General features: G+C 30.6%; 2 protein-coding genes and 1 long non-coding RNA gene across 5 annotated transcripts; 1 reads left to right on the top strand and 2 right to left on the bottom strand.

The window, feature by feature from the left end:
* Positions 1-1,814: 1,814 nt before the first annotated feature.
* LOC121120018 (sushi, von Willebrand factor type A, EGF and pentraxin domain-containing protein 1) lies at positions 1,815-9,338 on the bottom strand. Its single transcript, XM_040714866.2, has 14 exons — positions 8,770-9,338; positions 8,536-8,694; positions 8,364-8,478; positions 7,949-8,309; positions 5,536-7,879; positions 4,889-5,411; positions 4,561-4,827; positions 4,354-4,502; positions 4,098-4,284; positions 3,864-4,014; positions 3,633-3,800; positions 3,387-3,572; positions 2,609-2,704; positions 1,815-2,339 (listed from the first exon to the last, which is right to left on the bottom strand). The coding sequence occupies exons 1-14, from the start codon at positions 9,189-9,191 to the stop codon at positions 2,239-2,241; spliced, it is 5,229 nt and encodes a 1,742-aa protein (XP_040570800.1). The 5' UTR covers positions 9,192-9,338; the 3' UTR covers positions 1,815-2,238.
* An 86-nt stretch (positions 9,339-9,424) lies between these two features.
* On the bottom strand, positions 9,425-68,670 carry LOC121120908 (sushi, von Willebrand factor type A, EGF and pentraxin domain-containing protein 1). 2 transcript variants are annotated; one of them, XM_040715798.2, is made up of 25 exons: positions 68,172-68,670; positions 67,647-67,865; positions 59,841-60,084; positions 54,554-54,727; positions 53,006-53,342; positions 52,074-52,261; positions 50,944-51,138; positions 50,780-50,884; positions 50,282-50,428; positions 49,985-50,221; positions 49,625-49,929; positions 48,743-49,163; positions 46,727-46,891; positions 46,507-46,668; positions 45,712-45,890; positions 44,485-44,733; positions 33,647-33,861; positions 32,719-32,996; positions 25,285-25,367; positions 22,704-22,833; positions 12,144-12,299; positions 11,855-12,075; positions 10,089-10,167; positions 9,914-10,027; positions 9,425-9,858 (listed from the first exon to the last, which is right to left on the bottom strand). In XM_040715798.2, the coding sequence occupies exons 1-25, from the start codon at positions 68,394-68,396 to the stop codon at positions 9,668-9,670; spliced, it is 5,019 nt and encodes a 1,672-aa protein (XP_040571732.1). In that variant the 5' UTR covers positions 68,397-68,670; the 3' UTR covers positions 9,425-9,667. The 2 variants fall into 2 exon arrangements, with proteins under 2 accessions (XP_040571732.1, XP_040571734.1); XM_040715800.2 differs by having other exon boundaries at positions 67,647-67,855; positions 68,172-68,594.
* On the top strand, positions 9,598-11,321 carry LOC121120910 (uncharacterized). 2 transcript variants are annotated; one of them, XR_005865259.2, is made up of 3 exons: positions 9,598-9,729; positions 9,789-9,882; positions 11,202-11,321. It is a non-coding gene; the product is annotated as an uncharacterized lncRNA (long non-coding RNA). The 2 variants fall into 2 exon arrangements; XR_011780544.1 differs by lacking the exon at positions 11,202-11,321 and having other exon boundaries at positions 9,789-10,457.
* Positions 68,671-108,859: the final 40,189 nt, after the last annotated feature.

Below are 108,859 nucleotides of genomic sequence, written 5' to 3'. Positions count from 1 at the left end.
TCAAGATGTAAAGGAGTCGTATTTTACATATCAGGATATATAAATAGTAAGGTTCTTTATATAAGTCAAAAAATCCCATGAATGTAATAAACTACTACCATTTTTTAATTTATCTAATGATGTGCACAAGTTGATAGAGCTCAACCATTTAAAAAAAAAATTATAAAATATTGATAATAGACGTTGATTAGTTTCACTTTCTTATATAATTTATTTATTTTGTGTCTTCACTGTAAAACTTTGTATGGAAATTACGAACGATGATAAAACAAAGGCATTATTTTTTTCTTTGAGTCAGTTGAATGACTTATCTTCAAATATATATATAAGTCGAATTCAAGAGCAAACAGAGTTCAGTTCCATATTAACAATTGTATCTGATAAGGATAATTCTTTTGTAAAATTATTTCGATACATGTCAAATAGAAATTCTATGTTACGAGTATATCGTAAACGAACCTGTTCACAAGTAATTTTTACGATCACTAGTAGATTTTGAATTATTGAGAGATAAGCTCGAGTGATGTCTCAATAGTAAAGTCCAATATAACACGACTCCAAGTCAAGTTGTGAGTTTTTGGGCACATGAGTTAGTGAGTTTCAAACCTGGAGTCTTATTAAAATCTTAACCTTGCCGAACTGACGACGAATTCTAGTCGAGTTACGAGTCTTTCATGTTGAGTCTTAGTCAAATCTGAAGTGTTTTTTTTCTAGTCCAAATCGAGTCTTCCTGGAGTTCAAAGTCCCAATTTAATAAGAATTAACTAAAACCCGTGTCTGAGTCTTTAATTTTGATTAGTGAGTTATAATTATAATTAATTGATGACAAATAAACTGAACGATATTTTCTTCAGTTCACTTCTATGTATTGAATGTAACTAAAGAAAACAGCACACACTTTCAATAGGTTGCGTAACCCATTGAAGTCCTAATGTAAAAGATGTATTTGATAAAGAACTGTCAAGTTCAGGTACGAGCAAAAAAAAATTAAAATTTTAGTTTTAAGTTAAAGGTTCGTGCTAAGATTTATATCAATGTCACTAAAATTTATAAAAAAATCGTTTTTAATACTGATCAAATCCGTACTATCGGAGGTAAAATAATACGGTATTCACAATAAAATTAAAATAATTGATGAAAATACTAAAAACAAAGCTCAAACTTTATTTTCATATTGTTTTATAAGCCTTTACAAAGCCTTTAAATGGTGTTTTGAAGTAATAATTTAATTTATTTTCCAGCCAAAGTCCATGAATTATTCCCCAAAGAAAGTAATTTCATGAAAGGTACTGCATATCTTTGTGCTGTCGCAATAATGATTGCTCTCAGCTCTTGAGGATGTAACACATCACTATTTGTTAGTCTCTTTGTTCCTAAGGCTTTATAATTTAGTAAAGATAAATCTAAAGCCTTGGTTTCCCATGGTACTCTTCTGTTCCTTTTAATAATCCCGAACGAAATCATACCTTTAGCAAAGTTAGTATTATCATTTTTTAGTCCTTTAATATTTAGCTTTACCTAGTATTTAAAAATACCAATAGCGGGGCAATCCACGTGTTTTTTCAAAAAAAATATTTCCCTCTTGACATTCGAGGTTGAGAATAGATAAAAACGCTAGTTGTGAAAATTTTTCTTAAATTTATGGGGAAAACAATTGTTTCATATATTCTTTAATCAACATTGTCTCTCTAACATTAACAATAAACGTACATGTATACTCTTATTTCAGAAAAATATACTTTTAGACCTGATATCAATTTAATAAATGATCCTAATAGAACAATTGTAAAAAAAAGTGTCTTACTCTACATATGTTGACTAGCAATGAGATGAGAGTCCTTTTATTAATATAAAAACACCTTAAAAATAAGTTTATTTCAATAACACAATGTAATATCTTTGAACAACAGTGAAAACATCACAATGGATCAATAAAATTATACACTTTTAAAACTATCAAAATGACTTATGAAATCGTTTATATATTCCATAAACAACTGTTTCTCGGATTAACAGTCATTTATCTCTCCCAGCTCATTTGTTTCAACATTTATGGAGTATTATTAATAATTTCATCCATAATCATCATATTGTATGTACAAAATACGATAGAAAAGGTTGCGCGGTTAAAGTTGTAATAATATTCCGTAAAGTTCATAACTAAAATCTTTGGCTTTAAAAGCTCATTTTTACAAACAATCTTTGGCGGAGAACTAATGTAGATGCGTTTATGATTAATTACTGATTATATCGACCCTCAAGTAAGCTCACACACAGTGCATCTTCTGTCCAGTATCCGTTTTCATTACAAAAAATTGGTGAATTGATGGGTATATGACCTATTCAAACGTAAGAAAACATTTAAGTATATATTTATAACTTAACTTTGATTATATACAATCCAATAATTTATAATTACATATTTTAGTTTATCTGTTCCCCATTTCCATAGTTAGTTTTACTGCCTAATAAAAATCATTTTTTCATACAAAGTAATAAAGTTTTATTTAAGACAATTTTACTTGTTGAACTAAATTTTTGTTTTCCAAATATAATTTTTTTCAATTACTTAGTACCTTAGAACTATTAATTGTATTCGTCAACTTACTTGATGGGCACAGATAAGGTACAAACGAGCCTGTGACAAAAGTGTTTCTCAGTAGTGTTACTCCAATGTTCAACTTGGGTCGACCACAATATATTTCTAAATGAAATAAAAGAGTTAGATAATAGTTATTATTGAGTTTTAAGCCTTTATGACGTTCTTATCAATTTAAGTATTTGTAATTTTGTAATAATCTCTTATTTTTGTTGATGATTGGTGTTTTATTGTTGATAAAATAAACCAAACGCATTAATTTTCGTCTGAATGGGAAATATTATTGATCACATTCAAAATCATTTAATCAGTAAGAATAAAAGACATGATACAACTTTCTGAGCATGATTAAATATACTCAGACCTTATATATACACTCATTCCCATATTGACAAAAGAAAGTAATCATAACTTCAATTGATAATCCAAAGGTTTTTTTTTTCAATAGAATTCTATGTAAATTGAATAAGAAACAATATTAGAAATCTTAATACCAATTAAAATAACAGTATGAGGTATAAGAAAAATAACTTTTGTGAATACGTAACCTCACTAATTTATCAATCTTGTTCAAAACACTTTGAAATATACTTTTCGTGGAATATCTTATTCATGTAATTCTTTGAATGAAAAAAAATATTTTTTCTTATGGGACTATGATCAAAAACATGCATGTATGAAAGACGTACTACTCTTTATAATTGAACATACTGATATTTAATAATCAATCAGGGGTATGTATTTTTCTTTTTTTATGTATAAATGTTTTTAAACATTTAAAGGTTACTTTGGCAATTTCCCGTAGGTCGAGACCAGGCTCCGTTTTTCTGGCAAATGATTTCCAAGCTACCAATTTTGGAATAACCTGATGAACAGTTGAAATTCAAGCGAAATCCATTATTAAAATATTCATTTTTTTGAAATGATATCGTTTTTACACCCAAATTAGTTCGAGGAAATGAACATGTCGATGCTAACATACAAGGATTAATGTTAATGTTGCTTTTTTTCTGGCATAGAGTAGCATACTTACCAAAACAACTTGGTAGTTTCGTCAAATTCCATTCCCCATGACTTAAACATCTCATAGAAGTATTTCCCATTAGATTAGAATTCCCTAAACATGAAAATATGACTAGATCCTCCTTGTATTCCATGAGAAGATTCGGATCGTATACCTTTGGTTTTAAACAAGGTGTCTCTATTTGAGGTAAAGATAAATAGATAGTAAAAGTGTGAAATGAGCTTGAAAATCATAACATACTTATACAGGTTGGAAAATTCTCACTCCATGATCCGCCATCCAAGCATTTCCTTGTTTTTGGTCCAACTAATTCAAATCCCTTGTGACAAGAATAGGTAATACTAGAATTCCATGAAAAAGTACCGCCATTTACATTTCCATTTTTGATAGCCTAATTTTTTGTATTTATAGTAAGATATTTAACATTCATACTAAATATTTATACAAATAAAATAAATTTAAATGAAACTATACTTTAGGCTCTGCACAAGTAATTTTCTCACAAAATGGTATGGACTCTTGTGTGGCATTACATGATAATTTATTTGGTCCCACAAGCTTATATCCAGAGTTACATAAAAATTCAACATGTTTTTTATGAATTTTTGTTTTCCCATTCATTACGTTCCAAAGTGAACAACTCGTCTGCTCACATTCAGTCCTTACCAATAAATAATTAAAATGTACATAATTTGATATCAGAAATATATACATTGAATTACTCTATTACCTTTGCCATGATGTCTCATTCTTACGACAGCTGATATTTTTTATGCTAAGGGAAGACTTGAACCCATCATTACAAATAATTCGAACAGTTTTGAAGTTAAGAAGCTCATATTTTCCATTCTGGATATAAGGGACTGGACCACATGAGCTCTAATAAATAAGGATTAGTTATAAATTTTGCTCAAATGAATAAGTTGAGTTATGTTACCTGCTTGCATAAGGGTATGTTCTGAACACTCCATCTACCGTTTGTTAAACATTTTAACTCATCATAATCTGATTTAAAACCAAAGTCCGAATCACAGTTAAATTTTGCTATTGATCCTACGCTAAAACTCTGTATGCTATATGTATGTGACACATATGTAAGTCGACCATTATATATCCTTGGAGGAGATCGACAGTTTAGAGGTTTACAAAGGGGCTTTACAAATCTCATTTCTCCATTTTTCTTGCATATATAAAAACCTGGTCTCTGTTTTTTTAAAATAATAAAATGCTTATAAAACTTTACTTGCTCAAAAATGAATAATTACCGTCATTCGAGTTCCAATTTTACATTTATTATTTCTTCTACCTGCCCTCTTTGGGTCGCATTTATCAATTTCACATTGGGGCCATGACATTCCTTCTAAGGGAATGAAACTTGATTCCTTTCCACAGGGGAGTCTTGGAGATGAATCCTGGGTCAAATGATAACCTTTATTGCATTGGGAATATAATGTCTGACTTGTGTGATTATACTTGAAAATTCCATTATTTATCAAAGGGATTTCCGTACAATTTAGAAGCAGTTTGCATTTAGGAATGGGGAAAGTCCAATATCCTTTAGTGCAAACTCGAAAACGTTGCTTCCGGTGAACTTCATATCCTTGGCTGCAAATATACTCGGCAATATTTTCGTATATTCTTATTGTATGAAGACCTAGTATATTATTGGACTCTAAAACAGGGCAAAGGGTTCTTTCGCATTCTGGGTGCCCAATGGACCACGATCCATTCCTTAAACATGTCAATGAAGCATCAAGTTGCTTTGGATAACTCTTATTACATACATAACTAAAATTCAATGAAAAGAACATTGAATTAATTGATTTATACAAATTGGCTTGGTAGTATGATTTTTCACTTAAATTGACATCCCATATTTAATTTTAAGTTATTTTTAAAGTTGTTAACTTACTTCACTGTTCCACCGACTGTGTTGCTTAAGATTTCTCGTTTTCCACGTTTGATGGAAGGTGGTTCGGAACAACAAATTTCTTCACAACTCGCTCTTCCCTCATTACTCCATTTCCCTGTTTTATCACAATATCCCTTGTTGCGTCCTACGGCTCTAAACCCAGAATTACAATGATAACGGATAACTGATCCAACAGTAAGACCATAAAGCTCTATTCTTGCATCAGGTATTTGTTCTGGTTGTGGACATGTTTTTAGAACACACTTTGGGTTTGAACCCGTCCAAGTTTTGTTATAAAGACATTCCCTAACCTTAAAGCCTCCAATCAAATTGTACTTAGATTTACATTTATACGTTACTTTCCCGCCGATATATCTTCCATGAATACTTGTTACTCCATAAGGAATATTCTCTGGTGGTTCACAATGAACTGCTTCACATTTGGGTAACTCTGGATGAAGCTTTCCTGATTTTACACATTTGATTCGCTGGAATCCGTTTAATTCATATCCCCTATTGCATCGAATAATCAAAGAATCTCCAAAAACAATGAGCTCAGAACTTTGAATATTATATTGCTTATGTGGACCAGGATCTAATTTCCAACTTCCATTCTTGATTATAAATTTCGAAGAATCAAAGCTACAAAACTTAGGTCTACAAGGGTTAGCAGGATACTGCCATATGCCCTCATTGCTGCATATGATTTCTGCTGACTTTCGGATTGATGTATGTTCAAAACCAGAGTGACATTGAATATTAGTAACTGAACCCAGCTCATTGTTGACTCCTAGGGATTGTGCATGTAGTTCCTCTAGTATAGGAAATTCTGACAAGTCACATTGGGTAACTGCACATTCGGGTATTGTAAAATTGGTTAGCTCAGGATTGTTTAACATGTACCATTGCTGGGTATGTATATTACAGACGAGAACGTCCTTTTGAACAAATATAGGATTGCTAAGAGAATATTTAGTGGAACGACAGGAAAATGAGGTTGTATATGTGTAATCTCTTAAACGGTGTTTGACAAGTACATGTGGCAAGGAAGGAGAAATAGTGGAGCAGGGTTGATAAGGGAAGCAAATTGGGGGATTTTCACTCCATTTTCCATTACTTAAACATTTTAACTTGGAATGCCCAACAAGATGATATCCCTCATCACATGAGAATTTCATTTCTCCATGTGCTAGATTACTCCCGTACACTGTTCCATCAGGAAAACTATGATCAAGTATCTGTTTTTTTGAGCAACGAATAGGTTGACAAATAGGAGGAACTCTGCTTAAACTTGTCCATTGACCTCGTTGAGTGCATGTAATTGAGCGAGGGTAACCATTTTTGATTATATAACCTCTATTACATTTGAAATGAATTTTTTCAAGAACGTGAAATACAGATCTTTTTTTCATTCCAGGATAAACAACTGATCCATGAAAGGGAGAAAGCCTTTGTGGAAACTGGCAAGTAATTGGAACACATTTAATTTCTTCAAAACGCAGAACAGGAGACCATTCACCAAAGGAATTGCATACTGCTTTTCCGTCTTTCAGACCTAATAATCTGTACCCATAATGACAGTTTATTTCAATGGATGCATCAGGGACTTGGATTTCAGATGAAGAATGTATCCAACCATGACTAATTTCTGAAGGAGGTTCATAGCAAAATACCTGAACACAGTTAATATAAATTCCATTGTCATAAACATCCTCTTCTGAGCTCGACCATTGACCTTGAGAATTACACCAAACAATTGAGCTTCCGAATTGAGTATAGTTGGTTTGGCAATGATATACTATTGAATCACCGAATCTTTTTGATACTCCCTTATAATAAGCATTTTCCACGGTTGGAGGTGGCCATAGACATTCAACAGGTTCACAAGTAGGAATGGATTTGAATTCTTTTTTACAGTCAATGACTTCCTTACCATTTTTAAGTTCATACCCAGGATCACATTCAAATTGCAAAATGGAGCTCTCATAGCTATGAATGATTTGTCCATTTTTTAATGTACTTAACGATAAGCAATCTTCAATACAGTAAGGTCTTGTTCCACTCCACTCTCCACTTTCCATGCACATCCTTTCCTCTTCTCCCACTAATTGGTGGTTACAGGAATATATGGCTTTATCACCATTCTTTATATACCCTCCCGGAAATGTTACTATTCCATTTTCTATTAGGTCTGGACTAGGGCATATTTGCTCATTTTCCCAGCAAATGGGCTCAGAGCCAGACAGTGCTCCGTTCATTCCACAAACACGCTCTTCTGATCCACTCATATAAAATCCATCATTACAAGAATATTCTATAAATTCTCCGTATTTTATTTTAGTACCTTAAACGTAAAATTTAAAAATTTGAATAAAAACTCATTGTTTACATACATAGATATACTTTGACATACCCTGTTGAGGCTTAGGAATAATAATTCCATTCCTCAATGACAAACTCGGATATTCACAGTATATAGACACACATTCCACACTCCCCACCCATACTCCTTCATGACTACACGTAAATTCTTCATTAGCGTATTTATGTTCATATCCTTGTTTACAAGACACATGGATCCTTGTTCCGAATGTAAATCCCAAGACCTCGGATATCCCATTCTCAACTTCTGGAATGGTCGAACATGTCACTGGGAAACATAATTTTTGTAGCTCCAAAGGATTTATTGACCATTCATTTTCATCTACACACTCAATACTTTCTCTAGAGGGATGAAACCCTTGGGGACATGATACTTTTAATTTTGAACCAACCTTAACATAAAAAAGTTTTACTTATTCTATTGAGTTACGCTTCCCAAGTCTTACCATGAATTCCACCTGATTTATACTATTCAAGAATTCATTATGCCGCGGGGAAGTATAACATTTTTTTGGGACACATTTCATTGGAGTTCCACTCCAATTACCATTGGACAAGCAACTAAAAATTAAATTGTAAAAAAATATGGATTAACGAGTTAATGACCTCAAGTCTTACGTTCTATGACGATCCCCAAATTTAAGCCTAAAATTATCCTTGCATTTAAACGCAATCATATCACTTGGCTCATATATTTCATTGATTACCAACATATGATTCTTATCTAATTCAACAGATGAATCAAAGTCTGGAGACTTACAATATGAGCTTAAACATCTGAAATAAAATTATGGAGAGTTTTAGTTGCAAGCTCAACAAAGTAGATAAACAAATTTTTCAAATGATTATTACCTATAATCCAAGTATAGTCCGTTAGGTGAAGCCCATTGACCATCAAAACTACACTCATAAATAATTGACTCATTTCCCCCAGCACCATTATGTTTGTATACATATCCAGAGTTGCAGTAGTATTTTGCTTGACTACCATAAGTAGTGGAAACATATTCAATATATGTATTTACTATTGCCTCTGATGGTGGCAAGCCACAATCAATTGGATGACATCCTCCTAAAAAATTAGCTGTAACCGACCATGTTCCTGATGGTAGACATTCTAGTTGTAAGTGTGAAGATAAACTATAGAATCCCATTTCGCATTCATATTGAATAGTTGAATTGATATACCAATTGGAGGAAATAGTTTTTTGAGTTGCATGAGGAATAACTGGTGGTTGATCACATAGGATTTCAATGCATCGAGGAAGCTCCATGGACCAAGTACCATTATCCAAACAGTCAACATAGTCCCTCCCTTGAATTTCAAAGTGAGGCTCACAACTGTAAAAGAGTCGTATTCCCTCCACAAGTAAAATAGACTGACTTCCAGATGGAAGAATAGGATATCCATGCAGAATTCTAAATTAGAGGGATCAAAGATATTTTTTTTTGAATTAATTAGTTACTCAGTTTCTACTATCCTTTTCAAAGAGATAAAATAGCAAAAGAGAATGAGAGAGAGCTTTAATTATCCCATCAATGATATGGCATAATTAACAATACATAATAGGTAAGCCATCAATATAGTGAATGTAATTCAAATATAAAACGCATAAGCTAATTCAAACAACATGTTTTTTTTTACTTAGGAGCTTCAGTGCATTTCTTATAAACACATATGGGGATATTTGGTGTCCAAATTCCTCCAAATCCACACTCTACTTGTGACTCTCCCTCAATTCGAAACACATCATTGCAAAAAAAAATGAAGCTGGTCTCCTAAATTAAACCAGGTTCTATTTAACTCTAAAGGTAAACCATTTCTTTGAACAGTTCCATTTGGAAATTGAGATGTTTTATTAAAACCACAGGTTCCTTCAGTGCAATTAGAGTTTGAGCAAGATCTATCTAAAAGCTCCGAGACGTCATCATTAATTTCATCTAAGAATAAATTAACAGGTGTAGGTAAAAAAAATAAAAAAAATGTGAATCCTACCTTGCTGAATACATTGTGGAAGCCCATTTGACCAAACACCGAAATACCCACAATGGATTGTAGGGTTCCCTTCTAATACATATCCACCATGACATGAAAATCCAGCACTTTTCTCTACAATGAAATGATTTAATTTAAGTTTCAATTAAGTTACATTTAAACTAATTTAAATTACCTTCTTTATTCAAATGTACTTTTAGAGGGAAAATTGTATTCAAAATAGGACAAGCCTGTCTTTTGGGTATGGCTGTGATCTAAAAAAGGATGGAAATAAATTTTCAAAAAATGAAGGGCTGGTTATTCCGTGTCAAATCATATCATCTACCCCCTAAATCCCCTCCCACCACTATTTCTTTATATATTAAACTTTAACATCCCATCTTTTCAAAACAGAGTGGCGTCTGAAGGATTATTATTATTATTTTTTTTTTTTTGGGGGGGTGAGTGGCTCGATTTTTTTAATTTAAAAAGAAATCAAAAAATCACAATTTTTTGGAAAAAAAAATGAAAAATAAAACTTTTTTGAAAGAAAAAAATTAAAAAATGAGATTTTTGGAAAAAAATTTCAAAATCCATAGCTATTCTGAAAAAATTAAATTTGTTGAAAAAAAAAAGAAACCCAAAACTTCAGAACTCTTCAGAAAAAAGGAATTTTATTGTAAAAAAATTTCGAAAATTAAATTTCAAATATAATTTTTTTTGAAATTTTTGAAATCTAGAGCTGTTCAGAAAAAAATGTAATTGTTAGAAATAAATTCCAAAAACTATTGCTATTCACAAAAAATTAAATTTTTCGGTAAAAAATTTGAAACTTTTATTGAATTTCAAGTATTAAATAAAAGAAAATCAAATTTTACATTTTCCAGAAAGAATAAAAAAATTCTTAATTAGGGGGAGCTACAGGCCTTGCAGCCCTCCCCCAGCGGACACCCCATGAAACAAGCATGAAAATATTTTTGAACCAAAAAACAAAATATTTAATATTGAAACAGTGGAATAATCCAAACCAATTAAATATTTATGTCACTACAAATTTCTTTATTTCTGTGATTAAAAGCTGTTTTACAGCCTTGATGATTTATGTTATAATATTTGACTCTAATCTTTACGCTGAGTAACTAAATTATATCCAAAACTTTATTTACTTTGAATATTTTGTTTTGGTATTTGGTTACCACCTTATCTGTCGTTATTAAATTGAATTGTTTTTTTATTTAAACATTTCTACTACAATATTATAATGAATATTGAAAAAGTAATATTGTTTTATATATTTTTTTTGTTTTAGAGTAATACAATATAATCCAGTGGCCTGGTGTATTTCTAAGCACCAATAACCTCTTCTAATATTCTACTATATACCCCCATCCCACGGGTTGTGCAGGTGAACTGCTGGGCACAAGGCAAGTTAAATTTATCCTCCATCTCTTTCCAGAACATCAAGAAACCGTCATAATATTCCAAAATACTCTCCGGCCTCAGGTTGTACAGGTGAGCTGTTGGGCCAAATACATTGTTTCTAGACATCAATGAACCCTTCTAATATACCCAAGCACACGGGTGGTGCAGGTGAACTGCTGGGCCGGATGCAAGTTAAATTTCTACGCCGCCCTTTCCCTGAGTATCAAGGAACCCTCCTAAATTTCCAAAATATACCCGGCTCTCGGGTTGTACAAGAGAAGTACTGGGTCTCAAGGTAGTTTAAACTGCAGGTATTTAACGATAACGAATTTTTTTTGACATTTGTAAAAAAAGGGAAGTTCTGATAAAACTTTATAATATACAGTGAACTCATATTTCATGGCTCAATCAACGCAAAAAAAAAAAAAAAAAAGACAAAAAGGTGAATGGAAATACTAAAATGAATGAAAAAAATTAATCTAATTCTGAATCGAAGGTATGAAAACCGTCGGGCTATATAATATGGAATATGTGACTCACGTTCAAAGACCCTCGAATACCATGTCGGAATTGATTCCATGAAATAACCGGAGTAGCACCTTCGAGTTGATTAGTTGTATATAGTTCCATTATTTGATTTTCCGTTAAAAGTTCCACATTCCATATCGAAAGTTTTGTTATTTTACCCTTAAAGGATTCAGCTTGTGAAAAATTTCCTCCAAAGGAATCTTGTTCTTGCCCAAGAACAAATATGCCATTACCTGTAATTCTCATAATAAAGAAGTATAAATTACTTTTGAAGTTGAGTTGCTTGATAAAATGATTCCACCTTCTATCGATTTATTCTTCGCTAGGCCATGCCCATAATCCATGAGAATACCATTCTTATAAATCCTCCAAGTTCCTGAGGGCAATGAGGACCAAAGACCACAAATAAAAGTCCATGTTCCATCGTTAGCAGTAATATCAGTTACGACTTTTTCACCTTCAAAAAGAGTATTTAAATGAAGCACACATAAATAAAGACAGATGCGAGCTTAAATGGTTATAAAACTTTACTTAAAGTTTTGAATGGGCATAGTCGAGCTAGTACGAGTAAGTATCTACATAGAAAGCCATGAGTGTTTTGATGTTTAAAAATTTCTTTAACTCGACGCCTTAAAAATGAAAAAAAAAATCATCGTGGCTAACTGATATTGCAAATTTTCTATCTTTTTGAATAGAACTGGATAAGAATGATTGTCGGGATATGCTCGGAGTGAGCATTATTAATCTTTTTACACAATTTTCATCACAATACTTTGATTCGTAGGTGGGTCATTCCACGTCAAGTGTACACACTTTTTTGCAATTTACGGTATGATTATCACCGATTTTGATGAGCTAGCTTTATTATATGAAAGATATGTTCTTCTGAACAACACTGTTCCAACCCAAAAGGCCCAACTTTGAGCTGGCCTAGAACGGCCCAGATGAGTCGCAGAACCCTAATATTTCACACACTCTCTTCTTTTAAAGCCAGCTCACAAAAATCATCCCAATAGCTGATGATCATGTCGTAATTTGCAAAAAAAGTGTGTACACTTGATGTGGAATGACCCAGGTGCATCTTATTTTCATGTTCTGAATTAAATATATTTGATGTAACGTGTATGATAAACCGGCTTAAATATTTGAATCTGCTTTAATTTCGAACCACATAATATGTAAGAATACATTCATTATTAACTTGAGGATAATGTTCAATTTTCCTCACTCATGTAGTAAATACATGCTATGAGATTTAGAGTTGTAGGTACGAAACGACTTGCCATTAAGAACCGTCTTGAATGCAAAATAATTACTTTATTTATCTAAGAAAATATTTCTTTGGAATTTCTGAGTTTACAATTTTTCTGATGTAGAAAAGCATAACCTCGTTCAATATATTCAAAAAAATTTTACCATTGAGCTTAGTTATCATGTGTCATAGTGGTAATTAATTGGTATGAAACTCTTTTACTATTCAAACAAGTTACTGTCCACAATTTTCTCTGTTAGTTTCATGATACCACCATGAAACCTTGGATTTACAACAAGCATCTTCACTCCAATATAGCGCAATGTTTTATCAAATCCATGCTCTGATAAAAATTAAAATATAAAATAAGCCTTTGTAATATATTTCTTCGGGAGTAAGATGGTCAATAGGAACCGCTTGTTAATGTGGCATGTTCTTCTTCGAAGTTTTATTTTTCTGTTATTATCAGACAAAATGACATTTGTTATGTGCATTGGGTCATAAAAAAAAGATTTACTCAATTAGCTTACATCAATGATAAACAAATCATAAAGAGTCCTATTTATTAGAGTTTGATAGACAGTTTTTGTAGTCCAAAATGATAAATATATAACGTAAGGTTTCTTATTTAGTATAAATGTATTTTTGATAATAATATATTACATATTTGTTATCAAAAAATGATAATTCAGTAGTAAAATGAAGATACAATTAAAATAATTGCACATAATACGCCTTACAAAAAAACGTATAATAAGTAATTAGGTATGGGTTAAAAAGTCAGGGGTTCACAAAAAATTAGAGCATTTTTTTAAAATTTTCCTCATTTTTCAGTTAATAAAAACATTCTAAAGACAGCTGTCAAAATTTCATGACAATTTGTTTGTCAGTTTGTGAGTTATTGTGCTAAATGTGATGCAATTTTTGTTATTTCTAAGACAATGCACCAAAAACAATTTTGTGTTTTAATTTTAAAGTGCTCATTGATGGGGGAAAATACCTTTCAGCTAAACAATCGGTTGAAAAGTGTAATGGGGACTCTTCTTCATAAACCAAATAAAAAATGGTAATAATTATTTAAAAAAAAACAATTTTGAACGAAAAAAGAAGTTGTTTTCTTTGTTAAGTCCCGGATTTTTCAACCCCTGTGTTATTTTTTTATTTGCAACATCTTTAGGACTACAATACTCATAAAACGAGGAAAATTAGATCAATTTTGCTACAATATTGTTGAAAGATATGCTTCTTGTTAATAATATTTGATTGAATTAAAATTATGTATCTGGACTCAAGTTGATAGTTTTTAACCCTAAACGGACCATTAGAACATAAATATATATATATATGTATCACAAATTGTTACACATATGTGAATGGTTTATTTTTTAACTTTTCTCCAAGTTATATAATAAATGACGTAAATTAATGCTAACAACATATTTAAAAAAATTTAAAATCTGCCAGAATTTTTTTTTGTTCTTTATAGGGCTAAGGAACAATATGAAATGTTCCTTCTCGCGTCCACAAAATACCTTTTTTCGGACATATGATGGCAATTCTCTTATTTACATTTATTCATATGATAGTGGTTCCAAAAAAATGAGGGAGTGTTTATCTTCACTGCTAACCCAACTATCATATCCGATCAGAGCAAACTGAAAGTTAACGAGAAAGAAAAATAAAAGGATGCGTCTTTGAGGAAAACAGTCCGTGTACACCTCAATAAGTCTCTACCACTCGATCAAGTAGAAATCCTCGCCCTTCTATTTAACTGGATTGAGTTTTGCTCTAAGGGAATGTTGAAATCATAATTTTTTTTGTCAACCCTGATTATATTCAACTGTTTTTTCCCTCCAAAAAGGAAGGCCGTTTATTTCTGTTCTTAAATATTATATTATTCATTATAAAAATTGAACTAATTGATATTTCTCTATTCCAAATACAAATCTGTTGTTATTGCCCAGTGTTTGATCATAGAGTAAGTAATATAGTCCATTAATTTCATTATCCTTGGTTATTGAGAGAGGACTAAATACTCACAGGGACCAATGATAACTTGAAGAAGAAATAAGGAATTAGCCCCTCCCAAATTTATATATTTCCACTTAAGGTGTTGTCTGGATCTCAATAAGTTTTGAGAAATGAGTACAAGGATTTGATCAAATTATTCGTTAGGCTGTCGTCATGCTTTCCATTATCTAGATATATATTCTTTTCCTTCACCTACTGCTAAAGATCTGTCTCTCTCTTCACCCACAACAATACTAAAAAAATGAGCCTTGTACTCTATGATATTGTGAAAAACTTTTGATAGATATTTTATTGCCTTATTGTCAGATTTCCAACAACCACATATTTGCAATTATTTTTAAGTACTAGGAGTTCTATAATGTTTAGCCCTTCGCTGGTTTTTGCTTATTTTTACTCAAGTAATTTTCATTTGCAAATTCATGTTAACACTTTTGTATCCAATTTATCGTAGTTTGTAACATAGAACGATAAAACGATTGCATTTATGTCATTTCTGGGTATTTTTCAATATATTTTCCTTAGATAGGGGATATACATCATTTTCTTAATATTGGGTATATTTTTTAATAAAAAAAGCATCAGTATAGGGGATAAATCAATAATGTATAAAGAATAAGTGGATATTATGAAATGAGCATGTGAAAAATATAAACAAACAATAAGATATTAATTTGGCATCTTTCTTCAATATAATAAATATAGAGTTCAATGTAATTATTTTGCAAAAAGAACTGAATATGATGCATTGAATAGGCATTTTTTGAGTGATATATTTTTGTAAATATTTAAATAATAATCGAGAAATCAAATTTTTCAAAGCATCCCTATTTTCATATTACATGAACAATTTGTATTATAGACCATATTATATGACTACAATTTAGAGAGGAAATACATATTAAGTATTATATCCAGTTTCTTGTAGAAAGTTTAATTTTTCTTGAACAAACATGTTTAATAGGGTTTTGTTTACTGTGTGTATTTTTGCGTTTGGAAGCGTGTCCCAAAAATTGGATGAACATTTTAAATGTTACTCTCAATTTCATCAAGGTTGCAGGGATTTGTAATTGAAAACTAATAAAGGAATTTTTGAAAAAATAAGTCATTTATGCATTAAATGAGCAGCCTAAACAAAAAGTTCTATCTCATTAATTTTTTGAGTTCCAGGAATTTTAATTTAGATAATTAAATCAGTTAATACTTTTTAATACATATTAAAAAATTATGTAAATTTAATAAAACTTATACAATTTAATAGTCCATTTTGACCCCATCCTACCTATACTAAATACACCTGACAACAATTACAATAATCGAACAGTATTTGTATGTCCAAAATGAAGTCGATGGAATCAATAAGATAAAAAATACATATCGCTTGAATTTAAATTTTTATTTTATTGTTCTATTTCTTGATTATTGTCCAATCAAATCAATTGCATCGTTATTTTCTTATATTTTAACAAATTTATTTAATAAAAAAACTTATAATTAGCTCGTTAGGCAAACATGTAGTAATTATTTGTAATTAATCTATTTGTAGGGAGGTCTTAAATATTGGAAATAGTAATATCCCAATATGGTGACAAGCAATTTAGCTGTTTAGAAGTGTATTCCCAAATCAATAAGTTTGGAAACTATAACAACATTCAGCTATGTCGATAGAAGTTCTACATAAATTAATAAGTCACATATATTTTTTTACTAACACATAATCACTTAACAGTTCCAAAATAACTATGTATATGTAATAGCAAGCAGAATAGAGTATGCATTGCAGATCAAAATATCGAGAATAGAGAAGTACATTATTCTTAAGAGTCTATAATCATCTTTCACTTGTTTTCCAATGACCAAATAGACTCAAAAGTAGGTGTACTGATTATATAATTATCCACGTTACAAACTCTACCTTATAAATAGAATTGATATGAATATGATTAAAATAGACTCAAAAGTAAGTGCCCAAATTATATAATTATCCACGTTACAAACTCTACCTTATAAATAGAATTGATATGAATATGACTAAAATAGAGTTCTAGATAGATGATAATAACCCTCTTTTTTCCTCAATGGCTCTTTCAGTCAATTATTCTGTGTTTTTATGGAACTCTGCAGTTCTTGTATAAGTATACGATGGGACATCTGATTCAATTTATGTAATGAGACAACGATTCACGATTTTCGATGTCACTATATCAGACCTTGATGTTAAGACCGTATGCATAGTAAACAATCCTTTTTAAAGGACATGAGATCCATCGAGCGAGACACAAAAATCCTTGAACAGAATATGAAGTTGAAGAGAGGATCAGAATACATGTTGATTACGTATCCAAATGGAAATATATTCATTCCTAGATGTGGGAATGATGGGGAGATACAGATCCATATATCCGAATGCTCCGGATGGAAGATCCAGCCAGATGCCTATAAATGAAATGTTTTTGCCGACAGTTCCCCCTTTATTCTCTCCTTCCTCCTTCTGCTGAGTAAATGAAATTTAAATTTATTTGTACAAGGGTCTAAATGTTTCGTGAATAAAAAAGAAGTTGTAAGTCCACCTGTATATAGTCCAAGGTTAGTGCATATTTGATACTTAGTTTTCAATTGTAGTATTATTCGAGCTATTTTATGATTAAGAGATTGAAGTCTAATTTATGTTAATTTTATCCTGAAATAATATAACTAATTAATCAGTCTTAGTAGATTAATTATAATCTCTAATTTAATATTTATTTCAAATTTTAATAGGATTACTCAATGAATACTTGAGCAACAAGGAATTGAAGGCTTCTGAGGGTAACGTCATATAGAGATATACCAGTAAAAGCAAGAAATAAAAAAAACCGAGGAGAAAAGATAGAACCATCTATACATATTGTATACAGTGTGTGATGTGTAAATTAATATTTTGCAGGTTTGGTCCTCTAATTTATTGATTAATTAGATAAACCTCTTGGTATATGAACCTGTATTCACCCATTATTCCTTTAAATATATGTATTTTCATTTGGATATCCTAGCCAACACCTACAGCCTTGAACTCGAGGTTCAGGAATATTGTCCTTTTATGAAGAGGATCACATACCTTACTCGGCGGATCTCACCACCAATTATTACTTTTTGCATCAAGGTCTGGGACAAAGACTTCAAACTTCGTGGAACATCGCTCGGTGCTCAAAAACAATTATCAATAACATCAGTCGGAGTCCATCCTCCATCCACAGTTCCTTAATTAAATCTCAGAGTGATTCCTCCTGCAGTCAATTGTTAAGATATTATTGGATTACTACACTTTTTTTGTAATTTTCCTTTTAAATCAATCGTCTTTAAAAAAAAATCATCATCAATTTTGGTATTATAAGTTTTCTAATGAGTTACTTAGATAACACTCCATAATAATTATCTGGTCATATCATGTTCCTTGAATTAAACATTAAGAGAAAATAATGTTTACTAATTTCATTCAACTACTATTGCGAAGTTTAATACGAATTTTTTTTCTTTTGAAATGGATCAAAAACCTCTCGTACTTAACAAAGACATTTCCGTATCTTATAAATAATAGACCTATTCATGGACAACTATATAAAGAGAAGGACTCGAGACATAATTGAAACAACTGTTGACTGCGGTTCTCAGATTCAATTCGTGTATTACTTTTCCTTCATTGATTTCTTTATGTTTTCAATTTTATTACGTCACAAATAATAGTACGCCATGAAGGAAAGGAACAACAGTACTTGAATAAATAGACGTTATTTTCCCATTTGTTCAAGACCACTACTTATATTTTATTTCTAGTAAGAATTTTATAAATTTTTTTCGTTTTTATTTTGAAAAAATAAATTTGAATTAATTAAATGAAATATAATTTTTAATAAAAGGAACAAAAATAGGAAATAATAATCATAACTCAAAAGTTGTTAAACTGGGGAGAAATTTATTTTGACAAAAGTCTTTCTTCATTTGCTTTAGGCTATATTCTAGAAAACAATTTTTTATTAATTGCTTTTATTTGTTTCCAGGCTTGGGTTATTAGTTGATAATGATAACCCTCTTAATTTTTGGTTCATTTTTTTCGCCTACACGAAAAGAACATACAAAAATACGATTTTAACGGGAAAATCTTTAAGGGCGTTCATTCAGTTGGTCATTTCTTCGTTTCTTTTTTATTGCTCTCCAAAAGCATAATTTACTAAAAGACCAAAGCTAAAAACAAATGGCGGAAAGACAATTTATATCCCTTCAAAAATTATTTTTTGTCCACTAGGGCGCTGAGAGTATTAAAAATTACATGGCATGACAAAGAATGATAAAGTAACGTCATCCGTGGCATCTCACAATGGACATCTTTGGCTAATTTTTTTTGTAGCAATCTAAATTTGCATACAAATTGATGACGTGGTTGTCGTTTTGATTCAAAAAATTAATAGATGAACTCAAATATAAAAAAAAGGAAGTTGGTGTGTTCTATAGAGTGATTTTAAAAAGTAAGTTTTTGAGTATATGCAGATTCTTCATGAGCAAAAGCATGAAAACATTCAACAGTTTCATCGTATTTTCAATTGTACGATATTCACAATTATGATCTATTATGTTTTATTTTCATGGATGAAGTAAAACACAATTATGATACAATGTTGGTTTTTAATTAATTATTCAAGCTTTTTTGTAATGTTTTCATGCTTTTGCGCTCACAAGACTTATATTTAATTGAACAATTTACTTTTCAAAATTATATTAAATCAAATTTTTTTATAATGTGAACATTTTTTTTAAGTTGCCTTTTGTTTTATATTTAGGTCCTTACTTTGAGCTTTTATATTCACTAATTTTATAAATCACAAACAAATTATAAGCCGCTGAGAAAAAAAATTAAATTTTCACCTTTTTTACATCCTCGTCTTTCCTGGAATTCAGAGTTAGATATTAAATAAATGAAGGTATTAAAAAAAAAAAAAACTGGAGCATCAACTTAAAAATAGTATTTGGCTGTATTTTTACTGTGTTTCTTTTTTTGTAATTGAAAATTGACTCTGAAGTAGCATAAAATCGATTTGAACTCATCCAATTTTCTTCACAACAAGGAAACTAAAGTTTTAAAATGGAAAAAATATCTTTTTTTTTCCTGAATCCTTTTGTTATGGTGCATTTTTTTCACTTTTGACCCGTACTGTATAAATCCAATTAAAGAAGTTCAACATACTAATAAATAAATCCAGACCATCAATGAAAATTTTCTCAGTTTATGTAAATTATTTTATGGGTACATTCTATAAGTTTTCCCACACGTGATACTTTTTTTTTTACCTCAAAATTGAAGACAGTGACACGGGATAGCTCAAATTCATTTATGGCAACTTTTTAATGAAAAGGAAATAACTTCGCAAAGCGAAAAATATTTTATTGGATTAGAAAAAGAGGTATATCAACCTTTTCGTGTTATTCGTGAAATCAGCACTTTGGAATATCTTTAATAAAAGTAAATGGAAGGTTTCATTATATGGAGGAGGAGGTTGTGAGCTTGTCTCTTATGAAGGGGGGGCTCGTAATCGATTTGTGGACTGAGGGATGCGCCCGGAGGATATCACATCTCATTATGTAATACACTATGACTTTTTTTGAATTTATCATGAACCCTTACAGTATAATTGCAGAATGAACATAGTAATTACCATGTAGTGGAAGTTTTATAATGGAATTTCAAACTTTCCACTGTCACTGTCTCCAACTTTGAGATATAATGAAAAAGTATGACGTGTGGGTAAACCTATATAATGTACTCTATTTTATCTCTAGAATCTCTTTCTCTGCAACACTATCGCTGCTCCAAACTTTTCTCGAGTTTCTTTCATAAATTGTAAATCTTCGAGAGCTAATTTTTACTGCGTTGGCAAAGGGATAAAATTAAAAGTTCCAAAGAAAAGTCAACGTAAGTTCCTTATGAACAAACAACAGTAAGTCAATTATATGGCAGACAAAGAAACAGGTATAATTTGGTATCTTTACCTCATATATGTAAATCCTAGGGCCAAAATGACTCGAAAAAATATCTTTGTCTACCAGAATTTCAAATCCTTTGAAAGTAATTTTTACTCTCTAAAACTAGAACTAAGAGAAGGAAAAGTCAAAAAATTCATAAACAAAAAAAAATTTCAGGAACCAATTGTAATAGAGTATGTCAATAAAATAAAATTAACTAATATGATATCTTGGCTACCCTAATCATCGATATAGCCCCCTTGGCAGCAATGATGGCTTCCAAGTGGCCATGGAAGGCTTTGCACCCATTGCAGATGCAGTTCTCAAACATGGCATCCCAGTGCTGGTTGGCGATGCACTTGAGGTAGTTAATATTTGGGTGACAGACGGTGCAGGCCTTGAACTCAACATTCATCCAAAAAGTGAAGTCTAATGTGTTGATATCTGGTAAGTAGGGGGCCACATTTTCTCTGTCTTGAATGGCAAGTTGTCCTCCAGCCACTTCTGGGCCTGGATTACAGACATTATGAAACATTCTAAGAGCCTTGTTTTCAAGGTGGTTAAGATGAAAAACGATGGAGAAGACCTTAGCAGGAAAAGAGGAAGTATTGTGCACAATTTATAAAGGGATCCAGAGTTCATGTCCTTTTTGGACATGAAAATCAAGGAGGATCCACCAAATCGATGAATCGCATCGCCAATGACTTCTCCTTGGCTGTTAGGCCCATTAGGAGGGCTGTGAAGGGTGAATTGGGAAAACATATTTGGGATATAAGGTAAGTAGCTAGATAAACAACCAATGAAATGGATCAAAATCCATCTATTAAGTTTCTGAACATAATTTATGGACTCGTAACCGAGGAATAACAATACAAAGAATCTCTAGCTGGAGCGTTACACTTTACTCTGATTACATTGACTATTTACACAACTAACTTATGAACTAGCATGGCTATGCTCCACCAAACATAATGATTTATAATCAAGCAATGTTTGGGAATTGTGATTGTATAGACTATCGAGCATGTTTTAAATCTGTAAAGTAAACATATAATTTATTTAACTTTTAAGTTTAATAAATTAATAGTACTTAATTATATATAAGTTTTATTTACGTAATTTATTAAAAAAAATTGTAGCCGGAGTTGTAGTCGGTACAAATTTTCTGATTCTTGACTCCGACTATAGCAAAAAAGGCATCGATCCGACTCCACAGATCTGGTTTTAAGTATAATATAAAGCTCAATTGTACATTTTCACATATTTGTGTAAGAATATTCATATACTAGATACACCCAAAACGATATACTTTTGATGGCACAAAATATACAAAAAGTGTCAACTTTGATTTTCTTAATACTTTAAAACAAACAAAAAGGGTATAAGATAGTTTTTTCTCCAAAAATGCATTTTTTTATCTTTTGCTTTTAAGAGATTAGAAGGTTACGGGAAAATATGTTCATAAATAATTTTGATCATCATTCGATAAATATATATAAGTAGATATTATATGTATCAAAAAACAATCTAAAATCCTATCAAACAAGAAAAGAGTATATAAACAAATTTTACTTAATCCATTCTTACCCTTAATGGAGAGAACGAATCCATTATAGTCTGTGAGAGTAAATTCGTTGTCTTGAGTTGGAACGGAGTAGCTAAATGGAGTTCCGTAGTTATCTGTGTCTAGTGTTTGCATCCAAAAACAAAATGTAAACTAAAATCAAGGAATTAAAACACTTTAATATTATATATATATTATTATTTCAATCGATAAATAAAAAACTAGTAAGGTGACGTCATAGCATGTTCTCATCTACTTAAGCTCTGTCAATTTGAGCACAAACAAGTACACACTTACATATATGTAAAAATAATAATAAACTACTCATAATTCTGAAAATAAAGGCTGATTTAAAATCAAATATATTAATAAAAAGGAATGATTCTATTTACAATTTCTTTTTAAATGTAGAGGTACTCAGAAACCTTTAATTCTTAAATTGTCCCTGATTTAGAACAATATAAATTGTAAATTTTACTAATCTAATGCCCTTTAATATTCACCGACAGGGTGCCCCATATTTTGCAATCAAATAATGCGATTCAGTTGTTCAAAAAGGTACTCGGATTTCATTTAAATATTTGAGCAAAAAATGGTATAATTTATTCGAACTGAACTCAATCCTAAAGTATAGTATTGAAAAAAAATAAGAAGAAAAACGAAATTTTAGTGAAATTAAATCATGTTAAATAGGTCCAATTTGCCGTAGTAGGTGCAATAACCTAAGGTTAACCATTCTCTAAGGAAAGAGGCGGGAAATATATATAAATGGGCCAAAAATATGACATTGAACAAGTTGGATCCATTTTACATTAGTTAATTCCACTAAAATTTCGTTTCGTTTATTATAAATTGTTACAGGTTTAATATGAGCTCATTTGAATTAAATCAATCAACGTTCAGAATACTGATTCATTTGTTTTGTGTACACATCAATATTTCATCTACTAATTCAAATAAAGAAATAAAAACGGACTTATGAGTCCTTTAAAGCATTTTTCATAAACACATGTTTACTTAATGGGTAATTCCACATTAGATCACCCAAAGGTTTTCACATCAACAACTAAGAAATTGATGAAATTTAGTAGAATTGGTTCCCGGGATATGGATTATGGATCAACATAAAAACATTTTAAAAAATCAAGAAAAGGAGAAAATCTCATTTTTTTTACTTCGCTTATATTTAAAAGCTAATATTTCATAGATAAATTTGAGTCCATTATAGTCTTATTATTTAAATTTGGGGAATAAGTTGAGATATCCATGAGTTTTAGCTATAGTCTTTTTTGTGTTTCCAATCAAAAACACAAAATTAATTGTATGAATCTAGCTATTTGAGAGTAATAATCAATATGTCATGTTTGATTTATTCAAATATCACTTAACAAAGCAAACAAAAAATAAAATAAAAACAACAAGATATTCACTACACTATTTGGTGTTTTAGTTCACGCGTGTAAAACCGCGTCCGAATCATGAATACCCTAAATTTTAATAAGGGTACTGTGTTTCAAGACAGAAATCGTTTGGTAATTAGATACACTCTTAAGGAAAAGCCTAAACGCGGTTGAATGTTGAATTTCAACTTTCATAAGAACTTAACCATGAAGTTCGCCGAGTATGGCAGGAATAAGACTGTTGACTGGTCCACAGTTGGGTCAATCGTCAAAAAGTCTAGTGAAAAGTCACTTGAGAGGTCCCTCCTTTCACAACATCAGGAAAAGCTCGGTGAGGACCGTTGTCAGGGATTTCAAACACAATGGAAATCAGATTTTTTTTTTTTTTTTGATCAAAATACATTAACGTTGGACCTTGTCCACAATAAGCAAAATGACCGGGGGTTTTGTTTTGACATTACCATCATTACTATCACTGAGCCAAAGTCTTGTTCTTGCTGCTGTGGCATAAAATGGCAATGTAAACTTTTTTTTTATATTGTCATTATCTTGCTTGTTTGTTTATCCTCTACATACTAAATAAAAGACAAGAATCTTAGTTTTCATTTAGGGGACTGAAACATTAAATTTACCCAAAATGATATTACAAATCGTCTCAAAACTTTATCTTGTTCCTGTATTGTAAATTATGGGTATGCAAAAGGAGGGATAAGGTGAATATGTTACTATTAAATGAAAATAATTCCAACCCATCTAAACTATAGGAGGTTGGCTTTACTTTTATATCTTGTCATAATTTCGATACATTATATTTGAACAGAGTAAGCTAACATTGAAATGGTTAAACTCGTTTGTAGAAATAGATTAAAACTTTGTTTGAATGTATACATACATATACATACAAATACATGAAGTTGATCTATTGCTATTTATGTAAACACTGATCCCAATGATAAAATATTATGGTATAATAGCAATTTATCTTTTTCATTTAATCTTTGTATATGCATACATTTACATACATATATTGATCTAATATATCAATGAAGTAAATAAAGACAATTAATTTTCTGTCAATCAACAAGGATAATCCCTTGGAGTGATCAATTAAAGCCTTTTTACGAAATAATTCTAATATTTATATCTTAATATAATCACACAATTAAACATATTTTGTATTTGCTTGTAATATTTACTGACTTACTTTATCCAATTCGGGAAAGTTATCTGTCACAGCTGCGTTTTCAATGAGAGAGTCAAAGTGGAGTATGAATTCTGAGGATAGCTCTGAAAAATTAAATAGGACTCATTATACATACTACATAATTAGAACAGGTACGCGAATGTCAAAATATAAAAGAGCAGTGAGCATATTTCATAAATAATTTCATTTGTAGGATTTTTTTGAGAATATTACCACCAAGCATTTTTCTACTGTCACCATCTCAGATGCCGAAATGTATAAAAATTGGTTTCCTGAGCTCTCACTGAATGAAATTTTTCCTAAAAATAAGGAACACTAAATCCCATTTTCTTTATAGATGAGAGAGCGATCATAGGGCTGATTATGTTCACAGACCCGACACAAAGACAAAATCAGATCTGCCTAAAAAATATAAGATTCATGGTCAATCTAGAATTTACAGACCAAAATTCACAATATTATGGGTAGTCCATTAAGTCTGGGTATAAGTTACTTTTTTTTAACCGGCTAGAATAATTTTTTTACCTTGGTATTTTAAAACTCTTGTGTAATTTATATATGTATATATAGCCTTAACCCATTAGAGCCGTTAGTGTATTTAAGTACGCATAATTAAAAAGGGTTATATTTTTGAACAATATCAATGCTATTTCTTCAAAGTTCTTTTAGACGTAAATTTGATTACGTTATTTTAAAATTTTAAGGACGCGTCTCATACTGAAAATATTTTTACAAAGGAGAAGCAAGTTTTTTATCTCTCTAATTCTTAGTATGGTTGATTATATTTCAAGCTTGAAGTTTTCTTTAATTTGCTGATAAGTAGTCATTAAGTATAGTTAAAGATATTTTTTATTTATTTATTTGTGCCACCAAAATAAAAACAACATACATAGGGTCTTAACTTTTTCACGTAATTAAATACACTTTTAGTGATCCAGACATAAAAACCCTTTGCTACAAACTTAATCGTTTATCATTTTCTTTATAAGAACACAGGTCTAAACACAAACTATAATTCAGAAATATAAATTAAAAAACTGCATACACTTTCATAATCATATTTACATTGAGTGATCGAATTAAGTGAGATCAAAAAATTGACTGCTGATAAAAAATAAAATACATTGGGTATTTTTGTGTTAGTGAAGGTGTAGTACAAAAGTGATTTCAATGAAAAATGTGAGTTAACATAAATACAGGGTGTCCACGATAAATTGGAACTACTTTAAACTGCATCCAGATCCATAATGTGGATATTAGGGGTTAAATCATACTAATATAAAAGGTTGCGTGAACAATACACTATAACTTCCAACACAATTGTTTTGATAACAAACAATAGTCATCATGGAACAAGCAAGGAGAGACGCCATCCTCGAATTGGCTCGCGCGGGACACAAGCCCTCTGCTATCTACAAGCTTCTTAACTACCCCAAGACCACGGTGTACCGGGTCTTCAATGGCTGGGAGGTCGAGGGGAAGGTCTGCCGCAAGGCCCACAACATGGGGAGTGACCGAATCCGCATTCCCCGCTTCCATGAAGGCCTCCGGAAGTCCATCAAGGCTTCGCCGGGGACTTCCTTATCCAGGTTGGCCAAGAACCGTGGAGTGAGCAAGTAGCTGGTCTCCAAGGCTGTGAATGAGGACCTCGGGTACAGGTCATACCGAATGGCCTAAAAACATATCCGCACGGCATCCATGAAGGCCACCAGGCTCACCAACGGTAAGCGTCTCCTCAATGACCTAAAGAGCCATGGAGGAAGAATCATCGTCTTCTCCAATGATGAGAAGAACCGGACTGTCGACAGAAGCTACAACGTCCAGAATGACAGGTAGCTTGCCAAGGAGAGAGAAGAGGTCCCTGCGGTCTTCACGACAAAGTTCCCGGCCTCCGTGATGACCCTGGGTGTCATCTTTAGCACTGGTGAGGTGATGCCTCCTTTCTTCTTCAATTCCAAGGAAAGGGTTAACGCGATCAGGTACTGCGAAGTCATGGAGGAGTCTGTCATCCCCTGGATGAAGGATACGGCCGCTGGGAGGGAGTTCATATTCCAACAAAACTCAGCGCCCGCACACATCACGATGAGGACCACTAACCTCTTCAACTCCCACGACATCACTTACTGGGATTGCAACACTTGTCCCTCCAACTTACCCGACCTCAATCCGTGTGATTACTTCTGGTAGAGGAAGTTGGAGAGGGAGGTGTGCAAGGTCAGGCACAAGAGCATCGCGGCCCTGAAGGACTCCATTACGAGGGAGTGGAATGCTGTCGATTCCGCGGAAGTCATCAGGGCATGCAAATCCTTTAGGGGCAGGACGGAGAAGATGGTGGCTGCTGAGGGAGGACATGTTGAACAAATTTATTGATCAATATCATGTCTATCTTTTTCATATTAACAAATACACTCCAAATTCCATTTTTATCAAGCAGGTTGAATTTTAAGATAGTTCCAATTTATCGTGGACACCCGTATATGATTTTGTTAATTAGTTTATAAAAATATTGAATCGATCCTTGAAGTAATACAACATCCTGCTTTAATGGGTTAATTACAAAGAACCTTCAAAAGTACATAATATTACAATTAAGTTAGTGATGAGCTATGTGCATAGTACACAACAAGGGGCTCTTCATTTTTTTTAAAGACAATAACGATGAAAAGTTGGCTGATTAGGTTGCAATTAATAGTATGACGTCATTTCTATAAAACTGCTCCTCGCTAACTTTTGGATTGGTTACAGAGACCCTTGGATGAATGGGAGAGCGGGAAGAATGGATGACATAATCTTTCAAAGAAAGATTTGAAATTACCTTTCAATAGTAGTGCAAAATATATGAGCAATATTAATGATAAAAATGGTTTTATAACCACTAATAAATTAGGATCCCAGTACTTGTGTATAATTTTATCAGCTAACGAGTAATTACCCGTAGTAGAGTATCCGTATTTGCGTCTGATATATGGATATTTTTTCCATTGAAGTTCACGGTTACAAGCATTATCCATACCCATCCCTATAGTCCACGTAAGGATTATACAAGGAATTTTTCTAGTTATAATGTGCATATTGCTTTATATCACTATTCCATTTAAAAAAAAGAAAAAGATTGACCAATGTTTTTCATAGGGAAGTCAGAATCTCATGATTTCTTGATGCATTTTCTCACACACAAGAATGACTTGACTTATTTACATAACTATAGATATATGTAGGTACATATTATGACTAATATTTAATCAAAAACCGTCACTCTCAACCCCAAAGTCCCTTATGCAATTTCAAACTGAATTAGTATGCAGATGTACCCCCCCCCCCCATACATCCTTGGAGATTTAATTCATTCATAATTAATATTACGTAATTTATATCTATATACATATATATAATACAGTTTGTGTACGTGTGTCTTTTATGGGTGCTCATACTGTTAGGTATAGGAGGTTGAAACTTTGCAGTGGTGCCTCTTTTGAACTAAGTCAGGTTAACAAGGGGGTGCTAATTTTTTCGAGGGGGATCATTTTAGGGGGGGTAATTAAACCAAAATACTAAAAATGTTTTTTTAAAGCTCAAAGAGACTAAATAAGGGGTGGTGTTAAAATCAAAGAGTGACTGGTGTCTCGAAAAACAACAATAAGAATAAGGACGTTTTCTAAATTTATTCAAAATCAAAAAAGTAATGGGCAAAAAAAAAAAAAAAAAAATCGGTGAAAATTGCTGTTTCGTTTTTATTTTTTTGGGGGAAAAAAAGAAAAGAATTTATAATGACAAATTGGATTCGTAGAAAGTTTTTAGAAGTTTCTCTGAAAAGTTGTTTGCATAAAAAAAAAAAAAAATATGTCCAACGGAAATACCTGTCCATTTCTGACTAATATTTCATTTTTATTCATCAAACGTCAATTTTCAATTTTTGATAAGAAATACCACAAAACAATACATTGTGAACATAAAAATTGGATTCTGCCACATTTGTATCCAGACATATGTATCCACGACATTTGTATCCGGACATTTGTATCCACATTAAATAAGTGAAACATTTGTATCCATTACATTTTTACCCACAGTAAATAAGTGCGACTTTTGTATCCACAATTTTTATTAATTATATTTTGTCAAGTTGCATATTTTTATAATTTATGGTTGCTAGACATTTTAAACAGGGAAATATATCATATCTACGTGATGATGAGAACTATTTATGCTCTAAAATGGTCATCAGGAGTAGGATGATAGGGTGGCTGTGTCCGAAGTACAGAGAAGATAAGTGTTTAAGTGTGGCCAATACCATGGAAGGGAAGGACAAAATCTCTAGGATTATTTACAAGATTACATTGATTATTCCCATAATCATCTTTCTGGGATAAGAGAGGTAATGCCAATGGAGGTGGTCGAGGAACAATTGCAGAATGCTTCGAAAAACCCGCCGGTCCCTCCAAGACGAATTATGCTTGATATTTTTCAAATAAGTTACAAAAAATTCATTGCAACTTGACATCCAGTGAAGGCAGCATCAAAAGAATGATGCTAAGGAGAGGGAAAATAAGTGGACGTCCTCCCCTATTGCCTTTCTCATTTGAAGATGTTATCCAGTTAATGCCTCAGTCACTCAAGGTAACTTATTTTACAGCAAATATTTATTGATAGATTTTTGCATCTTATAATTATTCTATTGTAGGAGACATCGCCTGGGTCTAGATTGTTGCTTTTTGCAGAATTGGCAAGGATGATGTTAAACGTGCAGGAATACTTATTTGTATGTCATGTTTTGGACAAGAACTACTGTAATGGTCGAGTCTATGGATGGCTAATGGAACTTTCAAGACGTGCCACATCCATTGAAGCAAATATATGTCATCTCTAAAAATGTCAAAGAACGAACACTGCCGTCCTTTTTTGCATTGTTGCAAAACAAGGAAACACGGACATATTTAAAAATGTGGACCATCAGGTGTATGTTGGGTACGGAACATCAGAGATGATGCTGGACATGGAGATTGCTGCCATTAAGTCTGTGCAGTAAGGATTACCAGATACTGACGTATTAATCTGATTCTTTCACTTCAAGAAAGCAGTGACAGATCAGATAGCCAAGAAGGGGGCAAAAACGCTTGTGAATCAAGATTTTGAACTGGGCAGGCTGCTTAAAGTTATGAAGGGCACGGCCTTTGTACCTCTTCGAGAAATTGGTCAAGTATGGAAAGAAACAATTAACATTGAGTATTCAAGGAATGTTGATTTGGAGGTGGAGTTTGACAATTTCTATGACTACTTCGAGGCATCGAATAGAACATGGTCTTTGGAACAACTTTGGGAAATTGAAGACGGGAAAAAACAAACAAACAATGTAATGGAAGGATTTAATAGTGCATGAAATGCTACTTCGTGCAGGAATGAGTGATTGTGGTATGTAATACCCACATAAGGGATGAAAATGGGATGGCACGACAACAGTGGAGAGATGAAATATCTAGCGTCCGAATAAATGATGATAGGATTGAGGGATCATCAAGTAGAGCAAGTATAAGGGACAAACAAAGAAAAATCGTAAATATATGTAAAAAATACAATGCCAATACGGACAAAGAAGAATATCTATCACTTTTGCCTGATTATATATAAATACAAAATTAATTAAAAAATAAATATGTGATGTGAAATCATTAATACTAACTTTAATTACATAGTATATGAGGTATGAATGTGTTCATATTCAATTTTCATACAAGTTGTATACTGTGAGCTAACTGAGCTGATATATATGGGATTTGGTACAAATGTCAAGGATTCTAATGTCGCGGATACATATGTCTGGATACAAATGTGGCAGAATCAAAAATTGTAGACCTTAACAATATTATTTTATATTTTCCATTTTCGAAGCATTTCATCATATAATTTTTGCAAAATTTGCAAAAATGAACCATTTCTCGAGGGTTTTTTTTCTACCACAATATTCTCCATACCTTTTTTGCTTTTGTAAGTACCAAAAAAATCATAGTAGTTTTGTATTTCTCTTTACAATGCCATTAGATTTCATTTTCTACTTTTTTTTCTGTAAAATTAGTGGAAAACAGTTTTCTTCGCCAATTTCGATTTGATAATTTTTTAACAAAAATAAAAGATAGACTTCTCATATTGACTAATTTTTTCAAACATCTATCTTGGTATGTTATTTGATGTTTATAACCAATTTTAATTTTTTTTTCATAATTATACACTTTATATAATATACAGGTGCTTTATTAAAATTCATGTAAGAATATCCTATCTCTCACCCAGACCAAAGTGGTCTAAACATTCAGAAGAAATATCATTGAACCTTGACAATGTGATTTCCCGCTCCATTTTTTGCACGAGCAACGCCAAGTAACCCTTCGCTAGTAATTTATATAAGGTCATGTAAGGTATAAGGTCTTGTTCCGTAGAACTGTACCATTTATATATTAGTTTTGCGCTTACAATGTACCAGAAAATAGGTATTAACTTGGTATGTCTATATACTAAAGAAATAGTCTCGAAGAAATGAAAATATAATTAATGTTACAAAAAAAATAATTTTATATTACTCTTCAAATGACCACAGTTTATTAACTCATATGGTTTATTTTTTAACCAATAAAAATTAAGCTTAGTTATGATTGGATGTAGGGATGTAACAGTCTCGTAATTTTGACGTTTACATCTTTTTTTAAGTCTTAAGTATATGTTCAAAAGCAGATCTTAACCAGGGAAGTCAACATCAATCTATTTCGACTATACTGGAAAAATGCATAAACGTTCAATGTTAAACTATTCTTGTGCATGAACAATACATATAGTTAACTGAATAAATTCAACTGAAATATATGTACACTAAAGTTATTTACTTAAGCAAAAAGAATACTTTATAGCACGACTCACTTTTTGAGATCAACAAAATATTATGCATTTTCACTTCATCTGTTTTTGTCAGCTGACTCTTTCTAATTTATAGCAGCTGCCTTTGTGTATTTATTAAATCAAAAGGATATTAACAAGCCTTGCTTGACAGAAGATAGCATTGTAAAACTTCTACTATGAGTTTTAATTTGTACTTTTTATATTAAAAGTTGAGGTTTCCAGTGGACAAAAAGCTCTTCAGGTAAAGAAGGTTTTAAAATTTTGGATTTTTTTAATGGATGAAAGATATAACGCTATTTCAGTTGAACTTAAATAGAGAAGTTGTAACATTTCTTTTTGAATAAGTAGCTCATCCGATATTTCTAATCATTTCACTTTAAGGGTGATAAATAAACCATGGATGTCATCTTTTGACTGGCCCTCTCAACATAAGCCAAGTACCCTGAACATCAAAATTTATTATATGCCCATGTACATATAGTACATATAATTTTAGGTCTGATAAATATATTTATTATATATCTATTTTGAATTTTAAGATTACTTAACTGATTTCGCATTGCTTTCCTCTAAAGTCAGGACCACATTCACATTTGTAGTTAGTTGGAAGGCCCTCTTCTTCCAGAAGAGTCTCTGTAGCAACACAAGACCCTCCATTCAGACACTTAAAATCAAATCGGCAGTCTCTCACCTCTGTCTCACAAAGGTGACCCTCAAATTGAAGAGGACAGAGACATCGAAAACCATCATCAATGCTCATGCAAGAACCTCCATTTATGCAAGGAGATGAAATACATTCGGTGGACTCCACTTCGCAAAATTGACCGCTTTTGAAAATAAAGAATAGTATTTGTTAGTATATGTATACTTACATGTTATGTAGTCTATAGGAAGTATGTAATAAATAACACATTATATGAGTTAATAATTCATAGTCTGCATGACTTTGTCAAAAAACGAGAAAGGGTTTGGTATCATTGAACAAATTTTCCTGATTTATTTAGATTAATTATTATTCACCTAATCATAACTCTTTAAAAAGTATTACAAACCACTACTTTTCATCTAATTTTACCTATTTTCGGCAGTGCCATCATCATAAATCATTAAATGGCTCTTTTTTTTAAAAGGTTATCATGAAAAATAATAATACAAACAACATTAATTCTACTTTCTTTATAATAAATATGAGGTCCTTTGCAACTTTCTTCCGAAAAATAAATAAATATTTTGTCGTAGTATAAACAAAAAATGTGTCTCGTAATATATAATTTAACAGTGTATAGTATTAATGCATAATATAAAATTTATTCTCTAGAGTACAATGCACTTTCTTCATACTTTATATAATCTATTCTAGAACTGTAAACTTAATAACAGCTTCAATTGGATTCATGGTTTACAAAGGAAAAAATATTTTTTGTGCCTGATGTACATAATATATAGAATGTAGTTACATTTTGACTTAATATCTTACCTAAAACCATGAGGACAGAGACATGAGACTGAATCATTTTGACATGTTCCACCATTGAAACAACCCTGTGTATGACAATTGTTTAAATTGACAAGACAGTGCTTTCCTGTGAAACCCTCTTGGCACGTACATTGATAATCTCCAAACTCGTTGGTGCAAGTCCCTCCATTTGCACAAATATTACTCGGATCTTCTTCACATTCGTTTACATCTAGCTGTTGAATAAACAAATAACAAAAAATACAAAGTAAGTCACTCTATTTTCTGTATTCTAGATACATTTTGTTCCAGAAAATTTGTGGAGAATTAGTTCATTCAAGATAAGTCTAATATTATTTGATAAAATAATTCTATTAATGTTGGTTCCCAAGTGTTTCCCTAGTAACTTATATTTGTAAATTTGTTAAAAATTATCATAGATCCCATTATTGATTTCATTTCTCGAAAAGTTTCCAAAATATCCAAATTTCGTAGAAAATGCTATAATTTATTTAGTGCACATAGCTATTTGTATTAAGACGACGAATGTATTTGTTTAATCCCATGTTTACGACCTATGTCTTCTAGATGTTATGACGCTATATTTTAATAAATAATGTGCTCTTTTATGAATTAGATATCATTTGTCATTGTTTGACAATGAATATAATATATTATTCATGTATAAGTAAGTAATGAATGTCTAATCGTTTGAGTCTTCCTCGGATAACTTCTCATGCCTGTCCATAACGATTCTTAATAATTTATGACTTACTTTTGCAGAACAAAGAAATATCAAAACAAAAGTAAACAACAGTTTAATTGACAATGATGAATGTGAACAAAATACCTACATTAATATACATATGCATATCTCGAAATCCTAATCCATCAAATAAGACGTAAATATACAATAGAGCAATGGTAAACAAGTTCCATGAAATTTTCAAGAGACAATTAAAGTTTAGAGTCTCCTAATTTCAGGCAATAAAATGAAAATAATTGTTATTTTAAATAGGCAAAGAAAGGACAGGCTGCAATAATATAGGTTTGTACAAGGGTCCCTTTCAAAAAAACCTAATCTTTGAATTTTAAATTATTTAAATATTTAGTAGAAAAACGGAAAGTTTTAAATAAACGGCCGGGTTACTTGTCCCTCTTCAGTTTTCTAACAACTTTCCACGAATTGTACTTCAGTAATTTTGCTGATTAAACACCTATTCTATATAATACTTTTAGTTAAATTCATTTTGTATCTAGTAAATAGCTTAACATTATTTTTTTTCCATTATTATTTATGGATAATCATTACTTTGCCTCTGTAGAGGTTCTACTTGACTCAACGATGTGAAAAAAAAAATGACAGCAGAAAGTTTGATTTTACAATTAAAGTAGATACTAGCATGCTATGAGTCCTTCTTATGCAACTGAAAATTGGTCCTTGGAAAACGACCCAAATTGTACAAATCTCTCTAATAAAAATAATAAATTTTCACTGATGTTATATTAAAGTATTACAATTTACCATTATTATCAAATTAGGCCTAAATTAAGTATATAATAAGCTAATTAAAGTTATATAATTATGACGACGACACAAGTACATATAAATAATGACGTCATGGATCAAAGATTGTTCAGAGGGACGACTTTTGGGTCCAATTCGGAAGTAACTTTAAAATTTAGGATAGGATTGGAGGGGACTGATATAACTTTATGAAGTTGATGTCAAAAGATGTACATATACCGTTTTGAACTATGCAAAAAAGTATCAAATATCTGCTTCACTTCTCCGATAGCTGATTAATATGAGTAAAGCTGATTTAATTTAAAGTTAAAAACATTAATATATAAATAGGCGTTATAGGGTGTTTTCTTGTGGAATCAGTATGACTGATGATGCTCATTTCGGGGGCTTAAACAACCAAGTTGTGTAATAATAAGATTTTTTTCTTATTATCATATTTTTTTATCTCTAATAGATAAAAAAAGTGAATTATCAAAGCTTATGTATTATTATTGTTTATCATTGGTATCAAGTAGCAATATTCAATTACTCTGTTAAGTCTATTTTTTTGTTCTATGTATTTAGCATTTGATTTATTGGAAACTTGTTCATTTATGAAATAAAATATCCACTTTGAACCATTGAGATGACGTGTCTCCTTCAATTATAATTCAATTTATGATGCCTGTAAAGAAGGATCTATATTCCTTATGGTTATTGTGTATGACACATATGTTTATAACATATACTCTTATCTATACTTAAGTTATATTAAAAAGATCAATCCAGCTGTCCAATCAAAATGATTCTCCTGTCCTACATTCCCGTATATATCTACAAAAGAAACAAAGCGAATTTCATTCAATAATGAAATATGCATCTCTTTCGTTCTAGTATGTTTGGCATCATCACTTTCTCAAATGGTTATAAGTATGTGTACTTTTTTTTGAGCAAATATATATTATTATCAATATACGTAGCTATGTTCAATATTCTTTCATAGCTTTGAAATTATATTTTTGGCAGTGTCTAAAATGATTGAGTAAATGTTCGTAGTGTTCTATTTTTATACTCAAGCTCTTCATACCAAATCTTTTTGATTCTTCATTTTTTGACGCCGGTGCATTTACTTAGCATCAAGCTAAAAAATAAAAATATAACAAAAATGCATCGATGCCACAATAACTTTCGTGATAATCTTTTGTTCATAAATAAATATATAAAATGTAGAAAGGAAATTGTGCGTTATCGAACAGTAAAAAAAACCCCACATAATATGTTTATTTATGCTATATTTGCATGGATTTACACAAAAAAAGGATAGGCACAAGCAAAAATGTTTTTTTGCATGCTATACATTGTAATAAAATTCTTTTTTTCTTTTTTATAACTTCATTCACTAATTTACTCCCTTAAATGTCCTATGAATGGATAGGTTAATATATGTTTTTAAAGTGCTTTTTTACTCTTAAAGTCTACTCAACTTTGGATTTTTATTTTTTGAGAGAATATAGGATCGTTGTATTGTCCAAGGATGTAAAACAGGACATCCTTGTTAAAAAAAAAGGAGAATATTCACATAAATCCCCATCGAATCTCAGGGAGAGAGAAAAAGATAGGGACCATCAATAAGTTAGGGCCGATTAAACTTATCCATAAAATACCAATGGATTTACATTGCAGAATACCTTAGTAGAGGTAAGTGGCTTAGCTCAATTATCAGAAATGTTACATATAATATCTGGGGTTGTTGGCAATTTATTTTAAAAAATTGGAAAACTATATCCTCCAAAAATTATATACTTAGAAAGCAATAATTTTTTTTACCTTTATTTAGATAGCACATAATATATAAGAGTTATCTAAAAAATTTGCATTTGAAGAAATAAAATTCTAGATTTTTTTTTTGGCTGCTGCCACAACTCAGCCAATGGAGGTAGAAAACTTAATAAATATAATATCAAGGAAGAAGGAATATTATGCCATAGTAGTTATGACAAAACAAATATCGTTGTTGGGAAATTTTTCTCTGTATCCATGAAAATTTTTATAGTGGAAAAGAAAGATCATGTTCGGGTGAGTAATAAGAGAAGAAAAATGGTACACCTGACCAAACAAAAATATCGAAATGGAATGCTACATTATAAACATTTTGTAGTACATAATATGTATAGGAAATTTAAGTCTTATACTAATTAAATTAATGGAACATTTTCTACTAATATTGTTTTCCCAGTTCTTTTCTGTTATTTATATTTTTTATCGGCTACAAATCATTACTTATCTCAATATTTTATAATATATTATTTCAAGAAAAGTTTTAAAGGTTTCCAAATACTGATTAGATTCATAGGATTTATTTTGTGCACGTAACTCTTATGGCGATTAATTTATTTATTTTTGCTACTCAATCCCTTCTTAACTGAAATTTTGCATGCATATGTATATGTCAAATATCAATTTTCATATTATATCTCAGATTTTCGTCATAAAAAATTTAGAAAAAGGGCTAAAAAATAAGGCTTTTCATCAAGTAATCTATATACTGAGTATATGAACACTAAGGAAAGTGATCATAATGTAAGTAAAATAATATGAAAAATCCTTTATTTAGTTCATAAATATATGTGTGATTCCATTTTGTTTATTTTAAAAGTGTCAGATGGCTATAAAGAAATTTTGACTTCTGGTTTAAGCTTAACACAATGTGAATAAGTGGTTAGTAAAAAAATAAACAACAATACATTTCAAAAGATGAACAAAGTACAATTAATTGTTTTTATACCTAAAAGAATTTCAGAAACGAAACCGAGCATTAGTAAGTCTGAAATTGATTTTTTCTGTCTGGGTTTTTAAAGATTCCTTCAAGAATGATATTTCTGAAGATAAAGTTTGTATAATCTCTGTACACAAGATCTGTGATGATCCTTCCTATAAAATATATCGATCTAAAACTTGATTATAAATCGATATTTTAATGAATTGTTGAGGATGTCAACCGTGATTTCAAATGAGCAAACATAGTTTTAATGACAATATATATAGAGGGACTCCTTTGAATGTGTGTTGATTAGTAAAATCTTTTATCTAACTTAAAATTTGAGATCAATTAAATTTTGATCTACAGTCTGGCACCGATTGTCGGCTGAAATATCGATCTAGAAGTAATAGTTTAAAAATCGAAATGAAAAACAATTAATCTGCAACTTATTTTAAAAATTAATACTATACACATAAAAAAGGGTCAATTATATCAGTATATAAGATTTTTTTTTCTGTAATTCCGATAGAAAAACGTGCTATCGCACTATGTTCCCTGAATGCTTATTTTGTCGTTATATTGACCCGGTGTAAAAAAAGGTCATTTGGGTTATGAAAAAACGGAGAATATCCATATAAGTTCCCATAGAATAGGAGAGAGAAATGAATAAAGTCCATCAAAACTTTAGGGCTGATTACACTTATCTTTCAAATGCTGAATTTCTAAGTAAAGGTGAGTGGCCACTTTGCCTCATCCGAAATGTTATATAACAGTCTGTATAAAGACATTTGGAAAAACTATATCCTTCAAATAAGAAGTATAGATTCACAAAGCTATCTATACTTATTTGCTGCTGACACTACTCAGAAAATAGATGCAGAAAACTTAATAAATATAATATCAAAGAAGAATACATTTCCAATTCACTTTTTGAAAGACCATAACAATGAAAATGTTGTGTGATACTGTGGCTTTAATATATCGCCCCAATTAAATAATACTACCTTCAGTTCCTATTGGTTTCCAACATTGCTGGTTATGAGTGAAAACATAGAAACAAAAGATTGTGCATTCTATGTATAAAGTTCAGTAATAATTAATGAATCATCACTCTGGTAGATAAGTACTCCCTCAAAAAGGAAAATACTCAAGATTACCTACCCGTCAATAGAGATTAATCGTGAAGGTTACATGACATTTTCAACATCGGTAATTTTGCCTCGAGGAGATTTTTCCGCATGAAATATTTACCGCCTTTTTATAACATCGGTTCGAACTTGTATCTCGATAATATTAATTATATTGATCGGAGAAGAAGAAAAAAGGAAAACAATCAATAAACTATAGTAAAAAGGAATTGCCAATGAGTTCTAACTCCAATAGAAGGAGCATAAACTCCAATCTCGCAACCTATAGTAGTGAAATTTGTATATCTGATGACTGATGATGAATTTCTGTTGGTCAACTCATTTGAACTTTGTACAATAATAAACCTATAATATTTGTCGTAGTTATAATTTTATATCAACATCACGTGGTATTTTAAGCAACTCTTTCATTTTTGGAAAATATTTGAAATCACAAAAAATAATGGACGGACTGAATGTATACATACAATTCAAAACAAAAAAGAACAAAGATTACTATAAAATTCATTAATCAATGGTTTATTAATGATAAATCAATCATATTGATATTTTTTTTCTCTTTTTTTTCTTCTCCTAGATATATAATTATTTTCATAGAGATTAAAGTGCGGCGATTATGTAATACGTCAACATATCATTGGGTAAAATTACCAGTGACAAACATGTAGGAAACAAAAATTACCGACGCTGAAAATTTTCGCAGCAAAATTACCTTGAATCGTGATTAATGTATGGCAAATACCTGGATAAATTAGGTTACCCATCAATAATTAAAAACCCCAATACCTTGTTTAAATTTTATTTCGGCCATTCTTACTTTGTAGCAAATCAGTTGTTGATGTATTTTTTTATAGTATAAAATGATACTTAATGCTTTATTGTGCCTAAAGATGCTTTTTGACAAAAGAAAAAGTTTCTTAAAATATCAAAAAAATCCTATATGTAGAATGTACATTTATGGTCTAATATTAAAAATATTACCCATTAACCTTAATTAAATTCTTTTATCTTTTTCTTTAATTTAGTTTTTCTATAAATAGTGAACAAGCATAATTAGTTGAGGGATTTTAATATATTGGTTGCCAAAAAATATTTGTTAGTACATGTATGTGATGTAACCAAATAGGGATAAAATTAACAATACTATTTATCGATATAAATCATGTTATTTTGATAATATAACTGATACGTATTTAGTGGACACGAAAGCTTAACTATATTCTATACACAATCAACTGAAATATACTAATATCATATGTAGCAAGATTAATAGTGATAAATGTGTGATTGCTTCAAAGAGTATGTAATTTTATAGGTTGGAAAGTTATATGTATATTTGGCATATTAACATTTGCCTATGATAACTCGTTCCTGTTGATAAAAATAAGTTTCCTATGGAAATAGACAAATAAGAGTCACAATTTGTAAAAATGAATTTCTTACCTCACATTAATATGTTAGGATATATCCATATTTTAGAAATACAGTATTGAATCAATATATATACTGATGAAGTCTTAATCATAGAAAAATAAACATATAGAGGAGTTGATTAATATGTTGATCTATATTTCAGTTGTGAACAAACACGGATGTACGTTAGAAGATATAAAAAAGGAGAAAACAGTCACAATGCTAACAAATTAACCATCACAAAAGGGGGTTGATTTTTTTTTTTTTTTTTGGGATATTGTTTTAGCCAATCATTTAATCGATTCAATTAATTCATGTGATGCAAAAAACAATAAATAAGTTTACAACGCTGAATTGACTGAAATTCTTCGTCATACCAAGGACATCCCTACATAATCAATTTTTATATCAGTTGCCTTTCTTCTACCCGAGTTGTATCTTCAGATGTATCTCTGCCTTACAATGTCAAACTGCTATAGAATAACTTAATCAATAAATAGTTTTTTCTAAAGAAAAAATATCATTTAAAAATGTCATATTCTTAACGGTTATCCAAATATTTAATTCAAAAAATGTCGTTTTCTAAAAAGTATTTTTATTATAATCTTCATTAAAGCGTAAAAATATTAACCACATTAAAAAAATGTCAATTTGACAGTTAAAAAAGAGCACCCTATTTTATTTTCTAAAAATATAAGGATATTAAATTATTAAAAAAAAATCGAAAATCGAAAAAAAGGTTGGCGTCTCACATTTATCATTGCTCTAGGTACTACTCATGGTCAAACTAGCCATGCTCACAACCCTTGTTATAAACATTTTGATTTTGAAAACTTGATTAGCCTATATCTGAAGACAATTTAAATCTTTTTCATCTCACTGGAGAGTAAACTACTGAAATAGTTTTCTTGTAATCCTCTCTATAGACTAACATCTATTTCATTTTCAATTAAAATTAAAATCTAGATCTTTCAATTCTATGCACTTTGTGAGTTAAGGAAGTGAGTTATTCAATTAGGTAAAAAATTGTTGTCCTTAGGTTTTTCATTTATTGCCTAAATAATTTTTTATTTGACCTTTTTGATTAAGGATATGGGCTATAAAGAGTGGGTAAATCAATTTTTTTCATAGCAAAACAATAATTAATCAAAGGTCAATATAGTTTGACCTCCCCTTGCCTTGTTTTTGGAGTTCAAAACTTGACAAATGCTCCTTTTTATTCAAGTAAACTTATCGAAAGATAAAATCATCTGTGATTTTTTTCATCTCAAGTAGTCTCTTTTTCGCAATGAAATGGATGGAAATCTGTATCAATTCTATTGGACATTTATATTCAATATTGTTTTTTATATAACCCGAGATATGTGTTTAAAGCAAAATATTTTGATGATATATCTATAAAAATATGTGTACCTCTAATGATTTTTGAAAGATCTATCTTTCATAAGTAATATATAAAAAACAAACACAAAAGGAAAGCCTCAATAAGTTTGAAGAGGTTCTTATCGATAAAATTGTAAGTCATGAGCATTTTCCATTTGTAAAAAAAAGAAAGAAAAAAAGAAACCCTTCATTAACGTTGTAAGCCTGACAGTTTGACAGAAGAGAAGAATAGCTGTTATGACGTTTCATTGACTAGCTACACGCATGAGCTATGCGTGTTTGGATATGAGAACAAATAATACTCAATATCTAGTAACGACATGTGCAGGAATTACTCGGATGTCCATTCTGAATGATTCTCTGAGTCATAGCTCCCGAACAGACACTCGTGATTACAATTTATACTAAGATGTTCTACCTCATAAATATAACATAATGATAACAACTTTAGAAAATGAAAAAAATACTCTTTTGTCTGGCAACAACAACAAATTTCGCAGGCTAAAAATGCTTAGTATTTACATCTCTTCCTATAGAACATCATATCCCATTGATAAATAAAAGTTTCATTTAGCGCCCTAATTTTTTCAATATGGGCTTGAATGGCCAGTATGTTTTATGGTTTGCTAATACGACATTATCTTTGTTGTATATTACAAACTTTGTCCCCGAAAAGTAGAAGAAAATATGCCCAGAATGAGCGTTCTGGGGGTGGTGCCGAAAGCCCTCTATTATTTTTTTAAGACTGCTGGAAGAAAAATTCTACTTGAACCCTAAAATTAGTATTTTAGAGATAAAAATATCTTCTTCAATGGTATTTCGATTGAAAAAGAAGATTTTTGTAGAAAAATGGCGAGAACCATATTATTACAACAATTATTTTATTTATATTATTAAGAACAATCAATAAACATTATTCCATAATGCAATAATATATATTATATAATATGTATTTCATAAATATAATGTATAATAATATTGTCATTATATCATAAAATTATAATTTATACATGGAATAAAATATATTTATAGGATTCAATATATATTAATGTGAATTTTAAATATTCACTATATTACGTATTAGTATGTAGTATATTAAATTGTAAATTCTAAGCATTTTTAAACGTGTAGTAGGAAGGGTTTTCATATTTAGTAAAGGGCAGATCTATGTTAATATACTTTTGTCCCTTTTACAGTGTAAAACAACTCAAATCCCACCAAATCATGTGATAATTCTATCATGAATGAACTTTATGCCATACATTATAAGTCAATTAAAGTTATTTATAAATCTAAGGTAACGATTTATTAGAATCAATAATTAGATCACCTAGAAGAAGAATGAAAGTCTAAAAATAGACATCTCACAAAAAATACAGCTTAAATTAAACGTTTAATGGGATAATGCAATGTGTTTGAAAAGGGATTTCTCATAAATATATGATAATCCATGAAAGTTTGAAATATATTATAAGTGATCAAATATTTTTCCGACACCTAGGTATAACTTATTTGTGTTCTTTGAAACCATGCATGTAAATCAAGTTTTTTTTAGGAAAGGTTGCAAGATACACTGAATAACGAAGTGATCTGCAATGATTTAAATCTATGACTATTCTCAAATTACTTCAAATAATTTATCGGCTTGTGTAAGACATTTAACATTTTGCGTAAACAAATTTACAATTAATTTATATATATATATAGCGTTCAGCTGTACAAGTTGATTCCACGTTCTTCCCCAGAGTATCTCTTAATCTATTATTTTATATTAACTGAATCAGTCGTTTACGTTTACTCAAGAATACAACTTATGTTTGAGTAATTATAAGAAATGTGTATTATTCTGGCGATACTACACTGGTTACACCCACATGCAGAAGTCGAATGATGCCCCTCACGTTGTAGGGGTGTTCAAAGTATTCCCGTTCTGAATCTTAATTTAATAAATAACTAACTCACATATGTAATAAATAACTTATATTCAAGGGCAAATATTTACAAAATCATTTAAAATTATGTAAAAGTACACTTATTTTCTAAAAAGTCGAATATTTTTATTTGTGTTAAAAAAGTTAATATTATATATATTAGGTATGGCGTAATCAAATATACTAGTCACACATTCTAGCTTTCTCAAAGGTAATCACGCAACCTTTAAGAATAATTTATACATAGATGCACTTATCACGGGCTTAGAGATTATAAAAGTTTGAAATTAATTAAATTTAAATTGATTGTCCCAGACTCCCAGCCTACCTCTTTTTTTTCCTACATAGATCATTATTTTTTTTTAAATTTAAAAGTTTTGTAATGTTGTAAAGTTAAAAAAAAAAAAAACTTATATCAAATTTATTACTTCTATTAATATACATATACATGTTCTTATCAAATCATGGGAACGGAAATGTTTATCGAGCTCCGGAAGAAAGGAAGTTGGTCTGAGAAAAGCAATTTTTCTACTAAATTTTGAGTAAGAAATCACTCTTAAACCTTCTCTGATACTTCATTTCCACACTTGTCTCCCTTGTTAATATCTCTATTTTCCCCCCCAAATGAACTATATATGACATTATATTTATATATTTGTATCAAATGAGATTTGCTAATTAAAAAAAACATATTTAGACTTTAAATAAGCACTTACCTCACAGTTTACTCCTTTAAATCCTTTGGCACATTTACAACTATATCTTTCCTCATTATGAGAGCATATTCCTCCATTATTGCAAGGATTCGACAGACATCCGTCCATTTTCTTATCGCAAAGTGTACCCGTAAAACCTGTAGAGCAAACACATTGAAATCCAAACGTGAGAGGACGACATATGGAGTCCAAGGAGCATGGCGAAGAGAAACAGTCGTTCATGTACAAGATGGAAGGGAAATCTGTCATCTATAAAATATGATTAAATGTTTAGTATCCAACTGAATTATTAATAATTTTGATATTTGAAAGATTTGGCAGAGCCGCTGTTATGGTAAATACCCTCATAGTGTATTAAAGTAAGAAAAAGTGGGCTGTCAGTCGGAATTTGTTTGATTAATTTACGCTGTGACTTTAAAATATTTAAATTAAGAGACCTTGGAAAAATCAAAAATATCTTTTTCTAAAGAAAAAAAATGACTTTTTACAAATAGATAAAAATATATTACTGACTTAAAAACCCAGTCTAGGAAAAGGCTCCTTTATTAAAAAAATCATACACAAAATAAAAACGGCATTTTATTAAAAGAAAGACCTTTTGTTATTTAAGGGAAAATAAAAAGGCCTAAACCTTTTCTTGTTTTTTAAGTCACCTCCTATTAGAAAGTAAAAATTTGAAAAAAACACCTTCCAAATGAAAATTTTTATAACCGGCCCGAAAAGCCCCGTTGGTGCATACAAAAATATAAGTCTTAAATACAACAAATATTCTTATTTTTAGTCAGATACTAGGTACAATACTACTTAAGTATAAATGTTCTAACTGTTGCGAAGGAATTACTAGCTCTAAGCATAGGATAACCAGTTGAAAATGCACAATTGATACTTAAGTTATTATTTCAAATAGGAAAGAAGTAAATTATTTTTCATTTAATGAACTTAATATTGCCTTGAAATTATTTTATTGAACAATTCCCATTAAACTAAAGCCTAACATGTATACTGACATCAACGTAAATACTCTGTTTTCGTTTAAAAAAGTGCATTCCATTAACAAAATAAATCCATATCAGTTCATGTTTATAACATGAATATTTAATGCATTATCTCATTGTAGAATGTACATGTATCGACAACAATTTACAACAACAACATATGTATGTATTTAAAAATAAAAAATCTTCTCCGCTGGCTAGGGTTAAAACAAAAGTAAAAAGTATTGTATACCTTTTTATTGACGTCAAAATCCTCGGTACATTGACTTGGGTCCTTCATTAATAAAAGCTGAGACGAATTTCCACAAATGTTGCAAAAGTTTTTTCCGGGCTCTTCTTGATAATAGCTTGATGGACAGGGATAGCAGGGCTCAAGTCCATTATCAGATATGTATCCCATTTGACAGTATTCTTTAGAATATAAAATTAAAGACGCGTATAAATACTCATTCAGAGTCATTAATGATTAGGGACTCGGGTCATTTCAGAATATATGAGACTCCATCTAATAATGGCGATTGGGTCATTTTTGTTTAAGTAAACATAAAAAAACTGAAATTTTAAGAGGACAGACCCGCGCATTTGTATGCAGAGCAGACATATTATGCTGATGCCAGTGTGGGATTATTGATTCATTTAATAATATTAATTTACAGAACAACTGCGCGTCCAATATGGCTCAGACTTTGGTGAGTACCTGTCAACAGATGCTAGATAGATGTGATTAGCTTTTATCTAGTAGTGCTGACATCTTCCCGTTGAGGTCGGAAGCATTTCGTATTATAGTATGGATCGAATACGTACATAATATAAAAATTTGCTGATGTGAATGGAACTGCAAATATTTATAAAATGCAAAAAATATCAGGATGTAAATTATATATATTATTTTTGTAGGGCTTTCATTCATAGCGAATGAAACTATACAACTAGCTCTGGAGTTCATTCATATCTCATTGCTCGAAATATTTAAGATTCATTGACACTAAAAAAAAAATAATATGTTACAATTTTGATTTCACCGTACTTCTACATTTTTCTAAATTATCTGATCCACGTATTGTTGTAGTAAAACCGTCTGGACATGATTTGCACACAATTTCTCCATATTTTTCCTGATAAAAACCAATGATACAAGTGGAACAGGGCTCAAATCCATCTTCCGAATAAGTTCCAGGAATACATTGTCCTTAACAAAATGTATTGATTTTAGTTTGTATACAATGTTTAAATAGTTTAAAACTAACTTTGACAAGACTTCTTTGACTTGGCTCCTCGGAGCTGCTTCGTAGTCATTCCTTCTGGGCAGTAAATACAACTTAATTGTGCTTCCATATCCTGATAGTAGCCTTTGGAACAGTATTGACATTGAGATGTTGATGTGTTGTAAAACGTTCCTACGGGGCAATTAACTGCAAATTTTGGAAGAATTATAAAGTGTTGTTAGAGGAAGATCAAATTTAATATAATCATAAATACACATTGAAATCCTATGTGTATTTGTCTACAAATACATATAGGCCTATAATAGTGATTTTAAATTAGTTAAGAACGTAAATAGTAAATAGAGAAAGTCTTACTTAAACTCTTACACCCAAATGTAATAATTTATCTTCGAGCATCGTAGCTGTTAATAGTTTTTTTTTAGTTTGATGGAAGAATTTTTTTAATAATTGTTTATTTTTTTATATTGTTTAAAAAAAAAACCAAAATTTGAACAACAATCTTTAATTATTTGACAAAAAAGGCTGTCTCTTCAGGAAATTTGGCAATCCTCCCCCACTATTTTCACGGGTACTCATGTCTCATTAAAACTAGATAATACTTTATACATTAAACTAAATTTCTTATAAACCTGGCTACATAAATACAAGTTTAAAATTAGTTATATACTCATCGAAATATAATGCAATAATATTCAAGTCTGCATTTTACATTATATAAAATATAATATATTTTTTTTAATAGAGGTAAAGTTAAAAAAAAGAAAAGAACAAAGGTTGAAATATAGGTTTGTAAATCCTGATGAGGCTACTTTAACTGTGAATTTTAAATATGACTAAATAATTTAATTTAATCAGTTACAAATTCATTGCATGCCTTTCTTATATATTGTATAATATGTTTGTTATTACGTTTAATATTAGTAGTAATGTGGTTTGAGACGTGATTTATTACGGCTATTGAAGCCATAGCAAAGAAATTTATTAGTAGTCCTTATACAAACAATGTACATGGGTATGCCTACACTAAAGTACTATGCATAAACGTTAAGGAACATTATATACAATTACTTTGTAAATAATCATTGATTTATTATGTTAGAATCATCTTTCATTTATCAAAAGGTAGAATCCAATTATAGAGTAACATTAATGTAAATGTATTGGAGGATCTATGAAAGATTCATTATATTTATATCTAATTACTAACTTAAATCAATGGCGAATAAATAATTAATTATATGTGCATTATATCAAAGGCGTTGTCTCTTCATGTAATATAATACTTATCAGATTATTTCAGTAAATGTTAATGAAACAAACATTCAATTTATATGAATACACAAGCTCTCCACATCATTGGCGTATGTTTATTTAATTATAAACCTCTGAAAAAATCATGTTGAACGATTTTTTCATATATGAAAGATTATAAGGTCATATCAATGAGTTTGCTATTGGATATAAACTATTTTTTCTAGTATTTGGTTGGACAAAGACTTTCTTTATTTGATGTTGCTAATATATTATCCATTTTTTTGACACTGGTTAAAAGCTTAGACCCTGAATATTATGCTGTCAGTATCAAATGTGTCTTACAAGATTACACAATAAATTGTATTACTCTATATAAAATAAATGCTTCACTGATACATTTGTAATGACTTTTAGAGACGATAGAGTCGTTCTATAAGATAAAATAATGATATTGCTTAAGGAATAACAAATTGTCCCAAAATTCTCAAGATTAAAATCTTGTAAATTGCATAAAATACTTAAAACGTAAATGATTGGTGTCTAGGCTTTCATACAATGAAAAAAAGATGGCTAATTTCGTATAAACAAGGGAACTTTTTTAAAATTTAAAGACAAGAAAAGATCATACAGGTTTACGCCTAAACTTTTATCAATATTTCTGAAAGGTTTGGTTTTACCGTATAACGAAATCATTGTTGTTATGTTAAAATTAAAGTGGCTGACAAAAAAAACTCGTGTGAAAAAATAGTCATCTAATATGGGGCAACATATGTTTAATCTTACCACATAAGTGACTCGAATTTTTCATTGGTACACTTCCAGATGAACAGACAAATTTAGGCTTATGAGTTATATTTGTGGACTTAACAACAAATAATTGATCATTAATCTCATATGAGGAAGAGTTCTTTAATGAGTCTGTGATGATTTGCCTTTGTTTTTGGAGGAAATCCTTGAGAATTTGTGGATCCCTCTCTTTGTTATGAGATGACTGGGATGCTTTGAGTAGGAATTGAAGGATAACAGAGACTGGTACTTTTTTATTTTCCCTTTTACGACGGTATATTTCATTTTTTTCAATCATGACTTGATCCAGTACTCTTCGACAAAGAAGTTGAAATTCGTACATGTCACAGTATAAGAAAGACTCATCACATATTTCCGAAAGGCTATTGAGAATTTGCTCTTTGATCATATCGGATAACTGTCAAATGAGAAAAAAATTACACTTATTACTACAATTGTTTATGTGAAATAAATCTAACTGTTTTTACAATTTGCTAAGATTATACCAATAAAATTAAGTTAAGACTTCAAATTCGACGTTAATATACGAATACCTTTTATATCCGTATTTCATCAAGCTTTTTTTGAGCTTACCGCGGCTTAATAAGTATGTACGTTTATATATATGATTTATAGTTTGTCAAAATTGAATTTTTATATTTGATACCAAGTACAAATGTGTTCCTTTGAGTTTTATATATGTTTATTGTACATGTTCTAACTCTCTTGTGCATAGTTAAATATGAAATGAAATATATACATGCAAGCAGTGAAATTAAATAAGAGATACGTAGAAGTGCAAAGCTTATGCAAATATGGTTGTTATGTCAGAATACAATTATTCATTTTACTTATAAATCGATATGAATGCTCACTCACTGTATTCATTATAGGGTGATCACAGAGTGTTTCTTCGTCCTCGAATCCTTCTTCCAAAGATGTTTCGAAGGTTAATACACCCGATGCAACAACTAACGAAGCATGGGAAACAATGGAACAGTCTGGAAAGGGCTCTATCTTTGGTTTCCAAATCCCTTCTCTGTAATTGCACTCATAGTCTTGAATTGAGCTCATGGCTAGAGCATAGCCATCTGAGCAACTCATGGTGCAATAAATCCCTCTTTGTTGATCAGTACAGTTACTATGACCATTAATGGGATCATCTGGCACTGAGCAAAAGTGTTCTTTAAGATAAAATGAATTAAATAATTAAAGTTATGTGTATTTGAGTTTATATACTCAGCAAAGTTATTTCTACGTCACAGGTAGCGACATTTCCAAAAGTATCCGTTGCAGTATAGTGCACAATAGTTGTGCCAATATCAAAACGACCAAAATCTCTTGATTTGGTTACTTGTAGCTCCTTAAGAGAATTGTCGTGAAAAATAGGCTCATCCCACTCCACGTTCTCCCATTCGTTTTGCGTAAGAAATACAGGTGGACTAGAGCAGACATCTACTACAGGTGGCTCCTCATCTAAAAACCCAATAGGTGTCAATATCAAATTACTCTCAATCTATTTCTAACTTTTCTTACCACGCACACTGATTACTGTTGTACAACGATTCTTATTGCCCGAAACGTCACTTGCCACGTACTTAAATTTATTGATACCAATTTTAAGTTTCATAAAAGACGTCACAGCAGGATACATCTCTACATTGGGCTCATAACCAGAGTTATCTAAAGAAAAAATTGGAATATATTATTAAATTTATAACTGACAATATTGAGATATTTGTATTAACGATTTTTTTTATACTCAATAAGAGAATAAAAAAACTTGCGGCATCTACGTAAGTTATTTCAAAAGTTTTGCAACTTATTACAAGAGGAAAATATGCGTTGAGTAATGTCGTATGGCTTACTAAATTATTAATATTTATTTAAATTATGAAATATAATTTTCCCTTCACAATTTCTTATAAATATATTTACAAAATTTATTTATTCCTTTCGTATGACAAAAAAAAAAGTTATAATCGAAATAAGTACATTTATATAGCTATATTAAAATTGGAAACAAAGACTTACCATCAACTATTGGCTTCGAAAAGTTAAGGAGAACACCATAATGTTTACCTTGAAGAGTTTCAATAGCCGTGTCCTCTGGACATTTAATACTGGGAGGAGTTATATCTAAAATAAGATTCAGTAAAATAGTCCATATACGGACTGTGAATATATAATTCACTTACCAATGCATCGACTTCTTTTAGATCCACCATCCCACATACCTGGAGCCACACACTTTCGAAGAGCAGGACCAAGAAGTTTAAATCCAGAATGGCATGTAAATGCACATCTTCGTCCAAAGAGTTGTTTTTGTCTCTGGCAAGTAACTGGATACACTTGCCCAAAGCTAGGCCTTCTTAAACGATGACATTTCAGTGCTGAAATAAAATGAATATTAGGGAAATCTTCCTTTAAAAAATTATTTCATCCATAACTTCATGAACATTTTAAGGATAACAAAACTGCTTTAATAATGTAAATTGAAGGAAAATGCTAAAGCATAATAGTTCTATTATGATTTTGCAGGCCGTATACTGTAAAGAAAATATGTATTTGATCTCTTGTCGATTTTGTAATTTTCCCACTGACTAATAAAATAACAATCTATTATTTTATTAGTCGGTTTATTTGAATGGTGAAATACATTACATGAACAACAACTAAATTTTTTTGGAGGAAGAAAATACTGATCATCACACCAATAACACCATCTCCACCGTCAATCATAGGGATGGAAACAATTTGTTTTGGAGATGTTTATTTACTAAAGGGAAAGTATAATGAGTTTTTCAGCACACCAATGGTCTAAACAGACGGCCAAAGAAACAAAGGAGTGGCTTTAGAAGAATCATATTAAGATCGTGGAGTGGTCTAGCCAGTCTCCAGACCTCAATCCCATAGAAAATATTTATAGGTGGTTAATTTAAAAAATCAGCGAGGGATCAAATACTTTTTTCATCCACTGTAGTTGAATAAATTATCCCTACCCTGTCTCTATCAATATTCTACAGCAATGTATTACATGCCCCATCAAAGTTACGGAATAAGTTTCTTTATTCTTAATCTCTTAGACAGGAGCACCAATCTTAATCAACCGATACAAATTTGCAGGTTAATTTCTGCTGAGTCAATAGGTGTTAATATGATTTTTAACCCAAGAAGGGAGGGCGCCATTCAGAAACATATATACATGCTTATAAATATATATAAGTAAGTCTATGGTCGAGTATAATATGAAGAGAACAAAAAATATTTCAAATTTATTGAAAATGAAGGAATTGACATTCTCCCTGGTGGCTTAATGTTTACTTACGCTTGCAATAAGATGGAAGTCCGGACCAAAGAGAAATAGGAAGACAGACCCGTCGTTTACTCCCTATTAATCGATAACCCTTATTACAGGTAATCTGACATTCAGAGTCGACTATGTTTGAAGAGGATGCACATTTGACTTTACCGTTTCTTGGAGTTGATAAATTTTTACATCGCTTTGGCTTACATCTATGGTTAATGAATAGGATAAATGATATTTGAAATAATATTGTTGTATCAACGAAATAAATAATGAAGTTGTATAATCTTTAACAAGGAGGAATTTGGAATTCATTTTAAATTAATGCACAGTACATCAATATTGAATGTATAGTAATAAACAATAATCTCTTAGAGTTACATATATTTTAATTTAAATCTATATTTGTCCACCTTATCTCGATCATATGTGTATGCATAAATGTATATAAATATAATATGTAGCTTATTCATGTTTTTTATATTGTTTTTGCGCCATTCTGTATATATTTTTACATTAAAAAGTTACGTTTTTTGAAAATTATTATTGCCTTAAGATGAATAAAAGTTGTTTGGTGAAACTTGTGCTACTCAGCTTAGATTACTTTCAGTTTATATTCCGTATACATATGTGTATGGAAAGTTATGGAATAAATTATAAATTGAAGATAAAAACCCAGTAGTTGAGAAGTAAGATAAAAAGATTTTCTCGAATATTAAAAGATACATAGGATCAGAATATAAGGTGATTTTACTGAACAAATGCTATTATTATTATAAATTAATTAAAAATAGATTATATTAATTAGGCTATTCTGTCGTGAATTACTTTTTTATATATGGACTGTTCTCATTTCCTAGCGGAATTATTAGTGTTAACATAGTGTGTTAATTTCTTGTAACTGTTAAAATAAGTCATTAAAAAATAATTTAATTATATTTATTGCCACTTACTCGGGTTGATTTCCACTCCAAGTACCATTTGGTAAACAAACCCGCAATGCTGATCCTCCACTTAAACTATAGCCAGATCGACATTCAAAGGCACATGCTTCATGCACAACATTTTGACATCTTCCCCCAAAGAAATGTCCATTTCGTGGTGGACTCAAATCTGGACAAGAAAGTGAGACACAACGCCCATTTCTTTGCTCAAATCCATCCTTACAAAAACAGTCTCTATGTGGGTTACTACTCCCAGGGAAGCTAGTTTGATGCTCAAATGGACAATTGAGGCAAGTTTGAATGTCTCCAGGCTCAGTTGTGGGTTTGTAAGTTCCAGAAGGACAGGCTAAAGAGTATTAAAATAGTTAAAATGATTTCGGAATATCATAAAATGAATTAATAAATTACTCATTATATTATTGAGTTATTCATTCTAATTTATCATCAATTTAATATTATGTACTCATGGAGAAAGTCAATTTAAAAAAAAAAGAGTTAACATTGACAAACCTTCATTTCCCAGATTTTTCAGAAAATAAATTATATTTATAGTTTGATTTTCTGCCTTAAACTTGATCACACAGAAAAAAATCATTAGCCAAAAGCACAAGCTTGGGCAAAAACAATTATTAATAAGGTTAAGCAATTTATAATTCGTGCAAATGCAAAGAATGCTCTTTTAAGTCGACTTCACATCTCAAACTTGGACATTCACCATTCTTTGATCATGTTTTTATTCTTTTAGTGTCTCCATACACAAAGTACAAAAACTTCATTCTTTATATCTTTTTAGAATTTATTTTATGATATTCCATATTGCCATGGAAAAAGTTGTTCATTTATCAAGATTTTGGGGAATTAATCTCTAGAAATTTTCTATTCAATATTTTTAAACAATGGTGTAATTATTGTAAAGAACAGATAAATATAATATGATTTTACGCTTGTGGTATGCACATGTCTGAGATTTAAGGGAAGTTCTTACTATTTTTACATAACGGAATAAAACAATTTCCCAAAAATAACAATATTTAAAAATCATTACGGCAAGGTTAAAAAAAAGATGCCCCAGAAATTGAGGAATTAGGTGCCTAACCAAGCACTACCAAGGATTATCTATATATGTATATATAGTTTTTAAGAGGGTTTTTTTTTCAAAAAAACTAAATTAAAATTTTTAAAATTTCAGTTTTTTTTCCAAACAGTTAATTTTATGTAAACAATTGTGGATTTTGGATTTTTTTTTTGAAAAAATTGAATGTTTGATATTTTTTTCGAAAAAATTTGATATTTAAAAAAAATTTCCCAACAAATATAATATTTTAAATTATAACTATTTAGTTTTTGAATTTTTTTTCTAAAAAAAAATTATTTTTTTGTAAACAGTTGTGTTTTTTTGAAATATTATTTCAAAAAGTTCCATTTTTTTGTGTATAGCTATAGTTTTTCGAATTTTTTTCAAAATTTTTTAATTTTTGGATATTTTAGTAGAAACAATACCGTTTATATGATTTTTTTAACCATTAGAATTATTAAAAAATATATTCCTATACTTACGGATGCAGTCCCCAACCAATCCTCTTCCATAGTGCCCTTTTGGACAAAGACAGGCATAATGCCCAGTATGGGCTCCACAGGCACATGTAGCTTTCTCATCACAACATTGTCCAGAGTAACAAAGACCCAAACATTCAGAGCTCTTTAGTGGTAAGTAATGGGTTCCAGATAAGTCTAATATAAACAAGTACATATTAGAAAAAATACTACTAGTAATTAATTAATTATTATGTTAAACAGGACATATTTCCTGTTTAACATAAAAATAAAAAATGTTAAACATGTTGCAGCTGTCTCCTTTTTACTAAGCGTTGCAATATCTCAAATTTATTCTCAATTAGTGAGTTTTAAATTATTTTTTAACTTAAAGCAAAATATAACGACCTGATTATTTAAATTTTTTTTCTTCTTATTCATGGAGCCTCTAATTAAGAAAAAGTTAAAATTTTTAGAGATTATCTCAATTTAGGAAATTATTAACAGGAGGGTGTTCACCTGTGCAAGTTAAAGGAGAGCATTACCGAATATATGACAGAAAAAAAAAGAAAAGGAGATAAAAGTATGAACAGCTAAATGAAGGTTTTTTTATTTTTTCCTTCTTATTTATTCAGTTTTACCCCATATAAAAGTGAACCACGTTATTTTATTTTATTGAGTTTTAGTAATTTTATTTCTTTTTAAAAAAGCTGGGAAGACTATACCCTAAACGAAATCTCGCAAGTTGACCTTAATGCATAGATATTGTTCCCATGAATATATATGTGTATATATGAATGGGTCAAATCAAGGTATTTCTTAGAAAATCAAGCATTTTAATTTGATTTTTCATGCCCACGGGATCTATTTGTTAAGCTATGTTGTATTATTTTACATAATTTATTACCGTTTACCGTGGGGCTTGGTTTTTGGATTTAAAAAAACCAAAAATTAAAATTTGTTTTAGAAAAATTTGAAAAATTAAATTTTTTTCCAAAATTTTTTTAGATCCAACTATTCATGTTTTTTAAAAATCAACAGCCATTTAAAAATATTTAATTTTTTGAAAAAACAAAAATCCAGAGCTATATACGAAACAATACATATTATGAATTATTATTTTAAGTATATAATTCCTGGGAAAAAAATGTCAAAAACCGACAGGTTTTCTCCAAAAATTATATATTTTGGAAAAAAATAAAAATTTGAGGAGGAAGGGCAAGAGCCCCTCCACCCCTTGAAAAGATAAACATACATACAGACAAACGTTGGTATATTTTTATATATATCTTGTAATAAGCACAATATATGTATTTATTAAATGTTTTCTCCATTTCTCACAAAATAAATGGCACCTTTGACCTTCAAAGTTCTGCAATTGAAATTTCCCTTCTAAATCTTATAAAGAATGCAATATCACCATGAAAAAATATTTATTAACAAGGGAAGGTGAGGCATAGCTGAAACAGGTTCATTTTCTCAAACATCAAAAATTCATAAACAATTGTATAATTTAAAATAAATTATCGGATTTTTTTTTTCTTCAGGTATTAAATAAAAACTGATTTTTATGGGTAAGAGTAATTCTTATTAGGCTTAAACTTGTTTCTTTGATATTAGTTGATATAGTTTAAATAAAATTCAAAACTCACTCCTTCAGGGGAAATTTGAGATTTTGAAACGCTTATTACGATGAAACAGTTATCTCAAAAAAATATAAATATATTTTAACTTGCTAGAATACATTGAAAGTTCATAATTCAATTACTTTAAAGAACAAGATATTCTATTCTTCGTCTATTTTTAAATTCCAATTCAATTTTTTTAATGAATACAATCAGTTGCAATTTTTCTCTGATCGTATTTGAATGTTATATGTGTAAAAACTGCTAATTGGTATGCCATTTTAAATTTCGGAGGGTCTCAGGCAAACGAGTGTCAAGTAATTAAGTAAGAATCAAAGTGCGCTGTAAATATTTTCTGACTCCCTTAACTTTTTTCCGTTCTCCTTGGTCTATAAAAACAAAATATATCATTCATTTGGATTTCGGACGATGCCTATACCTGTCACTTGGGCCTTAAAAATTTATTGTTGATGGTTCTAAAAAAGGCTAAAAAAACGTGATTATTTGAACTTTTTTGACTATAGCTTCTCATATTAAAGCCAATAAGCTCTGCTTTAATTTGTATAATAATTTAACCCGTATTTTTATACCCATGGGTAAATTTTACCCAAGATGTATTAAAAATTAAAAAAAAAATATATATATTTTGTCCATTATTTCCCCTGTCTTTTTAGGTATTCTCATAAGATATTAATATCTTGACGTATATGTAAACAAAAATAGAATACAATACGAAAAATAATTTTTTCCCTTGTCAAAGCTAATAACTATACTAAAAACAGTAAAATAAAACACACAAGAAATATATGGATATATTTATATATGTCTAATATTATATTAGATTTCTTGAAACTAATGTATTTATTTATGTGGCATTCAAGAACTTCAGTAAACAGTTTCTCTGCTCTTGGTCGGTGGTTATCCTAGTTGCAAAGTCGCTCAGGAGTTTTGAGCCTCTTTCAACAACATCATTTGTCACTTTGACTGACTTTACAGACTCCCATGCTACTCTATAGTGTTCATTTCCCCCAGGTATCAACCGGTATAATAAGCCAGTCACTTTTAAATCCGAGAGCGTCGAAAAGAAAAAGTGACTCAGGTCCAATCAAGTCTGTGAGAGATGTCCTGGAAAAACAGGTTTGCCTTTTCCATAAAGCTCCAGATTTTTGGTTTCTTGATAGCTTGATTGCCAGTTCTTGTTTTCATGCTCTTATGTGAACTGAATAAAATGAATGGTACTAATTCCTGAGTCATATACCAACCGTGATTTTTCATTTTCTTCAGAACAGAGGTTGCTAGATCATTATCAATATGTTTATGGTGAAGCATGTTTTTAATCAATTGCAAATTGTGGATAGGAGAATCAGGGGCAGATTTTGTTGTTATCCAGTGCTTTATATAAATTAAAGCCAGGAATTTATTTATTCTTCTAATTTAATGATGGCATCCTTTTCGTATTTTAGTCAGTCTAAACACATTAACATTTACATAGCATATGTATTATTGGCAATCCAACAGTCTTGGTGAATTGCACCGTTCTTGGTCCAATGAATACCACGACTAGATTTCTTACCGAGAATAATCAGGCACAGCTCCGCTTCTTATTTTAAGTCTGCTCCTGGAGAAAATCTCCTCTAGAAAGTTGTTTATAGCATTATTTAATTTTTTCTTTATGGGGTCCAAATTATTTTCAACATTGGCTAAAATTCTTGGATTGTCAATATCTTGTATGAACCAAACTTTGTTTATTTTACCAAACATTTTATTGTCTGAACCCTGACTCTTATCAAAAATAGTGTCCCATGCTCCTCCAATTATTATCACCCCTGACATATTATGTCTACAAGACAAGTACAAAACTTTTCACCCAAGTTTGTCTTTAATCAGTTTTGCTGCACCGTTGTTGATTACACTATTGCTAGCTGTTGTGTCAAATCCTAGACCAACCATGTAGTTTTTCATGTTCCATGTTTAAATAGGTCCAATGTAGCCATGCATTGTTGAAGTACAGTGGAACTTATTATGAAAGAACACCGAGGAATTTCCCTTCCTCGTACTGTGAAGCACCTGAGACGAGTACAGCGAGACTGTTGATTATTATGTTTTTTAGTTATTGGCTTTGTTTAAGGAAAATAAATATTTTTTTGTATTCTATTTTTGTATACATATACGTCAAGGTAATAATAACTTAGGAGAATACCTAAAAAGACAAGGGAAAAAATTATAAAAAACAAGCATTTTTTAATATCCGGGGTAAAATTTACCCATGGGCACAAATAAACGGTTATAACATATTGATACAAATCAACGAATTGGTTATTGGTTTTGGTTTGATACCCGTATCAATGTTATACGATAAGCCATTAGGAAGCCATAGTCAAAAGAATACAAATGATTGCTTTTTTAGCCTCTTCTAGATACACCAACCATAATTTTTCAAGGCCCATGCAGCAGGCATAGCCGTGGTTCAAAATTAAAATGACTGGTATATTTAGTTTCTATAGACCTTGGAGAACGGGAAAAAGTTAAATATTAAAAGATCTGAATAAAAAAAGTTAAAATTTGAACAGGTCTATTATAAATAAATGTTAGCACAAAAAGTCTAATAAATAAATATATTTGTCATGAATCAGCAGCTTTTCTGTCAATGAAGTGAATGATTTTTTTATGAAGAAAATATGGACATGTGTATATGCAAACGATGATTAATTTATATTTGTGCTAAAGATAAACAAGAATGTTGATATTTTACTTTATTTAAAGAATCAAGAACACATTCCAGTTCTAAAAATAGATTCTAATATTCTTCTGAGTTTATTTAAAACAGTGAAAAAAATGTATTTATCTGTGTGAAGCTTGAACGAGTAGAGTTGCATGAAATATAACCCCCCCGGTAACTAAAAATAAAAGAAACTGAAAATTAATGAGATAATCCTGACATTTTGAAGGATATTTCGGAGGAAAGCAGATTAGCTGACATGATGTTTTATTAGATCAGCCACAAGCAGCCACATATAGCAATGACATATAGGCAGGAATTATTACGTTATCGGTCCCCAATTCAGCTCCGAGTTAAACAAAAACTTACATTTATAACTCCAATGGTAACCCTCATGTTATAGTCGGTCTTTCATGTGCACACGAACTCGTGATTACTCTGTATTGTAATCTGCTTTCCCCTCAAACATAAAATAATAGCAGCTTTAAAAAATGAAATAAAAAAACCGCTGTCATTTCACCGCCAACAATAACAAAAATCTCTCCCCAAAAAATCCATTAAATTTAAATCCTTTCTTACAGAACATCCTATGCAAGTGATATGTGTTTAAGTTTCACTTATGCGCCAATTTGTTCTAGATTTGTTTGAATGGACCTATGCTTTGATAGTTAGTTAATATTTAATGATTCTCTCTTCGAGAAATAAATAATAATGATGTCAGTTTTGGAAAATAAAAAACATACTTCCGATTACTTTTTAGAAAAAATATCTCAGGCTTTTAGTTTATATTTTATAACATGACTCTACAAATGAGTAAAACGCTCAGTACAAGTTCTTTTTGTCACGACTTTCTTAAATAACATGTCAAATGCATATAAGCAAATATAATTAAAATGTCAATGAATTAATCCTCTTTGAAGGAAATTACCCTATAATATCCTTTTAATGAGCTTTTTTTTTTGTTTACCTTTGTGCAATGCTCTCCGTGCAAGAGCTTCAAATTCTTCAAAGCTTTCGAGAATAAAGGAATGCTCATTTTTTGGGAAGGAGGATATATCACGAAGTTCTCTAATATTTCCATTTCGGATACCGAATGTAAATATTTCAACATTGAGTGTCCTTAACTGTTTTGCGACTGGCCTTGGATCTCCACCATTGGAATAACCATCTGTGATGAGGAATATTGCTTTTTTTGCATGAGGTCGACCATACTGTAAATTATAAAGAAACCAAAGGATGAATTATTTGAAACTAGGGTAATTAGTATATGATGTTGGATTTTTTTGCAGGGATAAAAGGTATTTATATTTCTTTTTCAAATAAATTTCATATAGAATCGTTGTTAGAGCAAACTAATTGAATGTAACCTGCTAATAGGATTAGGATTACTCTACCCTTTAAAACCTTTACTAACATGTAGGCTTTCCCAACTAACATTCCTTTCAAATATACAAATCTCCATAGGACTCTTTATTTTGAACTCAAGTTGCTTTGATGAAACAGTTCATAGATGTGCTAGCATTAAACAGAGAAAGAGAAGATAGATTAAATGAAATTCACTTTTTGACCTTATACTTCTCGATTGAGAGCCTACAAGTGGAAATTTTACTCCATAAGGTTTGAACACCTGAAATTACTTATGTCACCTAGAACATTGAAGTTTACCCCCCCAAGGTGATTTGGTCTCTATAGCCACCATAGCATAGCCTCCATATGTTAAATTTCATCCCAAAAGGTACATAGGCAATATTGACATCTATATATAATACTATCTCAGGACATTATTTAATATCAAGTCTGACAACACATTTCCGTCCGGGAAAATTAAGTCAGACACCTATAAAAGTACAAATCCCCCCTCTCCCCTAAATTGAAATATTTTGTTGATAATGTTCCATCAGGACATTTTAATAATCCTTATCCCCCCATACTTTCAGTTACACATTGTATTATAAGCTTTATAAATACATATTTATGTGAAAAGCAAAAATAATAATACTATTATTTTAGAATAAGATGTCCCCGTATTGTTTTCCAAGCAACTTGATCATCATTTTACGGTGACCGGCTATAGATAATCTGCATAACTGGCTTCATTTAGCAAAAATAGCAGTGTGGATTGGATGAAAGTTTTATATAATCATTTATACGAGAGTGAGACAAATTTGTGCTTTCCATGTTAAGCTTAAATATTCTATTGCTCTATAATACATTAATATAACTGGAATTGAAAATATATTTAGGTGTGTTATACTGAACAATGTTTGAAGTAAAGAAAGTAATAATGTAAAAATAGCCAAGACCGATGTCAGCAGGTTTGCACATACATGCAAATTCTTGAATGATTCTTACAGGGTGATGATTGTAGAATCTTGAAATTAGTGCATAATCAAATAACCCACCAGCAGGTGTAAATAATAGATTTGTAGAAAACTACATAAACTTAAAAGGGAGATTGTGCATTATGTTTATCAAAATCCACATAATAAGTCATGGTCCTGGATGTGATTTTTTTTCTTCTTTAAATGGAATATTGATTAAATCACTCAGGACCTCATATTATTTGTGATCTATTGTGTAGCAAACTGTTCATATTTTGGATAAAAAACCTGAATTCCTTTTAACAACTGGAAATTATCATGCCTGAGCTTTGTCATACTAAACTCCCTACTTATGCCACATGCATCAAAGTTAAATATTTTCTTAATTTTAAAACTGGTAAATGGATAACATTTTTCGAAAACGAATGTTTCTTGAAAGTCGATCAGTAATCAAAAAAGATGTAATGTTTCACAATTTTTTGTTTCGTTGAGTAGTAACTACGCTATTTACAATTTAATTTTAAAGTTAAATGAAGCAAATATTAGCTATTTTCTTAAATTAAATGACTCTCCATAACAATGAACGAACGGATAATTAATAATGTGGAGAAATGACGTCTCACCTCTTTGTATTAATAATCATATCTTGTCACTTTTTCAAGATAAAGTAATAAATAGTTTATTTTTCAAATACTGAAATGTTTATATCAATTCATTATTTCCTTTGGTTATCATCTATATAGTTCGTTCATGACTTTAAAGACCAAATCTATATTAATTGAAAGTTTTAACGGTCCTTCTCGTGTTCTAAGGCTTACATAGCAATAATAACATCCTGTGGACCAAAATGTTGTTGCATTGTGTAGTTAACCAACAATGAGAAAAGCAGAAAAAAATGGTTTATAGACAGAACAGACATATATATGTTCGTTTGGACATAAATGTAAATTATACAAAAATAAAAAACCTTGACCTCAAAATAAGCAAGGATAGAATTAGTCACAATAAATAGACAATAATGTGTACATACATTGTAAATCAACATTCCTTGTCTGTTTAAAAATGTATCCTTGCATTAAAGCATTGGAAAAAAAATTAACCTTGAAATTGACAACAATGATTTATGTTTTGCATTAACATTAATATATTTAGACACTGCATAGTTTGTATATATAGATAGATGGTATGTCAATCAATAACAATAATGTCGAATATGGACACTACCACATGCTTACTAAATAATATGTGCACACATTCAAATGAATTTCGATTGACGATAACTTTTATATATTAGTTTGTAACCCACACTACTACCTTGAGGTTAATAAACATCGTCCAAAAAGTATATTGAATATAAAAAATATGACGGATATAAATTAAAGCAATATTGAAAAAAAATCAATGAAAGGAAAAAATCCCAATATACGTACAGACCAATATTTGATAGAAATATTTGAGGCCATTAATGGGTTTGTATTCAAGTTTGTTGGATAATTTCAAAGGGATCAATAACAACAATTGCTGCAATTGAGCCCGTATTATTAATTATGATTGTATATATTATAGCAAGAATAGAGCCCTGGCAACGTACACTAAATTCAAGTGGAATCTGAAAATTAATATACAATACGTTTAAAAAAACACGGAAAAATAAGTCAACTACATTAAAACAAATAGCTTTATTCAGCCTATGATTCCAAATTTTGAAAGGGCACTGCCATAGGCATATAAATTTAATTTTCTAAATGTCCTCCCTCAGTAGCTAGCATGTGTACCTGATAGGGCGGAGAGCCCCTGGTCATGACTTACCTTCTGTGGCAGCTCACGTCTCGATGACAATAACTTTTGTGTAATGGGCATTTGATTGGCAGATCATTCCAACTTGATTTTCCTAAATTTCATACCCGAGGGAGCAGGGTATGGTGAAGAAGGGTCACATCTTCTATGGCCAAAATGCTACCAATTTGAAAGAAAACCGCTTGTGTGTTTTCTTGAACTCATTGTTCGGTCCGCTGTACTGCTCCCAAACAAAATTAAACTTAAGTATTTAACAAATGAAATACTTATTATATGTGAATCAAGATGTCTGTTATCATAATGCGTTGTAGTTTATTCAAAATGATAATTCAATACATTGAAAAGCCTGGGTTTTTTTTTCTAAGAAAATATTATTTGTTTTAATTTGCAATAAGGCTTTTCCTCGTTTCTGGACTGTTTTATGTTGATACAACTCATATGTATTAACATGAATAAATACCCAGAACTAATTTTACAACTCATGCTTATACCTTTACCAAATATTAAATATATGGCGCATCATCATGAAAACAATCTTGAACACAAATCAAGAAAAGGAGATAATTTATTATTTTACTTTCTTTCATATAAATACGCCCCACTATTTCATAGACATACTTGAGTTAATTATAGGTTTATTATTCCAATTGGTGGGATAAGTTCAGATACCCAAGAATTTCGATTACAGCTTACATCGAAGCATCATTTGATGTAAGATACTTATATTGGTCCCGATATGACCTTTCAAATTAAATATACCCATTTCTCATGGTTATATTGTGCCAATCAATGCTAGCTACTTTGAGTCCAATAATGGTACTTCCTAAGGGTTAATAAGAATAGTTTATGATAGAAATTGACGATAATTAGTTGAAAAGTATAAATGTGATCCGAACTCCGCTTAAGAAAACTCATTCTAGCTTGCTTTAGGTTGGACGGGCTACATATCTCTATCATAAACCTTTTAAATTTTATTTTTCTTCAACAAATGCATAAAACTATGTTTTTCTTTCTTATTATTAAGATATAGAAAGATAAATAAACTATTGTTTACATTCTTTTAAAGCAAAGTATTAGATTTTTTAGTTATCAGAGGCTTACAGTCAAATTACTATGACATGGACTCAAGTATAGCTCGAGTCGTTAATTAAATGACTTGATACGCTAATTTGGACGTAATAACCATTGCAATTAATTAGTTCAAGTCTCTGCTAATGAATATTAATCATGATTTTGTTTCAAAATTTGAAAATTTGTAAACTACTTCTTTATAAGTAAGATATGTCTAAATTCACTATTCACAACCTCTGTAAAAAACTTTCATAATGAAAAATGTTCGAAAAACATTGACAAACAAATTTAAATGTTAGATCAAAACTTTCTATTCGGTTAAACTTTCTATTTTAAAAATATAAAATTTACTTCTGACTAAATTATGGATAATATTGTGACATTGTCATTTGAATGATCAAAGCAAGCATCAATGCTCAAAATAGTTTCATGAGCTTGCGTAACTCTAAAATGCTTAATCTAAAATTACTCAGACTATAGTGTTGATATAACTATTTTTATTTTTTTAAATATACCTTTAATTGGTCAGATAAAGTTGTACTTATTAAGTGAAAGGAAACATTATAGTACTACAATTACTCATCTTGATCTATGCATTCTTTGTCTTTGAAATCCATATACATATCAGAATGGGTAAACATAGATAAAAATATTAGTTTTATTATTAAAAAATGTATTAAGTCCTATTATACTTTTTATTTTTTATACATACTTTGATAAATTGTTTTGGTGACAACTTTCTATCTGAATAATTAATTTCCGTCTACTTTTGGTGTAATAAAAAATGTGCATTCTAAAAGAATAAGATAGATATATTTTTAAATATAATATTACGAAATTTTCCTCGCACTAAGGATATTTTAAATTTTGAAGGTTTTTTTATCTATAGCACCAATAAATAATCAATTTTCTCCCTCCAAAATCATATCTACGGGAGTTAACGCTAACAAAAAGTCTTAATTCAATAGTACCATAAGTCTTACTCCCATTCCTTCCCCTCACTCTACAAAAGACTCATCCCAATACATAATGTATATTGCCTTTTCTAGGAGCAACTATGAGTTCAATCGACACACATTGAGCTTAAGGAAATAATTTATCTTGAGTGGTCTGTCCACTCAGCTACAATGCTCCGTTATAATCTAGATAAATGAAGATATTATTTCTGATGAAGAATATGGAATTTGATTTGTGACTTGATTTTATACGAAATTTCTCCAAATACATTTTGCCACTTGAATATCCTGCAATATGATATATTAGGGTATTTTTTATGTTTTTATATTATAGGTTCGAACTTCAGTTTATAGTCTCTTTTAGCTATTACATAAAGTACCGGGGAAAAAAAAGAAGTAAATAGCGATGAAATCAGGAATGAATAGAGTTTATAAGGACAAAGGAGTAAGGAATCGCTGAAGCAAGATCATTCGTATATTTCGAAAGGGCTCATTGACTAGCGCAGTTTGCTCATAGTCCTTTTTTATCCTAGTCAATCAACCCTATCCCCTCTTTCTAACGATTAAGGGGTCTTTCCAAACCACGTGGCCAATTATAAGGGAGAAGTGGGTAGATTAATGACCTAAAAAACTTTAATTATTGTTGGGGAAGGAGTTTAAACTTAAAACCACGAAGACCTAATTGATTTGCTAAGGTAGCATAAATGAAGTCATCATAAAATAGACAAAATATTATCTTTTTCTTTGCAAGGGGGGGAAGGGGAGTAAAAAAACCAACACGTGGTTATATGGGGGGTATTGTAGGGGAAACCCCTACATAACACCCTTTGGCTTATGAATGATCCCTTAGGTTCTCAAAAATGACTGTCTAACTATAAACATAATTGTGTTTTCCTGTGTCAAAGAACATAATTTAGAAAAAAAAAAGAAGAAAAAAAAAGATTTCGACGACATAATCCATGAAAAAAAAAAAAAAAAAAAAAAATGCTGTAAATATTCAAGTATGGGATATTTATTCAGTTGAGAGACTTAAAAATATAATAATATTATTTTTTTTATTAGAAATGACGCAATTTTTAGTGCGATGCAATTTCTCTCCTGACACTGTAGTTTATTTCGTTAGCAACTAAACAATACAGATATTATATCTATGGAAATATTAATGTAAGATTAGAATTCAAATATTAAAAATATCCTGCATAGATACTAACTTTAAATAAGCACATATAATTATTTTATGAACGGAAGTATGTACAATTTAGAAAAGACTGTCCGGTTTTTGGATTAAAAAAAAAGTACTCAATGATTTGCAGTGTTCTTCTTTTATAACTGCAAAATTTACCCATAGGTAGTTTAAGTAATAGGTGTCCCATTTTTCAAAAAATAAAAATGGCATCTTCCGAGCAAAAAAGGATCAAAGAGTCTGAAAACTTGGCTATATTCCTTTTTTTTGTGCAGGGAGGAAAAATATTAACTCGAAAACGGACAATCTAATGTACATACATAATATGTAACTAAAGTTAGAAAACTCTAACATATTAAAAGATTAAATGTGGCTTTCTATCTACTATGTATGTATTTATGTACGAATAGCTATATAAAAAATAAAAAAGTAGTTGCAAGTTTTTTAAAGACATAAAAATGCATCCAAATAACTTGAAAATAAAACCTTTACTGCATGCACTAATGTCCATAATTAGTTTAAGAAAAAATATTAAAAGCTTGCTCATAAACTCTAGAAAAAATATATACACATATTTTTTGCTTTGAAAATTTTCCTAATAGGACATTTTACATGTGAAAAAACAATTAAATAATTCCCTACCTATTACGTAATACCACCATCAGGGACAAACAAAATATGAAGTGCATACTTAAGACCTGGGTTATTTTTGCAAATGATTATATTTTGTGAGGATTTCATGATCCTGTACCAACATAACTATATAAAAAATCTGTTTAATTTTTTCAATAATAAAACAATGATTTTAATGATAAACTATATTAAGTTGGAAATGAGATCTGTTTCAACTTAATAAAAAGTTGGAGTTTGAAGCTTGATTCAATCCTAATTAAGGTGGCCCTCTCCAAATGGATATATGTAAGTTGAAACTATGTAATATACAAAATAATGAGTTTGAGCTAAAAAAAATTGAAGCGCTAATCACAAATGATCAATAATGTAGGCAAACTGAATTAAGAAGTAACTCAATTTTTCAAATGTCAACACCATATGTACAAATAAAAGATTTTAGATCCCATGGTGTCATATTAATTTATAATTATAAGATCATTTCCGATTAACATATTGTAAATCCTTTTGTCCGCTGATTTGACCCTATTATGGCTATTCAAAAATATAACAAATATATAATTATAGCACAGCTTGCAAACAAACGTGATTTAGGGGTTATTAAATTAATCGAGAATTGCTCATTTTCACATACTTTGTAATAATTTAAATAACTGTATGTTCGCAGATTTTGCTTGAAACTTAGAAACAGGATATTTGTCTTAAAAAATACACATATGAATGTGATTTTTATGTATATTATAGGTTCCGAATATCTCAGAAACTCACCGGGATCCCCAAAGAACTCTAACTATATATTTATGAATAGATTATACCTGAAACACTTGATAAGCCTGTCTTAATGCCCCTAAAGTGTAGGTCCCTCCACTGTTGTAGGTGATTGCTGGTATATCCTTTTGAAATAGCTGACATTTGTGGTTATCTTTATGTGGATGGGAGATGTAATCTACTTGAAGATATACCATATCAACGGAGCTATAGGTGATAATGGCAACACGGGTTGTATTCACAGAGACGGTGAAATCTGCAAGAAGCTTAAAAGTAAATATAAAAAATATTGTATTAGGTAAAAAATTGTTTAATGATCTAACACATTAATACATATATGTGTCATTATGGAACTTGGTATATACATAAATTAATTTAAGTGACAAATAGAAGATGTTTTTTCTCAAATATGTTCAAATAGGTATATAACATGAATGATTAATGACTAATGTTGATTCTTTCATATTTTATGTAGGTATTCCAATTCCTAATGGATTTTTTTTACTCTTGGTATATCCAAGAATGATTGATTAATGGAACATGACATTTAATAAATTGAAAATAATGCTTACTTTTTTTATAAATTTAATTTCATCATAGAAATTAGTAGGCCCCACACTTGCAGATGAGTCTACACAGAAAACAAGATCCGTCTCTGGATTATTCGCTCTTAGTCTTGTTACATGATTTCTCAGTATATCACCGAGCCGAGAGAGTTTGTTTCGTCGGAGTTTGACTCCTGGAAGTGTAATACTTATTACAGTATAGATGATGATAATACTTTTGAGAAGATGCATGGTAGTGATTTACTCCCTGCAACAAACATAAGGACTCAAACCGAATGTTCAGAACGTTTATGAATCTTTTTATAAAAACACACACATAAAAAACACTTATGAATGTATGTACAGACATAAAATTCTTTCTTCAGAGTTATTTACGAATGAGATGAAACTAAATAAAAAAATTGTCCACTAAGAAATAAAAACAACAATAAAGCAGGCTGCGAATATTGAAATTAACTACTACATGCTATTTAACTACTTCTTCCCCCTTCTTTAATTTGTCTACGCCTTAGCTGAATCATTTAGTTAAGAATTTTAAATACATGTGTACATTTTTCTGCTTCCTACCTTAAACACTGCTTTTTTTAAGAACTTACCCTTCATTTTCCATCTATTTAGGAATATATGAAACGCAAGGGGAAGTTGAAATGCTTTTTGTTAAGTCCATGAAAAAAATATAAGGAAAAGGGTCATTCAAAGAATAAAAAAAACTATTTTATAAATAATACTTTAAAAATTTAAATGATAGTATCTTTGTATTTTTTATTTACATTGAGTAAGTGTTACATGAATGCCATACGTACATATATAGAGTTGTATAGAATATGACCTCAGATGAGTGCCATATTTTTTATAGTTGTAACCTGAACAGTGTTTTTATTTATTTATCAATATTCTTTAGTTATCGCAGAGAAACCTCTAAGTATAAAGTGTATCTGAACATGAATGGCTGGGAATAAACTCATGATTTGTTAAAGTTGTAAGTGTAATTAAAAATCAACGTTGGAGTAATTCCTATTGATGTATCTATGGTATTTTAGTTTTTTTTCTTCTTCGTTGTCGCATACGAACAGAAACAGCTTATCTAATAAAAAGTCATGACTACTAAACGGCTCTTCCTTTCAAAATTTCGACTTCCTTTTTTTTTACAGACCAGTACGTTATATTTTGTACAACTTAAGCTTTAACTTGAGCCATTCCATGAGAAACTTTCAGGAAGAAAAGGATATGAATAAAATTTGCTATGTATTATCTTAATAGTAGTCCTATTTAAAAATCAAATATTGGATCGGTGACTCAATCAAACTTTGAGTTCTGAGGTCTAAAGCAGTGTATCTCAAATGGGGGTACGCGTACTTAAGATTTAAAAAGAGTATTAGTTAAGTGGTACATAACTCAGGCGCGTCCGCAGGAGGTGGGATTGAGGGGAAGTAAATTTGTGTTTTTTACTAGAAAATGTAATATTTGATTTTTTTTTTTCAAAACCTAATATTTGAAATTTTATTTCTAATGATTTATAACTGAAATTTTTTTCCAAAAATGTTAATTTTTGTGTACAACTCTGGAATTTGAATTTTTTTCCCAAAAAAATTTATTTTTCGATAATACATATGACTTTTTAAAAAAAATTTGCGAATAACTACGGATTTTTGAATTTTTTTTTCGAAAAAATTTAATATTTTGAAATTTTTTTCAAAAATATAACTTTTAAAAAATTTAATTTTTGGATTTATCTTGTCAAAATTCCAATAATCCAGCCCCCTCTCCAAAATATAATCTTGCTGACACACCCCTGTCACTGAAGCTCATAATGTTAAATATTTTGCAAGTGGTACGTCACTAAAAAATGTGATACAATTTTTCTGGCAGTCACATGATTTGATATATTATGTAGTTATATAAATTCAGTAGTTACAGTGTCTGAATTCCTTGTTGTGTCCGAGTTGTAACGCAAATATTTATTCCATTGAAATGTGCCCTTTTATTTACATTACAGTTGCATATGAAATTAATTACTGGGAGTGGAAGCCTGAGTTTTACTCACTGTGTATGTACACTCTCATTTTCTCCAGTACTCCTTGGATAATTCAACAAAAGGAAGTTAAAATATAAACTCATCTGAATAAAAAATATTATATTTTAACCAATTTGCAAACTCTTCACATCGTAAAAGTATAAAAAAGTTGGGAAAAACAACAATATTTAAAAAAGTTGTATTTTTTTAACAGGTCTATTGTATTCTACATATTATGTTTCATAACTTCATCTAACTTTTTCTTTTCTGAGAGATTGAATATATGCCTTCAACGCCTAAAGCTTTTAGTGTAACGTACATCAATATTCAAGATTATTATTTTTTTTAGGTAAAATTATTATGGAAGATGAAAATTACATATTTGATGCAAAAATCATTTCAATGGCTGCAAGTAAAAAAATAGAAGAGGCAAATCCTTTATTAAAATAAAATTGTATTTTTATGCATATTGCAGTTTCTTCCATTCTCTATAAATTTCAAATAAGCTTGCCAACAATCACATTAATATGCTATTATGTAATGAATTTTGATGGGTTTTATGATCCCTAGTTTATATGATTTGTCAAATGTATGAAATAATAAAGCAACATTTCTTTCGATTTTTGCTGGTACCACATTTTTGAGCGTTAAAACTTGATCTATGAATGAAAAATTAGCAAGGAGCGTGTGTAGTTATTATTTATGACCTCTTGAGGAGAGAACATCCAAGTATTCAGTATTTACGTGTGAGCGTACTCATAAAAAATGGAGAGTTACCGTGGATTTTTTGTGCAGGTATCATTTATTGTATTAAAGCAAGGTTTGTCTGTTTTCGACGCTTTGTACCTCAGAACAATGTTATGATTAAATAAAATAACAACATATGTAAGTCCAACTTTTTCCCGATCTAAATGCCATTGTTATTTGTCAGTGATGTAATAATATGTATGTAATTCTTTGTTTGTTTTGAAATGAGATAATTTTTCTCATTGAAGTCGATATTTTGTTCACCGAACCCTTGATTTTTATTAGTTCATTTCATTAGGCAACGTCGATTTGGGGATTTTCAACTATGATTTTTAAGGAGTCGGACTTGAACTGTATATTATCGAACCGGAAATTTGTACACTATGACAATCACCGTCAGGTATTCTATTCTGATAAATATATGTACCTCAATACACCCAAATTGGTAGCACAAACAGCCTCTAATGTCTTCGTCCTCTCTTCGTCAGTAACTGTCTTGTTCAAAACTCCCTTTTTGTTTGTTTGTGTGTGTGGGGTGGGGGGGGTAACTATACAGGCTTTATTTTTAATTTCCCATTAGAGGGCATAATCTAGAAGCTTAAGATCTAGGCTATAGGGAGATCGCATTAACTTTTTTTTTTGACATTTTTATTCTACAAGGAGGCTCATCGTTTTCTAAGAATTCTGGGCTTCTTTTGCGATTTAATATTTCTGCAACATCCTGCTCCATGACCTCCCACCTCTTTTTTATGGTTGTGTACATTATCATCTTGTGAACATTGAAATCATTTGCAAAGTGCAGCATATCTTTTATTGGAGTGGCCTTGACAGCCTCTTCAACAACATTGAGGTATAATTTATGGTTGCTGTCTGAGAAAAATGTCTATCCATATCTTCTTTAGCTTACATACTCCTTTTAACGTTTTATAAGGTCTCTCTGGCTGCTGTTAGGCGACGTGCAATCTTTGAATAAACAGTACTTGCATGTTTCTATGTTTAAATACGGATTCTTTGATCTAACAATGAAAAACAAACACAATATTAGTTTTTATATCTTATCTTCAATTAATTTTTCTGATTTTTAAGAAGAAAAAAAACCACGTAAATTATGCAATAGTTATTTTTATGACTGTATTTTTTTTTTTTTTTGGTACGACCAGTCTCTACATTACTATAAAAAAATTTATTTATCTAGTAACAAGTATTATAATTGATAAAAATAAAATATTTTGTAACGAATAGCTACTCCCTTCCCCCTGCAAAAAAATATCTTGTATGCACCCCTGGCGGACAGCAATGGCGTCTGCCCCTCTGAAAAAAATGTGAAAAGTAATCCAACTAGAAAAATTGTAAGCGTATTTTTGCTGAATGATGTATAAAGTTGAATTTATAGCTTTTGAGTAAATGTATAAAGTTTTTCTGGAGGCCAAGGTACGACAGCTTCTTTTTAAGAAACTTGTGTGTCAGAAATCAATTCATTCTATTAATCTGTTTTGAATTCTTCATATTATACGCTTTTGACATATTATTAATAATTTTTTCAATATTTATTCTGTATATATATCAGGCAGATATATATACAGAATAAATATTGAAAATATTGGCATTGTTAAAATCAAAAGAATAAGCCCCATCCAATAAAGTTAATTATCTCCTTCAAACCGATTTTTTTAATAATCCTTTTACATACTTACATATTTGTGTCAATTATAGGCTTATTATTTCAAATTGTGGGATAAGTTAAGATACCCAAGAATTTTAACTATAGTTTAAAAGCATTATTTAATGAAAGACGTATGTTAAGCCCAATATACCCTTTTAAATTAAGTATATCAATGTTGCATTATTTTTTTGTGACTATCTATTTTGACTACTTCAAATGCAGCTTTTGGCGTCTCAAAAAGATTGCTCAAAATAATTAACTGCTATAAATTGACAAAAAAATATCCAAGAGTACATATATAATCTACACTCAATCTTGAAATAAATAATTTTTCCTTTTGAGTTGACGGCCACATATTTCATTCATTTGACATGTACATAGAAAACACTTCCTTAGCATATAACGTAATTCTTAGTATACATATATGTAGTTAGGAGTTTTTCCCGTAATGTTTGTAGTATATCACTGATAATCATATAGTTTGATATTAATATTATATTAGTTATTGGTCGTATGAATTTGATACAAGAAATTTCTAATAATATTTTTACGATAAATATATCCATGGATATGTGTACTCAAACCATTTAAGCCATCTGTTTATAAAGCATACTAATAAATTATATTAAAAATGCATTTATGTCAATATATATCATAAATATATATATTCATATATTGCACGATCTTGGGATGAGAGAAAATAAAGCGATATACAAAATTATAAAGAGACGTGCTGATGTGTTTGCAATAATAATATTGTTCCAAAATGATTAGCTTATTTTCTAACCGTGTATAATTAAGTTAGTCTTCACTTAATAACAACGAATCGTGGTAGTAAAAATACATAGAAAATATCTTCATAAATACAATGTAATCGAAATATATATTTGTATAAATTCCTCTAAAGCATTGCTGTTATGAATAAAGAAAATTATATTTGTACATAAAAGCTCTGATGCACTACCTTGATGCATTACTTAAAGTGTGTCCATTATTAAACATGAATACAAACCCTTTTTATAGTGTCATTCTCAATTTTTTAAACAACCCGTGCAAATTCTTTTATAAATATGATTCATTTAATTATAATATTTGTCAATATGATGTCTTAGAAAATTAGGCCTGATCCTATGTGGTCTTTGAACATTTGCAATCTTTATCTAAATCAGTTGAGAGGTGGTGGGGTATTTATTTCATTTGAAGGAGCAGTTCTCTCTGAATTAGGTACATAGAGAGATGTGCTGACCACTTGGGGAACCGTAGAATTCTTGTTGTGCCGTCATTTTATTATAGTTTTTTTACGGCTATCAAGTATTAACTAAATTTCATTCATAACTTTGTTGAATGTTATCCAAAATTTAACACTGGACAATAATTGAGTTACTTTTAAATGTTGTAATTCTTTTAAATAAAACGAAAAATCCTTGAGGCTTTTCTGAAAAAGAAAAAACGTGTTATCTCAAGCACATATTAATAAGCCATCTAGTGGATAAACCAACGTAAAAAGAATAATACCAAGGTCATAGAATTACCTACTAAGAAATATAATAATTTCGAAAGATAGGGTGTATTTGTATAAATCTAAGTTAATTTATAAATAAAGAATTATCAATGAAAGGATGGTCTATCTAAACGACCGTAAGCCGATAAAAAAAGTAAAATGCTGATGTGACTTTATTTCTTGACCGATTTTAATAAAATGTTCAAAAAATCAACATTAAAACATATGTTGTACATTAAATATTGCCGTTAGTTTGAGTCAAATGTCCCCTGAAACGTACCCACTGTTTTCTTGACCATCCCACTGTGTAAAGTCCAGAATACGCTTCTTATCCCAGCTCTCAAGGATCTTGTGATGCTTTGGGGCCTTTCATTAGAAACTCGTTCCACATTGTTTCAGACAAAATAGTCCAAAGGGTTCAACTCCGGCTAGTTAGGAGCTCAAGAACTCGTTGGGACGTACATCACATTCTCAAAATAGAGTGTTCTTCTGCTGGTGTGACAGGGTGCCCCCTCTTGCTGACAAAAACATGGTTGGTCTTTCATGATGCTGCAAATCCAGGGAAATACTTTGATGTAAAGAGCACTGATGTTGACCTTCAGGTCCTGTTTGAAGAGGAAGGGTTGTATAACATGACAACCTCTCTTAATAACGCCAAGAAGCATAACTCGTTTTTATACATGGCTTTCATGATCCTAGGGACGTTATAAGGACTTTTTGCCAATTATCTATTGATCTTCCAGTTATACTTTTGCGTTAAACAGAAATTTTTCTTATCTTAGAAGAACAGATTCTTTCACAAAAGGCTATTGTTGTAGGCTATGGCTTCATCCATGACACGATGGACAGTTGATCGGGACGTTACACATTCATTGATTTGCCGAGATTCTTCTCTTTTTTATTCATGTTCATCAACAAAGCAGAAATTTTGACAATATTGACTGTTTCAGGGTCATAAGGCTTCCGATATTTCATCGTCAGTTGGTCTTCGCCGTTCTGCTTGACAAAAGTGCACAACGTTCTTGTTTCTGATTAAATAAGATGGAGTATATTGTTGTTAGGAAGTATAATAAGGAACAGACTACCTAGTGCAACATTCGTGTGGGTTTTTATCTAAAAAGGTATATAGGAGGATAAAAGATAAGGCGAGGAAATATTGCGAACGGATAATCGGATATATAATTTTACAAATAAATTTATCATATACATCTCAAAGCTTAAAATAAATGATCAAAAGTTAGTTTTTGAATATAACTATATATAAATGTTAAAAGGATAAAATAAAACTTGAACATCATTGATATAATTTTCCGAGAACTAACAAAAATTGGTTCTCGATCTAGTATCTGTCAATCGTTTCATAGAATCAACTACAGCAAATTTAAAGAAAGATGCGTAAGGTATTTTTTTTCAATTTTTAGGTAAACTGTTGGCTTAGTTGTTTTATGGAGATCCGATGCCTTGAAGTTTGCCACTTAAAGGGCAAATAATCTATGATACCATGCAATCATTAAAAAATCCCCAAAAAGTTATTCTAATTTGCTGGTTTCTTACCACACAAATATATTTCAAAAGAATATGGATGTTAGTGTAACCTCATTCAACATTAAGTTGACAGGGGAAACTCAAGATATGAATTAGGGTATTTCAAAATATAATTTTGAATAAATGTTGAAAGGCGTTGATGTTATCCTGGTTACAAAAATTGGAGGAGCATATGCTACTTTTTAAAACAAAATTTGAAAATCCTGTGTTTTTTAAGATTAAATTAAAAAACCTTTTTCCTAAATTCGTAATATCTAAATATATATAAAAAAACACTTTAACCTATGATGAAATGTAAAACTATTTTTCTACAAAATCATGTATCTTTATTGAATTTATAAAATGTTTTTTCTACGTCTTACTCATATTTGATTTACAAATTCGTTTATCTAGGTGTTTACGTCTATCTTTTGACCCTAACATTATATTTTGACTCTGTTCTTTAATGTGACCATCACCAATTTGATATTTTGTTTCGAGAAATCATTAATACATTTTGTATTAATTACAAAATTTGACGAAACTTTGAGGCTCTCATCCTTATACAAGGATTTATCTTCACTAATCCAGGCTTAAATATTTTTCTTAGTTCATTGAAGTTAATAAAATAAAACCTCCCTTGGTATCAATAAGTTCATGAAAATTTTATTTTTTCAAATTTTTAAGTCCTCTCTAATCAGTAGCTTTTTGTAAGTAGAAAGCAACTACTTCTAAGTCCTCTGCATGGTAACAAATATGTTGTTAATTATTTTGAGTAAACTAGTTCCAATATTTTGTTATTTATAGGATCTGCAAACTGAATTTGAGTAAGATTATTTTTATGAGTTTGGCAAATTAGGGGTGTACAGGTGTGCGTGTTTAAAACTAAACACTCTTTTAAATTTTAGGCGTTTTTCCTTGTCTACAAGCTTGAGGCTTGACGAGGAGTTTTGTAGACCTTAAGGCCAAGATCTTTCTTAACTAGCCGGTCCATGGTCCTTCTGCTTACGTTGAACTCCTTGGAGAGGCTGCTGACGGTGACCTTGCCTCTCTTGACTTTTTCACGGCAGCAACCATTTTGTCCGACCTTCGAGGCCTTGACTTAGATCTTGTAGTTCCCTCAGGAGTCCCTTTGGCTACCACACTGTAAACGGTGGTGCGGCTGCAGTTCAGAACCTTGGTGATTTCAGTGGGAGTATTTCCCTGCGCGGAAAGTTCCAAAATTGCGACTCGACGTCTTTCCATATTATCCGCTGTTGCTTCACTGTCGCTATTTAGATTTTGCTGGAGTTTTGTTTCTAACTAGTGAAAATCCTTGCCTTGAAGTATAAACCAGTTTCAGCTCAATAAAATAACGAATATGTGCATGGCGTAAAATTTAAAGGAGTGTTCAGTTTTAGACGCGCACACCTGTATAAAAAAAAGCATAAGACATAGAAAGTTACAGCATAAATTGTAATCTTGTTGACAATATATAATGGTATTCAAGAACAATCAAACATATTATAAATCTTCTTTTCACTTCTTATTATTTCATAATCACTCATTTTTGCGAAATTATTCAGTTTGAAGTAGAAAGTATGACTGAAACATTATAGTATTGGTTAACGGCTGATGTAGGATCTATAAAATAAGTTCTTTGTTTTGTGTATTTTGATAGATATAATTTTTTTTTTTTATTTCTATGTAAAAATATTATATATCTGAATAACACATAAAGCACTTCTAATGTTCTTACAACAAAAATGAAAACATTTTTGAACTTAGTCGGACAAGAGCAACAAGGATAAAATCCGCAGAGGCAAATTGGTTCAAGTGAAATAAGAACTAATTATCGTAGTACTTATGTGAACTAAAATCTTTTTCTGAACCATTCATTTTCCTCCCATAATTCAGAGTGCCCCTCCTTTGATATAAGTTTGATTGCCAAACTACTTATTAGTAAGGCTGTGTCTGATATACGACAAAATATAAAATTTCATTTGATAAATTGTATGTCTCTTGAGGGAGTCAATTCACCCTTCCAATGTTTTAGACCTTCTACATGATTACTTAATTATTTTGAGGAACATTTTACTTCAGGACCAACGCTTAAACCTTTTGGTCAAAATACATCCCCATGATATATTTTTGACGAAATTTAATCTATTACAATAATATTTTTTGTACGCTAATTAACTAAACATCCTTCATAAATTCACTAAGTGAATTTAAGAGAAAATTGCATACGTTACGAAGAAAAATGATTAAATAAGGTCATCTGTGATTTTTTTTTCTTGGCCAGTAGCTGTATCTATATTTTGAATTTCAAAATCAAAGCATCTAAAATAACAAAAATATAAATACTTAGTAAGAGTTGGAGAGCAAAATAAGTACATCTTTAGATAGAATCACATATAAGATATATATACTTTTTAACATATAAATTTTGGTCCATTGTGACGTCAATCAACTTTATTTCTTCTTTTTTAATCAGTTCTAGTACTGACATTCGCAAGGACTGACAGTCTTAAGGACCGGTCTCAAAGACTGATAGTACCGGTCCTAAAACTGGACTGAATAAATAAGGACTGATTCAACACTAAGTATAGGTAAATATGTACAAATGTAATTAATTAAATTTAACTGACTAGGTTATGAATATTTAAATAAGTATAATTTAAATTCCGCTCTCTTTTGTGAAAAATAAAGGAATGTAACTTACTTGAAAAATATGAACCAAATTATCTCAAATTTTCATATTTTTGTATTAATTACGTTGTGTAATAAATTATTTTGATTGCTAAAATATGATATGTCACAAGCAATATGAAGTGAAATTGTATAAACAAACAATAAATATTTAATTATTAAGTGTTGTCATCTATTTCTTTCAAATAAAGAACAAATATATTAAATTAACCTTCTAAGAAATACAAATTATACTTTATAAAAAATATCATATTTCTACTTTAACTTTCTTTGAAATTGTATATAGAGGTGTCAACTGTCATCTTAGAACTTTTAACATGCGGCAAGAAAAAAAAAAAAATACTTCTCCACGGTTAGCCAACGGGTATCAATGGTCATTAATAACATTACCTAACCGTAGTGTTTAGCTCCTGACAATTTCATTTATTGCCTCAAACACTAAGTAATACATAAAAAAAAATGACTAAAAATATCCGTGAGTAAATATTTTAAAATATTTTATTAAATGATTTAATGTCTACATAGACTCAAATTTTTTAAATATTTTCTTAACTATATATTTCATCCATTTTGAACTCGTAAATATTGAAATACTTTTATGAAAAATGAATGAAAAAATACGAATTTTTAATATCATTAATCTTGAATATCAAAGACATTTATTTAGTTTCTCTTATAGTTAATCTATATAAAACATTGTTTTTACTCCCTACCAATATTCATATGATTTTGAGTAATGTACAAAATAAAAGCATAAAAAAAAATAAAAAGGATTGTAAAGTGCACTATTGGGAAGTGAATAAGTTTTACATCATCTTGGATGCTGTACTTTTTAAAGTCTGAAAGAAGTCGAATGAACTCTGACATGGTAAACATAAAAAAAGAGGTTTATTTAATAATTATGTAACGGGCAATGTGGAAAATTGGGCATTTTTCAAAATGCCCGTTAGAGCCAGGCAATATACAAAATGCATAGATAATTGTATTCACACAATCAAATAGTATGATAGGAAATAGTCACAAGAGACTCCATTTTATTCTTCAGAATATACATCGGCCAAGGTTTCGCAAGTGGTTCAAAACCTATCGCTACCATTACCCTAAGTATCAAAAACCACTTTGAATATATTATAATACACCCCGACCCACGGGTAAGACTTTTAACTGCTTCTCCACAAGGGGTATCAAAATCCGTCGCGCTTCTTTCCCGAACGTCAAGGACCATTACTAATATTATATGATACACCTCTGCCCACGGGTTTTGCAAGTGAACCCCTGGTCCAAAAGGTGTTTAATTACCCAACGCTACCGGCTCCTTGAGCATGAAGGATCCCTTTTTACTATCCTATAACACACTTCACCCACGGATTGTGCAAAAGACTTTCAAGCTCAAAAGGTTGAGTATCAAGGACACCTTTCAATATCCTATAATTCACTTGAGGCTCAAAGAAGCGGTGGCCGTGGCTAATAACACATCTTTTTGACCAGCAGTTCACTTGCACAACCCATGGATCGGGGTGATCATAGGATATTAAAGTAGTTCTGGATACTCAAGATAGCAGCGGCGATAGCTTTTGATCCCCCTTGCGGACAAGCGGTTCCCGTGAGGTAAGAGGATTATAGGGTATTATAGGTTCCTTGATGCTTAGGGAAGGGGTGGCGGTGGGTAATGTTTTATTTTTTTGGACCGGTGGTTCCATTGCACAACCTGTGGATCTGGTTTATTATAATATATTAAAAGGGGTCCTGAATACTCAGGATAGTGGTGACGATAGGTTTTGATCCCCCTTAGGGACCAGCTGGAAACTTGCACAACCTGTTGGCTGAGGTATATTTTGTAAAATAGAATTGAGTTGCTTGGGATAGTTTCTTATATAATAGTTTGATTATGTGAGTACAATATAAATTTCAATGAAAATAAACGAGAGTATCAAATTGCTTGCAATAAAACTGTATCATAATCAATTCGTTAATGATCAAATTGCTTAGCAATGAGTTGTTTAATAAATAAATAAAAATACCCACAATCATATCACCTTACAATGTAAATGAAGTTAAACTGACCATTGACCACCCTATTGGAAATTTTATAGATTGCCAGGACATTTTGCATATTGCCCATAACATATATATGTACATACAGGAACACTAGTTGCGAAGATGACGGTTTGCTTTTCATTGTCTTTCACTTCTTATTCACGGAAGATTTGAGGTTGAAAATGTTGCTGTGGTAGCTTCAAAATGCTTATGCACTCTACTAGATACCAAATCCTCTAGTTCAACGAATTGGGGTCCGGAGTTTTAGTTAATTTTAGAGGTAATTAAGAAGACTCCTACAATGCACTAAACGGAACTGGTTTTTTTTTGTACAATATAAATATAATATTTTTAATGAAATTAACAATGAATGAATGAATAAAAAAAATAACCTTTACATTTTATATTACATCATTTTAATCTTATTATATTAGGTTGATGTAATTTATTTGACAAGTTGACTATTTTATTAACTGAATTTGATTGCAATTGATTTTTTCTATGACGTTGGTTTTACATTTATTTTTATAACGATTGACATTTGTTCTCAGTAAGCATTTTTTTGTATGTAATGCTTGTACGAGTTCAAGTAGTGACCCAAAAATGTGTGGAATAGAATTTGTTTTAAGGATAGCAGAAAAAATGTATATTTTCTAGAAAATGGTTATTATTTTTTCCCAACTTTCTAAACTTTTAAATACTTATCAAATTAAAATTAAATAAAACATTATGACAACTTATTACACTGTTAATACAAAAAATAGAGTTGCCCCGATAAAAATACATAACCTGTCAATTTAAACAAAACACAAATTAAAAAAAAAATTTCATCAAAAAATATTTTAAAGAGAGTTAAGTAGTTAACTATTAACTATTCCATTTTTATCAAAACTCTCCACCCTTGTTATTAATATCCTGATCAGTGATCATCCCCTCTATCCCTTCTATTCGTCCTTACCGCGTACATGAATGTCTGCATTTTTATTTTGAGCTTTTTCATTTGAATTTCTATGAGTGACTTGACACTGTTGCCACGAATCATTCATCTGACGTGATTTTACGGTCCCATTATTGTTGCACCAGCTCCTCTATTCTGTTCAAACGAAGTAAAATGGTTCGAACATACTGTTTTAGGGTTCCCGTTAAAACTTTAGTCTACTACAGCGCTTTTTAACAATCGATGTACCACTGTTCGAATTCTGTGCTGTTGCCAGATTTAATGTGCCAATAACTGTTTTTGAAATCATTGTCTCAAGTTGAAACAAGAATGGAGTCGGTGGGTAGATAAATTGTTTGCCATCCGTTCATTTGTTCTGTCATATAGAAATCGAGAATATATTTTTTGATGAAATTATTTTTACAGCCCAAATGATATTTTCCCATTTTTGTCCACCTTGTCTGACTAAAGAATTCATCCTAGGATTTGAGGGATGATTAAAATTTAGTGGCTCGTCTGTACCCTTGTGTTGTTAGAGGGGTTTAGGTTTTTTCTTTTCATGAGTAAGGCACAAAATTAAAGGAATAGGCTAAGCCTTTGACTACTTCTGGTATAGTTCTCCAGGGCCTATAAAAATAAAAAAATCTTTGAACCGGATTCTACACCTTAAATTCCCTTTATTCGCACTAGTTTTTAACTTTTGGAACCATTCTAAATTAAGAGTCCTTTATTCTACCTCTACATCATCAGATCCTAGGCCACAATTTATTAATGGAGTAACAAATCTATCTTGAATAAACGAGTCCTTTTTTTCATTACAGATCTCTTTAGTTCTCTATCACAGCGAACATGTTTGAGTCATAGAAAGTGTAACTTAGCAAAGGAGTCATGGGTCATTGGGTTATATTATCCCATTCTATATTCTTTGTAACCCTAATTTATTCCAGATATGTTTCTATGTATTTAGACTCCTTTTGAGATGGTTTCCAGAATTTGTATCTACTTACTTCCGTTGTAGATTCACCACTAGTAGCAAGTAAAACTATTCCTAATAGTCGACTCAGTGCATCTGAAATTTGAAAAAAAAAATCTTCAGATCACATATATGAAGGATCTCTGTTTTTCACATAATAATTTTTAGACCAAATTGCATTTTTAAATTTGTCTGAAACATTGATCACCTTCTGAATAGATGTATTTATGTGTGAGACGTCATCATCATGGATGAAAATAATATGATAATGGAAGGTTTTTTGTAGTTACTACATGAAAATATGTTTTTTTTTATTTACCAAAGTTGGTGACATTATTCTTTTATTCTGGAAGAGATAACTTATAAATATAAAAAAATCAGTACTGCGTGAAAAATGAGAAGTAGCACTAAGAATTTGTTGCTGCAATCATTTATGAACTTCTTCCGCATGACACTCCTTCATAAACCGTTTCTCAGAAGGAGAGCCAACAAAGGGTAGGGCAGCGTAATTCGGCCATTAAAAAATCACGTGAAGAGTTTAAAAGATGTAGGCAACAATGTAATACGCCTATAAGATGATTCAAAGGCAAATCAATCACTAAAAAACAGCCCAATCGTTTAATTTTGTTCATATTTTAATATTAGTTAACAACACGAAAATCCAAGATTTCCGCCTTTTTGTCCTCTCAGATTTGAGTTTGAGATTTAGAGACTTCTAAAGTTTCAACCTCGACACCACCTACCTTACTTTTAAATCACTTTATTTTTAATGATTTTGTAGATATCTATCTACTTTAAAATAATTTAATAGATGATTGTTTTATTCTTTTGTTGTATTTTATTGGATAAGACAACATTTTTTTTTGATTGATTTGACTTGGAATTCCCCTATACTTTTGTGTAAAGGTAATATCTTTGTGTCTAGTTGAAGTAGTCATACTCCTCTAGTATTTAAAAATTATGAATAATCCACCAGTCGAAGGTTTCTTCGAATACGTGGTTTAGAATTGGAGCAAAGTTTTTCTTAGAAGTTTTATAAAATTAAAAAAGGGGACTACTCGGAGGTCCTGAAAATGCATTTTTTTAGATTCAACGATGTAATTTTTTACTTACTCATAATTAATATTAGCATAAATAATCAAACTATTGGTATGTTAAAAAAAGAATTGAAAATGAAAGCAGTCACACTGACAATTTGAAAACTGCTTTAGTGGAGAACAGCTGCGTCTCTCTCCCAGATTAAAAAAATAACTATAACTGCTCCAAAGTAAGAAAACCCTTTTCAGGTTGCAATATACAAAACTGAGCGAGATTTTTCTTTGACATTGACATTTTTGAAAGTGTAGAGTGGTCCCTGAACTTTTTTTTTTCGAATTCGGCCATGGAAATGGCCGTATTGAATATAAAATACTTTTGTTGTTCCACCACAATTTTCTACCATTAAAAAATGGAAAGAAAAAATCAATTGAGGGGAAAATTCACTAAAAACATTGAATGGATTGTTTATACTTTTAAATTTACCATTTTATTTTAGAAGAATATACAATCTTTTAAAATTGATTTCACCTTCTCATTTTTTTAATAGTTTTAAATCGCACACCAAAAGAAATATAACCTTTTCATCTTTCAAAAACATACTAATAAGGCGATATATCTTTATTTATCTTCATCTAGTAGTGTATACCTCCTGATACAGTAAACTAAGGAAATAATATGCCAAAACACAAAGGCCTAAGGACATTCGAAGGTTTTCTTCCTTTTTTTTTTCCTCCTTTTTTTTCTTTCTTCCTCCCTTTACTTTGTGTTCACAGTGATATAGAAAGCGTGCATTGTAGAGAGTGGGTTTTTTATTTCTTTTCTTACCTTCAAGTTACTTGTGTACACCCGCTAGCCTATTCACCTGTTATATTAGTGATAGGTATTGGAATGATTTGCATCCCACAGAACGACCCCCCGATGACAAACGAGCCAATTACGGCAACAGAAAGATATTCTCGGCGAACGTGGACACAGGTGGACATATGACGAATATTTCATTTGCAAGAGTTACTGCAAGGAGAAAGAAAATGATGAAATCTGCAAGAGTTTATAAATTTAAATGTTGATTTAATGTTGGATAAATTAATTATTATACTCATAGATGAATCCATTCGTCCCTTTAAACAAGTTAACCTCGACATTGTTGATGTGTTTGATGCAGCCATTTATTTTTGGTTTTTCTTAGAAAGTGCTTTATGGAGTAAATCCTAAGCATTCATTTGGTCGTGTTAGTTTTTACAGAAACAAGCGTATTGATATAAAAGATATAGCAGGTCTTTTTAAAAAGGAGTTCAAGGTACAAGTTGCCCTGTGAATGTTGTAATAACTTATTTATGCATGGATAAGTAAGTGTATCATCTATTAGAAAATTGAAAATAACTGCCTTAAATACTATTGGAAGGTTTAAGGACGAGAAGATGATAACATCTTTGTTATCAAAATTCGGTTCAGTTATTGAACAAAACCCATCTAAGTGCCAACCTTCGGCAAGTGTTGCCCATTTTAAACGGTATAGGGAAATGATGGGGCCAAGCTATGAAATTGTAATCGAGACAAATCCCAATGCCATCCCACAAATTGTTACAATTAGTAGAAGTTAGTCACACTAAACTTTAGGGAGCAAGATAAGAATACTTTCAGCGCTGGAAATATCAAGTTGTCTTATAATGAAAAACGAGATCAGGCGTATGCATATAACAATATTTGTCATAAAAATTTAAAATGTCTTCAATTAATGAGCACCCTTGGGTAGAAGATTGTGAAATTATCTTTTTTAAGAGCGTAAGTGAAATAGAACTAATTATAAAGAACAAAAATTATCTAGGAAGCGTTGCCAACGTAAAGATTTATACTGGAGAGGATGTGAGTACAAAAGTTTCTACTGCCTTGAATCAAGAAGTATCATAAGAAACGGGAAAAACATAAAAAAAATTGAATATGGTGAATGGACCCATTGTAAGTGGAGATACCGTTGAGGATGTAAATGTTGAAAAAAATGGGGATGATGTAGTGATGTAAATCAGAGTGATAACGTATTCAGTCAGCAAATATTAGGGATAATAATGGTTGTACTATAGTGATCGGGGATCTAAATCTAAGACTGAAAAAACAAGATTCTACTCCAATAAGAAAGGATAATTATAAAGACTCGAGGAGTCTGAGAATAATTATGGACAAGAAAAAAAAATGAATGGTTTGAAATTGATTCACACACTTTCTCTACTAAAACACGAAACAATGAAGTTGTATCTTCACGTTTCGACATTTACTTGTATTAAATAGGGAATACAATTAGGCATATTCAATTTACCGTTATTAAAAAAAAAAAAATAGCTGAGAATCAGTCTATTCTAGTTAAGTTCGAACCAACACATAATGGAAAACTCAAAGAGAGATGGATATTCAATTCATCCGTCCTATACAATGAAGAATGCCGTTGGGAAATGAGAGTAGTAATCTCCAATGCCAGATTTTTTTGGATATGGGGAAAGAAATGTCAGAAGAAGTTCAGAATATTGAGTTGACATGGAAAAAAATAGCTATATAATACAGCTGTAGGAATGCAGCGAAGAAAAAAAGGGAAACTCATAAATCTTATGAAGCTAGGAAAAGATAATGGAAGTAGTCAATTGATTAGTGGTCTCTCGAATGATAATTATCGTGATACAAAATCCAAAGTTAAGAAAATATCGATGGAACAATTAAGAAAAGGATGATGCTATCCGGTGATAAAATTCCCTCATCATAAAGACAATTCAAGATATGAGACGAGTGAATTTGACACTCATGAAGTGTGTAAGAACTACCAAAAGTTGTACAGATGCCGGGACAGTGTATTAGCTATCAAGTACAATAAATGTGTATTGAATGATGCCAACTTTGTGGATTATATTCGTGTTGCCCCTCCAGAATGTATACCGTTGTCTGTACGTCAAACTGAGAAACTCTTCTCAGAGGAAGAAATTGTAGATGCAATACGAAGGTATGACAAAAAATGTAAATCTCTTGGTTTTGAAATATATCAACTTTATGCTGATGAACTTGCACGGATTCTATTTGAGTGGATACTGATAATGGGTTCCCTTCCATCATATATAAACAATCGTCTACTTATTACAATATCCAAAAAAAAAGTAAAAGATATAAGGTTCATTAAGAATTTGAGTCCCGTCCAGATAAAAACATATTTGCTTGTAAAGCTTAAACGTAGCAAATAATAAAGAATATTAAAAAAGAAAAGGATAACTGAAGCACTTGTTGTAACTTTTTCTTTTGTACTATGCTTTACATTATCTAAAATGGATCTTAAATATGTAACATTTAATGAAATTTTATTGACTGGTAGCAAAGAATTATTAATTGTAATAATATAAGTTAGAGTAAATACAATGAAAGGCTGACTACATTATTACAAAATTCATCTAAAAAATTACATTCCCCCTATATAATAACTTTTAATCCAAGTAATAATAGTTTTAAATTTTGAAGCTATAGCTTTTTGGATTCCTCAGAAAAGATTCTTGTTGCAATTTTCCTATGTTACATCTATTTTTCCTACTTTCATAAATATTTAATGATATAAGTCCATGTAATTGTTTTATTTTTTGAATAATAAATTAAGTAATCGCAGTAGAAATCAAATACATATTTATGGTTCATATTAATCAAATTAAAAGAAAGTTATATAATTCAATTATTTACAGAACTTTGTTGTTCTACCTTTGGAGAGGCCTTCCTTTTTAATAAAAAATGAGACCTTTCTTAGTAATTATGGGGAGAAGAATAAATTTGTTGGATGCCCTTTTAGAAAATTGAATCTCGATGCATTTTTTCCTCAAATATGTTATATACTATAGAGTATCTATAACTTTTCACAGACACAACATAAATATTAGATATATAAATTATTTATAACTTGGTAAAAGGCATGTTTGTTGAGAAAAACAGTATTGATAATTATAACATTGTTATAAAAGTGAGGGGTCATATCTCCTATGTCCCCGCCAATGGTATGGATCCTGAGGTGCAAATTACTTCTTGATTCCTGGAATACTTAAAATTTATCATTGTCAGTATAAATATTATACTTTTACTTTCAAAAACTAAGGTTCAAAATAAATTAGTGTATGCTCTTTCGTGTATGTATTGTAAATGACATTGAGATTCTTTTAGGTATATCGAATACACGTAAGTATGTTCACATAAAATTCAATATATGTATATGAGAAACACATGGCTTTTCCGTATATAAATAAATTTCAAAGTAATTTGTTAAACTTTTATTAAAATTTGGTTGATTTTTATATATGTAAATGAGGAGATTTGTTTATTGACATCAATTGCCTATAATGTTTAAGATATTTTAGGTTTTATTTATTAGATTATACCAATTATTTTGTGAGGATAACCACATTAACAAAAGACTTATTCATTGCTTAATTAAATTAATTAGTTCTTAACTACAGTAAAAATCTCCATAGATCCATATCTCTATATTATATAGGTTTTAAATACAAAGTGAACCTAAATGATAATTATATTTCATTAAGGCTTAATATGAATGAATGCATGGTATAAGCTTTAAAAAAATATTAAGAAATATGTAAAATGTATAATATTATTATATAACAGCTAGGACATACCCATCCTTTTTTTTACCCAAGTTGTTTTGTATATGAATGAGCGTATAATAATTATGATTATGTTAATTGTAATGTATAAAAAAACCCAAAGATGTTCTTTCTTTGATTGTTCATTCATAATTATATATTACTATTATTATGTTTATGGATTTTTTTGAGATTTTATATGGGGACGATTAATATAAGAATATTATTATTATATCGTAGATTAGATAGATGAATGATTTATCTGGTAAGTACCCTATGCGTTTTTATTATAGTATTAGCATATAATACTAGAAACCTATAAGCGAAGGCTCAAGCACGCCCGCTACAAATGGGGTAGAAGAACTGAGAAATTACAACAATGATATAATATTCATTTGTCCATCATTTGACATATTTTTATGAAAAAAAAAAAAAAGAAAGAAGGATTTATTAGATTTAAATAGTCACACATATACCTATATAACAAAAAATCAGGACTGTGAAATTCCTAAATTAAAGTTTCTATAAAATTATTTCTCCAAATTCTATTTTTTACCATTTTTTCCAAATTTTGAACCAAATTTCAAATCAAACCCATTACAGACTATTTTAATAACAAAAGCGACACATATATGAGTTATAGTAAGTCATGTTTGCGTAAAAGTGACCACACTATTGGGTTATAAATGTCGACAGAGTTACTCTGCAAATTCATGCATATTGCATCTTTTCATGGTATAACAGGTGGGTAACATAGCTCCCAATATTAAGTAATTACTCATAAGTGTATATAGATATTCTTAGGGTTATTTTATTTAGTGTGGATGTGTTGTGATGATATTGTTAAGAGTTAAGATTTGTGAATGTGCAGAAAAAATTGAGGCAAGTTCGAGACTGGGCGCAGCGCAAAGGCTTTTCCAACGTTGGAGTGAATCAGCAAGACTGCTGGTGACGGACGTCAGCGACGTTCTGAATAATGAAGAAGTTATTCACCTCAACAGGCTGCTGGACAAGTCTCAGTACTATTTTCTGGACTTCAGAAGGGACAACTCAATGATGGAGTTCACGAGAGATCCCTTCATTTTTCGAGTTGACAACTTTTTGATGGATGCAGAATACATAGAAGAGCAGTTTCTTTACCTGGTACATGACTCCAGAGCAGAGACTGTTTTTGTAGAGAAAAGCCTGAAGGTATTCTGGCCACCATTCCTCACATTGGTTTCTACTAGTTGCATTGCCTCGAGGCACCTGTGCGAGTTGACGTTTTTGAGCATGGTTGAGGTTAAAATCAAATCGCAAAATCCCCTGATTGACCTTGAATTTGATTTGTGCTGTGTCAGGTCAAAAACGGATCGAACATTGAAGCACTCGTCAAAGCAAATCAATTACAAAAGTTTCCTTAACCTATTTATGTATAGTATGACATTTTTTCATGTTTTATAGGGGTAAAATAAATTCAGAAAAATACATATTGCGTATGTATTTTATTTCCATGTGATAACTGTTAGTAAAAAATATAGTATATGTAAACAATAAAAAAAAACTTTTTAATCTTCAAAAGTGTTTCTGATGCTGTGCAGTTTCCAGGTAGTAACAATTGGGTATACCATTCTACTATTAAAAATTAAAAGGGAAGGTATGATTGTATTAACCCGTTGATTCGTCTGGGATTACTGCAAATCTTATGAAAGATGGTCGAGCAGATTCCAATCAAAATCGATGAGAATTCAACCTCTCCAATAAAGCAAAATAGTAACAATGCAAAACTAATTTAAAAAAACTTATATACTTTGGTAATATTTTGAAGTACCTTTGGCCCTTAAGCATTCTATTAACCATGGGATCGAACACTTAAAGATATTACGTAGGATACTAATTCATTTGTAGTAAATAAATTTTATTTGGTTGTGACAAATATTTTTACTTGTTTAAAGAGACATTAGAGAATATATAGTTGGTGCATATATTAAGCGATCTTCGCTTTGTTCTAAATTTATGACAAGGCAGGTTAAAGGTAGGTTAGTTTAGTGACATTAGGTTGAACATGATTTAATTTACACTAGAAAACAAAGGTTATGGTAATAAACAACACTTTTTATTTGTAACTAAAAAAAAATCAAAAAAATATTAATCATAAATTTGGTTTAGAGCATACTGAGAGTATTGTTAAGTATTGATTATTTAGTATTACTTTCTATTTTATTTACCACACTTTAACTATTTGTATCTTGGCATTTTCACTTTTAAAGTGGTTCACGTATGAGTGCAAATCGGTTTGGTCACCTTCAAAGGAGGTATCACTGTGGTGCCGTACACAATACCTGTTCAAGAGTAATTCTAACGAACTTAAACTTTTTTAATCAAGCCCAGAAGGCCACCACGCAAAATTTTTAACTTGTGTTGTGCTTATTTTCTGGGTTTTAGTGATAAATATATTCGGCTTTTTTGGTATAAATTAGGTACTTTTACATTCTATTTAAATATACAAACATAAATTATCATTATTTATTTTAATTTTTAAATTATTTCACAGACAAAACATGGACCACCAGCATTTTGTGTCCATATGCGTTCCCCCCATATGGGCACGGAACGGACAAGCTTATACTAGTATTCAAACAAAAATTAAGTGCGGTAAAATAACACAAAAAACAAAAGCGTATATTTACTTAATAAAACTACATGGGTTAAAATAGAACTTGCCAAAGACCAATGCTGTTACGGAAAATGGAGATTTGGATCGCAAAGAAGTTGGGAATTTCAAATTTCAGAAAAAAGGTTATGAATTCCTGATCTAAATAGAGTTGGTGGTTGCATTATTCATTGAGGATGTGTTGATTTTTATTTTGCAAATTTTCCGACTGATAAACCATATATTCCGGTTCTAATATGAAATTACTGTTTTTTTTGGAAAATAAAATATGGGTCTTTTCATTTTTCCCCAAAAAGTATATATTTTTGCCTTTCTAAATAAAGTTTTTTGTAATATTAATCAAATAAACTTTTTTTATTTGAATATGTTACATTTTATTTTTGGAATGATCTAAGTGTGTGTATATCATATTTAAAGACGTTTTTGAGAGTAATACAGAGTGCAACAGAGAATTTTTCCGTGATCATTGAACAAAACCAAAATCTTATTAACTATTTGTTAGAACAGTATAATGAAAAATGTTATTAAAAAAATTTTTAGCCATCCAGTTTTGCAAGAATTATTTAATATAGGGACCTCCAGCCTCCATCACAGCTTCTACACAAGGTTGGAACGTGGCACAGGTTACCACATTATAATCGGCTTATATGTTTGACCATTACTTTTTGATGCCGGCTTTGAGCTCTTGCATATTTATGTTTGATGTCTTCCCAGCCTTGCACTTTAAGACGATTGCTGAACTGAGTGACGTCATAAATATATTAGTCACTCAGAAATACAAACGGCAATAAAACAACGTTTGTGAGAATTTATAGACCCCTTTTACTCAACAAAATTATAAGCCAATTTTGGTCTCTAACATGGGAAAGTCATCATTGTATTTATGAGCGTCCGAATCTGCAGCGTCTTCTGTATCTACTTTTGTGGAATCCTTTACTCTCTCTGCCACTTCTACAGTCTTGTTTGTATCGAGATCCTCATCCGTGTCGCCATCTGCTCTAACAATTTCCTTCTCGTGTGAAACTCAATTTTCGGCAGGCAAACAATTTACTTTGACGATAACACTAATGAACAAATCTTTCTGATTTATTGAATAATCTAAATCACCTAAAACTTATGTTTTTGTGGTTTACATAATGATAGAAAAAAAAATCAACATAATGCCTTGTTATTTTGCCTTTGACTGTTATAAATGAAAGAAGAAGAAAAAAATTGTTCGTTGTAAAGCGAAGATTTAAATATTATTTTTCCTCTTAACTTAAATTTGAAAAATTAAATTGAATTAAATATGTAGAATTTTGGTGAAATATAATTTTATAAACGCTCCAAGTTAGTAAATTATGAGAAACTAATAAAATATTCAACTTTAAAAGTTGCAAGATGGCACAGAGAACCAAAGTAAACAAACAAATAAGTAAACAACGCTAATACAAAAACATGACATAAAAAAACTAGTATAACTTTAAATGTTGTTATTTAGAGCAGATATTGTTATTCTTGGGGGAAAAAAAAGAAGAAAAGTGTAACAGAACATCCAGAGAAATCAAGAGCATGCATAGTGCAGGTAAAATATTTTAATTATATCTAAATTCATATATATTTATTTTATTACGCATTTTCAAAACAATTTATACTAAAAATAGGCATAATGTATACAACAGAGAGAGATCTTCCCACTTTCACGACTTATCAACTAATGAACGAAAAAGAAGAAAAAGCACACGCATCAACTGTTTTTCCTTTTTTAATTATTTTACACATATCTCTTCTTTAACTATATTATATTTTGCAACAATTCTTTAAAAAAGAAATCAAAAAGGCCCAATAGCAATTGGTAGTAGCTAGTCAATTCTTTCTAATAATATAATTATTATCAGTGGTCTGGTGATCCCAAATTTAAACCTAATCAGATTTCTATATCACCTTTATGGACGATTCAGATTTTTTTTTATTTTTTTATTTATTATTAGAACTTTTCAAGAAAATACCTAAATATTTCAATCATAATTAATTGTAAATAATTCTTAACTAAAATTTAAAAAAGTATGTGCTCAGAAATGAATTTATTTCTGGTTGGCTAATATATATTATTTTAATTACCAAAAAGGATTTCCACTTTAAAGAAATCAAGCAGGAAATTTTTTTTATTTTGCAGAATTTTCTAGCACCTCTTGCTTTTGTGAAATATGTGTTATATTACGTCAAAATTATCAACTCAAGATGGATTGAATAATAAAAGGTGCAAGGGATCATTAATAATAAATGTGGTTCTTTTTCCACATAATTCTAACCCCTTAAGGAGACAGTTTTAGAAAGCCAATTAAAATATAATGAGAGAGGTATTTACAATGCTCACAAGTTTTAATTGATCTTTGCTGTTTTTTCAGAGAGAATATGGCTTTGAATTGTATAAATTTCCTTAAAATGTGATTTTTGTTTTAAAAAGGTCTAAAGGCCAAGTCTGGATCTGTTGAAAATTTTAAAGGTCTTTTTGTATTTTACAACTTCTTAATAATAGTAAACAACGTAATTTTAGTCCAAAAACATGTCATGACATGAGTTTTTTATAAGGGAAACACTGTGTATATTTTATACTTTTATAAATTGACCATTTGAAAGTTTAAGATTAGAAAGCCATTTTTAGCTGAATACTGTAAATATAAGCTATAAATAAATATGCATATGCATCGATGGAATCAACAGTATTGAGCTGATTCCGATACTTTAAAAAATGTCAATGCTGATACCGATTCCGAGCATCAGTACACCCTTAATTATTAGTCAATAATTGTTGAGAATTGTCCACACTCAACAAGAACTAATTCGAATTCAACAAATCAACGCTAATTTATAACACTGATTTGTGGAATATGATAGACAAGTGACAACAAAATAAAAATAAATTTTAATTCAAATATATATTTCTTACAACTCAAATGAGTGGAAAAGCAATTTAAAATGTTTAACACTATCTCATTTATTTTTTTAATCGTTGAGCGGACTTACGCTCTTGCACATACATTTTAAGACCGCTCAACAGTGACTTGCAAAAATCTCAATTCAATATGATGTAGTTATGCTTAAACAAAGTACAAAGTTTAAACTCCTACCACTTTTTGAGAAAGAAACAACTATAGTACAAAAAAGTATTGCCTCGAGTGGTTCAAATCAAAGAGTAACCTTTTCAAACTGGATTGTTGTCTAACGTTACATTACTAATAGACAGGATAAGCTTTTAAAATCTAGATACATATAAGAAACGTCTTTAGGCACATAACTCTTTCAGAATGAATAATATACTATATCATTTTGTGTCTAAGGGCTTTTGCGTCAAGGGACTAATACCCTTTTGAATATTCAATATATTAAATTCCATATCAAAAATGTCGCATTATTTTAAATGACACCTTCTTTTAAAGGACAAGGAAAAAAAGAGCACAATTTCCATAATACTCCAACTTTTGAGTTGATTCAACATTTATTATTATTATTTAACATATGGGTAGGAGTCCTTTATTTACATAATGCGAAAAATGAATAAATATGAAATCAAACATTGTTTTTATTTCTTTCTTGGTAGGGAAGAGCGGGACTTTTTGGGGTATTTTGCATTGAATTTCTAATTTTTTTTTACGTCAGCTAACGTGCGTTTAGGCTAATCTTTGAATTTAAACACAAACATCCCCTTGAATACTTAACCAATTAACAACATTTCATTCTGAAACTAACTAAAGAAATGATATTTTATATTTAAAATGATTAGACTAATACTAAAAATGAACCAGATAGCTGTCGTAAAATAGGATGTTGAAGTTGAGTTGTCCTGTCCATTTGAAGAATATTTAGAAATACAGCATGCGAGCAAGGGAATAAACATAAATCTGACTCTTGTATCTCGCATGGACATTGGTAGGAATGGATACGATCATCCATTTTTGATGGGTACTTACAATCGTTCCTTATACTCTATACATAAATGTTTTATCCTTAACCCTTTACCCCCTCTTGTCACTAATTCGTAACATCATAAATAAATATATATAATATGGAAAAAATAAAGAAATAGAGTTTAGAAACCGATTTTAACCGGTAGATAATATGTTTTGTTTACGTTTTATGTTAGTGTTTAATCGGAAAAGCGTGCTGCTTTTCATTTAAGTCAAAAACTTTGGTGGTGTACCACGTGCATTTTGTTTCTCCCTGACCTTTTTTTTTACTTTACAACATGGACAATATTCCTCCAGGTATGCTAAGTGTTTGGTAATAGTCATGCATATTTACAAAAATATCCTGAACATATTTATTTCATTAAAATACATTATAAGTTGTAATTCAAGACAAACACAACAGTTTTTATCCGTCTGACTTTTTATTTTTCCATTCATCTTCATTTTTATACCTTAATAATTCACATACATAATTGAATATACGAAAATTGTAATTCAATACATCAATATACAGTAGAGGCATATAGTCTTATTGTGTATTTGATATTCAAAATTTAGTTCATTATCATAATACATAGCTGTGTTTGGTGCTTAGTATGACTACATTACACATACTTAAACAAAATTGTGTTATAAAATAGTTATATTTCTAAAATATTATTATGTTTTTTGATTTAGCGTTATCTACCAAAAAATTCCATGATCGCAAGAGATCTCAAAAGATACATATACCTACTAGGGTTGAAAATAGTGATATGTTAGATAATGAAAATTATAATAAATACATGTTAGAGCAGTCTCCAGAAAGACACAAAGGATCTATTAATTCAAAAAAACTTGAAGGTTCTGATAATGAGATTATTCTAGAAAGATTTGATGAATCTTCTAGTGTAGTTGAAGCTCAGGAGTCAGAATTTGCTGATGCTAATGATGAAAGAGGAAGGATATGGGATAATAGTATTACATTGACTTCGATTCTGGATAGAGAAACTACAATCCAACAATTTCCAGAACTTTCATCTTTTTTTCATATTCTTAATCCACAACAGTACTTCAAGACGCTTGTATCTGATAATTTTTTAGCCAGAGAAAGTAATTTATATACAACCAAGAAGAACATGAATAAACCACTAAATATTAAACTCAAGAAACTGGAACAATAGATTGGATTAGTATGCTACTCCTCCATCAGCGAGCTTCCCAATACAACCATGCACTATCATAAAAATTTATCACCAAAGACTGAGGTAGCTGGATCAATAATGGGTTGTGATATATTTGAAGCAATACAAATTAATTTTCCCATTGTAGACAACTCTTTACGACAAGATAGTTTAATCAATACTGACAAGTTTTGGAAGGTGTTGCCAATGATTAATCATCTCAGATAAAAGTTTCAAACAATTCTGAATATACAGAGACTATGTGTGGACGAACAACTGTTCCAAGTAACCCAAGAAAATGGAAATCTATCAGATTCTAAAGACATGACTTACCACTTCATTCCCTATACAAGGAATTTTAAACCAGTAGACGATCCTTCTGTACCAGACCTCAAACCAAGTGCAAACATTGATCTACATTTGGTTTAAACTATTCCCTCAAAAATGAACCACCTACTCTTTTTCGACAAATTGGTTCAATTCATTATCACTAGTGGATCATATCTAGCAAGTCAGAATATATGGGGATGTGGAACGGTAAGACCAAAGAGACACTAAAATTTTATCAAAGACATAGAATAAAAACAAAAATTAACATATCACGCAAAGATAAAGAGAAAAACTTGAAAAGAAAACCCTGAACTGTAGAGTTTGTTTATAAAAGGATTATCCATTCTAAAAAACGAAGGTGAAGTTTCACAAGGGATAAAACACTGGAGAGTTCATAGTCCGAGGAAGCATGTTTCGCATACTAGATATGCTGAGCCTTTGTAATAGTTCTATTAATAATCTTTTCCTTTTTTCCGTAGTAAAAGACTAAAAAATCATCCTTTTTCATCTTATAAGAATCAAAATGTTCCACTAAAACTTTACCGATGGGGTTATAAATTGGAAGAAGCGTCTCACATTCAAATAGGAAATGATCTTGCCCATGGTTTTATCTCCATAAATAAACTTTGCTCTTACTTTTGGAGTACCTGATAGTATTATATACTTAAGCCATTTTTCTGATGATGATAGTAAGTAATTTTTTATAACACTTATGCTTTTCTTGGGAGGATAATTTATTACCCTTCTCTCCAGGTATTTAACAAAAGGCTCCTATGACGGAGTTTGACTCTATTTTCTAAGATTCGACGCACAAAGAAAAAAACAATCGAAGAAGTATCACCAATGCAGGTCTTGGAACTGGTTCATAACTCTGAAAAGCAAACTTGTACTGTTCAAAGGCCATTTTATTTTCAGCTCATTTGAATTTGCTGTTTCGCCTGCATACTCGACTCCACTTGTCCTTATCTCCATATCACTGAGAGAACCTCTGGTAGGAATTTCCAACCTAAGGGACTTCTCACAAGAGCAGAAAATATCCCTTTCCGAATATGTTGTCAAATTTTCTATAATTTTTCTAAAACCTTGGTAGGGGTCATTCATGTACTTGTTATCTAAAAACACTCCAGAAGGGTTCCTCCTTTCAAAGTTAGCCTATCCAGTAAGAGTTAAGCTATTTCCACAATATATTAAAAGATGTGACGCCATATTTAAGGGGATTATGAATTATCATCACAGATTATTTTTTTTCTTATATAATTTTTAAAAAGTCATCTCGATCATCTGTGTGGCAATTTCTTCATCATAGGGGTTATTCGGAAGAGGTGAATCACTTTTTAAATGATATACGTTTTCCAAGCCTGAACTTTGTCCCAGGTGTTAAAATTGAAGGCTGAAAAAAGCAGCAAGCCAGGCTTGATTGAAGAGTCGATGGACATAATAAAAAATAGAGTAGAGGAAGGGTCCCCTTGTTGCACATCTCTTCTGTTATCAAATATAGCAGATTTGTTTCCATACCAAACTATGGTTTGTGATTTGACAAGTAGAGCTCCATTCATTCTGACGATAAAATCATCATATCCTTTCTTAAATGACACTTCAATTATGAATGTTTGAGATAAAGTATCAAAACCTTTAGAAAAATCAACAGCTAGTAAATTGTCATATGTTTCTAAAAAGTTCTGCAACGCAAAAGGTATACTATCCATTAATTTGTTTTTCATAAAACCATATTGAGCCGGATGATCTGGTTCAAAACTTGGCTCAACAGGTTACCTAAAATATAGAAAAATATTTTGTCAGTTTTGCATAGTCAAAGGGTATACATTTTTATAAAAACCTTGTATACTTAACTTGCTTAGGAATGAGAATAATGCGTCCGACCGAGGTTAAATCCGGATAATTTCCAACGGAAAGAACTTCTTCATAAAATCGGAGTAAAATGGGCGTTAAAAAATTAGGATACTTTTTATAAAATTCAAAGTTAAAATCAGATGGCCTGGGTGATCTATTAACTTTTGCATTTGTATTTATAGCATCTTGGATTTTTTTCCCCCGTAAGATGCTACTCTAAAAAATCAATATCATTATCAGAAACTGAAAGCAATATTTCAAGTAGACATCTCCATTCTTCATAATAATACTTCCCATCATTTCTGCACATGGCACACGTAGCAGTGTTAATGCAATCAAAGCATTTGTTACTTTAAATTTAAATCAGGGCGTAAAGTTACCATCCCACTTTTTGTTTTCCTTTTTTACAATACCGGCAAGTCATATTTTCTACAGCTCTAATTATTATAAACATATAGAGAGGGAAAATTTCCTTTCAATAGAGCGACACTATTTCAATTTATTAAGGAAGAGGGCACAAGTCTGATCACGGTCGGTTTTAGGAAGAGGGAGAGTATACAATTTTATTCAACAACTTAATAAAAGGTTAAATATAGATTTTTGTTTTTTAATCAATATTAAAAATCTTCTTTCATTACTAAAAATTTGATTTTGATCTTTCCTAATTTTAATTTTACTTTTTGTATGACGATCTTCAAAGGTTGTCTAAAAAAAAGTATCATAATTCATAAATCTATTAAAAGGTAGTTGTCTGCATTTAGCAGGAAATTAAAATAGAACATGTCTTTGTAACAGAAGAAGGTTGGCAATTCTAACCTAAAGGTACACTAATTTACTAAATAGTAAAGACATCTAAAAAAGTAGACTTGTAGTTTTATTAGTCATTATTTACATAGACATTACAAACTTCTAGTCATCATGATTATTTTCTTTATATGAAAAAGAATATATTTTTTCTTTCTTTGCCCAGTTGGCATAACTCTATTCAGCAATAAATATAAGCTTTTATACAAAAACCATTGTAATTCTAACAAACAAGCAATCAACGGTTATCGAATTATAAAAAGTTAAAAACAACGGTACAAATAAGAAAAATTCACCAGAACACATCAAAAAATATTTCTTCCAAAATAGAGAGGGACCCCGTTTACTGGAGGATCTAGCCTTACGCAATAATATCATAATATTTCATGATCTTGATAAACAACTCTCCTCAGTCTTTGTACGAGGTATATTTAGTTTTTCTCTGAAAAAAGTGAATCGAAAAGAGAATGCCATATTCCACCTTCTCCCTGTCGTTTGAAAATGTGTTATGAGCAACAGTTCAGAAGTAGTGTTAATAAGCTATGCAACTATTATATAAATCTTTTAGACTTACTAAACCCTGGCACAAGAAAATTCAAGGTTTGCCGCTTCACATAAACGATCACAAGGGGTTCACAGTACAACTTCAAATATCGGCAAATCTTATTTTTTACGACGCTCCATCAAAGGACTGTAGGAAAACTTTTCGTTTTATCATTCATGTTTTTTTTATTGTTTTCATGTTCGGATTTTAAAGGGAGCCAGTATCAAATAGTAGGATTTCCTCTGATAATATTAAGGCATTCGATTTACTTTGTCTAATGCTAAAGCGTTTATTGCGAATAAGTTAAACGACTATCAACCACTGGAAGCACAAGAATTATGAAAGAAAATTATATTTCCTGTTCTCATCGAGAATTCTAAATGTGTCGGGTTATGGATGGCAATATGGAGCGAATTTGGCACGATACTACCCAAAAATATCAGCAATATATTTGAAAATAATTATTAAGTCTTATGAAACTTTTGGGAAGTAATTGTTTTTAATGTAAATTTTAGACTTATTATTTAATGTTCCTTTAATTGGTTGAATGGAGTTGCATTGATTAAGTATAAGTAAACATTATAGTATTACAATTACTCCATCTTACCTAGAAATCTTTTAGTGAAATCCATATACATATAGTCTATTTCTTTCTCTAGGAATTACCTGGGCGCAAAAGTATATTTTTATTATTATTAATTTTTATTTTTCATTTTATTAATTGGTCGAATTTTTTTTATTGCCGTGTATTAGCACGTACTGAAAGGTTCTTTGGCAGGGGATTAGTTTGAAACTAAAATGTTTATTTATGTTATCTATAACTCAATTCCTCTACCTACATATTTTATATTATAATATAGGTGTTTATGAGCCTTAATAATAATGAAAAAAGATAATAAACAACCGAAGAACAATAAAAAATAAAATAACGTTAGTAGCATATTCTTTTGTTAACGGAAGAGCTACTCCATTTCTTTTATAACTTTAATAAATAAATTAATAATGGGGATAATGTCTGTAAAATTTAAGTATTTCTTAGTCATTTTTGCATATACTATTTGTAGAATTTTGGTAATAATGGTGTTGATCTTGCCTTCTCTCTTCGCATAGTAGTGTTCAAAAAATTCATCTCAAAAAGGATCAAGCAATTCATATTAAAGCGGCTCATAAGTTTTCCTTAAACCCCTTCAGCTGCAGAAGAGATGATCAGTAGTCGTTCTTGCTTTTTGGTAAAATGGGCAACTACTCCTCTGGTCATTGAATTTGATCCAACCTCTAACGTTCTTAAGATTAAGCGATATTGTACCATCTCTCAGAAATATCAAGTGTTTACTTTTTATCACTTTGATGCTGTTATATGCTCCTTTGTTGATGTTTCTCCTTTTCAAATAATCATAAAGAGGAAACATATTGTATTTTTTGAAAAACCTTTGAATTTCTGACTTAGGAACCATCGAAGCTTTCATCCTGAACGGCACAGGGGTATTTTGACATCCTTACAATGACCTAACTATGATTCAAAGTAAAGTTGACCAACGAACGTTCACAGCAATATCAGCAGAGACGGTTCGCGTCTAAGGGAAATTAAAGTGTCGTCCTATGGGCAGTTCCCCACCGAGAGACAATTCAAATTTCTTAGTAACTTAAACATAAGTCATTTAAAATAAAATACCAGGGGTTCTCGTAATTCCATTTTTTTCACCTGCTTTTGATATCTCAATTTCTCCTTCGGTTCACTTTTCAAACCCTCACAAAAGGAAGTTATGTTCATCTGACAACTCTTGCATTTATTATCTTTCTGGTAATCATAGTATGAATACAGTTTGGAGTCATATTTATTGATCTAACTGCAGATATATTTTAGTTCATCCGGTTTCATGCCATTGTTATGAAATTAGACTAATATTTTTATTTTGTAATATTTTCTTGCTGCACACACTACAGTGGATAATGTGACAAGTGATTAATATTTTTAATTTTCATCTTGTTTCTATATTTCAAATCGTTTTTCCTATATTTCTGGTGTAATTCATCTTTTTTTCCTTCGTCAGTAAGAATGCTCCTGGAAATAGATTCGACTTTATTATGTATCCCCTTTCTCTTTTCGCAAGAACAGATCCTTTTCTTTGGCACGTGTTTGATATAACATTGATTGTCCCCGAAGAAACAAATCCTCCCCATACTGTAGCTTTTAGGATACGCCTTGAATTATGTTTAAAATTCTTTCATTAACTTTGGGATCGTCCATGATACTCGAATTAAGTATCTACTACATTTTAGTCCTTAGTTCTTTCAACTGGAGTTTTAATACTAGGCGAATTGCCTTGTGATCTGAATGTCTAATATCTATTGTTATAAGAAGCAATTCTTCTCCTACAAATATTTTCATCAGGAATAAGTCGGTTCTTTACTACACTCGCTTAGAGTTCTTGTCAATAGCAAAGAAGGTATGACTTGAATTATTCACTTTTGCATTATACGACATTTAAAACGAAGTTCATAGTAATTTGCGATAGTACTTTTAGTTTACTGCCTTGCTTGTTGTGTCTCTGTTCATTTTTGGTTTCAGATTAAAATCTCCTGCTATAATTGTTGGTCTGTATGAGAAAATGTGCAAGAACTTACCCTGTAGAAATCCGGGTCGTCAGTGTTTGGTCCATATAGTCCTATTGCTTCAAAAATAACCCCTAGGTATAGCATTCTGCTTTAATTAGATTTCCTTCCACGCACCAGTATTGCACTTTTGGGTTTACCTTGAGTCGACTTGATCCGTTTTGAGTTCTAATTCATACTTTTGAAGGCCGAGAAAGATAGGTAACCTAGCAGAATGGATTAATAATTATCCATTTTACATTTTTTTAGCTCTAAGTATGACAATGTCAGGCAGTTACATCATATTTACAGTTCCAACATTGTATAGATTTTACATTCAAGGAAAGTATTGATATGGTCATTCTTTGTTAAATTATTTTGATACAGATACACACAGAGACAATTGAGATCTAGACAATGCTCTTTTTGAATTTGATCCTGATCTAGATCTAACCGACAATATGTTCTTCATTGTGAGTGTCCAAAGAGAGTTTATGTCTCAGAGAGTCTTCTCACATGTCTTTCAGTTTGCTCTGCACTCGCCTTACTAATAGGCGTAAGGTTCTGATGCCCACTGCTCTAGCTATGACTGTTTGGTTCTTCATTTTTTGATGTATCTGGTTCTTGGGATTGAGGAAAAACTATAGTGGTGTCCGACTTCGAAGTATCATCCACCTTATTTTCTACTTCTTTATTATCAGAAGTTGTAGTCCTGGTGAGGTCGTTGTTGTCAACTCCTAGAGTGAATTCATCATTAGGATTTTCTACTTCTTTACCATGAGAGGTTGTAATGCTACAGTTTTTGTTATTGTCTTCTTCAAGATCGGTACCCTCACTCAAATCTTGTTATCCATTCCCTCTCTCTTCTTATCCATTTTCCCCTCTTCTGATTTATTACCAGTTCTGTCGTTCTTGATTTCATCAATTTTTAGAGCCAATACAGATTCATTTACTTTGATTTGTAATCGTTTTCCATTACAATTTACGCGGGCATGTCCAAAAAAATGTCACTTTTGCCATTCAAGTTATATCACCAGAAACCTTAGACTCGCTAAATTTCCATTCACTGATAATAGTTGTGGGATAGTGTGAGGGTCAGCGTTAACTGCAAGTATATCAAAGATCTCCAAATTGACTGATATTTTGTAAATGTCTTGCCAGCATCTGGATTCTCATGGTTTAGTTCTGTATAGGAGTCTAGGACTTTGGCAAAGCTGCTTATACTTTTTTTTCAGTTAATCTTCATCTACTCCTTTAAAAGTATAAACAGCAGACATTTTCTTCTTCCTCCTGCTATTGAATTTAAAGTTATCTGTTCCTCTAATTCTCATTATTATAGTTTTAGATTCGCCACTTGATCCTTCCACTTCAGTGGTGTATTTTTCTTTAAATTTGCGATACGCATTTGAATAGTGATAGGTTTTATTCAAAAAAGCATTTCTATACCCGTACCGCACTCGGGTACAAATAATTTTCTTTGAATAAGGATTTCTTTATTTTTAAATGACTAGTCTGACTTAATAATACGAGAATATGTGTTACTCATCCAACAGTAACTTTTAAATAATTAAAAAATGTTTTTAAATATACACATATATGTCGATTTATTTAATATACATTATGAATTATTTATCAGTTCTCTTAATCAACTGTATGCTCCAAGAATAAATTTTTAAATTGAAATTAAGAAAAAGTGATTTTTTAAAATGGAGACACCAAATGAAAAAAATTGAAAATTGACAAAAATCGATGTTTTTACAACTTTCTAAAGATGTTAAAAAATAAACATTTTCTTCTGACTAAAAACTATAAATTATTAACTGAACCCTGAACCTTAACAAGTAAGATAACCTATAGAATTGTTTCGAGGATTAAAGCTTAAATTGCTACTTAAAGATATATGATTTTTTAAAACAATTAGAATTTTGCTAATAATCATTAATTTGTGATGATAAAAATTTAGAACTTATATTTGAATTTCAATAAGAAAGATATTCTTTCTTTATTTTTTTAAATTACGAATTAAATTAAGACTCAGAAATTGAGTAAATGAGTTATGGAAAGGCTAGACAAATGTTTCGCTCAAGAAACACGAGCTATCGACTTTGTATTTCTAAACTCTAAATCATTAATATTTGACTTTAGAAAAGGAGTTGGAAAATTTTGAATAATTGAAGATTGAAATTTCAGTTGCTAATTTTTTAAAAGTGTCAAAAATATATTGTATAGTTTGCTTGTTTTTCTATCCTTTGTTGGTGTTTTGATTATGACGGATTTATTTCGCTTCTGTCAACTTTAATTATTTTGAATGATTTCCTAGATTTGAGCAAGTTCTTTATTGTCTGTCTGGGAGTGATAACTTTAAGCTAAAACAATTCAATATATATAAAAAAAATATAATTCTTCCGATTTGATATTTTGTAAATATTTTTTCAATATTATGTGTACAGTTGGAATAAAAACATCCAAAAAGAAAAATATTCCCTGTGATCTTCGAGCATTCCAAAATTGGTACATTGGATACATTTGCATTTCTTTATTGCAATGAAAGTTGACGCTGTTGGTAGTTGACCTGTCAGTGTGGGGCTCATTTTTTCCCATATGTTTGAACATTTACTCGCAGGACCAAGTCATCCAACTGTCAATATTAGTCGCGCAAAGTTATTATACTTTTTTTCTTCACTAGATAGCATAAAGGTTTTTTAATGTAATATTTTCATTTTTTTGAATTGTTAAAGTCTTGGAGTTGCAATTAGATATTTTTGATTAAAAAAATTTAATTGGTAAATTGAATGTCAAATTGACCTATGTATAGAAGTAGATCAAAGACTTTAAAAATTTGTAAACAAAGAGTTTATATTCAACTTTTATCACTACCTTTTTTGTGTGTGATACATATTTAAATAGTTTTTAACTTTTTAACATAAAATAATTTATATCATAAATACTTTATAAAGAGTTATTATATAATATACAGGGTTCGGAAGCAAAACGTGGACTGTTAATAAAAACTAATTATGTAATTAAAATCGAAAGGTTTTGTGATTTTTCTGGCATATTCCGAATTTCTTGTCCTTTCTGCATAAGAAACAATAATAAACACTTATCAAATCTTTCATCATGAGTGAGCAAGAAGCAAAGACGCAGCGGATCTCAGACCTTCTATATGCAAAAAAATTGAGGTGGTAAAGATTATGGACATTGTGAAGTGCACCAGGAGCCTCATTTTCAAGTTGTCCAAGATGAAAATGGATAGAAACGACCTCTCAAGGAAAGAAGGAAGTGGGGGATACAACTTCAAAATGGATTCTGAGTTTCTGGGGGACCTGAAGAGGAAGATCAAGGAGGACCGCACAAAATCCATGAATCCCTCTCTAACGAGTTTGATGTGAACGAGGGGACAATCAGGAGGGCTGTGAAGAAGGACTTGGGGTTGTATTCTTTCAGAAGGACCCTGCACCACCTGTTGCCGGACACTCTGAAGGAAAGGAGACTTCAAAGGTGCAAAAAAGTTCGTGCGTGGATCAAGGCAAATGGAAACACAGTAAACCTTTTCTCTGACGAAAATTTTTTGATCGTTACCAGGTCTACAACCGTAGAAACAACCCTTGGCTTGGAGGCTCACCAGAAGAGGTCAAGGAGGTGTTCCATACCAAACATCCCATCTGAATATGGTCTCCCTGAAGGCCGCCATTCTGAAGGAGTGGAACAACTTGTTCGAGAAGTTCCTCATCAAATCCTGCAAGGATTTCTGCAGCCGTGTGGAGGCTATAATTGCTACTGAGGCAGCCATATTAAGTGAACATGTTCACAAAGGTCGTGTCTCAAAGTTTTGTAAAAAAGAAAATTATTTATCCAAAAGTAAAATTATTGAATTTTTCTAAAATCAGTCATTAAGTCTGCGTTTTGCTTCCGAACACAGTACATAAAAATTGATGGTCTTGCATTTTAATTCACATAATGTTTTTTTAATAAATATTCCAAAAATTGTCATAATTAAAGAGTGTTCAATAAAATTATCACCGTTTTTTGAAAGACAATAATTGTTAATTTTTTGAGAGGGTAAATAACTAAAGCTATCTCATCGAAAGGATAAGTAACTCAAAAAAGGTTGGGAAACTTTTGATTTTAAGTTAATATGATATTATAAGTCACACAAGAGGTATGTATATTGTTTAACTGTCTTTTAATGTTGTAAAATCAGTCTCAAATATGTGGATAAGACAGATCACTAATATGTTTTTAAAGTATTTACATAGATTGGGTAACTTTAAAATTGTTGAACATCATATTTTTAGACTTTTTGATTTTTTAATCTTTCTGAAATAAAAATAATGCTGATGTATGTTATGTGATTTATGTATGCAAATTATTATTTTTATAAGGAAACACCTTGTAGATCCCGTTAGAGGGGATTCCGTTACCTCTCTAAATAACTATCGATTAGGAAAATTACTGATCCCCCCGGAACAATAGCATGTTGTAAATTGGTCAAAATTACAAACTACTGTGAACACCTCAGCTCTATTTTACTCTCTCATTATTACTTTATTTTGAAGGAGTTTGTGATAATAGAATGTCAATGTTCTGTTATGAATGAGATAGATAATAGTGTTGGGTTTTGGTCGTGTTTGAGGAAATGTCAATTCCCCTTACAGAAAAATCCGTCTGAATTGGTCCAATTAAAAATCCGGTTTATACCAATTCTATTGATGACGTCATGTGCGTTTCAAAATTGTGAACATCGACACAATAATCGGTCCACGATTTGAATACGCTCAAATTTTGGTCTAAAGTCAGATATCACAATCTGAATCAAATTATCAGTCCATATTGGTTTAAAAAAACGCTTAAGGCTGAACTGGGGGAAATATTTGCTATCAGATAGATTTCGCAACACTTATAGATAAGAGAGATTGTGACGTATTATTTGAACATGAGTGATATTCATGTTTATGTTCGAGTCCTTTTTTTACTCATTATCTTTGCATTTCTTTTAATAATGATGATTAAATTAGACTGTTTAAGTTGGGTGCATTTGTCTTCTTTCAAGGTAATTTGTATATTTTATAATGTTAATTATGCATTTGTTTTTTAATGAAGAAATTTGTTAATAAACAGAGATGAAAAAAAAAATGCATAATACATATATTTAAGGATGGGATTATGAAGATATAATGTGATTTAAAAAGGAAAATATTTGGTATTCTTGGGCATTCTTTGATCAATTGCCGTGGTGTTAATATTTACCTGTGAAAAAAAAATCCTTACCTTTTGGTCTAATTTAAAGAAAAATTGCATAATTAAAGGCAAAAAAGAAACCCTCGAACATTTCAATTTCTAATTTCAAATCAAATTTTAATTTAAATATAATTATAATAATAAGAGAAGGGTGTATGAAGCGTAATTTTAATATAATTTAGGCTCAAATTTTTAACTTCCAAATAGCCATTTAGACATATGTCCAAAAAAAAAAGATGGCCAAGAGGAGTGAGCCTATTTTATATATCACCGCGTCCATTTTTAATCACGATACAGTATTATTGATTTAATTTTCATCTTCTGCAATGGGTAAATACACAACCTAAAAACTTAAACTGGTTGATTTTTATATTGTAAATGTTATAAAATACATTTCGGAATGGTTAGATTCGATTTTAGTTCATAAATATGACAAAAACTATCATTTTGTAGCTGCTGACTAATTGAAATAATTTATTAATTAAGTATGAAGATTAAAACCAATTTCAATATGTTTACAATCATATGAATTTACTGATTACATTTAATTAATCTAACCAACTTATTTACATTTAATTACAATTATACTAATCCACCAGTCAAAACCGGTTTTTATGATGAAAGTATTAAAAATATTTGGTTGACTTATAGGTCGGATGAGATAAGTGTTTTACCCCTCCTCACAAAACCTTAAAGAGAGTTGAACAACATCAACAAAGAAGACCTCCTTAAAAAAACGAAGAGTCTCTTTGTCTTCTTCAATTAAAGAGAAGGTCAGGAATTTTCCATATTGTCCCCCAAAAAAATCAACCATGTTTTATATAAACATACGAAGTATATTGAATAAATTAGAACATTTAAAAAGTATTATTGACGACTTCAAGACAGCTATTGTTTGTATAACAGAAACATGGCTTGATGATCATAGCAACGACAAAATTATCTTGACTAATTACAACCTTATCTCCCACGCAGATCACTTAATGGGGTCTAAGGTGGAGGAGTGGTGGTTTTTTTCTCTAAAGATATCAGCTGGTCTTCAGTTAGGGAGATCTCTGAAGTAAACTTCCAAATATGCAAAGTCAAATGTGATAATCATAAGATCCTTGATTATTTATCGGTCTCCTAGTACCAATCATAATGAATACCAATTGATTTCTACTTATCTAAGATAAACTCGTTCTGACACAATCATCTGTGATACTTCAATCTTCCTATTATTGATTGACATCTTGGATCCCCTCATCGTCTACTAGTAGGCTGTATATAGAAGTTTTTCAAGATCTTTTCCTGGAACAAACAGTCAGTAAAACTACTCACTCTATTGCAATATTCAGGATCTGGAGCTCTCCTCCTCCAATTCGACTGTTAACACTGAAGTGTTGAATGATATTAATCTATCCGATCATTATTCTATCTTAATTTCCACCACTAAAACTATCGTTTATATAAAAAAACAGCAGCTCCAGAGGACACTTCGATTTTACCATGGGTAAATCTCTCAATGAATAAAATACTTCGCACAATTGATTATGTCGGACATTTTATCTCTTCCCACCACCCAAACAATGTCGAGACTGCCTGGACACTAATAAGAAATGCGTTCACTGAGCTTGTTAGTAGCTATATCCCGTGGCGCGTGCATAAGATTAATCATTATACAAATGAAAAGGAAATTAAACGACTTGTCTCTTTAAAACAATGTTTTTTGGATCATTTCAGACGGTTTCCAAGTTCCTTTGCTACTAAAAATATGAGAAGAATGTTGTCCAACTTATTCAACAAAATAAGATTAAAAATGAGATTGAGCTACTATCAAAACTTTCTCACTCTG

This window comes from Lepeophtheirus salmonis, chromosome 6 (genome assembly GCF_016086655.4).
Source record: "Lepeophtheirus salmonis chromosome 6, UVic_Lsal_1.4, whole genome shotgun sequence".
Lineage (NCBI taxonomy): Eukaryota > Metazoa > Arthropoda > Copepoda > Siphonostomatoida > Caligidae > Lepeophtheirus > Lepeophtheirus salmonis.
This window is presented reverse-complemented; position numbering and strand designations above follow the sequence as displayed.

What these genes read in the sequence shown, in the direction of transcription:
- LOC121120018 (XM_040714866.2), bottom strand. Translation starts at nt 9,191, where the DNA reads ATGGAGCTTCCTCGATGCATTGAAATCCTATGTGATCAACCACCAGTT. An exon ending in GGACTATACTTGGATTATAG is followed by an intron (nt 8,695 to 8,769) that starts GTAATAATCATT and finishes ATTTTATTTCAG; the next exon opens with ATGTTTAAGCTCATATTGTA. An exon ending in TATTCCTAAGCCTCAACAGG is followed by an intron (nt 7,880 to 7,948) that starts GTATGTCAAAGT and finishes TTTACGTTTAAG; the next exon opens with GTACTAAAATAAAATACGGA.
- LOC121120908 (XM_040715798.2), bottom strand. Translation starts at nt 68,396, where the DNA reads ATGCATCTTCTCAAAAGTATTATCATCATCTATACTGTAATAAGTATT. An exon ending in AAATTCGAGTCACTTATGTG is followed by an intron (nt 46,892 to 48,742) that starts GTAAGATTAAAC and finishes CAAAATTTGCAG; the next exon opens with TTAATTGCCCCGTAGGAACG. An exon ending in AGGAAAGCAATGCGAAATCA is followed by an intron (nt 25,368 to 32,718) that starts GTTAAGTAATCT and finishes TTAATTTTTCAG; the next exon opens with AGCTATCCTCAGAATTCATA.